Source organism: Pongo abelii, chromosome 5, assembly GCF_028885655.2.
Source record: "Pongo abelii isolate AG06213 chromosome 5, NHGRI_mPonAbe1-v2.0_pri, whole genome shotgun sequence".
Lineage (NCBI taxonomy): Eukaryota > Metazoa > Chordata > Mammalia > Primates > Hominidae > Pongo > Pongo abelii.
Genome location: NC_071990.2, coordinates 80,168,541 through 80,312,719, shown reverse-complemented (window position 1 = coordinate 80,312,719; position 144,179 = coordinate 80,168,541). Strand labels below are relative to the sequence as shown.

Here is a 144,179-nt window from a genome sequence, read left to right as displayed (position 1 = left end):
TCACTACCCCATGGCAGGGCCTCTGGGACTGGGGCCGGAAACTCAGGTCAAAGCTGCCCCTGATGCACACCACTTAATGCCCCAAACTCACCTTCCTTCAGGGAAAATACGGAATGTCTTTAAAAGAATCAGGTCAAAAAATGTTGCTTTTCAGGCTAGGCATGGTGGCTCACGCCTGTAATCCCGGCACTTTGGGAGGCCTGGGCAGGCGGATCACCTGAGTTCAAGAGTTCAAGACCAGCCTGGCCAACGTGGTGAAACGCCATCTGTGCTAAAAAATACAAAAATTAGCCAGGCATGGTGGCAGGCACCTGTAATCCCAGCTACTAGGGAGGCTGAGGCAGGGAGAATTGCTTTGACGCAGGAGACGGAGGTTGCAATGAGCCGAATGGCACCACTCCACTCCAGCCTTGGCGACAAAGTGAGACTCTGTCTCAAAAAAAAAAAAAAAAAAGAAAAAAAAGTTCCTTTCCAGGAGTAACTGAAGGCAAATTATCTGACAGGTGGGGTTTCCAAAGTTCACACAAACATTGTTTCTAAAGTTTATACAAAAGCCTTATCTCTGGAGTATGAATACTATCAGGTATTGAGAAAGGGTATAACTCTACTCATTTCCCTAAAAGGTACCCAGAAACTATGGACTATAATATAGTACATACTATAACCTATAATATTCAGAAGTGAGTCTGTTTCACTCAAATAAACGTAGCTCTTTCTTCACTTGGTCATGACTTCCCTATTTCAGACATTTTAGGCATAAAGGCCTGCTTCAGGCACTTGAACAGCTGGATTTTGATGCAGGTTTTGATGCTTGAATAAGAATGAAGAGATGCCCTTCAACACTTCTCTCCTTCTGAGCTGCAGATTCTTTTCATTTCTGATTCTCAAAAGCACAGCCTGGTCAAATCATTTATCAGCTGTGATCTAAACAGAATGTTGCTTGTCTTTGGGTCTAGCCAGCCTGTAGAGATGTCCCTACACCTATCCTCAGGGAATGAAAGTCCCAAGAAGACTGGCATTCCACAGTGGACAACCCAAGGGCCCCTGGGGAAAGCCTCCTTCCACAAGCTGGTGATGGCAGGGTCAGCAGTCGAGTGTCTCTGAGAGCTGCTCCCTGACCTTTATGTGGCCAGGAAGGATACAGATGCATGTGAATGAGATTGGGCAGTGCCTGCTGAATTCATTAAATCAATATTCTGTGCACATCCCACTTAATCAGTAGACATAGTCTGATTCTGTGCATTTTGTGGATAGCTGAAGGATTTTTGTGGCAAATACTAAACATTGAGCAAAGTGGGCTTCTCTGAAACCAAGTAGGTTTTTGAGCGGCCTCTTTCTGCTTTCAGTTGATGTGAGCTCAGGAAATGGGAATTGATTTTATCCTAGGCAGAACTTAATTAGAGAGGAAGATTGTTGCCAAAACACCCCAAGCTTCATTTCAAAGTCAAATCAAAATGATTTTTGTATTATTCACTGGTTCGAATTGCATAGATGCTCCAGGTTTGTATTTTAGCAGTACTGTATCAGAAAGTAGGTAACCTTAATTGTTCTTATCTTTGAAATCTGCTAAAATTTTCTTACCCACTTATTGTCAGATCCATGATAATAATCTGGAAGTTCCCAGATAAAGGTGAGGTAGGGAAAATAAAACCATCATGGGGAATGCTGGCAGAAATCACTGTAGGATATAATTGGGAGAATAGAATTTAATACATTGCACATGTTTGTTCTCTCCCATGGATGGTGAGGTTTTTTGTTTTTTGTTTTTTGTTTTGAGACAGAGTCTCACACTGTCGCCTGGCCTGGAGTGCAGTGGTGATATGTGGGCTCATTGCAACCTCCACCTCCTGGGTTCAAGTGATTCTCTTGCCTCAGCTTCTCAAGTAGCTGGGATTACGGGTCCCCCCCCACCCCCCGCCCCACCACACCCAGCTAATTTTTTGTATTTTTAGTAGAGACAAGGTTTCACCATGTGGGCCAGGCTGGTCTCGAACTCCTGACCTCATGATTATCCAGCCTTGGCCTCTCAAAGTACTGAGATTACAGGTGTGAGCCACTGCGCCTGGCAGTGAAGTTTTAAAAGTCTGGGTCCAGCCTTGTCTAACATCACGGACTTGCCATTATAGCTGGTATTTATCAAGCCATTCCTATACCAGGCTCTTTATATAAAATTAATCCTCATAGAAAACCAGCAAGAGAGGTATAATGTTGCCTGTTTTACAGATAAGAAGACTGAGGTTCTAAGTGGTTAAGTGACCCATCCAAGGTAACGCAGCTAGTAAATGTCTGAGTTGTTACCGGAATCTGGATTTGCCCAACACTGGAGTCTATGACTGAAAATTTTCAAACTAGAGACTTAAGTTATATACTGTAGGGCCAGGCGTGGTGGCTCATGCCTGTAATCCCAGCACTTTGGGAGGCCGAGGTGGGTGGATCACTTGAGGTCAGGAGTGCAAGACCAGCCTGGCCAACATGGCAAAACCCCGCCTCTACTAAAAAACAGAAATTAGCTGGGCATGGTGGCAGACTCCTGTAATCCCAGCTACTCAGGAGGCTGAGGGAGGGAGAATTGCTTGAACCCAGGAGGTGGAGATTGCTGCAGTGAGCTGAGATTGCACCATTGCACTCCAGCCTGGGTGACAGAGTGAGACTCCGTCTCAAAAAAAAAAAAAAAAAGTTATATACTGTAGTTAACTTAAGACCAATTGATTTAACCTTCATTAGCTAAAATTGTAGAGGAAAACCTGTCATTAATAGTGAAAATAGCAACAACTATCATTTTTTGGGTGCCTTCTTTGTGTCAGGAATATTGCTAGGCACCTACATTCTTATTTCATTGAAGCCACAAAACAGCCCTATATATTGTTGTACATCTTTGTAAATGATGACAACAAAACTCAGAGAGTTTCACTTTTATGGAGCAGTTCAGAGTATACTGGGTCCCACACAGGAAGATTAGACTATGGATCCAAGTTTAGGGTAAAGCTGATATATAAAAATAATAAAATCATAGAATTTTAGAGCCAAAGGGATAGTCAAAATGACAAAGTCTAACTTTCTTACTTTTACATGTGGGAAAACTTAGGTTTAGACCCTTGTCTCCCCAAAACCACACACCAAATCCAAGATTAGAAGACAGACTCAATTCAATGAATCAATTTTGTCTTGAGTTCCTACTATGTGCCATATATGGCCAGGTCTCTATCTCCCAAACCCAGGGCTTTTATCTATCAGATGATATGCAACAGGAAGGACAAGGATGGGGACTGTGCAGCCAGGACGTTCAATGTAAGTTATGGGACTGACCACAGCTACTAAGAAAAATGTTCAGCCTGCCCTGAGGCAAGAGGGGAGGAGCCAGATCAGGAGCATCAGGTATAACTTGATCCTAAACGTGAATATTGAAACTACCGTTCTGAATTACTTTTGGAGTGACCTGTCTTCCATGAAGTGAAGTCGAAGCCTTTTGATTTGATCCTCACTGAACCCTAGGGTGATTTATTTTAGTGCAGCTAATAAGAATAATGAGAAACATCTGTTTCTATAACAAAGGGCCATATTCATCATGTTAGTGACTTATGAATTGCTGTGAGCATTTATGAAGATAAGAGCAGGCCCTGTTGTGCGTAAGGCAGACACAGGTGCAGCTTCTTTTTGGCTTCAAAGGTATGAGACCTCTCTCTCTTTCCAAGCCGAAAGCATGAACTCCTGAAGCAATTTATTTATGAGACTCTTTTGACTCTAAACAATGGCGCATAATTCCAAAAATTATGTTGAATGAAAAGAAAAGTATGACTGAGAAAAGTGAGCTCAATGAGTTCAGAGACTATGCAAGGTTATATGACTAATTAGTGGCAACCACGGACTTGAGGCCTGCATCTAATTTCTATTTCATTCTCCCAGTTTGCCTTTTTGGAATCTTTCACCACTATCAAATAGGATAGTAATAGTATGCCTTCCTTTTCTCCAGATAAGAATGTCAGCAAAATGTCTTGCAATATTTGAAGAAGCAAATGTAAAGTCAGTGTGTGGAAAAGCAGGCGTTATCTCAAGCAGCATATCTCTAAAACTATAACAGGTTGAAGAATGATATTTCTAAAATGTTTTAATTTGACATTAGAAATATGCCTTCCATATGCAAAAATGCCATAATAAATCTATTTGTTAGGATACATGAAAAAGGAGATTTGAATGGCCTGCCTTCTTTGGTCAGTTAAATGCAATGGCTGTTAGCCAGCCTCATCTAACTCTGTGTTCACAAGCCTATTTCCTGCATTAGTTAAAAATATGACTGTCTTTATAGTAAAGGTGACCAGGCTGAGACAGGACTGATTTGGTGTTTTGGAATCCTGACAGCTAATGGTAATATAGCTATGTATTGTTTGGATCAGTATGGCTATTGTATCTACTGTGTATGAATGAATAATAATTGCCACTGGAAAAGAACTATGGCAGTAGTTCTTTTGAACTCAGAACTGTCTGAGCTCAACAGAACTCGGACAGTTCTGTTGACTTACCCATGCTGTAGGGCTGGGGATGGGTGAGGCCAGACAGACACATGAGGAGCTGAGGAATGAAAGAAAGACACTTCTCTAATTGAGAGAGTCCCCTGTCAGCAGGGGAGAGGGCAGGGCTGGTGCAGGTCAGGACCCTGAGTCTGGAAAGATAGGATACATTCTTGGATCAAAGCCAGCATCAGACATGACCTTTCCTCCTTTTCCAGTCAAGCTCATCTGGATGTTTGCCTAATAGATAGGCAAACATAGATCTTTCAAATAATACATTCTTACTTCTCTTTACATACATTTTCCTCTTAAGAAAATTTCATTTTGCAGCCAATGATACCTAATTACTTTGACTATCAGCATGCCAGCCTCAAATACATACCTCAGTGTCCAATGTCATGCATGTAAAAGGAGCTTATCACACAAGGGAAAATTCTGTTGCTTACCAATGAGGAGGCACCTCCAACACCAACAGTCGTTGTATGTTTAGTGTAAATGATCAACTTGAATCTCTACCCTGCCTGGTTCCAGTTCTGCTGGGAGGCAATGTGTTAAGACCGTGGAGTGCTACACCCATAGCCTCCCCAGCAATTTTGCAGGGTGTGGAAGGATTAGTTTTGCCACATTGTTAGTATAGGGCTCTGCATTTCAGCATTCTGTGGGGGCAGTGTACCCAGTGTACTCTTGCTTGGCATGAGACAATCACTTGGGCAACTTAATTGCCTAGTTTCCAACTGTGTCCTATATCTAATGAATCAAAATCGGTGGTAAGGGGAATGAAGCAGGTGGGTCATGTGTAGTTTCAAAAAACATTCCAGGGGATTCGCATCTATAGGCAGGGTGAGAAGCCAGCTTCCTGGGTTGAAGTCTGAAAAACATGCAACAAAGATTTTATATGTCACTTTTGCCTCTGAATAATAACTGCTGAGGCATTCTAGGAATCTTTATAAAACTATAATGCCCCGTGTTACTGCCCTCAGTTGAATTGTAATCTTTTTGGAGGAAGTTCTGCATTCTATTAAGTCAGAACTTCTTGAAACAGTTACCATGTGCCAAGCCCTTTGTACCACACAGTGGGTTAAAAACGTTTCTTGTCTACAGAAAGCTAATGCTGAATCTACACTGTGGAAAATAACACTTTAATATATGAACAATTAGATAGGAATCTAGATTAAAGGAGCAAGTTGTACTGAAGGGATGATCCTGGTACATCTTGGTCCAGGTGCTGCTGGGGACTGTCCCTCTAGGAAGCCAGGGAGGCCCCTCCTGCTACTTCTCTTCCTCCCAATTGAAGAAACACTGAAGGGTGCTGATATGGTTTGGCTCTGTGTCCCCACGCAAGTCTCATGTTAAATTGTAATCCTCAATGTTAGAGGAGGTGATTGGATCATGGGGGCTGACTACCCCCTTGCTGTTTTCATGATACTGAGTGAGTTCTCACGAGACCTGGTTATTTAAAAGTGTAGCACTTTCCCCTTAGCTCTCTTCCTCCTGTTCCTGCCATGTAAGACGTGCCTGCTTCCCCTTCACCTTCCTCCATGATTGTGAGTTTCCTGAGGCCTCACCAGCCATGCTTCCTGTACAGCCTGAGGAACCGTGAGCTGATTAAACCTCTTTTCTTTTTCTTTTTCTTTTTCTTTTTTTTGAGATGGAGTCTCACTCTGTCATCCAGGCTGGAGTGCAATGGCACAATCTCGGCTCACTGCAACCTCTGTTTCCTGGGGTTCAAGCAATTCTCCTGCCTCAGCCTCTGGAGTAGCTGGGATTACAGATGCCCACCACCACACCCGATTAATTTTTGTATTTTTAATAGAGGCGGGGTTTCACCATGTTGGCCAGGCTGATCTTTAACTCCTGACCTCAGGTGACCCACCCGCCTAAGCCTCCCAAAATTCTGGGATTACAGGCGTGAGCCACCATGCCTGGCCTCTTTTCTTTATAAATTACCCAGTCTCAAGTAGTTATAGCAACACGAGAACAGACTAATACAGGTGCAGTGCATCTGCAGTGGGTACAGCTGTCCCCATAGGATTAGGATGGGGCAGTACGGAAGGGAAGAATTGAAGAAAGGCTGGAACATCTAACAGTGCCATAGATCTATGGGGTAAGTACACAATAGGACTGTAGGTTAAAAGAAGGGAGGGAGATGGTGATAATGAAAATAGAAGAAAAGGAAGCAATAAGAGCCCAGAATTCTGCCTTCTGCCTGGTACATTGGGAGCTCAGCATGTGTGGTTTCCCCAGCTGTGTGTTTTGAGTGTAATAGTCCAGGGCTCTGCTTTCCATCCCTGGATCTGGCCACTAGACTCCTAGTTTTCTTATTTGTTCATTCTCTATTGCAAGGCTGTGGTTTTAAAGCTACAGGGAATCAGTGGGAGATAGGAAGCTTTAAACTGCAGAAAATCGTAGGACCAGCTGAACCAAACTACAACCACTGAAATCACAATGACCTCAGAAGCAAACAAGGCTTATGTGAGAAATGGTATATTGTGAAACAGGTTATTTATATTCTCACAAAACTATTGCTGGGGGAAAAGGCAAATGGGGTTCTGGTAGTAAAGTCAGCAGCAACATCCCTTTAAAGGTCTGAAGGATTCTAAAAATGTACTGGGAGGAGTGTTTCTATTCTAATAAAGAAGCAAAGTATGTTTTCCTTTTAAACAACCAAGGGAAAAATATTTATGTCTATCTCAAAACTGGAGCCCAAAGTTTAATTTTGAAAATAATGAATGTCTAAAGCTGAAATTGTTTTCTAAAAAAGAAAGAAAGAAAGAAAGAAAGAAAGAAAGAAAGAAAGAAAGAAAGAAAGAATGCACTGGTAGGTAATAGCATTACTCATACAATGTATATTATTAGCAGGACTTTCCATCCAAATCTTAATGTATAAATAAGTCACAAAAGTTGTTAATTTACATAAACTCATCTGAAAAAGGAAATTATCCTGAGTTTACATGACAAAAAATACTGTATCAAGTAGGAATGTGGGTTTTTGATTTCTAAAACACCAAAGATCAAATTTCCTTGACACAGTAACCTGTGATATTTTAACCAAAAAGCACGTGGCTTCTAAAGGGTGTGCCAGCCAGGCACCAAGGGCCCAACAATTTTTCTGTGAGGTACCTGTGTTAGTCCCAGTTGTAACTACCCAGCAGTGTTCACCATAGTATGAGAAATTTAATGTAAGCATAGTTGAAGAATCTAAATTCTTCCAGGAAGGGTATCTAACTCTCAAAATGGAGAAAATACATTTTTCAGAGACATAAGAATACAAAAGAAGGTAGCTATAGGTGTGTTTATGACTAAGAAGAGTTAGTCATGCATGTCCCACCACCCCAAACCTAAAAATCTCATGTAAATATTGCCCTAAGACTTCAGGCATTCACAGAGGCTAAGCAGGGCCAACTAGTCCTTTCCTGCTGGATGCCTTGCAATTCCCACCAGAGATCAACAGGGTGCCAGGTGGCTTGGGAGTGCTTCCTTAGTCAGCCACTCCATCTGGCCATGTCCCACCTCTGGAAAAAGCCTTTTTGCCCCTAAGTGTCAGTTTCCCAACTTGCAGAGCCAGGTTTAGATGACCAATCTACTAGTACTATAAAATTTCATTATATTATTTTTTTAAATTAGAAACCTCTGAATTATTTTCATTGGAAATTAAAATATAATTAAGTTGACAATTGAATGCTCAGAAAGAAATGAGCAAAGTAAAAATTTCTACCAAAATTGTTATATTTCCAGACAAAATTTGCTTCCTGGTAACTAACCCTGCCATAATGCCTTCAGTCGCTTGTGTTTGTTTCCTGATACACTCAGCAAGGATAATTTCTCTTTTGAGTGTGTTTAATCAAACTGACTAGAGCAACAGCACATGTTCAAAGTTTTCTTTGCAAAACTCACATTTTGACTTTCATGTGTTGAATACTGCACTAGCAGTCAATTGATAATAAAAATGTTTGTCCCACTTCTTGAATTCCCATGCTACAGATTTCATATTGGCACTTAAAATTTGAAATTAGGCATTCATTGAATTCATTCTCCACATTTAAAAATGTACTGTAAAGACTACAGATTTACCACAACTTTAAAAATTCAAGGTGGTTTTGGATAATACTCTGTGAAGAAAGTTATGATCTTCTTAATCTTTGTCTAAATAGTTCCTGAAGCAACTTCAAGGACAGGGAGTGGGAAACTAAACTGTAATAAAACCGGATTGTGAAGGTATTCATTTACATGATTAATAGTTCAAGAATTTTTTTTTCCTCACAATTGTGTGGGTTGCCTGGGTGGTTCTTCTGTGATCTTGTCTGACATCATTCATGTGGCTACACCCCTAGAGCAGATGGGCTGCAGGCCGGGCTCACCCGGAGCTGTCAACCACAGCACATTGATCTTATAGCATGTGGCTACTCTGCATAGCCAGCTTGGGCTTTCTTACAGTATGGTAGTCTCAAGGCAGAATTCTTGGAGCATTTCAAGAGCATGAAAACAGAACTTTAAAACCTTTAAGCAGAAGCCATAAGACCTGCCATATTTTATTGGTCAAAGCAAGTAACAAAGCCAGCCCAAATTCTAGGGGAGAGGAATTAGACTCCACCTTTTAAGCAGAGAAGTGACAAAATCACCTTGCAAAGAGTTGTGGGATGGGAGATACCAATGCAGCCATTTTTGGAAACCATCTAGTACACTCCACCTCCTACCTAAAATAATTTGCATTCCTCTCACATGTAAACTGCACTAATCATCACCTGCCTCCACGGGCACATCCTATTATGGCATCTGCTCAAAGTCCAGGGTCTAGTCATCTCAGTCAGCTGCTAGTGTAGTGGGATGCGGTTCCCCATGTTTCTGTGTGTGCTCAGATGTGCCTTCTCTCCATCTGGAAACCAGTGAACTAAAAAGACAAGTTATCTATCCCCAACACACTCAACACACAATGATGAGGCAAAGACAGGGATTTGCCTCATCATTCTGCAGACAAATGATTATATACTGTGCACCACTGGGGCCCTGAAGAGAGAAGAGAATAACCATGCGGAAAAAATGGGGAGGTACTGCCCCCAGGAAGATGGATTAGGAGTCCGTACAGTCTTCTGGCAAGGGATCATCATGAAACCACCGCTGTTTCCTGAGCGTTTGCTCCTGTCAAGGCACTGTTTGGAACATTCTCCACATGCTTTCTCATTTGACCTTCACCACAAATTTAAGAAAGGTACCTACCTGATAACTGAGAAAAAAACAAGCTAAATCGAGACAACTCACACAAACTACATGGCTAAAGTGTTTGGAGGTGAGAAAGTGGAAGGTGGCTTTGAACTTCCTAGCTTGGATTTTAACTGGAATAGGGAAAGCAGAACATATAATAGGATGTGGGAAAGTTGAATTAATCTTTGTCCATGTGGATTTTGAGGTGCCTGCAGGATATTTACAGAGAAGAACTGAGTGAAGGCTGGAAATACAGACTTAGATTGGCATTCAGGGGACCCTAACAGTATTTCTCCACAGACATTGAAAAGTAGTCAGGCCAGGCGTGGTGGCTCACGCCTGTAATCCCAGCACTTTGGGAGGCTGAGGCAGGTAGAACACCTGAGGTCAGGAGTTCAAGACCAGACTGGCCAACATGGCGATAACTCATCTCTACTAAAAATACAAAAATTGGCCAGGTGTGGTGACACACACCTGTAATCCTGGCTGCTTGGGAGGGTGAGGCAGGAGAATGGCTTGAACCCAGGAGGTGGAGGTTGCAGTGAGCCGAGATTGCACCACTACACTCCAGCCTGGGTAACAGAGCAAGACTCTGTCTCAAAACAAAAAAGAAAAAAGAAAAGTGGCCTGGGGATGAAATGCTGGCAAAACCCAGCAGCTGCCTAATTCTTGCTTGTTGTAGTTGAAAGTTGCTTATCTATGACCTGGCATTTCTAATATATCATTGTGGGCCACAATTGTGGGCTGATTCAGGGCTGATTTTCCTGCCAGTTATGATACCACAATTCTTATCCCAGATCTTGGAATGTTGCACAAGAAAGCTCTACTTCTAGTGAGTGATATGAGTTTAGAATATTCTCACCTCTGTGCAAGGGAGACTGCAAAGGACCATTCTTTGCCTGCTCCTACATTTGAGAAAAATTAGATTTATTTTTGGTAAGTGAAAAGTCTTCATGGAGGACAGACCTTGTGTTTTAGTCTACCTTTGGTTTAATTGTAAATCAATTGCAATTGAAAGCAAATATCAACTGCTGTGACACTGCCTCGTTATAAATTAAATAAAAACAATAGCCTCTCGAGGATTAAAAATCAGGACAATTGCAGTACTTCAGATATTTCTTGATGCCCTCAAGGGAAATTGTTCTTGCATCCTAGAAAGCTTCTCCTGGAGGTAGACAGAAAGAACAGTTGTGCAGTGTTTTATTTTTACTTAGAGTCACCCTTTTAAAAAATAATAAAAATAACTGGTTTCACGGTAAGGTCCATTTTAATTTTTAGCTGGTTACTAGGTTATATAACCCTTTGGTGTAGGGTAGCAAGAACACAGATGGTACAATGTTTCCATAGCAACAGCACTTAGGCTTGTTTTCTGCCTGTCAGTTTTTTTCAACATCATATTCCTTTTAAGCAGAGGCTCTCACCCTCTCACCCTTCTCCCTCTCCCATTTTTCCTCCTTTTCTGCCTCTTCTCTTGCAATCTCCTCTTCTAACCACTCTGTCTCAGAAGACTAGAAAAAAATAAAGACATTTCAGATAACTTTCTTCTGGGCTTTCAGTCTTTAAATTATTCAAACTTTAAATATGACTCTGAATAAACTATGTTTCCATCATAAAACTGCATTACTTACATGTCTGTCTTTTACTTAAATAGGAGTATGAGGCAATTATAAGGCTGAAAGTTACCCAAATTAGACCATTTTTCTTAACCTTTGAGTTGAGACAAGGTCACATAAGCCCAAATAGGTAGGCATGTATCCTTAAGGACTCCTGGAACAGATTCTGCTACCTCTTTAGGTAAAACTAACTTATAGCCACTCTCACATTAAGTGCCTTCCTTGACTCTATCTCAGTGGGCTCTTACTTAAGCATATTAATTACAAATCTGGAGCCTACATTCCAATTTGCCCCTCTGTAACATTCCTAAGCAGATTACCTGACAAGCACACTTTGGGTTTCTGCACTTGAAAATCAGATCTTTCCTAGGAATACTTCCAGGCCCTGTTCTCCCTGAATCTTATCTATGAGCAGAAACTACATTTTATCTCTTGTTTTTAGAATGTCACCCCCTCAGGAGGTCTTCCTGGACTCTGGTTATTCTCTTAGTTCCCTGTACACTACTATAATTGTAATTTATATATTTTTTATTTGATGACTTGTTTATCCTCTGTCTCATCCAGTAGACTCTAAGGTCTATGAGGGCACAGACCATTTTTGAAATGTTTAACATTGTATTCCTAGTATTTTATACACAATTTGGCTCATTGTAAGCATTTTAAAAAGTGATTTTCAAATGAATGAATGTTTCCTTTTTGATAAACTCATTTTAGAATTTTGTTGCAAAATAAAACCAAATCTATTTTTTAAATTCGAAGTGTTGGTATGGTTTCTGTTTCCCTTTTTACTTTGGTGGCTAGGAAGCTCAGAGCTAAAGCTGTTGCTCAATGTAGCTACTAAGCTGGCATATTTGTTTCCTGGGTTTTTTTGGGGGGGGGTGGGGAGCTTGATTTTTTTCTTTACTATTGTAGTTGCATATTTTTTAAAGCCATCTAAACTACTTCTTAAAAGCAAGCAATGCATAATAAATAAAATAAATGCAATAACCTTCATAGTAAAAATGAATTTTCAGGGATTCCCCCAGAGAGAATGATGTATATTATGAGAGGTTAACTCTATTAAATACGGACATGAATGGTGACCAAACAAACTTTAAGTGGTAGAAAATTAAAAGGCTTTTTTACTCTTCAGCTGAACCGAGGACTGTATCAAGTGTGAATAAGTATGTATTATACGTAAAACTGATCACGTTTATCAACAAAATGTTTAACTTTGTTTTAAAGGGTGAAATCCACTTGAATTGCTGAAGCATTACTTTACTAAATTAAAAATATATATTTCTGCAGACACACTTAAAACTCTTTCTCACCAGGCAAGGTTGCTCACGCCTGTAATCCCAGCACTTTGGGAGGCCAAGGCAGGTGGATCACTTGAGCCCAGGAGTGGGAGACCAGCCAGGGCAACATGGTGAAACTCTGTCTCTACAAAAACATTTTTTTAAAAAAATTAGCTGGGTGTGGTGCTGCATGCCTATAGTCGCAGCTACTTGGGAGGCTGAGGCCGGAGGATCACCTGAGCATGGGGATGTCAAGGCTGCAGTGAGCCATGATTGTGCCACTGCACTCCAGCCTGGGCCACAGAATAAGACTCAGTTTCGAAAAACAAAAAAACTCCTTCCGTCTGTGGTCTGTAGCGTTGCCTCCTGCCTTTTTACTAGGAAGAAAAACTTGTATAAACATCATGATTCATGGGTTTGATCACTTTAGGTAAACAGTGCTGCCAGATGATCCTGGTTTGCAGATTCAGGACATGAAATCCTTCAACTGACACTGAGATTTGTTTAGAGTTGATGGTGGGAGAAGAGAGAGAGCTTGAGGGAGGACTCCTGAGATGATTTTAAGTATCATGGCTAGAAAAGGAAGCTGTAGTGAGGGAGCAAATCAATGACATCAGTGTCACCTGGGAAGATGGTGAGACAGTGAGGATTTATTAATAGAAAGGGCAACTGGGTAAATGTCACACTTAAAAAATAAATGATTTAGTGGCAAAAGAAGCTGGGAACCCACTTCAGATGAAAGAAAGAAGTGCTTTTCTCAGCATTAAGGAAGATAGACAGTGTCTATATTCTGTGCCTAAAGGGACAGGAATGAAAATGAGAAGAATCAGTTTGGTTTTCTCCCAGCTCCCGGGTGAGCTGGTGGGGGCCTGGTTAATGTGGATAATGCAAGTTCTGAACCAGATTGAGAATGGAGGGTCCACTGGCTTCCTCTGTCCCTATGCCTGGTTCTGTGGGGCAGGAGACTGTAGTGAGGGACAAATGGAGACTGATCTGCCTTCTGCCTACTGTGACTTTTCCTCTCTGCAGAGCAAGGGGCAGAGTGTCCCTCACCACACAGAGTCCCATGCTGTACCCTGGAAGACACTCAACTGCCAAGCCCCCATTTTGCTTTACCTTCACTTTCTTTCTATGAATCTGGGCTGGCTCACGGCTAAGCTAATAATAGGGTGCATTGCTTTTCAGGAGTTAAAGGGAGTTAAATGTTGCGGGTGAATGGCAATTATCTGGGCCAGTGGCATGGGAGTAAAACAATTTTAAAGACAGTTGTAGGTAAAGAAAGGCAGATTCACTAGAGAAAGTAAGAAAATATGTTGCAAGGTTGCAATGGGCAGAATTAGCACAAGGGGAGCTGACTGCAAAGAAACAAAGGCTTGCTAGGGATTTTATAGAATAATGCTTGTGCTGAGGAGAGCTTTGCGCAGTACTGATAGTGCCAAGGTTGCAGTGAGCTAACTTGGAGGTGTCTGGTGATAATAATATCGTGCAGAACGATAGTGAGTTATTTGCTCAGGAGGGCCATGTGTCCTGGGCCGTGAAGAAAGTCCGACATAACTTATCTGCTTTCTTGTTTTGCTTTCTCCTCAGTCCCACCAGCCTAACTCGTTTTCGCTAATTAGGACTCCACACTAAGTAATCATACGCATATTGCCTCTGGATTCTGAACTAATTGAATGAAAACAAACAAAAGCTGATGTGTAGAGGGTATTAGTCTTGTTGTGGTGGTGTTTCTTTCTAGCCATTTCCCTGCTCGAATAGCACTCAATTTCTATTTGCAGAATGTCCTCTCCCCTGTTGTGTGCAGTTTTGATGGAACAATTAATAAGATGTCTGCCCTGTCCTAGCCAATTGAATCCGTTCCACAGCTGACAGACGTTTGGGTTGTACTCAGTGTTTTGCTGTAATTAAAAGAGCTGGTATAGGGTGGATCACCTGAGGCCAGGAGTTCGAGACCAGCCTGGCCAACATGGTGAAACCACATCTCTACTAAAAATACAAAAATTAGCCGGGCATGGCAGCAGGCACCTGTAATCCCAGCTACTGGGGAGGCTGAGGCAGTAGAATCTCTTGACCCAGGAGGCGGAAGTTGCAGTGAGCTGATATTGCACCATTGCACTCCAGCCTGGGTGACAAGAGTGAGATTCCATCTCAAAAAAAAAAAAAAAAAAAGATCTGTTATAAATATTATTATGTGTCTCTTCGTGTTTAGTGCAAGAGAGGGTATTTCCTGGGTCATAGAGTATACAAGTTGTTGCTAAAGTATTTTCCATAGTGGCGATCCAAATTTGCACTTCCCTAAGAAGTGGATGAGAGTTCTCAGTGTTCTGTGGTCATGCTAACACTTAGTATTTTCCAAAATTTTAATTGTCCCCACCTGCCTACAGTAAAATACTATATCATTGTTTTTAATTTGCATCCATCTGGTATTGAATGAGGTTGAGCACTTTTTTTTTTTTTTTTGAGACAGAGTTTTGCTCTTGTTGCCCAGGCTGGAGTGCAATGGTGCAATCTTGGCTCACCACAACCTCCGCCTCCCAGGTTCAAGCGATTCTCCTGCCTCAGCCTCCCTAGTAGCCTGGATTACAGGCATGTGCCACCACGCCCAGCTAATTTTGTATTTTTAGCCAAGACGGGGTTTCTCCATGTTGGTCAGGCTGGTCTTGAACTCCCGACCTCAGGTGATCCGCCTGCCTCGGCCTCCCAAAGTGCTGGGATTACAGGCCCGAGCCACCGTGCCCAGCTGAGGTTGAGCAGTTTTTATTTTTTATTTTTTATAACTTCATTAAGATATAATTCATCTACCTTACAATTCACTCATTTAAAGTATACAGTTCAATGGCTTTTAGTTTATGCAGAGCTATGCAACCATCACAAACAATTTTAGAATATTTTCATCACCCCCAAGAGCAACCCTGTACCCATTAGCAGTTATTTCTCAGTCCCCCTCAAGTTCCTCTGCCCTGATGACTTTATGTCTCTATAGATTACTTACTGTGGACATTTCCTATAGCTGGAATCATACAATATGTGGTTGTTTGTAACTGGCTCCTTCAACTTACCATAAAGTTCTTAAGATTTATTCATGTTTTAGTGCATACCAGTACTTCCTTCTTCTTTACTGCTGAATAATCTTCCATCGTACGGATATGCCTCATTTTATTTATCCATTCGTCATTTGAATGTTGTAAAGAAATACAACACATAGATTGTTTCTACTTTTAGCTATAATGAATAATGTTGCCATGAACGTTCAGGTACATATTTTTGTGTGGATATATATTTTTATTCCTTCTGGCTATATACTTAGGAGTGGAATTGCTGAGTCATGTCGTGACTCTATGTTTAACCTTTTGAGGAACTGCTAGACTATTTCCCAAAGCTGCTGCACCATTTCATATACCCACCAGTGTTGTATGAGGGCTTCAGTTTCTCCATATCTTCACCAATTTATCTGTCTTTTGATTATAGTAATTCCATGTGAAGTGATAGCTCAGTATGGTTTTGATTTACATTTCCCTTGTGGCTAGTGATGTTGAGTATCCTTTCATGTGATTATGGGCCATTTGTACATCTTCTTTGGAAATATGCCTGTTCAGATCCTTTGCCCATTTTTAAATTGGGTTGTCTCTTTATTGTCAAATAGTAAGAGTTTGTAATATGTCTTACATACATGCCTCATCAGATATAGAATTCGCAAACATTTTCTGCCATTTGGTGGGTTGTCTTCTTACTTTCTTGATGGTATTCTTTGAAAGACGAAAGTTTTAAATTTCGAGGATGTCCAATTTATCTCTTCTCTTCTGGTGCTTGTCCTTTTGGTGTCATATCTAAGAAATCATTGCCACATTCAAAGTCATGAAGATTTTTGCTTATGTTTTCTTTCTAGAATTTTATAATTTCAGCTCTCAGGTTAGATTTATTTTGACTTAAATTTTGTATATAGTGTTAGGTATGAGTCCAACTACATTCTTCTGCATGTGGATCTCCAGTTGTCCCAGCACCATTTCTTGAAAAGACAATTTTTTTCTCGTTGAATTATCTTAGCACACTTGATTGACCCTAAATGTGAGGACTTATTTCTGGACTCTCAATTCTATCCCACCGATCTATATGTCTTTCTTTTCCTTCCTTCCTTCATTCCTCCTTCCTTCTTTTCCCTTCCCTTCCTCTCTTCCTTCCTTCCTCTTTTCTTTTCCTTCCTTCCTTCCTTCCTTTCTTTCTTTCTTTCCTCTTCCTCTTCCTCTTCTTCTTCTTCTTCCTTCTTTTTTTGTTGACAGAGCCTTGCTCTGTACCCAGGCTGGATTGCAGTGGTGCGATCTTGGCTCACTGCAACCTCCACCTACCTGGTTCAAGCGATTCTTGTGCCTCAGCTTTCCCAGAGGCTGGGATTACTGGCACCCGCCACCACGCCTGGCTAATTTTTGTATTTTTAGTAAAGATGGGGTTTTGCCATGTTAGCCAGGCTGGTCTCGAATTCCTGACCTCATTGGATCCACTTGCCTCGGCCTCCCAAAGTCCTGGGATTACAGACAGGAGGCATTGCGCCTGGCCTGTATGTTTTTTTTTATGCCAGTACCAAATGGTTTTGACTACTGCAGCATTGTAGTAAGTTTTGTAATTGGGAGGTATGAATTTTCCAGATTTCCATTTTCATCCGGAATCTTCTTTTACAAGATTGTTTTGACTATCCAAGGTCCTTTGAATTTCCATATGAATTTCAGGTTCACCTTGTCAATTTCTGTAAAGAAACCAGCTGGAATTTTGATAAGGATTGCATTGAATCTGTAAATCAATTTGGGGAATACAATCTGCCACCTTTACAATATTAAGTCTTCCATTCTGTGAACACAGAATGTCTTTTCATTTATTTAGGTATTCTTTAATGTTTTTCAATAAGGTTTTGTGGCACACTGCAATGGTCCATGCCTGTAAACCCAGCTCTTTGGGAGGCCAAGGTGGGAGGATTGCTTGAGCCCAGGAGTTCAAGACCAGCCTGGGCAATATAGTGAGAACCTATCTCTACAAAAAAATGTTTAACAAATCAGCATAGTGGCACATGCCTGTAGTCCCAGCTACTTGGAGGTGCTGAGGTGGGAGGATCGTTTGAGCCCAGCAAGTTGAGGCTGCAGTAATCCATGATCACACCACTGCACTCTAGCCTGGGTAACAGAGCAAGATCTTGGCCACCTTTCCACCAAAAAACCCAGAAGGTTTTGTAATATCTGAGTATAAATTTTGTACTTCTATTAATGTACAAGTATTTTAATCTTAAATATTTTGTTCTTCTGATGCTATTTTAAATGGAATGTTTACTTAATTTTATTTTGTTTATTGTTACTATCTGTAAATACAATTGATTTTTGTTTGCTGATCTGTGTCCTGAAACCTAGCTGAACTCACTTGTTATTAGTTCTAATAATTTTTTAGTGGAATCTGTAGGATTTTCTAAATACAAGATTATGTCATCTTCAAATAGAGGTAGTTTTACTTCTTCCTTTTCCAACTGGATGCCTTTTATTTTATTTTCTTGCCTAATTGATCTGGCTAGAACATGCAGTACAAAGTTAAATAGAAGTAGCAAAAACAGACATTCTTTTCTTGTTCCTGATGTTAAGGGGAATGCAACCAATCTTTTACCATTAAGTATGACAAAAGCTGTGCTTCATAGATGCCCTTAATCAGATTGAGGAATTTCCCTTCTACTTCTAGTTGATTGAGAGTTTTTATCATAAAGGGTGTTGAATTTTGTCAAATGCATTTTCTGTGTCTATTGAAATGATCATATGGTTTTTGTTTTTTGGTGTATTATATTAATTGATTTCAGATATTGTTTGATCATTTTAAAATACATTCACAGGCCATTTGTTTTCTTCTCTGAAATACTATGAATATCATTTGCCCATTTTCTACTGGATTATTTGTCTTTTACTGACTGACTTGTAAAAACTTTTAATATAGCCGAATATCTTTATCAGTTACATGTGTAGCCAATATTTCCCTCAAATTTGTAGTTTGTTCTTTCTCTCTTTTAATGACATCTCCCGATGAACAGCAGATTCCTTTTTTTTTTTAAGACAAAGTTTCTGTCTTGTTGCCCAGGCTGGAGTGCAATGGCGTGATCTTGGCTCACTGCAACCTCCACCTCCCTGGTTCAAGCCATTCTCCTGCCTCACTCAGCCTCCCGAGTAGCTGGGATTACAGGCATGGGACACTATGCCCAGCTAATTTTTGTTCTTTTAGTAGAGATGGGGTTTTTCCCTGTTCGTCAGGCTGGTCTCAAACTCCTGACCTCAGGTGATCTGTCTGCTTCAGCCTCCCAAAGTGCTGGAATTACAGGCGTGAGCCACCATGCCTGGCCTGAACAGTAAATTCTTAACCTCAGTGTTATAAAATTTTGAAATCTTTGCTCTGTGGTTTGTATCTTGGAGATCTGTTTACGAAATCCTTCACTTCCCAAGATAAGCACATAATCCTAAATTGTCTTGTAAAGTTTTGCCATTCATGGCTAGACCTCTACTTAATCTGGACTTCATTTTTTTATTTTAAGATGTGAGGTAGGATCAGATGTCCTGTTTTCCCATGTGAATATCCAGTTATTTTGGACACGATTAATGTAGTTCCTCAGATTTGCTAAGACTCCTCCAGGGTCCTCAGCTGGTGGCTCTTGGGGAGCTCCTGATAACTCCATGGCTACCGAAGCTGCTGCCTGATCTACCAGCACTGCCAGGTGTCTTGACCTTTCCCATAGAGAGTACCAGCTCCTGCATAGCCCCCATCTAGCCATTGCTGTGGGAGCACCAGTGGATCTGACACCCACGCCCAAGCGAAAGGAACACATAGTGTCTCTGGCTCCCCATGCCACTGCCCACTGTAGGGGAGGCAGAAATTTACTTGTACCTATCCTTAGTGCTTAGTTGGGACAGATCCTCATGGTAAAAGACAGATTCACAAGAGAATTAATTATAATTATTATTAATACGTGCAGTGTATATCGTACAGGAGAAGCCTCAACAAAGAATAACTCAAAGCAGTGGCTTAAAACTCCTGCTCATATAGCATCTTCAACCAAGAACAATAACTTTTAGAGAAATGACAGGACAAAGGAAAGCAGTTCTAAATAATATCTTCAAATTTGTCTTCTAATTCAACAATGTAGTTTTCAGCTTTACTAAATTCTATATTTTATTGCAAAATGAAAACATTTTAAATTATAATATTTATTATTTCTGTTAATATAGTCAAGCTTCTCTATTCTTCAAATACATTAAACATTATTTTATCATCTGCATTTGATAATTCCAGTGTCTGAAGTTTTTGGGTTTTTTTTTTTTTTTTTTTTTTGAGACAGAGTCTGGCTCTTGTCATCCAGGCTGAAGTGCAGTGGCACTATCTCAGCTCACTGCAACCTCTGTCTCCTGGGTTAAGGCTATTCTCCTGCCTCAGCCTCCTGATGAAGTTTTAAGGCCTAATTCTGCCATCTCTTGTCACTGTTTGCTGTCATGTCTTAATTTCATTTGCATTTGAGATGGTTGATTGTAAATGGCTTTGTCTATATTGATTATTTTGAGATTTTTGGTGAAGGATTTGTGTTTATATCTGCCAGTTACCTTGGGCGATATAAATTGGCACTACTTTAAATTTTCCTCTTGAGGTTTTTCAGAACACACAGCTTCCATGAAAAATGACTACAAACCTCCATGAAGACTGAATTGTATTTTCTAATATGCAATGTATTCTTTTCCTCCCCACACCAGGATGGAAACTGACTGGCTTCCTCATGGTCTCCTGCTGATCTTACTGCTTACTCACCCATTCACTGAAGGGTCCTTAGAGGTCCCATGTTTATGCAGGTGTCTCTTTTCAGACTCTTCACCCAGATAGACTAGGCTTTGACTTCTGTTTCTTCAACACTGCCTGTGTAGCTGTCAAGGTAGAATTTCAAAATATCTAGGACTGGGCAGAATCCTATAAAGAAAAGCTGGCCCATGTTACCTTGTCCCTCACCCCTGACTCCACTAGGTAGGGTTCTGCTTTAATTTCATTTTTGGCCTCTATGAGTTTCTGCTTCTTGTATAAACACACAGTGTACCGTAAAAGATAGTTCTTATATATCTCTAGCATTTTCACTATTTTAATTGTAAAAGTCATGTATTGTCTGTAGTCCGCCACACTGCCTTCTATGAAGGTATACAGTTGTTTAAAAATTGTCATTAGTTAACAACATTTTAAACTAAGATTTCCATGATAATACAGATTTACCAGCTTCTCTTGAAAAATTATAATGTCTTGGCAACAATGGGCTCTCATTTGCCCAAAGAGCTAGAATAAGGTAGTATACCATCAAGAGGGTTTAAATTCACCTATTTGTAAACATCTCAATCACTGTTTATTGTTCTACACCCAGCAGAAGGCATTTGAGTTTGTGATCCATGCAATTGAGAGAGTGGTCTAGACCTAGACATCCTGAATTTTATTCTGTGCTCTGCTACTTACTGGCTACATAAGCTCAGAAAATTCACATAACTCTTGGAATCTCAGAGTCCTCATATCTAAAATGGAAATAATAATAGTACCTACCTCATACATGTGTGGTAAGTATTAAAGGACGTTAGGCATGTCTTTCAAGTCTAAGTTTGAAATTTTTAAGTTGGCTTATATGGTGTCCCCACAATTTGATCCTGCCAACTTCTCCAGCCTCATTTCTACCCTCTCCCTTTTATTCTATGCTCAAGCAAATGAGAAATATTTTCATTTTTATCTTGATTTTTTGTATTTATATATGCTGTCATCTCTGCCTAGAATACTGCCTCCTCCCACACCCCAGGCTAATATCCATTCATACTTCAAGATTCCATTTAACTTTGATTCCTTATGGGTACCTCCTCATAGTCTTAAGACTAGGCTAAATCCCCTATATATAAGCTCCTACTTTCGCTTTGTAATATATATCGCACTCACAGTTTCTTGTTGTATATCTATTTCTCCCGTTGAAATGTGAGCTTTTTAAATACAGGATCCTTATTTGTCTTGTTCATCCTTATATTACTGAGGCCTAGTCAAGGACTGGAACAAAGAAGGTCCTCAATAAAGGTTTATGGGATTGAATCAGATAAATGGAGCTGGTATTATCACACTGCCTTGTCAACGCTCCTCTTCAAGTGCAACATCAAAATAAAATACAATAATCCAGATATGCCTTCATATAATATGGCCTCTTAACGTGTTCATATTAATGGATATATGTACACCAAGATTGTGCTAACATTTTTGTTTTCATATCTTTTATCATCTCTATTAGAGAAGTAACTGAAGGAATAAAGTAGAATCAGTTTTGTTATCTTTATCTCTGAAAGGCAGCACTTTCTCGGGCTGTGCATAAAAAAATACTTAGAGACATGAAAGACCTGTGAGGTCATGAGTTTCTCTTCTTAAATGTATATTTTTAAATCTTTCAATGTCATCATTACATAATAATACCAGTGTGAGGATTAGACAGGTATCAGCAGGGCATTTAGTTGTGTTGTTACTTTGGTTGTTCATGAATCTGAGCTAGAATTCTGAGCAGCAGCTCTTGGCTAAAGTGAAGTATACATACATCTGCTCAAATAGATTAAATCTCCAATTTCAATCAACTCCTTTGGTGTGAAAAAATTCAGACGATAGGGCCGGGTGCAGTGGCTCACGCTTGTTAATCCCAGCACTTTGGGAAGTTGAGGCGGGCAGATCACCATGTCAGGACATCGAGACCATCCTGACCAACATAGTGAAACCCCATCTCTACGAAAATACAAAAAATTAGCCAGTGTAGTGGCACACACCTGCAGTCCCAGCTACTAGGAAGGCTGAGGTAGGGGAATCGCTTGAACCCGGGAGGCGGAGGTTGCAGTGAGCTGGATTGCACCACTGCACTCCAGCCTGGCACAGAGCAAGACTCCGTCTAAAAAAAACAAAACAAAACAAAAATTCAGAAGATAATTTGAATAAAAAGAAGAGAAGGTAGTAGATTAGGAAAGTATAGAAAGTGTGTTTTTCCATATAAAAAGATTAGAGCAATAGCCCCACATTTAAAAAAAAAAAAAAGATTCTTGATAATTACTGATACACTGACTGATAAAAGATACTTGACTGTTATAAAATACTCCTCTATATACTTGTCTTCTTACAAGGTAGTTTAGTTGTTCAGAATACAGATGAGAAACTGAAGCTGTTGTGGGAATCATCCTCACATCTGAGACTAAAAACGTAAAACTATCTTTATAATTTGATATACACAACACCAGGGCCTAATTCTGGTTTTAATATTGGCTCACTTAATATTCATACAAATTAATCTATAAGTAGAGTATAAAGCAAAACTGGTATTCAAATGTTATTATTAGGAAATAGCTAATACTTCGAAATGTTTTAGGGATGTAGATACAAAAATTTAACAAAATATACTTAACACTATTTGCAGTAGATATCTCTGCATTGGATTAAAAATGTTTGTGTCAAAATATTCCACAGTGAACAAATACTACTTTAATTAATTTATTTATTTATTTTGGATTCAGGAAGTACATGTGCAGGTTTGTTACATGGGTATACTGCATGATGCTCAGGTTTGGGTTGTGGATGATCCCATTACCCAGGTATTGAGCATAGTACCCAATAGGTAGTTTTTCCCTCCACATCCCACATCCCCCTCCCTCCCTCCTGCCTCTAGTAGTCCCCAGTGTCTATTGTTCCCTTCTTTATAGCCGTATATACTCAGTGTTTAGCTCCCACTTGTAAATGAGAACATGCAGTATTTGGTTTTCTGTTCCTGCATTGTTTACTTAGGATAATGGCCTCCAACTGCATCCACATTGCTGCAAAGGACATGATTCTGTTCTTTTTTATGGCTGTGCAGTATTCCATGGCACATATATGTATATATATACCACATTTTCTTTATCCAGTCCACCATTGATGGGCACCTAGGTTGATTCCATGGCTTTGCTATTGTGAATAGTGCTGCAATGAACATGTAAGTGCGTATGTCTTTTTGGTAGAACAGTTTATTTTCTTTTGGGTATATACCTAGTAATGGGATTGCTGAGTTGAATGGTAGTTCTGTTTTAAGTTCTTTGAAAAATCTCCAAACTACTTTCCACAGTGCATTCCCACCATTGGTGTATAAACATCCCTTTTCTCCACAGCCTTGCTAGCATCTGTTATTTTTTTTGACTTTTTAATAATCGCCGTTCTGACTGGTTTTGCAGATGCTACTTTTATACTATAAAAAATACTATTCAGCCTGACACGGTGGCTCACGCCTATAATCCCAGAACTTTGGGAAGCCGGGGCAGGCAGATCCCTTCAGCCCAGAAGCTCAAGATCAGCCTGGGCAACATGGCCAAACCACGTCTCTACAAAAAAATACAGAAATTAGTGGGGCGTGGTGGTACACGCCTGTAGTCACAGCCACTTGGAAGGCTGAGGTGGGAGGATCACTTGAGCCCAGGAGGTTGAGGCTGCAGCGAGCTGAGATTGCCACTGCACTCCAGCCTGGCAACAGAGCAAGACCCTGTCCCAAAAACAAACAAACAAAAAATGAAACAAAAGAAATATGTATTTTTCCAATGTTGTAGTTTTTTTTATTCCACTCTTTTGTACTATAATTATGCTTTCCATAATTATGGAAGCACTAAACAATATTGAACCTAGCATGGCCATTTTAAGTTCTCTGGGGACCCAGGCACTCTTTCTCTGAAGATCCAATCTCTTCAACTTAGCAAATATATTTAAATGAACCTATTGTATCCATAAACCATAATAAACAAGTTTTTCTTTAAATTTTGGAACATTAATAAGTTTTGCTCTTCAATGATTTGATTATGATTGGTACTATAGAATGATTGACTGATTTATTACACATCATCAAACATACTTGGGAATTCTTGCCAAGTAACTAAATCTAAGTTACAAATGGAATGAAATTTTATTAATAGTAAATTAATAAAATCAGTGTAATTTTATATTTTGTAACCATTAAATAATCATTCATTAGTTTATTTTTTATAGTTTCTCTTTCTGTTTTGGAATAAATTATAGTTGGCCTCTCATAATCATAGGTTTCACATCCACAGATTCAACCAACCATGAATCAAAAAAATATATATATATATAAAGGATAATTTCACCTGTACTGAACATGTACAGACCTTTTTTCTTGTCATTATTCCCTAAACAATAGAGTAAAACAACAATCTACATAGCATTTACAGTGTATTATATATTTTAAGTAATCTAGAGATGATTTGAAGTATAGGTTATATGAAAATGCTACATCATTTTATATAAGGAACTTGAATATCCTTGGATGTTGGTATCTGCAGGGGATCTTGGAACCAAGCCCCTAGAGATACTGAGAGATAACTATAATTCTTTTTAAATTCTCAAACATTTCTGAATCCTGTGAGCAGCTAATCAGCCCTGGGCACAATGGCTATATGACTTTGGACATAAGAATTAATACCCAATTGCTTCAGCTGCCAAATTCTGATCCTGGTTCCATCCCAGATATACTCCTGGGAAGTGCTCAGGTTCAATGTCATAATCTTTTCTTTATTTATGATACAGTCACTTTATTAATTGTTGTTAATAATACCTATGTGGAAGCAAAGCATTTGTTCTTTTCTTCATTAAATAATGACATATGATTGATAATTTTATACACTTTAAATATTAATAAATGGTTAAGGGGATCAGAACATGCCCTTTTCTGTGGAGGTGTCCAATTATGCCACTTTGGTATATTAGTTATTTTGAGCTGAAGGCAATCGAGAAGCAGCAGATGCAGGAAGGGCTGTCTGACCTTCCCGCTTCTACTTAAAAGCAGGGCATACATTTCCCAGAATAAAAGTGCCTTTCCTGTCCCAGGAAGAGCAGAACATTTTTATCACCTGAGATGGGGAGTTAACAGCAAGATGAATCTGTACCAACTTACTAAAATAACCCTTCTCTTCCATTAGTTTCCCCCTATATTTCCTAGTTGCTTTCCCATGATTTACTGCTCTAGCCCAATTTTTTTTTTTTTTTTTTAGACAGAGTCTTGGTCTGTCACCCAGGCTAGAGTGCAGTGGCACAATCTCGGCTCACTGCAACCTCTGCCTCCCGGGTTGAAGCGATTCTCCTGCCTCAGCCTCCTGAGTAGCTGGTACTACAGACACGTGCCACCATGCCCAGCTAATTTTTTGTATTTTTAGTAGAGATGGGGTTTCACCATGTTAGCCAGATGGTCTCGATCTCCTGACCTCGTGATCCACCTGTCTCAGCCTCCCAAAGTGCTGCGATTACAGGCATGAGCCACTGCACCCGGCCAGTAGATGAGGTTTTGCCATGTTGGCCAGGCTGGTCTCAAACTTGTGACCTCAGATGATCCACCCGCCTCAGCCTCCCAAAGTGCTGGGATTACAGGCATAAGCCACCACACCCAGCCCAAACTTCTTTTTTCTTTGTCTTATTGCAACTCAAAAATTTATCATTCTTTGTTAAAATTGCATATCGGCTCTTAGACCTATCTGCTTCTTTAGGTCTTCATTTCTGATATACGAAGGCCTCTATATATACATAAAAATATTGACATCAAGTAAAATGTGTATGCTTTTCTCCTGTTAATTTATCTTTTGTCAGTTTAATTATCAGACCAGCCATAGAACTTAAGAGGGTAGAAGAAAGTCTTTCCTGCCCTACAATGGTAATATATAATACAACGAATACCCTTTTATTAACACATATTTATCAGCAAATTCTAGAATTTCCTTCCTCCAAAATTTGGCAGGGTAAATTGTTCTACTTTGTTGAAATTAACATATGCATTAAAAATGTATCATTTTTCCTTGTCCCATGCTCATTTTGTACTTTTTGTCTTCACTGACCCTTGCAGCCTCATGATTAGGCTTTTTGGACTCCGGACGTAGGTTCTTGGGGATACCAGAACTCAGTGTCCACTGGAGTAACAGCTTCAGGACTGTCATTCTAAGGTCCACAGTTACTTCACATCCTTAGGTTCTCTGTGGTGGCTAGACACCCCTACTTCCTATTTCTGCATTATCTTTTTGCTAAATATTCTCAAATGAATAACTCCTTTTGTACTAAAAATTCTCCAAGTTTTGGAAAAATATAGAGGAAAAAAGTTCTGATTTTATAATTTTCTGCCAGATAAACTCAAAGTTGGGAAGAGATTACTTTAATCATAATACAGTTGAATATGTAGGAAAATGTTAAAGACAGGTAGAAAGTACAATGACAACACATTGGGGGGAGTTCATTCAGCCACCTATGTCGGGACCACCTGGGGGTCTAGATAAAAACGTGTTTTTTGGATTACCCCCCAGAACTGAGTCAGATTAAAGTTACATTTTTAATCCGCTCCCTGGCATTTCTGAAACATTCTATAGTTTGATAACTGGTAGAACTTGCAGTTATAGACACCATTGGCCCACACAACACCTTTTTTGTCCTGCACCCTTTCAGAAGCATAAAACTATTTTTGCATGAACTCTATTCCCAGTCGTGGAATAGAGGTCCGTGGAACATCATTCCAAGAAGGGTGATGGAAGACAGCAGTTCCTCCCTCTGACCACAAAGGAGAATTTCCTTTTGAGGCTTCCAGGCCACCCTATGATTCCAGAGGATGGGCCTTAGTACAGAAGGGCAGAGAATAGCCAGGCTGTTCATGTGGAAAGAGAAGTGTAATAATTCCATATGGTTTCCTCTTCTCATGACATTACTTCATTTTCAGAGTCGCTGGAGATGTAGAAATCATTACAAATTTATATTGCCTTAAATGTTAATCTGTTTTACAATCTCAGCCATTTTATTTATTTTAATGCAAAAAGATATTAATACATGCTAGAACTTGTTAAAAGTATAAATGATTTATGAATTATATGTTTTATTTAGTAAGCATATTCATATGTAAAAGGTAAAGATAATAATTTTCAAAATAAATGGTGATTCTGATACTAATGTCTTTAGAGCAGAGGTGTTTCTGCTTTTGGTTTCCCTGGGCCGTATTGGAAGAAGAATTGTCTTGGGCCACATGCAAAATACACTAACATTAACAATAGCTAATGAGCAAAAAAAAAAAAAAAAAAAAAAGAAGTCCATACATGTATCTTATAACTTTTTTTTTTTTTGAGACAGAGTTTTGCACTTGTTGCCCAGGCTGGAGTACAATGGCACAATCTTGGCTAACTGCAACCTCCTCCTCCCGGGTTCAAGCAACTCTCCTGCCTCAGCCTCCCGAGTAGCTGGGATTACAGGCATGCGCCACCAAGCCTGGCTAATTTTGTATTTTTTAGTAGAGACAGGGTTTCTCCATGTTGGTCAGGCTGATCTCGAACTCCTGACCTCAGGTGATCCGCCTGCCTCGGCCTCCCAAAGTGCTGGGATTACAGGTGTGAGCCACTGCACCTGGCCAAATCTTATAACATTTTAAGAAAATTTATGAATTTGTGTTGGGCTGCATTCAGAGCTGTCCTGGGCCACATATGGCTCGTGGGCCACAGGTTGGACAAGCTTGCTTTACAGCTATATCTTGATTAAAAGAAAAAGGAAAAAAAAAAAGCAAAAAAGTAAATTACATCTTTCCCAATGACACAAGGTAGGAAGAAATGAATGTGAAGTATAACACTTAAGAAATACTTCTTAGGGACTTAGCCTAGACCTTATAGAGTGAGCAATATTTGAATTCATGGAAAAGATGGGGAACAGATCACCGACATAGAAACACAGATCTGGCGCACTAGAGAGTCATCAGGAAACTGAACTGCAAGGGTAAGTGTGAGTGTGATTGTATTGGGAAATAAAGATCAGAATTAAGAAAAAAAATACTTCAGGAAAACAACACATCAGCAACTTTATCTCCAATTTTAATCTCAATGCCTCTTATTTTATTTACAAATAATTTTCATAAATGTTAGAGATACAAAGTAAATGAAGAAGACTATTTAGACAAATTTTTTCTGACTTTCTAAGAGTTTGCCATTTATCTTGAAAGACATAAAGATTTTTTTAAATTTAAAAATTAGTTCACCATTTAAAACAATGAACAATCTAGTGGTATACAAAATGGAAGGAGAAGAAAGAAGGCTATAGGCTTGAAAAATCATCTGCTGTGCAAATTTTCAGACTAAATTGATAGAAAAATTATCCAAGTTTGAAGAATCTATTCATTGTGGCCCCTCTGACTGTCAAACATGTTCCTTGGATAATAAATCATATGATGACCCTTTATATAATGTGTTTTTATTTAAACTTATCCTTTGTTTAGATTTTTTTTAAAAAAAAAAACGGTGGGTTTTGTTTTCTTAATGGTACATAAAATAAGAGCACATTTTGTTTTCTTAATGGTACATAAAATAATAGCACACTTTACAATTTAGGGTGTTTTAGATTTGACGAAATATGGTATATTTGTTCACAAGTATGGGTATATCTGTAAGAGAGAATCCTATAGAAACTGCTGGGTCAAAAGATACATGCATTTAAAACATTGACAGATTCTGCTAAACTATTTTAAAAACAAAACCAACTAAAGAGTATCCATTTCCCCACACTCTCATCAACACTGGACATTACCAGTTCTTAACATTTTTCTTATCTGACAGGCTCTCACCACTTCTTCATTTCGGTGTCAATCTGGATAATTTGATGTGATCCCTCAAATTGTCATATGTTCCACTCTATGTGTAATTGGTTCAAATCTGCATCACACTTCCCTAGAACATGGGCCTCAGAACCTACACATCTTTCTCCTCCTAAAGGAAAATAAGGGGTCATTTTCCCAGGGGGTGCTGGTGAGCATCATGGACTATCAGGACAGGAGGGGAGCTCAGACACTGCCAAATGGAGGGGGTTCTGAAAGGCATTCAGGAAGATCTACAGAGTTGCATTCACGTGGCAGTGGAGTCTTTTACATTTCCATTTGGAAAAATAACAATTAAAATAATCCTTTAGTATCCCCCACTACCCATTAAAATGGAAACACTTTGGAAGCCTCTGAATGCATGCTCACCGGTGCATGAAGCATAGATTCCTTGAACACCAGATATGTATTCATATGACAGCTGCTTGGGTGGCTTCTTATGGGAGCTTTGACTACTGTACAGCAATATTTTAAAAAGTCATATGGTGCTTAATATATACCCGTAATGAAATGCTGGCAAAAAGTAGAAAATATAAAACGTTTGCTGGAATAAAGTAAAAATAAAATAAAGTAAATGAGGACCATAAAACGATAATTCTACAATTTTGAACCAAGACTATTTTCATTCACTAGACCTACAAATTGCATTCAGCCCATCAGACTGTTTATATGGCTCATCATGATGTCTCTTGTATCTCTGACACCAAAGTCATAAAGAGAAAATAGTGACAATTAGATCTGATTTGGCCTCTTGTTATTAGAAATGAAGACCAGCAATACCCACATCATGATATTTGCAGAATGTCACTTGCATACAGCAGTCTGAACCCTTCTGTTTTATCTCATCATTTAGACATAAAAAATGAAAGTAATAAAAATAAACCACTTTTTTTAAAAAAATGCAAAATGCATAAATTCCAAACATTCTAGGGTTCATGTGCACAACATGCAGGTTTCATATATAGGTAGACATGTGCCATTGGTTTGCTGTACCCATCAGCTCATCATTTATATTAGGTATATCTCCTAATGCTATCCCTCCCCCAGCCCCCACCCCCCGACAGGCCCTGGTGTGTGAAGTTCCCCGCCCTGTGTCCAAGTGATCTCATTGTTCAATTCTCACCTATGAGTGAGAACATGCAGTGTTTAGTTTTCTGTCCTTGTGATTGTTTGCTGAGAATGATGGTTTCCAGCTTAATCCATGTCCCAGCAAAGGACATGAACTCATCTTTTTTATGGCTGCATAGTATTCCATGGTGTATATGTGCCACATTTTCTTTATCCAGTCTATCATCGATGGGCATTTGCGTTGGTTCCAAGTCTTTGCTATTGTGAATAGTGCCGCAATAAACATACTTGTGCATGTGTCTTTAGAGTAGCATGATTTATAATCCTTTGGGTATATACCCAGTAATGGGATTGCTGGGTCAAATGGTAATTCTAGTTCTAGATCCTTGAGGAATCACCACACTGTGTTCCACAATGGTTGAACTAATTTACACTCCCACCAACAGTGTAAAAGCATTCCTATTTCTCCACTTCCTCTCCAGCATCTGTTGTTTCCTGACTATTTAATGATTGCCATTCTAACTGGCATGAGATGGTGTCTCATTGTGGTTTTAATTTGCATTTCTCTGATGACCAGTGATGATGAGCATTTTTTCTGTGTCGGCTGCATAGATGTCTTCTTTTGAGAAGTGTCTATTCATATCTTTGCCCACTTTTTGATGGGATTGTTTTTTTTCTTGTAAATTTGTTTGAGTTCTTTGTAGATTCTGGATATTAGCCCTTTGTCAGATGGGTAGATTGCAAAAATTTTCTCCCATTCTGTAGGTTGCCTGTTCACTCTGATGGTAGTTTCTTTTGCTGTGCAGAAGCTCCTTAGTTTAATTAGATCCCATTTGTCTATTTTGGCTTTTGTTGCCATTGCTTTTGGTGTTTTAGTCATGAAGTCCTTGCCCATGCCTATGTCCTGAATGGTATTGCCTAGGTTTTCTTCTAGGGTTTTTATGGTGTTAGGTCTAACATTTAAATCTTTAATCCATCTTGAATTAATTTTTGTATAAGGTGTAAGGAAGTGATCCAGTTTCAGCTTTCTACATATGGCTAGTCAGTTTTTCCAGCACCATTTATTAAATAGGGAAACCTTTCCCCATTGCTTGTGTTTGTCAGGTTTGTCAAAGATCAGATGGTTGTAGATGTGTGGTGTTATTTCTGAGGCCTCTGTTCTGTTCCATTGTTCTATATATCTATTTTGGTACCAGTACCATGCTGTTTTGGTTACTGTGGCCTTGTAGTATAGTTTGAAGTCAGGTAGCGTGATGCCTCCAGTTTTGTTCTTTTTGCTTAGGATTGTCTTGGCTATGCGGGCTCTTTTTTGGTTCCATATGAACTTTAAAATAGTTTTTTCCAATTCTGTGAAGAAAGTCATTGGTAGCTTGATGGGGATGGCATCGAATCTATAAATTACTTTGGGCGGTATGGCCATTTTCACGATATAGATTCTTCCTATCCATGAGCATGGAATATCCTTCCATTTGTTTGTGTCCTCTTTTATTTCATGGAGCAGAGGTTTGTAATTCTCCTTGAAGAGGTCCTTCACATCCCTTGTAAGTTGGATTCCTAGGTATTTTATTCTCTTAGTGGCAATTGTGAATGGGAGTTCACCTATGATTTGGCTCTCTGTTTGTCTGTTAATGGTGTATAGGATTGCTTGTGATTTTTGCACATTGATTTTGTATCCTGAGACTTGGCTGAAGTTGCTTATCAGCTTAAGGAGATTTTGGACTGAGACGATGGGGTTTCCGAAATATACAATCATGTCATCTGCAAACAGGGACAATTTGACTTCCTGTTTTCCTAATTGAATACCCTTTATTTCTTTCTCCTGCCTGATTGCCCTGGCCAGAACTTCCAACACTGTGTTGAAGTGGTGAGAGAGGGCATCCTTGTTTTGTGCCGGTTTTCACAGGGAATGCTTCTAGTTTTTGCCCATTCAGTATGATATTGGCTGTGTGTTTGTTATAAATAGCTCTTATTATTTTGAGATATGTTCCATCAATACCTAGTTTATTGAGAGTTTTTAGCATGAAGGGCTGTTGAATTTTGTCAAAGGCCTTTTCTGCCTCTATTGAGATAATCATGTGATTTCTGTCATTGGTTCTGTTTATGTGATGGATTACATTTATTGATTTGCATATGTTGAACCAGCCTTGCATCCCAGGGATGAAGCCAACCTGATCGTGGTGAATAGCTTTTTGAAGTGCTGCTGGATTTCGTTTGCCGGTATTTTATTGAGGATTTTTGCATTAATGTTCATCAGGGATATTGGTCTAAAATTCTCTTTTTTTGCTGTGTCTCTGCCAGGCTTTGGTATCAGGATAACGCTGGCCTCATAAAATGAGTTAGGGAGGGTTCCCTCTTTTTCTGTTGATTGGAATAGTTTCAGAAGGAATGGTACCAGCTCCTCTTTGTACCTCTGGTAGAATTTGGCTGTGAATCCGTCTGGTCCTGGACTTTTTTTGGTTGGTAGGCTACTAATTATTGCCTCAATTTCAGAGCCTGTTATTGGTCTATTCAGAGATTCAACTTCTTCCTGGTTTAGTCTTGGGAGGGTGTATGTGTCAAGGAATTTATCCATTTCTTGTAGATTTTCTAGTTTATTAGCGTAGAGGTGTTTATAGTATTCTCTGATGGTAGTTTGTATTTCTGTGGGATCGGTGATGATATCCCCTTTATCATTTTTTACTGCATTTATTTGATTCTTCTCTCTTTTCTTGTTTATTAGTCTTGCTAGCGGTCTATCAATTTTGTTGATCTTTTCAAGAAACCAGCTCCTGGCTTCATTGAATTTTGAAGGTTTTTTTGTGTCTCTGTCTCTTTCAGTTCTGCTCTGATCTTAATTTCTTGCCTTCTACTAGCTTTTGAATCTGTTTGCTCTTGCTTCTTTAGTTCTTTTAATTGTGATGTTAGTGTGGCGATTTTAGATCTTTTCTGCTTTCTCCTGTGGGCATTTAGTGCTATAAATTTCCCTCTACACACTGCTTTAAATGTGTGCCAGAGATTCTGGTGTGTTGTGTCTTTGTTCTCTTTGGTTTCAAAGAACATCTTTATTTCTGCCTTCATTTCCTTATTTACCCAGTAGTCATTCAGGAGCAAGTTGTTCAGATTCCATGTAGTTGCGTGGTTTTGAGTGAGTTTCTTAATCCTGAGTTCTACTTTGATTGCGCTGTGGTCTGAGAGACAGTTTGTTGTGATTTCTGTTCTTTTACATTTGCTGAGGAGTGCTTTACTTCCAATTATGTGGTCAATTTTAGAATAAGTGCGATGTGGTGCTGAGAAGAATGTATATTCTGTTGAGTTGGGGTGGAAAGTTTTGTAGATGTCTATTAGGTCCACTTGGTGCAGAGTGGAGTTCAAGTCCTGGATATCCATGTTAACCTTCTGTCTTGTTGATCTGTCTAATATTTACAGTGGGGAATTAAAGTCTCCCATTGTTATTGTGTGGGAGTCTAAGTCTCTTTGTAGGTCTCTAAGGACTTGCTTTATGAATCTGGGTGCTCCTATATTGGCTGCATATATATTTAGGATAGTTAGCTCTTCTTGCGGAATTGATCCCTTTACCATTATGTAATGGCCTTCTTTGTCTCTTTTGATCTTTGTTGGTTTAAAGTCTGTTTTATCAGAGACTAGGATTGCAACCCTTGCCTTTTTTTGCTTTCCATTTGCTTGATAGATCTTCCTCCATCCCTTTATTTTGAGCCTATGTGTGTCTCTGCAAGTGAGATGGGTCTCCTGAATACAGCACACTGATGGGTCTTGACTCTATCCAATTTGTCAGTCTGTGTCTTTTAATTGGGGCATTTAGCCCATTTACATTTAAGGTTAATATTGTTATGTGTGAATTTGATCCTGTCATTATGATGTTTGCTGGTTATTTTGCCCGTTAATTATTGCAGTTTCTTCATAGCATCGATGGTCTTTATAATTTGGCATGTTTTTTGCAGTGGCTGGTACCGGTTGTTCCTTTCCATGTTTAGTGCTTCCTTCAGGAGCTCTTGTAAGGCAGGCCTGGTGGTGACAAAATCTCTCAGCATTTGCTTGTCTGTAAAGGATTTTATTTCTCCTTCACTTATGAAGCTTAGTTTGGCTGGATATGAAATTCTGGGTTGAAAATTCTTTTCTTTAAGAATATTGAATATTGGCCCCCAATATCTTCTGGCTTTTGGGGTTTCTGCTGAGAAATCCACTGTTAGTCTGATGGGCTTCCCTTTGTGGGTAACTCAACCTTTGTCTCTGGGTGCCCTTAACATTTTTTTCCTTCATTTTAACCTTGGTGAATCTGACAATTATGTGTCTTGGAGTTGCTCTTCTCAAGGAGTATCTTTGTGGTGTTCTCTGTATTTCCTGAATTTGAATGTTGGCATGCTTTGCCAGGTTGGGGAAGTTCTCCTGGATAATATCCGACAGTGTGTTTTCCAACTTGGTTCCATTCTCCCCGTCACTTTCAGGTACACCAATCAAATATAGATTTGGTCTTTTCACATAGTCCCATATTTCTTGGAGGCTTTGTTTGTTTCTTTTTACTCTTTTTTCTCTAACCTTGTCTTCTCACTTTATTTCATTAATTTGATCTTCCATCACTGATAGCCTTTCTTCCACTTGATCGAATCAGCTATTGAAGCTTGTGCATGCGTCCTTGTTCTTGTGCCATGGTTTTCAGCTCCGTCAGGTCATTTAAGGTCTTCTCTACACTGTTTATTCTAGTTAGCTATTCGTCTCATCTTTTTTCAAGGTTTTTATCTTCCTTTCAATGGGTTTGAACATCCTCCTTTAGCTCAGAGAAGTTTGTTATTACTGAATTTCTGAAGCCTACTTCTGTCTACTCGTAAAAGTCAATCTCTGTCCAGCTTTGTTCTGTTGCTGGCGAGGAGCTGCAATCCTTTGTGGGAGAAGAGGCACTCTGAGTTTTAGAATTTTCAGCTTTTCTGCTGTGGCTTCTCCCCATCTCTGTGGTTTTATCAATCTTTGGTATTTGATGTCGGTGACCTACAGATGGGGTGTTGGTGTAGGTGGCCTTTTCGTTGATGTTGATGCTATTCTTTTTTGTTTGTTAGTTTTCCATCTAACAGTCAGGTCCCTCAGCTGCAGATCTGTTGGGGTTTGCTGGAGGTCCACTCCAGATGCTGTTTTCCTGGGTATCACCAGCGAAGCCTGCAGAACAGCAAATTTTGCAGTACAGCAAATATTGCTGCCTGATCCTTCCTCTGGAAGCTTTGTCCCAGAGGGGCATCCACCCATATGAGGTGTCTGTTGGCCCCTACTGGGAGGTGTCTCCCAGTTAGGCTACACGGTGGTCAGGGACCCACTTCAGGAGGCAGTCTGTCCGTTCTCAGAGCTCAAACATCATGCTGAGAGAACATGCTGACTGCTCTCTTCAGAGCTGTCAGACAGGGACATTTAAGTCTGCAGAAGTTGTCTGCCGTCTTTTGTTCAGCTATGCCCTGCCCACAGAGGTGGAGTCTAGAGGCAGCGGGCCTTGTTGAGCTGGGGTGGGCTCCGCCCAGTTTGAGCTTCCTGGCTGCTTTGTTTACCTACTCAAGCCTCAGCAATAGCAGATGCCCCTCTCCCAGCCAGGCTGCCACCTTGCAGATTGATCTCAGACTGCTGTGCTAGCAGTGTGCAAGGCTCCATGGGCCTGGGACCCACCGGTCCAGGCACAGGAGAGAATCACCTTGTCTGCCGGTTGCTAAGACCTTGGGAAAAGTATTGCATTTGGGTGGGAGTGCCCCATTTTCCTAGGTAGTCTGTCACAGCTTCCCTTGGCTAGGAAAGGGAAATCCCCCAACCCCTTGTGTTTCCTCAGTGAGGCGATGCCCCGCCCTGCTTCGGCTCACCCTCTGTGGGCTACACCCACTGTCCAACCAGTCCCAGTGAGATGAACCAGGTACCTCAGTTGGAAATGCAGAAATCACCGGTCTTCTGCTTTGATCACACTGGGAGCTGCAGACTGGAACTCTTCCTATTCAGCCATCTTCCCCTTACATCCTTTGTTTAGATTTTAATGTAGATATAGCAGCTTTACTTTTTTTGTCTTTATTCATTTTTAATTTTTAATGTCACTTTACCTTTCTAGTATGTTAAACTAGATCAGTGGAGGAAATGCTAACAATACTTTGATTTCCTTGGAAATTTTATTGATTAGTCTAAGGATAAATATCTAGAAAATTTACCTGAGCACAGTAAAGGGTTTAGTATATATGACTATATATCTTAATATACATTTGCCAAGAGTTTAATACTAAGGTTTTAACCCTTTATACTTTAAATAGCTCATTGTGCCAAGAAAGGGAATTGGAGGAAGAGGAGAAAAAAGAAGAAGAAGAACTTACACTACCTGATTTCAAGACTTACTATAAGGCTGCAGTAAACAACGCAGTGTGATATTGGCATAAAGCTAAACATATAGATCACTGAAACAAAATAGAAAGTTCAGAAACATACATACACATATATGGTCAATTAATTCCAGGGCAATTCAATGGGACAAGATAGTTTTGTTTTGTTTTGTTTTGTTTTTTCAACAAATGATGCCCGACAACTGACAAGTTATTTTTTAAAAAAGAGAGACAGAGAGAGGGAAGAGAACCTCCACTTTTACCTTGTACTATGCACAAAAAGTAACTCTAAAATGGATACTAAATTTATAAATGTAAAAGCTAAAGCTACAAATCTTGTGAGAAAATGTACACTGAGACATGCAACACATGGATGATTCGCAAAAACGTTATGCTGAGCAAAATAAGCCAGATACCAGAGGGTACGTAAGGTTCATTTATAGGAAATTCTAGGAAAAACAATTCTGATCTATAGCGATGGAAAGGAGGAGCCAGGTTTGGGGTGGGGAATGCCTTAGAAGGGGCATCAAAGAAACATTTGGGGTTATAAAAATGTTATCGAGCTTAATTGTGGTGGTGGTTTCATGGGTTTATAAATTTTTTAAAACTTATCAATGTGTGCATTTTAAATGAATACATTTTACTGTAGTAAATTATACCCCAATAATGTTGATTTAACAACACTATAGAAAACCAGATTTAGAGTATAAGTGCAATACACAGATAAATATAAGATCTTAAAAACAGTCAAGAAAAAATAAACTATTGATTAGACCCAAAGCTGACTTTTCAACAGCAACAAAAAAGGAGGACAACAAATTATCTTTCAAATGCTACGAGGAAATGACTTCTAACCAATGCTTGTATGGCTGACTTAAGATTAACATACAAGAATAATGATGAAATGTAGACATTTTCAAATGAACAAAATCTAAGAGCCTTTACCACTAACAAATGATTACTGAAGCACTTCTGAAGAAGGAAACTACAGGAAGAAGGAAAGTGAACACAGAGAAACACAGTGAGATTCAAGAAGTATTTGTGTTCAAATATAGTCTTAAAATGTGCTTATGCCTAAACAAAGAGATTTCATAAAATGATATTATTTATAATATTGAATTTGGGAAGTTTTAATAAAAATATGTAATCACAAGGCAGGACAAAAATAACTTGTATGATAGGGTTTGGAATTAAGATATTTTAAGGTCCTTGCATTGTTTAGGGAATAGGCTATCATAGTGATTAACTTTGGCTTTGTTAGTTACATAGCAATGTTTTAAAACAATAAAGGGTAATTACTAAAAGGGCAAAAATAGAATTTCTAACTTCCTTTGGAAAAAAAACTTACAAACATTTAATATATCCCAAAGAAAATTAAAAATAAACAGAGCAAATGCAAGACAGGGAGCAAAAAGGAAGATGCTAAAAACACAACCAAATATCAGTAATCACAACCAATGAAAATAGACTGAACTCACCAGTTAAAGACTCAATTTGAGAACAGATAAAATAAAATATTTAAAAAAATTTAGCTATATGGGAATTTTCTGAAACAAAGGGTTAAGTAACATGAAAGTTTAAAATGGAAAAGGATACAACAAAGTGCAGCTGCTATATCTACATTAATATCTGAAAGAAATAACTTTAAGTAAAAAAAAAATTATTTGAAGGGTTACTTGATCTATTATCCAAAGGATATGTTTGAGGGTGACAAAGGCCACTCAATAATTTCTCAGGGGCACAAGCATAAACCAGGGCTGTCCTTGGAAAATAATTATTATTGGGAATAAATAGCGTCATTATATGACATGAGAAAGTACAATTCACAGGAAAATTTAAAAATTTTTAAATGAATATAAACCTATCTTCTTAGCTTAAAAATTGACAAAATTACAGAAGATATTAATAAACCCACCAATATAGTATGGGAAATTTTAACTCAGCTCTCGTATAAACTGATAAATCAGTCAGACAAACATTAGTAAGACTATCCAAGATTTTAACAAACAAGAGATACCGGTCAAAGGACACAAAATTTCAGTTAGGTGAGAGGAATAAGTTCAAAAGTTCTACTATACAGCATGGTGACTATAGTTTTTTTAAAAAAGAATTGAAAAAGCTTCATCTAAATGGACATTGTGGTTGATGAGAGATGGCTGTAGTTCTTTGATATTCTTCCCATTGAGAGGTGGGTCTTCTTCCTTCCCCTTGACTGCTTAGATCAATAAAGTACAGTGGAATTGACATCATACTCCTTCAGGGACAAATCTGTAATGACTGTCAGCTTTCATTTTGATTTTTGGTTGACCTGAGATGCCATGTAGGAAGTCCAACTACCCTGCGACCCCTATGCTATGAAAAAATCCAAGTTAACCACCTAGAGGGGCTGTGTGGAGAGAAGACACAGATGTCCAGCCAGCCCTTAGCTGTTCCAGCCAGCTCTTAGCTATTCCAACCCCCAACATCTGAGTCATCCCAGCTGGGCCCCAGACATCAAAGACCTGTATTCGCTGTGCTTTGAATAAATTCCTAATGCCAGAGTCATAAGATATACTACTAACAAATTGTTGTTACATCACTAAGTGATTTGTTATTGTAGTAAAATGTACATAACATTAAATTTACCAGTTTAGCCATTTTTAAGTGTACATTTCAGTGGCATTAAGTAAACTCACATTGTTTTATAACAATCACCACCATCTACCTCCAGAACTTTTTCTTCTCCCCAAACTGAAGGACCACTAGATTTTAGAATAGTTTGTTACACAGAGAAGAAAACCAGAATATCTTACCCCAGAAATGTTTCCTTGACATAAAAATTATTTTTGAGCTGAAGGCAATTAAATAGCAACAAAGAGAGAAAAATCTCTCTCTATCCCCTGCTGTTCTGCCCAAAGACAGGATGTAAATTCTCCTTTACTGGAGATAACTTAGCAACTTGTTGATGAATTGATTTTCTAGAGAGAGGGTACCAGAGAATCTGCAAACAAACCTCATTGCATTAGTTTCTCCCCATATATTCCCTTCCCACAGTTTCCCACCTGTGGATGGCTAAAACCACTTTCCTTTGTCCTGTCATTTCTCCACAAATTTATTGTTCTTTGTTGAAGATGCTGTTAATAATTTAAGTCAGAGTTCTAAATAACTGCTTTGAATTACTTTTCAGGCAGGTTTCTCCCACATGATGTGCTCTGCAAGCATGAATAAACTTGTTTTTCTCCTCTTAATCTGCTTTTTGTTAGAGGTGTTCTAGCTAAGAACTATAAGGGGTTCAGGAGAAAAATTATTTTTCCTATTCAACAACAGCAATAGCTGACCCAAACAGACACACATAGAATCTTGTACCTAGCAATTAGAGAATTCAAGAGGAAATACACAAATAAAACATACAAAGGGTGCAAATGAAGAACTGAAACTGTGTTATTTGCAAATAATTAATTTCCACAGAGAAAACCCAAAAGAAACTAATGACAAATTGTTAAACATAATAATACATTCAGCAAGTTTCAATGTATGAAAATCAATTGCATTCCTCTACATCAACAATAGTTATACAATATAATTTTTAAAGTAACATTTAAAAACAAAAATAAGGTATCAAAAAATTTATCCATAGTTGTGCAGACTTTAAGAGAAATTTATAAGCCTTTATTGATACTTTAAAAGAGACCTACTAATATATCATGTATGTGGATACAAATACTCAGAACATAAAGATATCAATTTTCCTTCAAATTCATTACAATTCCAGATTCCACCAAGTTTTTGTTTTGTTGTGTGGACTTTAACAAAGAAGGAGTCATTAGAATCCTCCCAAAGAAATGAGAGAACAGGGCAAAAATAACCAGGTCACTCTTGAAGAAAAACTACAAAGTGGGACCTCATCCTGATATGAAGACTTAATAATAAAAATATGATAATTACAATAGTGTGGTATTAGCAAAAGAGTAGGGAAAAAGAGAACAGTGGAAGGAACAAAGAATCCAGAAACAGATCCAGGCCCATATGGAAACTTGAGATTTAACATCAGTGGCATTGCAGATCAGTAGGGAAAGATAAACTATTTAATAAATACTGCTGAGATGATGGGTATCTATACAGAGGGAAAAATAAAATTGGATTTCTACCTCACATGATGTACAAAAACTGCCTCAAGTAAAGACCAACATATCCAAAGTAAAATCTTCAAACTTTTGGAATAAAGTATAGAAGGATATTTTTGTGCTTTCAGAGTTGGGAAAGATTTTGATATCAATAAATAGAAAATGAAACCTTTAAGGAAAAGATTATGAATCAATTAGACCACATTAACATTTAAAATGTCTGTGCATCTAAAGACACTGTTTTAAAAAGTGAGAGAAGACAAACCACTAACTAGAGAAGACATTTGCAATGCATATTGGCAACAAATATTTAGCATAGAGTATGTGTACATATATATAAAATGTCTACAAATCCCTACCAAAAAATCAAATAGCAATTAACATGAACACACATGAAAATGCTCAATCTCACTAGTAATAGAATAATTGTGAATAAAAATAGGCTGGGCGCAGTGGCTCACGCCTGTAATCCCAGCACTTTTGGAGGCCAAGGCGGGCAGATCACGAGGTCAGGAGATCGAGACCATCCTGGCTAACATGGTGAAACCCCGTCTCTACTGAAAATACAAAAAATTAGCTGGGCGTGGTGGCGGGCGCCTGTACTCCCAGCTACTCGGGAGGCTGAGGCAGGAGAATGGCATGAACCTGGGAAGCAGAGCTTGCAGTGAGCCGAGATCACGCCACTGCACTCCAGCCTGGGCGACAGAGCGAGACTCCGTCTCAAAATAAATAAATAAATAAATAAAATAAAATAAAATAAAAATAGATGCCATTTTATACCTATAAAATTGGTAGAAATGTAACCTCATGATACCAAGAGTTGGAAAGAATTTGGAGCAGTGGGAAATTTAATATATTTGTGAGAGTGTAGATAAATTGATATTACCACTTTGAAGAGCATGCATTACATATTATGTGCACAAAGATATCATATGTGTATACAACGATATCATCAGGTGCATTAATGAAACCTAAACATCTATCAACGTAATGAAGAAATAAATTATAGTGTAATCATACAGCAGAAAAAATGAGTTAATACTAAATGCAATGTGGTATTCCGGATTGAACTCTGGAACAGAAAAAGGACACTAGTGGAAAAACTGGTGATATCCAAATAAAGTTTGTGGTTTAGGTAATTACAACATACCAATGTGAATTTCTTAGTATGGACAAATGTACCATTGTTGTGTAGGATGTTAACATTAGAAGAAGTTGGGGGAATGGTGTATGGAAGTTCTCTGTATTCTGCAACTTTTCTGAAAGTCTAAAATTATTCCAAAAAAAGAGCTTATTTTTTAAAAATGAATAGAGCTTCTTAGATCATTACGGGTAAACCTCACAAACATAATGCTGAGAAAATAAGAAATTGCAGAACACACATATAGTATGTAATCAACTATATAAATTTAGAAGTATTGATACATTATGTTTTATTTAATGATATATATGTATATATAGTACAATTTTATACATATACTTAAATCATGAACACCAAATTAACTATGCCACGAAGGTAAAGGGACTTGGCCGTGATCAAAGGGTGTTACCAATAGATTTTAAGTTTTTGCAATGTTTAATTTCTTAGGTTGGGTGATGGATGTGTTAATTAATTTGACTGTGGTAATCATTTTACAGTGTGCATGTATATCCAATCATCATGTTGTACACCTTGAATATATACAATTTCTATTTGCCAATTATACCTCAATAAAGCTGGGAAAAAAACCCAGTAAGTCTGTCTAGGTTATTTGTCAGTGGTGACAAACAAAGCAAAGCAGAACAAAACAAAACCAGAAAACAGTAATTTTGACTTCTTACAGGTTCTGTGTTTATAATCTAATAAAAGCAAGTCATCTTAAAAATAATCCTGATTATTTCTTTTACAATGTAAGATGGTTTTACTATATGTAAATAGATAAACAGGTGGCAATGTCCTTATAAGGAGAAAGGAGAGACGTTCATTCAGGAGAATGTGCTAAGGTTAGGGACAGTTCTCTACCATACACACTGCCTTGTAGAAACTCCATCAGAGACAGAATACCAGCATTAATGTGCTTTCATTCTTGATTACAGAACAAAGCTCTTTTAAGGTTTATTCTTAACTAACAAAGCATATATTTTTATATCCAGCTGTTTCCTATGCTGGAGAAACAACAATAACAATAAACAGGTTAGTTCTATAAAATGCAATTATTCCTTATGTAATTTTTGGAGGGCTTCGATGTATTTTCAATTTGTTCTTCCATTTGTTGCCACCAGTACTGAGGCTCCACCTAGGGCCCTTTTCTATAATTACATTCATATTCGTTAAAGCTAATCTCCTTTATGATAGCAATATGTAAAGCAGTTATGCAAATAAAACAGAGTGCTTGAGTCTTTGTTTTTTTCCCTGAATCTAATATATAAAAATTAAGATTTGCTCACTCCCAGGAACTGACCCACTGCTAAGGCAGTGAACCACCATGGGTTCTTGCCAGGCAAGGAGGTGGTTAACATCTTATCTCTAGCCTTGGAACACTGCCTTCAGGAATGCAGCCAGGTTACTTTTGAAACAGGTGGTCCCAGCTCTGGCAGGGGTGGTAAAGTGGAGAAACAATTACTTTCTTGTGAATCACAAGGAACTGCCAGCTAGGACAGATAGCGGAGGCTTCAATCGGAGGCAGAGAAAGATCACAGGGCAGACCTAAAGAATTTGCTTTAGAAGTTACAACATGACATTTACAATTGTGGTTGTCTTCTTTACCTTTATATTTCTGTGAGTTGAGTTTTCAGTATTTTACTCCTAGTCCAATGTGCAATTTGTCTTTTGATTCCCTATCTTTCCAGCAGTGAGTAATGCAAAATGATTTGAGCTAGCACTCCAGAGTGTTTTGACTCACACCTGCCATCTGCCTGCTTAGTCACCATGCAACCATCCTTGCCCTAGATGATGATTTTTATTTGACATAAGAATTGGCAGGCAACAGTTGTTGTGTTAGGAGATTTCTGGATTCCCAGTTTTCTTTATTCTTGTAATGACAGCAGCATGGCACATTAATGTTTCAGATATTCACTTGGCTTTTCCTTGTAACTACCATATGTTCTTAAAGATATTTAGTGTGGGGAGAGTTGTGAAAAAGGAAGGGGAAATGGATTATTTTTAATGTTATTTAAAAATTGTAGACATGAAAACCATTGCTACTCAGGACAAAGCAAAGTAGAAATCTCTCAATTTATCCATAATCTCAGCCCTCAATTTCAGCAAAACTATCCTGACTTTCTGTGTGTTCCCATTGACAGTCTTACTCTGTACAGTTTGGGTGTAAATTCTCTACAAAGGAAGATACAGGTATAAAGACGGAATTCCCTTTACAGACAGTAATTGGAACCAGGCAGACACGGTGATTAAAGAGACTACTGTAGGTATGCATTCGGACAAGTTAGGCAAAGAAACCCACTTTAGAATTAGGATACAAACCAGAAGCAAGGCTATTTAGCTTAACACATATGTAAACCAAAAATAAAATTCTAAGCGCCCCCAGACCCAAGGGCATTCCAAAGTTAACCTGAAAAAGTTGTTGGCCTGAAAAAGTTCAGGCCAAGACAGGATGGGAACGTCGGACATGCCTCATTTTACCCTTCCCCCTTTAGAATTCAGGCACAACTGACCAGCATTAACATTAACACAGAGACCTTAAGACTAACAAAACAGACTCTTCAACATAACTGATAGCAGGCCCTGAAAGAAATCGAAGTATTTTACCCCAAAATATATTTCTTTGAAATGCCCTTGTAAAGCTGTCTCTTGGGAGAATCTCCTTCCCTTACCAGGTCTTTTTCCTGACCCAAGAGAGAATTAACTAAGAGTCTGGCACCTTTTTAAGTCTGATAAGAAACATTTACAATCTATTCTCTCTGAAGCCTGCTACCTGGATAAGAATAAGAACCTCATTCTCCACAACCGCATATCTTTTTTTTTTTTTCTTTTATTATTATTATTATTATTATTATTATTATTATACTTTAGGTTTTATGGTACATGTGCGCAATGTGCAGGTAAGTTACATATGTATACATGTGCCATGCTAGTGCGCTGCACCCACCAACTCGTCATCTAGCATTAGGTATATCTCCCAATGCTATCCCTCCCCCCTCCCCCCACCCCACAACAGTCCCCAGAGTGTGATGTTCCCCTTCCTGTGTCCATGTGTTCTCATTGTTCAATTCCCACCTATGAGTGAGAATATGCGGTGTTTGGTTTTTTGTTCTTGCGATAGTTTACTGAGAATGATGATTTCCAATTTCATCCATGTCCCTACAAAGGACGTGAACTCATCATTTTTTATGGCTGCATAGTATTCCATGGTGTATATGTGCCACATTTTCTTAATCCAGTCTATCATTGTTGGACATTTGGGTTGGTTCCAAGTCTTTGCTATTGTGAATAATGCCGCAATAAACATACGTGTGCATGTGTCTTTATAGCAGCATGATTTATAGTCCTTTGGGTATATACCCAGTAATGGGATGGCTGGGTCAACCGCATATCTTAACCCAGACACTCCTTTCTGTTCATTCCAGGTCTTTAGGTAATAACTCTTTCAACCAATTGCCAATCAGAAATTCTTTGAATTGACTTATGACCTTGAACTATCCACCCCAAGCTTCAATTTGTCCCACCTTTCTGGACAGAACCAATGTACACTGTACATCTTACATGTATTGATTGATGTCTTAAGTCTCCCTAAAATGCATAAAACCAAGCTGTAGCTGGACCACCTTGGGCACATGTTCTCAGAATCTCTTGGGCTGTGTCACAGGCCATGCTTACTCATATTTGGCTTAGAATAAATCTCTTCCAGTATTCCACAGTTTGACTCTTTCCATTGACACATATTATACATAGTAACAAAAAAATTCATTTTTAATTATTTCATACATACTAAGAATATAAAATAAGTATGTACAATATAGATAAGAAAAATAAAATAAGCCTGCTTCTACCTACCACTGAGCTTAAGAATGAAAACTCTTACCACAATAAAATTCTTACTACAAAAAATTAAAAAGTTAATTTAAAAAGAGTAAGAAACAAGAAAAGAATGAAGACTCTAACATATTTTTGAAGTCTCCTGTGTACCCACCTAGCATCACCACTCCTCTCAACTTACTCCCCTCCTTGCTTCCTAGGTAGTCATTATCTTGAGCTATGGGTTATCATTCCTCCAATTTTTTTTGTTGTAATTATAAAAATGTATGTATTCCTGAATAATATGTTTGTTGGGTTTTGCATGTTTTTGAATTTCATATACATGAAACTGCAAACTATATATTCTGTCACTTTCATTTTCATCAGCATTATGTCTGAGAGAGTCATTCACGTGGACACATGAAGCTATAGTCTATTCATTTTCACTGCTATATTTTAAATATTTCATTGTATAAATATACCACAGTTTATTTCTCCAGTCTCCTGTCAATGGTCCTTTGTGTTGGTTCCAATTTTTTACTGTTAAAAACAGTGCTGCAATAAATATTTTAGTACCTGTGTCCTTTTGCACATATGTGAGAGTTTCTATAGTCTGGGGTGTGTACCTACATGTGAAATTGCTGGGTGTTAGGTGTGTGCATCTTCAGGTTTACTAAATACAATCAAATTATTCTCAAAGGGGGTTGGACCATTTAACCCCTCATTAGCAGTGTTAGCAGTTCCTGTTGTCCCTAACCTTCACAAGCAAGCTGATTTGTCAGCTTTAAAATTTTTGCCAATGTTTTGGGTACAAAATGATATTTCAGCTTTTTTCTGAGTATGAATGAGGTTGGACATCTTTTTATGTTACTAGTCATTGGTTTTTCCTCTTCTGTGAAATGGATATCCATAGTCGCTGCCCATTTCCTATTGGTTTCTGTGTCTTTACTGGAGTTATAAAAGTATACAGAATACTAATATTTTATTCTAATTAACATGTGTTAGAAATGTGTTCTCCTAGTCTATGGCTTGTCTTTTGTCTTTTCACGTTTTTATGGTGTCTTTCAATAAACAGAAGTTTTAATTTTGATAGTTGTATTTATCTCTTTTACTTTGCAGATTCTGCCTCTTTTTTGTCTTAAATCTTTTTGTAACATACAGTTGCAAAAATAATCTATTTTCTTCAGGAAGTTTTAAAAAGTATAAATAAATTCCTGTCAGAAATTTATTTTTTGGTTATGACGTGGGTCCTTGTGGAAAATGAATTTTCCAGGCATTGTTTATTAAATTGTCCGTTTCTTCTACACCTCTCTAAAATTGCAGCCCAGTCTTCTTTCACATATGTAAAGGCCTGTCTCTGAGGTTCCTGCTTTTGTTTCATTGGTATATTTACCTATCCTGTACCAGTAACACACTAGTGAAACTGTAAATAATACTGGAAATATTACTGGCAAATTCTCTCTACTTCTATATGTATATTTCTTCTTCAATAGTGTATTGGCTTTTTTCTCCCTAGATATTCTTGACCTTTTGCTTTTTTGAATAAATTTTAGAATTAGTTTATCAGATTCCACAAAAATGATTTAATAAACTTTTTCTGAAGACTTAGTTTCATTCATTATAATTTTTCTATAACATAGACTGAATCTACACAAGTAAGGGGTAAGTAATTTTAAAGGAGTGTGGAGAGATTAAGGAATGAGTTAACTCGGCGACATAAATCCTAAAAAATTTAATTAGTGAGATTTCATTTTGCTTAAAAAACATGAAACATCACAGCCTATAGGAAACCAGCTAAAATCAATGAATCTTAAATATTTTATCCCAGCTTCCCAGCTAGCTCATTTAAAAATCATGCCTATCTTGGGAGAATTTAAGTTTCTAATAAAACTAGTGAACAAGTATTTATTCATAAGCAATTTGTTTCTTTCTTTCTTTCTTTTTTTTTTAGAGACGGAGTCTTGCTACAGTGCAAGAGTGTAGCTACAGTGTACAGGCTACAGTGCAGTGGCACAATCATAGCTCACTGCAGCCTTGAACTCCTGGGTTCAAGCGATCCTTCCACTTCAGTGTTTTGAGTAGCCACCATGCCTAGCTAGTTTTTAAATTTTTTGTAGAGATGGGGTCTCACTGTGTTGATCAGGCGTACCCAAAGTGCCTCCCAAAGTGCCACCACTGGTCCCATAAGTGATTTTTATGTACCCAGCCCTGTTCTAGATATTACAGAAAATATATAAATGGAGTAAAATATAATTTTGGTTTTCCAAAGATTTTATAATTTATCATGGAAAAAATTGACAAATGATAAAATTCCAAACTTTGTAGTTCTGATTATGAGCTATTGTGGAGTAAGATATTATAATATTTTTGTTCTGGACCTATTAAGTTTGGGACAATAGAATAATACATATAACTGGAAGCATGAAGTGAGAACATACTTGAGATGTCAACTAAGTTTTTAAAAGCTAAAATCACAGTGGGGTCTCAGCCTGAGAACTTGAAGGCGGCCCTGTTTGAATGGGGCATGTTTGAGTATAACTCGAGGTCCAGTAGGGACTGCTGCTCAATTAAGGAGGTTTAGTGTATGAATTTAAGTACCAATAATAAGCCAGGTATCATTCTTGAGAAGTCCATGCTCTCCTAGAATTCAGAATCTGGTAGGTACTGAGATACTTTTGGGAAATAACTATTCTAAGGGAGAAGAATGTTGAACACAGGTTCTGGGCTGAAAGAAACAAGCTCTCAGCTTCATTCCTCCTCTACTTTCCACCCTCCTCTACCCTCCATCCTCCTCACCCAAGACTAACCTTGGCATACCACTCATCTCAGTTAATACTAGAACTGTAGGAATGTGAAGGGAATAGGTAAGTTCTGTGAAGTAAGTTGCACCAGTCTGCATCTGGAAAGAAATGTAGCAGGAAAAAGCACCAGTAATAATCAGCTGGATAGAAGGAAATTAGTGGCTGCCTTGTGGCAGTTGAGAGGATTATTTCATGAGCACGAGTGAGATGCCCCATACAGACTCTCATTATTTGTTGGGGGAAGTTTAGAGAGGAGAAGTAGAGAATTTTGGATTTCTCAAATATGAACTGTACCAGTGAATCTCCCTCAATTGGTGACAATACCATATCCCCAAAGGGTGTTCGTAAATGTGTGTAGGCATTATTGTTTGCCACAATGATTGTGGGGTTATATAGGCATTCAATGTGTTGGGACTGGGATAATAAGCTAATGCAATGCTCAGAACAATCCCACACAAGGAATTACCTTTCTGCCTAAAATGATAATAAATAGCGTCTCTATTGAGAAAGTGTGCATTGTAAGGATACCAAATAACAGGATAAACTATAAAGTTGTGTTCCAATTCTCTCTTTGTAATATTCAGATATTTGATAAATCACAAAACATCAACTCCATTTATTATTAATTTTTAAATAAAATATGGCAGTAAATAATAGTAAAAAAAAACAGAATTTGCAAACTCAAGAAAGCACAAACTAGTATTAAATTTAAAATTTAAAAATTAAATAAAATGCAGTACCATTTTATATCCTTAAAATTTCTCCTGCCAGGAATAAAGGTCATTGAGGGAGCCTAGTTGTTATTGAATTCATGTTCTGAAAAGAAGGGAATTTTCTCTTTTCCAAATCCCAAGAGAATGGAGATTAATACTGAAATTCAGAGAATAAAGTATTTAAATTTATGTGATCTATGTTCTCTAATTCCAGAGAAAATAATCTTTAAATCACTCCAAGAGGAGTATTCTCTTTCTCTTGCGGAGGGGAAAAAAAAAGAGCAATTATCTTAACCTGAATGTATTCCTTCCTTCCTAAGTAGGTTTGATATTACAGCCTCCTGTTGTTGAAAATCCATTTCTTCCGTGTTCTTCTGCCAGGGGAGATTCCATTTCATTAATCTAAATGGGAATTTTCAGAATAAAAATAGAGAAAAAAGCTTATCCAGAAAAAGGGGAAGATACTGAGCCAGAAGCAGCAGGAGATGTACCAGGAGAACATTATGGGTCAGTTATCAAAGAGAAAGTTCACCTTTAACAGCACAAACCATAATTTCCACCCTAGTTTAATTGCAAAAATGGAATGCATATTCTAGCCCTTCATACATAATGTATCATTTTATCAACCATCTTGAATGTTAAAAAGATTCAGACCTGTAAAACTCTTGTGTATTTTTTGAGAAGTTTTTAAAATGAAAATATAGTATGTATTTTAAGTTAAATAACTTATAAATTGGAAGCCTCTCCTTGCTGAAATAATTTGGAAAAAAGGGAAGAGGGAAAGGTATTTTGGAAAGCATACTAAACTTGGAAGCCAGATAGCTCAGGATCAAATCCTGGCTTTAGCACTTGCTGTGTAACTGGGCAAATTTCTTAGCATTAATTTTCTAATGAAACATCACAGTAGTAGTAAAAGACACAGAATTTGCAAACCCAAGGAAGAAACACAAACTGCTATTGAATTTTTAAAAATCTAAAAATAGAATAAAATACAGTGCAGTTTTACATTCTTAAGATTTCTTCTGCCAGGCATAAAGTCATTGTCTTTTAAATTCTATTTACAAATGTAATCGTTCATTTTTCAGCTCATTTATTTTATTACGCTACTTTCTGATGTTCAGCTAGCAGAAAAGCTGGTACTGCCCAGAAGTTTTGTCTTTTTTTTTCAGATACACAAGTCATTAGATATATTTTTTTGTTTTCCAAGGTACCACAGGTGAGAGTTTTATTGTTTCATTACTATTCAGTATGAGTTACCAGTTTTCCAGCCTGCCATAGCAATCTACTTACTTCTGTTCCAGCCTCCACTAATCGTTTGCTCAACATTTTTCCAGTCTTTGCTAACAGTTTTTTTTATAATTATTCCAGTCTTTGCTGATAGCCTTATTGCACAGCTTTTCCAGCTTCAGCATCAGCTGCCTAGTCCTAAAGCCACTGTCATACATTTTAGATATTTGTCATGGCAAAAACCGATTTACAGACACAAATTTTTTTATTAGTTAATTTTTGCTTGTATCACTCCAATATATAGTCCCTTAAAAGCATATTCATTGATCAGCTCACAATTCTGTAGACTGGCAATTTTGGTTGAACATGTGGATATTCTTTTTTTGGTCTCACCTAGACTCACTCATGCAGCTGCATTTTGCTGTCATCTGGGGTCTGATTTTTTATGAATGGCCTCACTCACATATTTGGTGGGTGGCTGAAGCTACAGGGGCAATTGGGCTGCATGTCTCCAACCTGTGGCAGACTAGCCTGGGCTACTTTACAGTTCCAAAACCAGCAAGAGAAAAGTTTCTATGTGTAATCACTTTTCTAGTCTCTGCTTGTGTCACATTTCCTATTTTTTCATTGGTCAAACAAGTCACTTTACTAAGCCGAGTCAGTGAGGGAGGTGGCTGAGGGATGGATGGTAGGGACTTAATATAGACCAAGCTAGGTGGGGCGCCGTGGCTCACTCATGTAATCCCAGCACTTCAGGAGGCCGAGGCGGGGGGGTTAACGAGGTCAGGAGTTCCAGACCATCCTGACCAACATGGCGAAACCCCGTTTCTATTAAAAATACAAAAATGAGGCCGGGCACGGTGGCCCACTCCTGTAATCCCAGCACTTTGGGAGGCCGAGGCGGGTGGATCACGAGGTCAGGAGATCAAGACCATCTGGCTAACACTGTGAAACCCCGTCTCTACTAAAAAAAAAACAAAAAAACAAACAAACAGAAAAAAAAAAACAAAAAATTAGCTGGGCGTGGTGGCGGGTGCCTGTAGTCCCAGCTCCTCGAGAGGCTGAGGCAGCAGAATGGCGTGAACCCGGGAGGCGGAGCTTGCAGTGAGCCCAGATGGTGCTACTGCACTCCAGCCTGGGCAACAGAGCGAGACTCTGTCTCAAAAAACAAACAAACAAAAAATATAGACCAAGCTTGTCCAACCCACAGCCAGTAGGCTGCATGCAGCCCAGGATGGCTTTGAATGCAGCCCAGCACAAATTTGTAAACTTTCTTAAAACATTATGAGTTTTTTTTGCTAGTTTTGTTTTGTTTTGATTTTTGGTTTTTTAAAAAAGTTATCAGCTATTGTTAGTGTTAGTGTATTTTATGTATGGTCCAAGACAATCTTCTTCCAATGTGGCCCAGGGAAGCCAAAAGATCAGGCATCCCAGTACAGACAGTATGAAAAGGCCTTCTGCTATTATTTCTTCCTGAATTCCTGTGCTTGAAAGTGTAAGTGAATGAGTAGGTATGTGGTCAGTGTGTGTGTTTCTATTGGAAAAGGAGGATGAAGCATAATAAAGATTATCTTTTAAGGAATAGTGGGAAGCCAACATTGATCTGGTTACTTACTCTCATCTCTATGCCCCTAAACACTGAGATTTTTAAGTCTGAGAAGCTAAAGCAATACATTTCCACTATGTCATTTCCAAATGACCTAGGAGTTAGTTAGGGACCAATTTGTTTAATAGTTACTAAACTATTTAAGTGGATCTAAAGAGCACTCTTACATACTAATATTTTTAAACTGATGCTTTATAATACTCATAACTATCTTGTAATACAGGAAGTATCATCTCCATTTCACAAATAAGGAAACTAAAATTATATATGTGTACACATATGTGTGTATGTGTGGTGTGTGTCTGTAATGGCTTCACCTTGCTTTTGAGAGTATTTCTACAGAACTACACAACTGTCTTACTCTGAGTTTGTGAGAAGGTACAGAAACTCTAGTAAACTTACTCTACTAGTTCTAATAAAAAAAATAGATTGTTGTAGAGATAGGAAATAATACTACAGAAAGCAGCTGCGGGAAGTAATCAGGCCTTGTAGACACTAGAGAGCTGTGGGCTAGCTTCTCCTTACTCTTGATCCTTTTCTGCAAGCCTCTTAGTTTCTCCTTCCCCATACCTTCTACTTCTACTTGTGGCTATGACTTGTCATAAAACTGGCTCTGGCCTCTACTCAAAGTTCAGTACCCCAATTTAAGCCATCTGTGTCTTTTAGTTTACATTGTCTAGACAGACAGAACATGATTGGCTCAGCTTGAGTGAAGTTTCCATAGGTGATCCACTCAGATTAATGGAAGGGCAGGGTCACCAAAGCACAAACATGACTGCCCAGTTCTATCCTGTCAGCAGAAGTGGGCAAAGGGCAATTTCATGGCAGGGTATGTGAGTGGAGAGGCAGTGGCAGTCATCTCAAATGCAACCATGAAACAGCTCTGGGAAGATATCTTGCTCGATCCAAGTCCAGTGTAGTAAAATCTTTATTTTAGTTTATTTAGATGCATGTTTGCTTTCAAGAGTACAGGGTGAATTTTAACAGGTAGCCCCAAGATGTTTGGAATTTTATACTTAGTAGTACTACTTTTTATTTGTATGGCATGTTCACAAACTATTTTGTAATTGAAAGAATTGTGATAGTCAATTGATGATTACAACCACATTTTCAACCATATTTACAATATATTGTAACCATACATTGTTCTCTATTTTCCCAACTCTAACACGTACGCAAAAGAAATACACCTTCTCCAACCAAATGCTAGGCTATATACATATTGACATGTTGAAAATATTTGAGATATTATTAAAATATTAAAATTATTATTTAAATTAATTTTAGTATTATTAAAAGTATTAAATGTATTTAAAAATGTTTATTACTTATTATTAAAGAATGTATTGTTGGCCGGGAGTGGGGGCTCATGCCTGTAATCCCAGCACTTTGGGAGGCCGAGGCGGGCGGATCACCTGAGGTCGGGAGTTCGAGACCAGCCTGGCCAACATGGAGAAACCCCGTCTCTACTAAAAATACAAAATTAGCAGGGTGTGGTGGTGCATGCCTGTAATCCCAGCTACTTGGGAGGCTGAGGCAGGAGAATCCCTTGAATTCGGAGGGCGGAGGTTGTGGTGAGCTGAGATCACGCCATTGTACTCCAGCCTGGGCAACAAGAGCAAAACTCTGTCTCAAAAAAAAAAAAAGAATGTATTGTTAACATTAATTTTATTTCTTCCACTCTTCTTTTTAAACATGGCTACTAGAAAATGTTAAAGATATATGTGGCCTGCATTCAATTTCTATTGGACAGTGCTAGTTTAAGCCATTTTGAGTTGTACTTTCTACTCCTCGCAATGAAAAAACAATACTAACACATATGCCATGTAAACTGAAATATTTTAAACATTTACTTCATCCAAAATTCCCATAAACTCAATAAATTAAATTTTTATGTCTGTTTTTTTTCCCATTTTACAAATATTGATGCCATAATCTTATAGGTCCTTCTAGTTGTTGTCTTTCTGGACAAGGTCTTGCTATATTGCCCAGTCTGTAGTGCAGTGGCTATTCACAGGCATGCTCATAGTACATTACAGCCTCCAACTCCTGGGCTCAAGGGATACTCCTGTTTCAGCTTCCTAGTACCTGGAACTACAGGCACACACCACCACAGCTGACTCCTGTTAGTTATCTTTATTCAGTCTGATGCTACTATATGTTCAATAACTCTACTGTTACTAGGTTACTAATCCTTCTACTGTTAGTAGGTTAATAATCCTTCTAGCCTCATTTCAGTTATGCTTACCTTTATTTTTCCTTTTGATTTGTATTTGTCCCCTTTCACTAATCACAATGTCTAAACTGCTTCCCTTACTGAATTTACATTTTGTTTAGGTCATATTCGAAGATTACTTCTCATTATTAGGTTTTGGTCCCCTCAGTTTCCCAGAATGGTGTATGCTCCCCCCACCCCACATTGATTCCCTTCCTGAACCACAGGCAAAACTGTTTCCTCTGAAGTTCCTTCTTCTTCTTCTCTTCCTCTTCTCCTCCTGCTCCTCCTTCTCCTCCTCCTTCTTCTCCTTCTCCTCCTCCTTCGTCTTCTTCTCTTGCACATTCTCTCTTTCTCCTATTCTTACCTTTTATTTAGAAACAATTTCAAATCCAAAAAATTTACAAGAATAAGAAGAGTACAAATAACACAATATACCCATTACTCAGATTCACCTATTGTTTACATTTTACTCCATTTGCTTTACATTTGTATAGTATATATCTATTATATATAAATCTTTTTTCTGAACCATCTGAGAGGAAGTTGCATACATAATGTTCTTTTACCCCTAAATATCTCCATGTGTATTCTCTAAGAATAAGGGTGTTCTCTTACATAACTAGAGCATGATTATAAACATCAGTACATTTGTCATTGATGTAACACCTTTACTTTTTCTTCTAATTTTGTCAGTCTACTCAATCATGTCCTTTATAGCATTTTTATTTCCTCCAGTAAAGGATCTCGTCTAATATGAAGTATTGTATTTAATTGTCATGTCTCTTTAGTCTCTATTCTTGGAGGAACATTTTCATAGTCTTTCTTTGTCTTTTATAATGTTGACACCTTTAATAGACCATTTCTCATTTGGGGTCTGTCTAATGTTTACTCATTATCAGATTTGGGTTATCCATGCCCGGCTGGAATGTTGCATGAGTGGTGTTGAGTCTTTTTCCAGGCACCATGTCACATTGTGAGACACACAATATCCACCTGTCTCACCAACCACCGTGCCCAGCTAATTAAAAAAAAAATTTGCAGAGATGGATGGGGTCTCACCATGTTGCCTAGGCTGGTCTTGTACTCTTGAGTTTAAGCAATACATCCACCTCATCCTCCCAAAGTGTTGGGATTACAGGTGTGAGACATTGTACCTGGTCTATCTGCAGGTCTTAAAGCATATTCTCACAGATTCCTTCATAGTTGTTAATGGAAAAAGTGGTAACTATACAGCAGAAAAATCAGAGAACACCTGGAATGGATGAGCCACTGCGCCCGGCCTTTTCAATAATTTATATACATTACTATACTTATTTCAGTGCTCAAATTTTCCCAGATTTGACCAGTGGGAGTTCCCCTCAGCCTGGCTTCTGTGTCCTTGTGACATGTCCTCTTCTCTATCTCCATCACCTCCTTCTTCTCCTCCTCCTGCTTCCTTTTAGTGCTGCTTACTTTCTGGCATATTCAAATGTTTCAGGTTCATTTTGTGCCCACTCTGCCCTAGCCCTAGAACCAGCCATTCTTCCTAGAAGCCCTGATTCCTTCTGTGGGGAATGGCATCACAGACCAACATCTGAGCAACAGGTATGCTTGATGTTACTGGAATGTCTTCGCCCAGCTATTTTTTGTATTTTTTTTTTTTATAGAGATGGGGTTTCGCCATGTTGCCCAGGCTTGTCTCCAACTCCTGGGCTGAAGCAATCTGCCCTCCTCGGCCTCCCAAACTGCTAGGATTACAGGCATGAGCCACCGCGCTGGGCCAATCTTTATTTCACAGAGAACTTATGTAGAGTTTTTATTTGTTCTAAGTAAAATATATGACTATATATAGTTAGTGTATTCTGTTGTTTAAATGTCTTCAGATACATTGCCTCCTTTCAAAGCAGGATTTTAAAACCCTTTCTAAAAGGATGTTAAAAATTATATTTATATGATATATTTATATAACCATAGAAAACTGGGCTTGATGCCAGGATCTAGTGCTATCCAATGTATACAACATCCTAAGCAATCACCTATTTATTTTACAGTGTTGCTGGCCCTTCTGTGTATATATGACCTGTTCCCTAACTGTGCTGTCTCCAACAGTCCATCCATCTCTGGAGCCAAGCTGTCTATAGGAGTTTCAGCAGCAGGCTCTGCACACATCCTCTTAATCTGTTATTCATTCTCCACGGTTGTATCTTCTCCTTCCTTACATATATCACTTATTCAAGTGAAACTCATTTGACTGTCACAGCAAAACAATGTGCTAACGTATTTAAATTAGTTTTCTCTTTTAGGAGATTCTATTTATGATATTAATTTGTATGGTGAACATTTCTTCCTTGATAGTTCCAAGAAAAACAACAGCCCAGTTAGATTTGAATGATCATAAGTCCTTGAATCAGTGAGGTTCAAAATAATAAACTGTAAAATACCTCACAGTCTGTCCATTCCAGACTGATTAGTTCCAAACTCCCTGCAATCAAGGAAACTTCTCCTGGGAGCATCTGGAAAAAGTTTTGCCTTCCAAGTGAGACATAAAAACGAATAGCTATCCCATAAAATATTAAAATTTACTTAGAAAAAAGTCATTCTCTGGACATCTAATATTTGCTAGGTGAGGCAAGGTTATATCCTAACAAGCGTATTCACTACTAATTATAATGCACTTTCTTGTACTGCTCATTTAATCCAAATGTAAATATTCCAAACATAATTACCTTTGGAAGACTATTGCATGATATTGGGATGGGAACATTCCTAGTGGAATAGCTCCAGTTTTTTCAGTTCTCTATTAATAGTTCCCCACATTTTTTCCCCACATTGCTGATGTTTTTTAAAAACCTATACTGGATGCTTTTTGTGCTCAATTAGTTTAAATTTTTTGTATTTTAATAATAATTTGAAAAATTCAACATCTTCTTCATAGTCACAAATTAATTTTTCTTGTAATGAGCTACTCAAATTATCATGAATTAGGCAAAGCAATTACAGATAGGTATTAATTTTAATAAAAATTAAAATGTGACTGACAATTATAATTCTGTATTTCCTTTTTCCAATAATCTTATTTATGATCTATAAAAATTATAAAAATGTAAATTGCAGGAACTCTTTAAATTTTCTGTTTAAAAGTAAAAAATTTTTATTTTTTAAAATCAATTTGTTGAAATCTATATAATACCATTCTACTTGGTCACCTTGTAGTCTACAATTGTGCATATGGTCAGGGAAGAAATATAAACTGACGTTTTATCTTACATGTTTTTTCATGTAGGCAGAAAAGCATGAATGGTTATAAAAGTGTATATATATATTTTGGATTTCCAGAAGTACTTTATTTTTTCTGAAATCACATGTTTGACTTTTTAAAAGTCAAATATGTTCAGAATAGACAAATCAGAACATATATTTTAAGAAGTTTTAAAATTCCCATATTCCATTATCCAAAGACAGTTAATGTTTTTGCATATTTATTATACTTTAATATATGTTTCTTTTTAAAAGATGTTATAATATACTTATTTTCCCTCATTATTATAAATTTTACAAACATTCTTAATATTTTCCAAAATTAAACCACATGCCATAGCATATTTAACCACATTACTACTCAGGATATCTTCACTTTTATAAATAATTCTGTGAGAATTGTGTGCTTGTATATTACAGGTTTTGTTTTTAGGAAGATCCTTAAGAAGGAAAATTCTAAAAGTGGAACTACTGGGTTAAGGGATACAGTGATTTTAAGACTTTTTGATGTATTAATAACAAAAAGCTTAAACCAATTTATACTCCCAAAGAGTATAAGAATACCTGTTTTATTGCACAATTATCAGTATTCAGTATTTTTCTTCTTGAAATATGAAACAATTGGAGAAATAAAAGAGGGATCTGCTTTGATGTTGATAATTTTTTAAAGTTTTCTAATGATGTTAGACTTTCCTACTTTTGCTAACATAGTAAATTCTCTTTGGGTAATTGTTCATAACTTTTGTTAATGTGTTTAGTGGAGACTTTGTATTTTTAATAATCAATTTATGTTATCTTTTTAGACTAATATTTTGTCACATGTAGTGTATCTGTTTTCCTCAGTTTCTTGTCTTTTAGATGTGTTTATATTTTTGTCATAGCAGAAATTGTAATTTTTAAGATTAAATTTGTCAGCCTTTTTTGAGTGTAACATCTTTCACTAGTTTAATTTTAGAATGTTTCCTTCTTGCAGAAATTTGATAAATATTTGCTTTTATTTTATCTTCCTTTTTATATTTTGAATTTTTATACTTCTTAAATTCACTTGCTATGTGTTTGATGAAATAGTATGAGGTACAGATTATAAACAAAGTTACCTAAGCCCACGACATGTCCCAGAATCATTTAGTGAATAATTCTTTCTGTTTTCTTTGATTTGGGAAGTTTGCTTTATCATATATTTTTATTTTTATGTTGTACTATTTAAAAAGATTTCATAGCACTATAATATTTTAATATTTGGATATGGTACATCTTTCTTCATAATTATTAATTTTCATTTTAAAAACATAGTTTGGGCCAGGCGCGGTGGCTCACCCCTGTAATCCCAGCACTTTGGGACGCCAAGGCGGGCAGATCATGAGGTCAGGAGATCGAGACCATCCTGGCCAACATGGTGAAACCCCATCTCTACTAAAAATACAAAAGTTAGCTGGGCATGGTGGTGCACGCCTGTAATCCCAGCTACTCGGAAGGTAAGGCAGGAGAATCGCTTGAACCCAGGAGACGGAGGTTTCAGTGAGCCAAGATCACGCTACTACACTCCAGCCTGGGGACAGAGCGAGACTCCGGCTCAAATCAAAACAAACATAGTTTGTCAGTTTATGCGTCCAAATTTATGCATCCAAGTACAGTTTAAGATTTTTTTTTTCTTTTGTGAGATGGAGTCTTGTTCTGTCACTTAGGCTGGAGTGCAGTACAACCATCTTGGCTTGCTGCAACCTCTACTTCCCGGGTTTAAGCAATTTTCCTGCCTCAGCCTCCTGAGTAGCTGGAATTACAGGTGCCCAACACCACACCCAGCTAATTTTTGAATTTTTAGTAGAGATGGGGTTGTGCTATGTTGGCTAGGCTGGTCTTGAACTTGTGACCTCAGGTGATCCGCCTGCCTCAGCCTCCCAAAGTTCTGGGACTACAGGCGTGAACCATTGCGTGTGGCCTTAAGATCATTTTTAAAAGTTTTAAAAAATGGTTTTTAAAATGCCAATAAGCCTATAAATCAGTTTGGGATGACTTAGCACCTTTAAATTATTCCGTTTTCCTTTCTAGGGATATTGTATAATTTTAGATTTTTTTCTTTATGTAGGTCACAAAATATGACTATTGTGAAGAAAGTATCTTTTATTTTACATTATCTAGCTAGATATTGCCAGATATAAATAAGAATATCTGTAACAACAATATCTGTGCATATAATAATGTTGCCAAGTATATAATGATAATATAATAATATCCACATTCATTGGCCATGGGATTTATTAAGAAATTATCTAGTTTAATTTTCAAAACAAACTGAGGAAGTAATCATTATATTTTCCATTTTACAAACAGGGGAACTAAAACCTAGGGACTTTAAGTAACTCGTACCAATTTTCAACTTCTAAGTGACAGACCCAGGTCTCCGACCCCTGACTTCAAAGTCTGTGCTCTTAAAGTCTGATCAAAAATGCAGTTTGGTATTGTACTCTTAACAATACCAAACTGTAATATGAAAGCTATTGAATTTTATATTTTTACTTATATTCCAATTGACTGGATTTTAGGATTTAGAGGAAAGTACATTTGAATTACAAATTTCAAATCAGCATTCTTTACTGCCTATTGCAGACTCCTCAATAAATCCTCTATTGAATTTCAAAGAATACTCCAGCAACAAGAACCCTCAAATGACTGTTAGTAGATTTGTCAAGAGAAGCTTAGAAAGGCTTATTAATATTTTTTCATACATTATGTCCCTTAGCAAAAACTTTGTGATTTGGAAATTATATCACCCCTACCCCCTGGAATTTCTTATATAAAAATAACTTCTAGAAATTCCTACTTAATTTTTTAAATGCATTAGATAACCATCATAATGATATGGTATGAATACACCTGCTGTGGTCACAACAGGAAAAATAAGAGGGAAAGACAAGCCACTGCTCTTCAAAGGCCACTGAGAATTATACTTTGAGCTGAAATTTCTCAACAACATGGCTTGACCGACTACATAATTTTGAAAAGTGATCATTAAGAAATAGATGGTGACATATATGATAGCTTATGAATAATACTACAGTATTTCTTCAGGATGAAGAGTCCTTAAAAAATGGGGTCAGACCATATAATTTTCTCTTTTTTTTTTTTTTGAGACAGAGTCTCGCTCTGTCACCCAGGCTGGAGTGCAGTGGCACAATCTCGGCTCACTGCAACCTCTGCCTCCCAGGTTCAAGCGATTCTCCTGCCTCAGTCTCCAGAGTAGCTGGGTTTACAGGCACGTGCCACCACGCTAATTTTTTGTATTTTTTGTAGAGACGGGGTTTCACCATGTTGGCTAGGCTGGTTTTGAACTCCTGACCTCAAGTGATCCACCTGCCTTAGCCTCCCCAAGTGCTAGGATTACAGGCATGAGCCACCACACCCGGCCCAGGCCATATAATTTTCTCATAAAACTGTACTTCATAGAAAGGAGGAGAATGGCTCTGTCTCACAAAATTAAGTTGCCTCTCTTTGGTGTTCTGATGGTGTCTGTTCATTGGGGCTGCAAGAATCACCCTTCTTGTTTTTCTGCATCATTTACTTGTTCATGTAAGTGGTAAAAAACAAAGAAACAAACTGAAACCAAAACGTACACTAAAGTTTTGTGTTTCTTCACCGGAGCCACAAGTAGGGATTATTTTTATTGAGATGATGAACTCTTTCTTCTACACCCAGTTATCTGGACATGTGTGTATCTTGCCTAAAGCTGAGCTTTTGTGATTTTGAAGAGGTTCATTGGAATCCAGTGTTTCCAAATTATTTCCATATTAATTCTTACTTCTTTTTGTTTTAATCTCTGTGGTGGTCAGATTTTTATCTGGTTGTGATAAATAAGAGAGGAAAAAAGGATCTGAAGCTCTCATTATACAGATATATCTACTTAAGCAGAGGACTACATTAGGGAAAAATCCAGGAGTGGCTTAGTAAACTCCATGGCTGGTTAAACTTCCCATTCCAGCAGACAGTCAGAATTTATTCCTTTCTGATATGGGTTCCAGTTTCCTTCCTTCAGTTCCAGCTTCTACCTTTTCCTGTTACCAGTAGCTGCAAAAGTCCAGCCTTTCCTCTTGGCTTCTTTAATTCTCCTCCTTTCATCTAAATATTGCTTCAAATTATTTATTTATATTTATGAAACTTAACAGCAAACCCACGGTCATGACATTTTGTTAACAACTATTTTTTTCTTACTATGGAAGTAATTGAGATAGAGAACTTGGAAAATGCAGAACTGTAGAAAAACAAGAAACATTTTTTTGGTCCATAATTCTTAGTAATCAAAAAAATCACTATTAAGATTTTAGCGTATTTCCTCATGTTCTTCTCTTACTAGGCATTTAAAAATTTGTTTTCAATCAAAGAAATATTAAAACAAAAAATTGAAATGACACAAATGTGTCTGTGTAAAACTCTCCTTACCCCCACAGATAATCATTTTTGTCAGTAGCCCACTGAATGTTTTTAAAGAGTTCTGATTTGTTTGTTTGTGGTGGTTACTCTTTAATATATTTCAATTTTATTTTTTAACTTACTAATTTTAGACAGTATCTATTAACTCACTGTTATAAAAGATGAGGAGATTAGGATACTTATAGGTATTCCCCAGCTTCCTCCTCCCTGATTTTTGTTATTTTAAAAAGAGTTGTTAGGCTTGCTTGGAGCATCTGTTTAACTCTACTACACACCTCGGCTATATGGTATAGCCTATTGCTCCTAGGCTACCAACTTGTACAGCATGTTACTATACTGACTACTGTAGGCAATTGTAACACAGTGGTAAGCATTTGTGTATCTAAACATATCTAAACATAGAACATATAGAGTAAAAATATGGTATAAAAGATAAAAAATGGTACACCTCCATTATAATCTTATGGGACCACTGGTGAGTATGTGGTCCACTGACCAAAACATCATTATATGTTTACATTGATGATAGCCTCATCTTGAACTGGCCTTTGCAAATGTTGCCTCTGAACTTGGAATTTCTCTGGGCCTCTTTTGAAAAAGATTCCTCTTACCTATGAAATTTTGGGCTGTAGTTTTTATTTCTTGGTTTGCTCCCTTAGTCTGATTTTATTTAGTTTGTATTTTCCAGAATTTCCTTGAACTTTTGGTGAACTGCTGTCTTCATTCCAAGCCCCTCATCCTTAATGTGTGTTTTTAATCTTTACAAATGCTTTTTATTTCATGGCATTTCTGTTATTTCACGGAGACTTTGGGAAACAGAAGATTAGAAACTGTTCAGTTTACCATTGGTGACACTACGAATAATTTCCTCTATATGGCCATTGCTTGGTTTCAGCCATTTTGTTATGAGCTTGATATCTTATTCATTGGATTAATTAATTTATATCTTAAGAACAAAGTCATAGGATCATATTGATATTGGCTCTGATGCCAGGGACCTGAAACCCCCTCATCCCCTTCATCTCTGTCTTCTATAGGCCCTGCCTTTTGTCACTGTTCCTCCTATTAGATCCAGACTTGCTCTAACCATCTACTTATGTGGTTTCCATAAACTACTGTGCAAAAGCTGATGATGAGGAGTAATTATGTCCCACTCCTAGTTTATACTACCTTCACTGATTTATATTTAAAAGGTATTTATTTAGTGCCTATCCAGCGTTGGGCCCTGTTCTAGGTGCTAGACATATGGTAGAGAATGAAAAAGAAAAGAATTCCCGTCCTTGTGGTACCTACATTCTAGAAGGCAAGGACATGTTATTTCCTGTAGTACTACAGCCCTCAGCTCTGAACAAACTGGCAAACACTAGAAGGATAAAACAGGTAGTGCTGCCAGCATAGTAAACACACATAATCAAAACTCCTGCTGGCTGAACAATACCTCAAACTGTTTTCTACTGAAAAACAAAGTAGTCAGAATTTCTTTGTTCAAAGATCAGTCAATGTTTAATAATGAAAATAATAATCACATTTAAGGGAACAAATACTTTAAATCTTAAAATTTAAAAATAACACCAGTGTGCTACAATATAATAAAGATTAAAAAATTTGGCATATATATATAATGGAAATATAAACCTACTATAAATAATACTTACGAAGTTTTTTTTAAGATGATAAAATTGTTGTGTAATTAGTAAGTGAAAACTCATGACACAAAATTACGTATGGCTGGGAGTGGTGGCTCAGGCCTATAATCCCAGCACTTTGGGAGGCTAAGGCAGGAGGATAGCTTGAGCTCAAGAGTTTGAGGCCAGCCTAGGCAACATAGTGAGACCTCATCTCTACAAAAAATTAAAACAAAAAATTAGCCAGGTGTGGTGGTGCACACCTGGTCCCAGCTACTTGAGACACTGGGGTGGGAGGACTGCTTGAGCCTAGGAAGTTAAGACTGCAGTGAGCTGTGATTGTGCCCCTGCACTCCAGCCTGGGCAACAGGGTGAGACTCTGTCTCAAAAAATAATCATTATGTATATAGTTGGACTCTATATGTTAATCGAGTAGTCTCAGCTTAGTAGGGTATTAACAAAAATTACATTTTTTTTTTTCTAATCACTGCTTTCAACTATGCATAGGGGAACTCCAGTGTCTCATCATTGAAACATTTTGGACACATTCTATAATATTCTGATTACTTTCAGTTTTTGAAGTATAGTCCAGTTTAAAACTTCAATCTCATTTCTGAATTGTAGAAGCCAGAACGGACTGATGTTGGGGAGCAGTCTCTGGCGGAGGGAGAGGGAATGGATCCAGCTTCTTACGCGAATGGCCCTTGGGTCAGATGTAGGGAGGCAACAACGGGCCTCACTCCGGTTCAGCATGTTCAGGTCAGATGCCAGCGCATCGAGGCTTGAGGTGGTCTCCAGACAGGTCAAGTGTGGTGGGTGCCCTTGGGCAATGCTCAGCTTTACCCAGCACCCCGCTGTCACTGTGAGAAAAGAAAGCCTTCCCTCAGGTCTACCAGTAGTGTACCTCCCAGCTTCATCTCTGGGTTGTGCTCTTTACTACCCAGCAGCTTCCTGGGGTGGATCATGCTCTTCTGCTTCTCCTCTAACTCATGGAACCACAAAACCTCAGTGGTCCTTTCCATGTCCTTTAAGGTCATAGAGAACCAGACTGTGGGCAGTCTGGTTCTTATCCTCTTCTCAGGCATACTATGTCTTTAATCCTTAGTGAGAGTGGTTTTCCTACTCCCATCTTCAGAAATTTCTAGACTAGAAACAGAGAATAGTCTCTATGGATGCCTCATGAACAATGGGAAACTCTCCCAACAACTGTCTCAAATGCTTTTTTCCAATGGCAACACAAAGTTACAAGTTTCAACTTAGGCCGGGCCCAGTGGCTCATGCCTGTGGTCCCAGCACTTTGGGAGGCTGAGGCAGGCAGATCATAAGGTCAGGAGTTCGAGACCAGCCTGGCCAACATGGTGAAACCCCATCTCTACTAAAAATACAAAAAATTAGCCGGGCATGGTGGCATGCATCTGTAATCCCAGCTACTTGGGAGGCTGAGGCAGTGAACCCAGGTGGAGGTTGCAGTCAGCTGAGATCATTGCACTCCAGCCTGGCGACAGAGCAAGACTTCATCTCGAGAAAAAAAAAAAAGAGTTGCTACTTAGCAGGCCTCAGGAAGGGAGATGCCAATCTCCTCTTCTTCAAAGCACCCTATGAATTTCTATGAATTATTTTCTTGGACTTCCTACTCTCAGCCCCATCCACTCTCTCCTTGGGAGAACAAAAACCCTCTCCAAGAAGCCAAAAATGGTTTCTTCCCTTCTTTCCATATACAGACCTCTCTTATGGTGAAGTAAAAGTGAAGAGAGGAGTTTCCTAGGGTGATGATTGCTGGCAGTAAGGTTGGTTATGCACTTTTTAATAAGCCCTGGTGGGAGGTTTTGACTCCTAATTATTTATGGTTCTTTAAGAATGTTCTCAGCTTTGGGCAGTAGCCACAATTCTGAGGCAGCAGGAAAAACCCCACTAAGCAGGAAGTGGGAGAAACAAGACTGAAGACACTTTCAAGCTTAATCATTTTTACCCCCATATTTGTATTATCTGGAAAAAAAAGTTTTTAATTCATCCAAATATTATGATTTTCCTAAATATCTTGGGTAACATCATAGTGTCATAATGTTAGGGTCTACCTGGCTTCTAGTCCCAATAATTAATTTTGGTGTTAGGGATTAGAGCAAGGCATGTGAAATTGCTACCCTGTTCTTCCTTCTCTGTTGCCTGATCCAGATACCATGATTTCAACTCCACTTGTTTCACTTGTACTATTGATTACGCATTTTTTTTTTTAATGAAAGGAAATTTTACATCCCTGGAAAGTCAGTGTTATTTATAAATAGAAGTTTATATGAAAATTGAGAAAATTGAAACATTTTAACTAGAAGCTATTGCTTACCAAGGTTGTACGCAAAAAGTCTGCCCTTTGTTGTTGTTGTTGTTTAAAAAAAACAATGACAGCACATTAGCATGGTGCTAAGACTACCATCAGGCTTAGGTTTTCTCTTTCCTGAATGCAGAAAGATTTGAAGTCAATGTTATTTAATAATTTCAAGTACCACTAGTATTAAGTGGCCAGCGTTTTGGATGACACAACTTTGTCAGTGTTTTACAGTTTTCATTGTTTTCCCTAGTATTATGCAGGTCTTCCATGCTTTACTTAGCCTAACAGTTACTTATGGACATGTAGTGAGAGGGAACTGTAAACGACATCTTTTAGTTTCTTTTCTGTTGGAATCTTATTTCTGAAATGATTTTCCTATAATTATGAAGACAATATTTTCAGGTGCTAAGATCAAAGATTATTTGAATTTACCAAGGCATAATAATGGTTAAAGAAAAAGAAAAGAAAGGGTAAAAACATAAATATGTTAATTCCTCTTTAATAATTCAAGATTTCAGTGATCTGAAAGTATTGGGAAAAGTCACCTGAGTAATAAAGCATGCATCATTTGACTGGATTAAAGTTCAAATCACTGAAAAGCAGCTTATTTTTCATCCGTCACCATGGATACAAAAGGACAGTTGAAGTATGGGCATCTGACATCACAAGCATGCCCAAACAGGCCTGCAGGGGAGCTGCACCAGCGCCACAAAGGACGAAAAGAAAAGCGGCCAGAGAAGGGGAGGAACTCGCAAAGGGAAACAGGTCATTGTTAAGATGATGAGTCAGAAGTTCAGTTGGGAAGATTAAGTACAGGGAGACATGAGGCCAGCTGAGAAGCTTGACGACTTCAGCATTTGTTTACATTGACCTTTCAATACCCTTCCTAGCCAGAAATAGAACTAGAGGGAGACCAAGACACTGCATCGGATCAGTTGCTACTCAAGCAGTAGTTTCTGTAGCTTCTTCTATTTTCTCCTTATTTTATGCTTGGGCCTTAATTTTAAATAATTAAAAACATTTAAAAGTTCAAACATTTAAAAATAATATTTTAGACATTTACTTGCCTGGCTCATCTAATGTTAAAAATCATCCCTAAAGTAGCTGAATACTCCAAATAACAGCTTAAAGAATCAAAGGAACCAGTATCTGCTGCACAACAGGAAATGGTAAATATTGAGAAAAATTGCTATTTTAGGTGTTGTTACTCATGAAGAGACACAATTTCTATTTTGGTTTATTTTTGATTTTTACTAACTGAAATTTTTGTTTCTTATCAAAATGCAGCACATCTATTCTCAGGTTGCTAGGTAGTACATAAAGATCCAGACAGGAAGGCTGGATTTGGAGGTGTGCTGGTAAAGGTTTAACCAGTGGCTCTGGGGAAGCTATGATTTGTAGCATTTGCTGGTTTCTGTGGTGTAAATATTTTCACCATGGTTGATTTTGAGCTACTAGGGTGACATCAATTGGCTTGCAAAATTTCTGAAAATGTAACAATTGGCTTTTGCAAGCTGGTACCAGCTGGCTCCAGCACAGCAGTGATTAGGCTCTATTCCAGCTCTGACACCAGCTTGGGGTGGGATTTTTTAAGCACCTCACTGGGACTCAGTTTCCTTATCTGATGAAGGGTTGGAGCTGAGCTTACCTTTGGTTGTTAAAACTCCATTGGCTTGCTCTAGATGTAAGCCTGTCCAACCTGCTTGATTTTATCGTTGTTGTTGTTCTGTTTTGTTTTAGGCTTTTAGCAGCCTGAAAAGCCATGGTTTTTAGTTTCTGTCTCTAGTGTTAGACAGAAAAGAGGGATGAGGAAGGGGCTTTATTGGCCCAACCAGAAACAGGAACTGAGAACCCATGACTGTATTCTATCCCTTGGACACCCTTGCAGGGTGGTTTGAAAGAGGATTCTTGGGGGCCACTTATGGAAGAGGGTATTTGAGAGATGCTGAGTTGTTAGGGTTCTAATTCCTCATAACCACTTCAACTTTGCAGGGGAATTCTGATTTTAGCTAGCATATCTTGTTTTATATTTCTTTAAAAGGTACTGTTTGAAAAGAAGAGTGTCTTAGTAAGGAAAAAATAACATCAGAAGACAACTTGAATAATTGATCTTAAAGGCCCTCTTATATTTATAAATAACTGATGATTCTATGAAACTAAAAATGTGAACCAAACACCAATACACTCATGTCTGTAGAGTACTCAAAGTGTTTGTTGGAGGCTCCTCTCCTTCAACAGAGAGACAGTTCCTACGTTTTAAATATGCTTCTGTTTTTAATATGGGGTTTCCATATAAGATTTTACTTGAGAAAGGGTTCTGCTGCACGAAGTGGGTGGGGGATTAAAGACAACTGATTGATGCCATTTAACAAATCCAGAAACCAAGCTTTAAAAAAGAATGCCTTATCCTGTATTTCACAACTAGTAAGAGGCAGAGCCATGTATGGAATTAAGGTCTCTGGGTTTCCAGACCAGCAATATTTTCCTTTTTGGAAGCTGGCTACCTGGGACCATTACTTTCTGTTATATACCTCTGGGTAAATAATCTAATCCTGTGTTGTCCAATAGGTTGGCTACAACCTGCATGTGACGACTGAGTACCTGAAATGTAGCTGGCCTGAAATGAAATGTGTTGTAACTGCAAAATATATACTAGGTGTCAAAATCTTAGTACAAAAAAAGGTGAAATATCTCATCGATAACTTTAAAATATTGATTGCAAGTTGAAATAATTTGGATATTAAATATTAAATAAAACTAATTTTACTTTTTAAAAACTTATTTTAATGTGACTACTAGAAAATCTAAAATTAAGTGGGTGGTTCACATTCTATTTCTATTAGACAAATCTGATTTATCCTCAGGGTCAGTTTCCTCATCTATATTTCTATTTCTCAGGGTTGTTTAAGATCATGAGGTCATCTTCATGAAAGTACTCTGTAGAGTGCCAGGCAAATATAAGACCATACTTCAACACATTTTAATTCTTGTGTGGTCACCAACTGTTAGTTGTTCTCTGTAAGATGGTAAAAGTTTTGTGGAAGATTTTTTTCTTTTGCTGTTGTTTATGTGGGTTTTTTGGGGGTGGGAGAGGGAGGAGCTAAAGTAATAGTGTAGGTTGCAAACAAAATAACAAGCACATTCATTCAGTCTCCTGATTTATATTCAGTGAGGAAAAGACACATTAGACTAGAGCCAATTGTTGCCTCACAGGAACAGAGACATTGAGAAGGAACTTCTCCCTAACTCCCACCTTCCAACCTCTCCCTAAGTGCCCCATTTTGGCAGAACCTACCGATAAGCCAACTAGCAAGGGTGTCTGGGAAATGCAGTTTGTTGAGTCCTAGCTCCTGAACCTTAAAGTAGAATATAGAGGCCAGGTGTGGTGGCTCACGCCTGTAATCCCAGCACTTTGGGAGGCCAAGGCGGGTGGATCACCTGAGGTCAAGAGTTTGAGACCAGCCTGATCAACATGGTGAAACCCTGTCTCTACTAATAATACAAAATTAGCTGGGTGTGGTGGTGCATGCCTGTAATCCCAGCTGTCTAGGAGGCTGAGGCAGAATTGGTTGAACCCAGGAGGCAGAGGTTGCATTGCAGTGAGCTGAGATCATGCCATTGCACTCCAGCCTGGGCAACAAGAGCGAAACCCTGTCTCAAAAAAATAAAAATAAAAATTAAAAATTAAAAAAGTAGGATATAGAAAAGGCAGGCTAGGATCTGAGAAACAAAACGCATATAACTGGCACAATTCCAGTTCAACTTTGGCACTGGTGTAAGTGGTGGTACTCAGTGACTCCACGATGGCCACCAGCAGGTTGCTGGGTCCTGGAGAGAAGAGGGATAGACTGTTGCCTGGCAGAGCAGTGGTCCTGGTATCTTGCCTACTGGGATGGCCAGTAGAGGTAGGTATGTTTGGAAGTATGAGACACTCTCTAGGAAGTCCCAGAAATTATTGGTGGGGAAGTCTTTGAAGGGGAGGGGTACTATACAGCAGAGGCAGTCAAAAAGTAACAAAATTTGGTTATCTCATCTGTATTTACAGACTGGGGAACTTGTAATTACAAGAGTTTTTCTTAAATAAAATGTGAAAACAAGCCCACCAGACTGATCTATGAACCTATTTGAATAAAATTATTATCATCACTTTTGGGGACATCTATTAGCTTTGTCCAGTATTTCTTCTTCTAGTAACAGCATTCCAGTTTTCCTTTGGAGAATCACCTCACTATTCTGAGCGAACATGAAAGATAAGGTGACTTTATCATATTCTTTCCCAAAGCAAACACTTGGCCACAGTACTTACTAATAGTTCATATTCAAGTGTGGGCAGTCAGAGTTAATACCAAGATTTCTGCTGGACCAATCAGGAAAGAGACAGTCTTTTTCCACTGGGGTTGCGAGGTAAATAGAATGTAAATCTGGAGCATTGGTGGCCATACCTGGAAGGGAAAGCCTGCCTTAAATAAGACCAACACGTAGAAAAGTACATCCAAGAGACAAACAGAAGAAAAAATTTTAATGACACTGAGCACTTGGATCCAACCATATGTGGAGCTAGGTCTACTAGATTTTTCTGTTATACAAGCCAATGCATTCTTTTTTTTTAAGCCATTAAGAAATTGAGGTAAAATTTACATACAGTGAAAAACACATATATTTTATATATTTTAATGAATTTTGATAAATGAAACTTCTTTTTTTTGAGACTGAGTCTCACTCTGCCGCCCAGGCTGCAGTGCAGTGGTGTGATCTCAGCTCACTGCAACCTTTGCCTCTCAGGTTCAAGCGATTCTCCTGCCTCAGCCTCACGTGTAGCTGGGACTGCAGGCACACACCACCAGGTCTGGCTAATTTTGTATTTTTAGTAGAGATGGGGGTCTCACCATGTTGGCCAGACTGGTCTCAAAACTCCTCACCTCAAGTGATCTGTCCGCTTCGGCCTACCAAAGTGCTGGGATTACAAGCGTGAGCCACCATTCCCGGCCGGAAACTCTCTTTAACTACCACGTCAGTCAAAACAGCATATTCACATCACTCCAAAAATAACTTTCAGTCCCTTCCACTTGATCCTACCTCCATCTCCACAGTCAACAACTGTTCTAATTTTTTCCAGTTTAGATGAATTTTGCCTGTTTTTGAATCACTTGTTAATGGAAGTATACAGAATATATTCTTTTGTGTCTGACTTCTTTTGCTCAATATTGTCTTTAAAATTCATCCGTGTTAATCAGTAGTTCATTCTATTGATGACCAGCATTACGTTGTAAGTATATACACATTTTTACAAACATCTCGACAGTTTTCTTTCTCCATTAACAAAAAAAAAAACTCATACATTTCATCAAGTGATCAGAAACTTTATCCTTTAAACAGAGCAATAATCAAAGGCTACTAGCTTTTTGTACTGCAAAAGCAAGTATTAATAACAATCAGATTAGACTACATTTGTTTTCATCAGAGCAGCCCACTTTCTAGGTCTGAAATTATACTGTTTATTTGTTATTTATTTTTATTGAGACGGAATCTTGCTTGTTGCCCAGGCTGGAGTGCAGTGGCATGATCTCGGCTCACTGCAACCTCCGCCTCCCGGGTTCACGCCATTCTCCTGCCTCAGCCTCCCGAGTAGCTGGGACTACAGGCGCCCGCCACCACGCCCAGCTAATTGTTTTGTATTTTTAGTAGAGACGGGGTTTTACCGTGTTAGCCAGGATGGTCTTGATCTCCTGACCTCGTGATCCGCCCGCCTCAGCCTCCCAAAGTGCTGGGATTACAGGCATGAGCCACAGCACCTAGCCAATTATACTGTTGTTTACACCCAACTCAACCAATCCATTCGATTTCTCTTAAACATGCAGCATATTAGATACTGTTTCAAATTTAGTGTTATATGCTAAAACCAACTATTTACCTAGAATCTATTAATAAATTTAAAATTTCCAAGCAACATGAGATCAAGAAGTTAGATTAAAAATTTTTGAATTTTTGTTACGTATCACATTTCTGTAAATTATATAAAATTATGACACTGCTTTTCTTTTTTTGTAGAATGGTATGAAACAGACGACTGAACTTTAGCTAAGGATAATTATACTTACGTGCTTTCCAAGACACTATACATAGTATGTCCCCCTTTACAAATTACGGTCATTGTAATTTCTCTGTCTACAGTTACAGAGTCTATTTATCTACCTATTACTTTTTTGAAACTTCTAACAAACCATTCAAACTCGACACTAGTTTCCCCAAAGGAAAATGAGAATAATCCTACTAGTAAGCATTTATAGGAATATTTTAATTACATTATATCATCTATATCATTGCCATACAGCAATAAAGAAGCCAATCAAAGTCCTACAGAAAATGAACACTCAGTTAGCAATGTAGCAAATCTGGAGATATTGCAGTATCAATGGAAGAAGCCCAGGATATTAAAAATAAAACTCCAAAGTGCTTAATGACCATTGCAGAATTTGTTTCATAAATAAAATCTTTAAAAACAAGAAAAGAGTCTGATTTCTGTTAACTATAATTTCAAGTGGCAGAAATATAAATGTGGTTTTGTTAACTTTGTTTCCTTTATTTCTGAAAAGCAGAATCCTGTGTGGTACTGAACTAAAATGTCAAACGGTATCTTAGAAAATTCTAGCCCTATCAAAAATAATATATAAAACCATGTAATGTCATAAAACTTTTAAAATTGTTTTCTCATATTTTGGGGTAACCTTTTAAAATGGTAATTCAATAAACTAGTTTTTACTTCTGTAAATTTATACATTTTTTGGTCTTTTTTCAAGGTCAAACTGATACTGTTATTTTGAATATGAGGGGGTGTATAAAATTGCACATTGTAAGAATCCTGAGACTATGTTACACACAACTAGACAATTTTTTGGATTCTCCCAGCGTTTTAAATATTTTCTTGCTTACCAACAACTTCTTAACGTGTAGGTGAAACACAATGAAGGCACTAAATCCGAAACCACGAAATTTGGAAGCAGACCTAGGCTTGTACTCTGGCATTACTACTTACTACTTTCGTATCTTGTGGTAGATACTTTAACTTCTCTGAATCTGCTTTCTCAAGTATCAACAATGAATAACAATACCTGTTTGCAGTCATGAATGAAGATGGAATGAGATTACACTGCCTGGAGCATTCTGAGTGCTGAATAAATGGTGGTTTCATTCTCAGCTGTCCTTCAGCAATCCTGATTTGACGCTCCCGTGACAGACATTTGTCCACGTAAATACGGCATGTTTTCTGATTCTTCCTAGAAACTTCCTTTATAAGTAATCCACCCATACATTTACATGTTAATTCTAACAGAGTCCATAATAACCAGTGAGCTATTTTAACAATGTCAGCAGAGATAGATTAAAGAATTGATGAAAAGTAATTCCGTGCAATTTAGGGATTACTCATCTTATTTTCACTAACAGATGACTGCCATCTTGTACAGATACATTTCGCATACAGAAAATTACATTTAATCACAATATTGTTTGGGTAGGTTAGTCTGTAACTTTAAGTAAAATGTATTGACAGGATAAAATGAAAGCTTTGAAACAGTGCAAAGGTGGAAAAACGAGGTTAAGCGAGAAGTAGGAATTACCAATCTTCATGGTTAGAAGATTCATTAGACGCATTTGCCTTCAAATATTAGATTCTCTACAGAATGGTGGTAAAGGCCAGTGAGAAATTAACAATAGTGAGAACACTAGAGTAGTGTTAAACCACCTTGATAATCAGATGGCTCGGAGCAGTTTAAAGCCCTCACAAAAGAGGATTTTTTTTTACCTTCCCTGTCTCCCGCAATTAATGCCATTTCTAAGAGAAAATATGTCACACATCAGCTCTCAATAGGCTGACATGCTCCTCAAAACGTTCCTTAAAAAACAAAAACAACAACAACAAAAAACTTGTGTGCAAATACTTCAGATGCCATTCCACCCCAAACCCGTTCCAAAACCTAAAAATCACTTTCAAGCCAAAGTCACGGCTCGTTGGTGATTCACGGCCAGGATCTCGAGGCAGGAAAAATAGTGCACTCACCCCGTATCCTCCTGAATCAGCCATTTCGGTAAGAAGACCCAGAAGCACTAGCAGTTTGTTTGTAATTTGTTTAAAATTTAAAAGCAAGTTATTTCCCAAAAGAAATCTAAGCAATTGTTAAGTGTTTTACATTAAGCAGTCGCCAATTTTACAATTCATATCATGAACCCACTTTGCCCTCCGCCTGCGTCCCTCTCGGAGCCCACGACGCTCAGAAATCGAGCCTTCGCACCGCACAGCCCATAGGAGCCTGGAGCGCTCCGCGTTTTGCCCCAATTTCCCTACTTGGGGTCTCCGCTACAGCTAGAGCGGTCGGCCAATGGAGGCCTTCTCCCGCACTCGCCGTCCCGCCTTCCAGTTCCACTGAAGCCAATAAAAAGGGCCGTCTGGAGACAGAAGCCAATGGGAGCTCGGGTAGAGTCATCATGATTGGCTGCGGTCTCTTCGTAGTGCAGTCTAGGCCTCCGCCTCCGTTACCCTGGAGCCCAGGTTACCGCCGCTGCCACCCAGGAGCCGTGGTCCTCGCCTCTGTCCCATCCCTGTGTTCAAACCTCCCGCATCTCGGCAACCTCGGCACCCGCCCGGCAGCCTCCGCAGGAGCAGGCACCCGCTCTTTGGCGGCCAGACGCCGAGGCCCCAGCTGGGAGTTCGGTCCTAAGAGGGAAGGCAAGGAGGCGGGACGCCGCATTGGCTCTGCGGAAGAGTCGGCGGGTTGGAGGTGGGCTTTGAAGTGGGCGTGGAGACGGCGGGGGAGGTGGAGGTGCGAGGTGAGGCTGGGTTGAAGCGTCGGGGAGCTAGCGAAGGGGCGTTCGTGGATGGGGGCCTGCGGGTGGTTCTTAAAGCAGGGAAGATGAAGGGATTAGGGATGGGGGAGGATTTAGGGACCGCGAGGAGAAGGAAGACCTAGGAAAATGAGTAAAGAGCTCGGCTCCTGAGAGGGTCCCGAGGAAGGGAGGTTGACCGGCACTGGGGGGACTGGGAAGTTAGGAGGAGAGGAGCTGGGAAAGGGTATTTACTTCCTGGGACCGAGAAGAGAAGGAAGGGAGCAGGCGGATCTAGAGAAGTGGTTGTTATTAAAACAAACAAAACAAAAACCCTGTAGGCCCGTGGATACTCAAGACTAGAGAGGAGGGGCAGGGCCAAGGGCCAAGACGGAAAAGGAGGCTTTGGTAGCTCGGATAGTAATAGATGTGTTATCATTAAAACTGTGATTAGAGTGGAAAGCCTTATTTGTCCAGGCTGTGATATTTCTATACATCCTTCAGGGATGGGATGAGAGGAGTAAAGATGGTTACAAATAAAAGAAAAAAGAAAGTGCCTTTTTGGCATACTCGAGTTAGAGTCGGTACTCAGATACGTGATGTTTACGTTAGATAGACCGTGGGATAGTGTTTAACAGTGAAGAGCCCTGGTCCAGTTCATCTGATATAAACCCCTTTTTTGTTCACTTTGTTCTTTGGAAAGTATACTTGGGCACATACATATTTATTCCCCTCCTTTATCTTCACGTTAAGAACTTGTGTTAGAGATGTCTTTGGAATCAGAAGTCATCATTTAAATTAGTTTTTGGCAGAGGGAGTGGCTATATGTTTTTTAGAATGGTAAAACCGATGTTTGCAGTTCTTTACTCATTCCCTCTTTCTTTTGCATGGTTATTTTAATCTACGTTTTTTCCAGTTGTTCCACATTTAAATTCTATATTACCATTTTAAATATTTCACTTTGTGATTTCCCATGTTAGCTAGTATGTTTATCCAAATACGTTATAGGAAATAATAGTTTGTTTTGATTCTCTAAGTTGACAAAGTATCATTTTAAATATCAAAAAGTAGTTTGTGACTTTGGAAAAGAGATTTTTCTTATTTTGTCAGTCACATCTCTTCCGTTAAACATATTGTGGAACTGTAATTCTGTAGGACACAAATGGAAGCCCATTAAAATAAAGATGCTACCCTTCTCTTGGGTTCTTCTTCTGCCTGTCATCAGCTCCTTTGTGAGATCTTCTTCCTCGGCCCACCATATTTCATTATTGTTTTTCCCAATAATCCAGTCTTCAGTCTTCGTCTTCTGTTTTTTACTCTGTGTTCTTGGCTGTGTTCTTCCTCTCCTTTGGCTTACACTATTTGTGTTTTATTAACACTCTCCCAATTTTTTATTTCTGATCTGGAACTTTTGAGTTACTGTCAAACTTTTGTAGCTAATTTTTGGTATTTCCACAGAAATTTCCCATCCATAGGCATCTCAAACTCAGTATGTCCAATATTGAACCCATCACCTTTCCCTGCCAAAGCTGTCCTGCTTGAATACCACATTCTCCTAATTTTGCAAGCCCAAAACTTTGGAATTTACTCAAGTTCTTCTCTGTTCTCAGACTTCATATTTAATCTGTCACCAAGTGTAGTTTATCTTACTTGAAAAACATGTCTGGAATCAATTCTGTACTCTGTATCTCTAGTTATACTACCTTCAAAACACTGTCAGTGATTATCCAGACCAATTGATATTCTTCCTCCAGCTTTCCTGCCCTCCAGTTCTTAGATTGGAGATGGATCCTTGCAAATGTCAGATCTGATAATATTAACCCTACTGAAGAGCCTTGGTTTCCAACCAACTTATTAATGACATAGAGATTCTTCTTGTGATATTATCTTCCACCCGATCCAGTCCCACTTATTATTACTTTAGCACTACTCCCCAGCCAGTGCCATTCTTTTAAGCTAGCATTGTCCATTTGAAATAGAATGTGAGCTATATCCATTTTTTCAGTAGACACACAATAAAATACAGGTGAAATTTTAATATATTTTTAAGTCACATATATCCAGAATATTATTTTAGCATATGTCAATATAAGAAAGATTATAGAAGAGCTATTTTGTGGTCTGTTTTATGTACTAAGTTTTCAAAATTCCACATGTATTTTACACTTGCCGCATATGCCAATTCTGAATAGCTACATTTGAGGTGCTCAGGAGCCACTGTATTGGACAGCACAGTTGTAAAGTATTTGCAGTTTGGTGATATGCCATGCTTATCTAATGCCTTTTACTTTTGCAAATGCTGCATCGTCTTATTGAAACAGGGTCGTACTTCACTGTCTTCTTTTTCTAACCTCATTTACCACCCCACTTTTCAAACACACACATGCATGAAATTATGATTGTGCTTAACCTCTGCTAATACCATAAGACTCAATTTAGGCATTATCTCCTCTAGAAACCTTCTCAAACTCCCTCTGTCCTCTAATCTTAGTTCTGAGTTTACTAAGCTTTCTCTGCTTCCTTTTATCATTAGTACTTATAGACTGTCGCATTATTTTTTTTTCCCTCTTGGTTGGGAATTACTTAACGGTAAGGGATCAGTTGTATTTTACTCATTTTTGTATCTTCAGCTCCGTCTATAATCTAGCGCCTGACACTTCGTACGTGTTCAGTACATGTCTTATAAATAAATGAATGAATGAATGAACATGTTATGATGTTTTCATTTGACTGACTAAACTTTGGGAATATGTACTGTACTTAAGATGCTTTAATTTGATCCATTGTTTAAAATAAGCTAATTATGTCTTACATTTCAAATGTAGCATTTACTGTGATCTGATTGATTATATTTGATCATACTTTAAATCCAAACTTTATTTTTTGTTTTATTTTTAAATAAAAATAGTTTGGTTTTTAAGCAAGATTATGCAGATAAGTGGTAGAATAAGGAAAATGCTTATAAATACATGGGGACATGTATTAGAAGAGTGGAGAAACTTTACTTCATTTCTCCTTTGTGGAAGAGCAGCAGTTACACTGTAACTGCTGCTCTTCCACAAAGGAGAAAAACCAAATGTAGCAATATGGTTTTTACTTTTATCTCATCTTTTTTGTGGGGAAGAGAAATGTCCTTATTTATATCTTTCTCACTGAAGTTTATTTCCATTTTATTTGCCTAGTTGTCTGTTGTGTGAACTCTTTTGCTGGTAGCAAAGGTAGCCAGTCAGCAATGTTTTATCCAAAGAAGCTGAGCACAGGGATATGTCAGGAAATTAACGGTTTGTTGATTTTACAGTTTTTTTTCTTAAAACTAAGATGGTTTCTTAGAGTCAGACGAATTAGATATCATTATGATATTTATATACAATGGACTCTACAGGTTAGATTTGTTTTCTGATTCATTTGTAATCAGAGATAAAAGAAACTTCTGGCACTCGAGGATCTTTAGGTTATCTTCTTTTTTTTTGACCTGTTATGTGTAATCTATACTGTTTGGGACTTTTTGCTTTTTTTTTTTTTTTAAAGGAGAGTTTACTTTTGGATGAACAATGTCAAGTATTAGATTTGGTAGCTTTCTATTAATTGCTATAGTAGCATGTTTAGCCAGCTTTAGGAAATAAACAGTTCTTAGGAATTGAAATTGGGCACAAGGCTTATAATTTTCCTTTTTTGCTTTTATCTAGTTAATTCTTTGATTATCATTGAGAGGAAACTAATGGGATACATACAAGTACCCCTCACTCCCCCGCTCCCCCCTCCTCCCGCAACAAACAACTGTTAACTGATTCATTCTTGGTTTAAATTAGTTGCAGAACTACACATGGACTATAAATCTTCAGTGTTCTGTTAATCTAAGATCACTTTTTTCCTTTTAAGAAAAACAATAATTATATTCATTCAATAGTATTATGACTACATTACATTAGTCAGAAATTACTGTTGTAACTGCAGGTGAAATTCATTTTGTTTGAAGCCTTATTAGGTTCTCAGTTATTTAAAATTAACCTAGAAAAAAATATTTCAGCTTTACAATGGCAGTGACTCTGAGGAAAACTTTTTGATTTGCTAACTTTTCTGTCTCAGGAATTTTAGAAATTTAAGTAATTCTTATGCAATTATTTTAAAAGAGGGAAGATTTAATATTTTCTTTAAAACAAAAAGGAAAATTTTATAAAATGGAACTTAATATTCCATTTGAAATAACATTATAATCATTCATTTCACAGATAATGGTGGGTGGTGTGTTTACTACGGTGAACTAAACAGACAAGAGTTCTGTCTCACGGGTCTTATATTTACTAGGAGAAGTCAGACAATAAATGTAAGATTATTTCCAGTAGTAACAAGGTCTGGGAAGAAAATAAAGCAGAGTAATAGGATAGAGTGACTGGGCTCACTTTAATAGAAAATTGTCAGGGAGCCATTTTTGAGAAGGTGACATTTGTGCTGAGAACAGGAAGAAGAGAAGGAACCACTTTTGTGAAGTTCTAGTTAGTGCAGCAACTACTAAGGCTGTTGGCAAAAATCTTATATGTTGAAGGCACAGAAGAAGGCTAGTTTGCCTGAAAAAGGAGATTTTGAGAGGAAGAGTGATGTAAGGATAGAGAAGTAGACAGAAGGGCTAGACCTTGTATAAGTTTGCGGGCCTGGTTAAGGACTCTGATGGCCATAGGAGACCATTGAAGTATATTAAGCAGGAGAGCAGTGCTGGTCTGATTTCTGTTTTAAGTTGCTTTTTCTCACTGTCATGTGAAAAACTGACGTGAAGCAAGGATGAAAGTGGAATATCAGTTAAGAGGTTATTGCAGAAGTCCTACAGAGGAAACATGGATGTGGACTAGACTCACATGACTTAGACTAGACCAGTAGCACTGTGGATGGTAAGAAATGGTCAGATCTGGAATATAGTATGGAGATTAAAGTGTCTTGTTTTACAGATGGTTTGGATGAGAGATGTAGGAAGAAGGAATCCAGGACGATCTTTAGATTTGTGTCATGAGTAATTTAATGGATGGATTTACCATTTAATGAGATCAGAAACATAGGAAAGAGTTGAGGTGGAAAAGGGACGGTAATGATTTCAGTTTTGGACATGTAAATTTGAAATGATTTTTAGATATCCAAATAGAATTGTCAAGTAGGAAGGTGAATATATGAATGTGGAAGCCAGGGTAAATGAAGTCTAGATGAGATCACCTAAGGAGAGAGTGTAGATAACATGTGCTGCCGTGTGTATTCCAACATTTAGAGATCAGGAAGAGGAAGCAGATTATTCAACAAAGGAGACTGACAGGAGACAGCCAGTGAGGTAGTAAGCAAACCAGGAAAATAGATCACTATGGAAAAGCAAGTAAGAAAAGAAAGTTTTTAGGAGGGAAGGAATGGTTGGTTATGTCAAACACTACTGTGAGGTTAAGGAACAGTAGGACAGAAAATTGGCTGATGGTGGGAGGAGATGCGCAAAAGAAGAAATAAGAAACTTGGCTGATGGATTTGGGAAGGTGAATGTCATTGTTGAGCTTGACAAAAGCTGTTTCAGTGGAGTGGTGGGGATGAAAACCTAACTAGTGTGGGTTCAAAAGGAAATGGTTGGAAAGAAGTGGTGATAGCATTCTAGGTTAAAGATTACTCTTCAAAAAATTATTGGAAAATTGGAGAGGAGAAATTGGGTTGTAGATGCAACAGAACAGGGAATCAAGCATCAGCTTCATTAGCACCTCTTCATTGATAGGAATGATCCTGTAGAGAGGGCACAACTGCAGAAGCACAATCCTTGACATTGAGAGGTAGTATGGGAAAGAAGATGAGTAAAAGGTTTAGCTTTAAAAAGGAGCAGAAATGCTTCTTCAGTTTTAGCAGAGTTGAGAGGGCAAAGAGGATGGGATAGATATAGGTGGAGGTGGCTTCAAAGATGAGGTGGTTATCACCAGATTGTTATTGAAATATTGAGTAGGTCACTCAATGAAGCATCAGAAAACTTACAGTCTGTTTCAAGTTTTACTAACTGAGCTTTCTGATCTTAGACCAGTTGTGAACTTGGGTAAGTTTGGGCCTCAGTTTTCTGAATCTTTGCAAAGGAAAGACTTGATTTACTAGGATCCTGTCCAGTGATAAATTGTTATGTAATCTTGTTAAGCTATAGTAGTTTTTATTGCTTTATACTTCACAAGAAAACTTAATAATTACTTCCTTTACCTCATCTTTATCTGTTTCTTTTTTTTGGTCTAATTTTTTATGTCTTTTCTTTTTTATTTAGCTTATATTGTATTTGCCTGTTTGCTTATTTGGCTATTTTCCTGAAGCGCTATTAGCCAGGCAGCTACAAGTTTCTACAAGGACTAAGGACTAATTTTTTACACGTGAATTTTCACAAGTGTCTAAGTTCCCATTCTCTAGGAAAGTTAAGTTATTTGGGTTGTTATATTTCCTAAGGATGTACTTGCTTATTAAATGCAATGATGAATTGTGAGATGATATAAGTATTGAGCATAGGTTAGAAAAACCCACCTTATTTCAAAATAGAACCTAAGTAATCAGAAGTTTAGCAAAGAAAAGAATATATTCTTTTGTTTTGTTTTGTTTTCTTTCTTAAACTTAAGTTCAGGGGTACATGTGCAGATTTGTTACATAGGTAATCTTGTGTCATGGGGGTTTGTTGTACGGATTATTTCATCACCCAGGTATTAAGCCCAGTACCTATTTGTTATTTTTCCTGACCTCCTCCCTCCTCCCACCCTTCACCCTTTAATAGTCCCTAGTGTGTGTCATTCCCCTCTATATGTCCATGTGTTCTCATAATTTAGCTCCCACTTATAATGGCATAATGGCATTTGGTTTTCTGTTGCTTTGTTAGTTTGCTAAGGATAATCTTTCTTAAACATGAGTTAGCACAAACCATTTCAAATATTCTTCACAGATTTAGAGACATCCCTCAAAACCTGGGTTAGAAATAGATGAATTAACCAATTTTTTTTTATATATATATTTTTATTATACTTCAAGTTCTAGGGTACACGTGCATAATGTGCAGGTTTGTTACATATGTATACATGTGCCATGTTGGTGTGCTGCACCCATTAACTCGTCATTTACATTAGATATATCTCCTAATGCTATCCCTCCCCCCACCCCACAACAGGCCCTGGTGTGTGATGTTCCCCTTCCTGTGTCCAAGTGTTCTCCTTGTTCAGTTCCCACCTGTGAGTGAGAACATGCGGTGTTTGGTTTTTTTGTCCTTGCAATAGTTTGCTGAGAATGATGGTTTCCAGCTTCATCCATGTCCCTACAAAGGACATGAACTCATCCTTTTTTATGGCAGCATAGTACTCCATGGTGTATATGTGCCATATTTTCTTAATCCAGTCTATCATTGTTAGACATTTGGGTTGGTTCCAAGTCTTTGCTATTGTGAGTAGTGCCGCAATAAACATACAAGTGCATGTGTCTTTATAGTAGCATGATTTATATTCTATGGGGTTACCATCTTCCTGGATGTTGCCTAAGTTTTATACTCCTTACAAGGTTACCCTTATAAGGATACCTTATAAGGCTGATGGATTACCCCATCCCCTTCCTCTCTTAAATTTCGATTTCCCAATAACTGAACTTTCTTCCCTTTTATTGGCTGACCCCTCCTCTACATTCTGTTCACTTATTGTGACCCTCTAGGTGCATGAGCCCTGTGGTTTGTTACATTTGCAGGCTGGCTGCCAGTGCTTAGATTTATCATGCCTTGAAAGTGGACCATTTAAAATGTTTTCTCACTAATTCTCTCCTCTTTTCTATTTACTTTCTTTGGTTGCATTTTTATTTAAACCTTTCTGGTCCTTGAATTGCTTTAGAAGTTGTTAACTTTTTTGTTTCTAGGAGAGTGAGTTTAATTTGGTTTCTAATAGTAGCAGGTTATTTTGCTGGTAAGTTATGGGCATTTGCTTATTAATAGCCGTTTTAATTAATCTCTGTGCTAGTCCCCTCACTCAAGGGATAATACAACATCCCACTGCTGTTAAGACTCCTGCCACAATTACGAGAGATGTAAGGATTGAAGCTACCATGCCTTTCCATTTTTTAAACCAACCTTCTGGCCAACCCCTAAATGGGTTATTAATTCCAGCATTTTCTGCCAGTTTGTTGCCTAGAGTTGTTAGTCCTTGTAAAGTTTTCGTGATGGTTACATTTGGGGCAGTATTGTTAGGAATGAAAGTACAACATTTCCCACCCAGCATAACACATATGCCCCCCTTTTTTGCTAGTATTATGTCTAGTGCAAGCCTGTTTTCCCAGGCCATTTGGCTGATGGCATTTAACTGGCTAGCTACCCCCTTTGAGGGCGTCTGAGTATAATTGGTGAATCTTTGTTGATTATAATAGATGTAGTTAATCTAATCTTATTAATAGTTGACCACTAGAAGAGTGCTGACTTAAACCTAGCAGGTATTTGGTTTCGGGCCTTAAGTTCATTAGGCATCTCCCTAGGGACTCTTATTGAGTTAACATGTATATTGGGATTAAAAGAATTTGTTACATCTTTTCAGTTTTGGTGGCCATGTGTATTTTTGGGTATCTTATGGAATGCCAGGGAGAGGGGAATGGCCAATTGGACTAAAGCACAAGTCCGGGTCCAATCAGATGGTAACAGGTTACAGAGGTTCCTTTTCCCACAATACCACATGACGTTAGCACTGGGTATGTAGAGAGCTGAGTGATTGCCATTGCCTTACCACTGATGTTTAGGATGTGGGTACAAGTTGAAAATTCTCCCGTGGGCTTATTGAACTCTGCCCCCTGCCTAGAGAGACAAGAGGAGTGGTTTATATTCCCTATAGAGAATGAGGGAATTGCTCTGGGATTTGACCTCCGCAATGCAGGAAAGAGCAATGACAGACTTTTATAAGTTTCATTTTCCTATGCATCCTTGTTCTGGTATAGAGCCAACATGCAATGCATTCCTTCAGGATTGATATTTTATCCTAGAGGAAATGGAACCACCTTTGCCTGAGGTTGTTTCGCAGCACACTCGTAGCAGTTACTCTTGTTGAGGGCTTGTACTGAAAAATTTGACCCATTCGACCCATGCATTCACATCCCTGTACCCTGTCTCAATTTCTAAGGTTTGCCTTAAATTCTTTACCTCAATTATGTTTACCCTTTTAGGGTTCTTATTTGGTGGACTAAAGTGTTTATTAGGGTTTGGAGTTGGAGTAGTCCCAGGCAAATGGGAGGTTGAGTTTTTGATTTTTGAGAGCGAATTGCCCAGGGGTTCTTTCCCTGTGATGTCTGCTCTTAACCCATATACCCAAGAAGCTTCCTTTTGTTCTTGGTTTAGAATGGCTGGATTGTTAATGGTGATGAATATAGGATTGCATTTTAAATTCTGGCAGTTATTTGGCGGGGAGCCCTTGGACAGATGTAGTGTATTCTTTAAGGGTCTCTAGCTTGGAGTTACCCACCCCGTGTTTACTGTCCAACCCTGAAATTGGGTAGTTTACCATACTCATCCCAGCTGGGGCAGAGTCATGCGCTGCTGTAACCTGTATCTGGTTCAGGGCAAAGATATTTATTTGCCTATGAGAGCTGTCTCTGATTTTTCAAATTCCCACAAGGTAAGACCGGGCAGGTATTAAATCTTATAGTTTGTGGTGCTACCATCTTGGTTACATTGATTACCAACTTGATTGGGTATGGAGGAGTTCCCTGCCAGTTTCCATTTTGACGTTCTGCTTTTTGTATAGTAGTCCATTTTAGGCATATTAACTTCCAGAAATGGGGCCAGCCTATGTTTTCTTGTTAGATTTTTTTTTAGAGTTAACTTTAAGGGTTCCTTAGGTGACCCATGCACTTTTTACTGTTGTTTTCCCCTCCCTTCTGGGGTCTGTTTTACCAGTCCCTTGATTGGAGTACAGTGAATCTGCTGCTGTTCAGCTGTTCGCATGGCTGTTTCAGTGGTTAGGAGCACTTGAGGGTCCTTCCCAGCTTGGGTGGAGCTTGTCTTCTTTCAAGTTTTAATCAGCATCAAATCACCAGGCTAGAAGTGGAAATCATGAGGCTCGAAGTGGTGAACAGCAAACTTAAGAGGCAGAGTTTGAGTTAGAAGTCCTTTTAACCTAAGGGATGACAGGGTGGAGAATATGGCCAGTTTATAATTTCTTAAGAATTGATCCTTTGTTTCCATAGTAGAGAGATTTGTAGCTCTGCCAAAATATAGGAGCCCATATAATAACTTGTAGGGGGATGATCCCAAGTTTTTTCCTGGGGCTGTTCTAATCCTAAGGAGTGCTATTGGGAGACATTTGGTTCCGGGCATTTTAGTTTTTAAGATTAGTTTGGTGATAGCTTTTTGAGAGTTTGATTTATTCTTTTTATCTTTCCAGAGGAAGGGGGATTCCAAGGGGTGTGATAATTCCATTTAGTTTGTAAACTTTCCGTAATTCCCTTTAACACCCTTGAGGTAAAGTGGCTCCCATTGTCTGAATTAATATTTTTCACCAGGCCAAATCTAGGTAAAATTTGTTTTTTTGTTTTGTTTTGTTTTTTGAGATGGAGTCTCACTCTGTCGCCCAGGCTGGAGTGCAGTGGCGCGATCTCGGCTCACCGCAACCTCTGCCTCCTGGGTTCACGCCATTCTCCTGCCTCAGCCTCCCAAGTAGCTGGGACTACAGGCGCCCGCCACCTTGTCCGTTTAATTTTTTGTATTTTTAGTAGAGACGGGGTTTCACTGTGTTAGCCAGGATGGTCTCCATCTCCTGACCTTGTGATCCACCCGCGTCAGCCTCCCAAAATGCTGGGATTACCGGCATGAGCCACCGCGCCCAGCTGTAAAATTTGTTTTAATATTATTTTGACCACATTCCTGGCAGTGGCTATTGGGAAGGGGAGAGGCTTCCACCTCTCCGGAAAGGTGATTTATGATTACCAGTAAATACTTTAGTTTTCCTGCTTTGGGCATTTCTGTGAAATTTACTTGAATGCTTTGAAATGGTCTTAGTTCGGGAGGCCTTCCTCCTGTGGCCTGTTTTCTAATCACCTTTTTGTTTACCCTTTGACAAGTTACACAACTTCCACATGCTTGTTTAGTGAGGGTATAAATCCCTATACACACATAATTCCTAAGTATTGCATCACACAGAGCCTAAGGTCCCCAGTGACTCCCTTTGTGTAATACAGACATTAGTTCTTTTATTAGAGGTTTACTCACACTAGCTTTCCTACACTGTCCACTGTTATCTTGGCTGTCTGCTCCGGCTTGTGGCTCCTGCCGCCCCCACACCTGCAGCTGCACTCCCTGGCCTGCAAGGTCAGTTCTTAGTTACAAAGTTAACTTTCACGAGGCCTTGCCCTACTGGGTCCTCTGGATCTAATCTGGACTATTTTTTCATTTGATATCTGCACCTCTGCAGGAATGCAGAGGGAATTTCCTCTTTTTCTTGTTGAATTTCAAATGCCTTTGAGACATTTTGTGTCCTAGGAGTGGACTCTTTGATTCCTTTAATTATTAGTTTCCTGAGGTCCTGCATTTGGGCCCAGTCCCTGGGATTGTGATTATTCCAGTTGGGATTGACATTTGGAAATTTTTGTTTGGCTTACAAGACTTTTTGCCTGGGAGGGTGTTGCCTCTCCCAGATGGCTATGACCACTTTCCTAATTATTCCCTTTTCTTCTCCTGTGAACAGGATATTTATGATAGACATTGTTTTAGCCCAGGTGTAAAAGATGGGTCCTAGGAATTGGTCCAGCTGGTCTGCTAAAACGAGGGGATTTCCTAGGAGTGGTTTCATTTCCTTCTTTTTTCTCTTTTTTTTAAGTATAAATGATCAACCAGAAATTATCTTCAAATAAATAAAACCAGAAGTATATAAATAAAAAGCCCAAGATAAAGAAACAGAAAAGCTGACACTATATGAAGCAGAGGTAATTCTTGGATCAGAAGAGGCTTTAAACAGAAAATGTTTATATAGTATTCTCAGAGAAAAAAATATATTACCTCAGTAATGCGAGAACAGAATAATTATTTTAAAAATCGGAACAAGAAAGAGTTCTTGGAAATGAAGATAATTGGCATAATTTTTTAAATGATGGTTTAGAAGATAAATTGAAAAAAACTCTTTGAAAATAGAAGAAAAAAGTAGGCTATTATTTAACTAGGAGAAATTTCAAAAAGAAAATGAAAAAAAGGCTAATTATCTGAAGAATAATATAAGAAAACCTCTGGTGCTTAAAGATACAGATTTCCAGATTGAAAGGAAGTGGGGGAGAAAAGGTCCCAACACAACGAAAAAGGCTGACTGGTATTCATGTTCTTGTGAAATTTCAGTATAACAAGGGGGAAAGCCCTAAAAGCACCTAGGGAGCGAAAAAAGGAAAAAGATAACCTATGAAGGAATGAGAATCTGTTTTAGTATAACTAGAGTGTAGTTATACTAAGGGCAGGGACTTTCTGTTCATTACTGCTACATAGAGCTCAAGAAATATATTTTGAATAAAAGAGTGACTGTAACGTATGTGTCACAAACAATGCTGTTATATTTTGAATAAAAATGATTATAACATGTCTCACAAACAATGCTGAGGGTTTAAGACAGTGAAACAGTGTCTTCAAAATTCTGAGAGAAAACCTAGAATTTGGAATGTATGAAAAGTAACAAGTGTGAGGTAAGATAACGACATTCTCAGGCATGCAAGGACTTAGAACATTTACTTCCTAAACCGTAAACGCTTTCTGAAGAAGTTATTTAAGGATGTGGACCAGTAACATGATGATGGAAACTAATAAAGATGACATGGTCTAAATGAAATAGTGCACTAACTCAGGAATTCAATGAAAGTAATTCCAGAATGACAGCAGTACAATAGGTCTAGAAAGTAGTTGGTTTAAATTAGAATAGGAAATTCAAGGAAAATGTCTTTAGGAGGAAGAATGGAATGGACTTCAGGCTATTGGTAGATTAAGAAGCTGATAGATATTAGTGATATAAGAAACGTTTTTTCCACTTAATAGGAAAAAAAGACAATTAGGAATTCTAAGAGAGAAACCATGCATAACCAACATGTAGTTGCATGTTGCAACCATATAAAATGAAGGGTGAGTTAAATACTCATGTTTCATAGTCTAAAATTGCTAACTTAAGATACAGCGTACACATAAAGGTATAAGCCATTAAAATGGTTGTTTCAGGGAGCAGGACTTGGATAATGGGGTATTGGATATTTCCTTTATTTATTTATTTTTATGGAACTATGTGGATATATTTGAAGGGGGGGCAGGGAGAGAACACTGTTTGTGTATTCTTCCCCTTTGCCATAGAAAGTTGGTGGGCCCCTCGGATTTAGATAGGATAGGGAGGTCATAGGAAGCTACTTCTGCTATGCAAGTATAAACAGAAATAATTTTCATCTTTACCATATAACCAACTTTTAATTATATTATTGGAATTTAAACTGAAAGTTGTTGACAAAGAACATCAGTTATAATTTACTGAGCATCTCATACGTGTTTGAATTGCTAATGTAATTGTTGATATTTACCAAGTTCTTACTGTGTAATAGTTATTGAATTATCCCATTTAATCCTCACAAGAATTCTCTAAAGTAGTTACTAGTAATATTACCATTTTACATTTTAAAAAATTAAACTTACATTGAGAGGTAAACTCTCCAGATTTACATAGCTAATGAGTGCTAGAGCCACTTACTTGCTGTTATCATTATCCTTTTTTTCTAGACAATGTTTTTCATGTGTAAATATTTTTTCACATGATTGCAGAGTGAAAGATTCAGGCTGATTTATGTATATTTTTAATATTAGTACTTGTCATAGGAATTGTTGATTTTAGATGCAGTTGCTAATTTTGATAGAGACTGTGATTGCTAGACACATCAGAAGTAAAATCAAAGTTAAGTGTTTTTTTTTGCTTTTTAAAATATTTCTTCTAAAGAAAATATCAGACAAATACAGAATCGGAAATATTAGAATAATGAATTCAAAAGTCTTCTGTCAGTTTACATAATCATCAACTCACAGTCAATTTTGTATAATCTCTACCCTTACCCATTTTCCTTTGGGTTATTTTGAAGCGAACCCCAGACAATTTTATTTATAAATATTTGAACATATATCTCTAAAAGATAAAGATTCTTTAAAAAAAAAATGACAGTATCAACATCTCACCTAAAACAATATAATTCCTTAATATTAAATATGTGGTCAGGGCTGGGTGTGGTGGCGCATGCCTGTAGTTCTGGCTACTCAGGAGGTGGGAGGATTGCCTGAGCCCAGGAGTTCAAGGTTGCAGTAAGCCATGATCATGCCACTGCACTCCAGTCTAGGCAACAGAGCAAAACCCTGTCTCTAATAACAATAAATAGTGTTTAAATTTTCTTGATTATAATTTTTTAATACAATTTATTGTAATCAGAAGTGAAATACTGTCCATGGATTGCACTTGGTGGTGGTTTCTTAAGACTTTCTTATTATATAAATGCCCTCTTTTCTCCTCTCTCTCGTTCTGCTTGCAATTTGTTCATTAAAGAATCTAGTTTTTCCTGTAGAGTTTGCTACAGTCTGGATTTTTTCTGATTGCTTCTTTGTACCTCGATCTCTGTCATACTTTCAGTGTCATTTACATTTAGAGGCTTCAGTAGATTCAGATTTAATTTTTGTGGGGAGGAGGGGAGATTACTTCAGAGGTATTATTGTGTCCTATCAGAGACATGGTGTCTGGTTGTTACTTTTCTGTAGCAATACAGCCGTTTATGATCATTATATAGCTTCATTATTTCATTAGGAGTTGTGAAATGTCACTCGTCTAATTCTGTCGTTTTAATATTTTATTTTTTATTTGTTAACTAGAATAATTCCATAAAGAAATACTTCCCCCTCATCTAATATTTTGTTATTTTCAGATAATAGCTTTTTAAGAGTATAGGCAAGATGCATGTGTGATTTTTTTATATATATAAATTTTTTAATTAAATGAGATGGTTTCCTAGAATCTTCTAAAGGTGAATAATTAGGTTTTTGTAAAATATATGAACTCAAGGATTTAAACACTTTTGATATGTTTAAATTGTTTGCTGATATAATTCGTATTGATGACAAATTTGCCTTGTCTTTGGCAAGTAGTTCCTTGAAGTTGGCTCCGAGTCCATTTGACTGACACTCCATCAGTAGTGTCTGATAGCGTCCTTGCTTTCTAGGATGACCAGATTGCTATATTCTTAGATTTATTTTGTGTGTTTCCTCCCTCAGAAATGGAGTCAGGCATTTCACAAGGAACTTTAGGTTCTTTCAATGGGAAATGGCATATAGACACTATATCTGGGTTCTAGGAATGTTCCTAGTTTTTTCCTTGTTTCTGGGATTTTTCAGTGGACAAAGTGAAGAAGTTTTTTTTTAAATAAATAAAAGCCATCATAAATTCATACTGACACTCATAATTCAAATTTTGAATGTCAAAGTTTTAAAACTCACATTAGTTTATATTTACTTCTTCCATGTTGAAAATTCTAGTGCCCAGCTGCACCAATAATAATTACTCATTTGTTTTATTTCACAGTACATGTGTATAAGTCTAAGAATAAAATATCTGAGTAGCAAAATATGATTATTGGAATGGCTTTAAAAATTTTTTTTGGTCATTATGTCTCACTAGGAATATAAAGTCAAGTTATTGTGTTTTAAAGTCATTCGAACTAGTTAATTTGTGTGGTTTTACCACCAACCATGTATGTAGATTGATTTATCTAATTTTATTTTGATTTATGGGAATTGCTTTTCAAAATTCTCATTTCTAAAAATCATAATTTCCAATGTTAAATCTACAAAAATTATATACAAAGAAGCCCAGCTTCTATCCCTTTCCCTAAACTTTGCTTCCTTCCTTCCCCTGTAGCAGTGTTGTTTAGTAAGCTAACTACCAGCACATGTGGCTTCTTAAATTAAAATTAATTAAAATTAAATAAAATTAAAAATTAGTTCTTCAGTTACACCAGCAACATCTCAAGTGCTTGATAGCCACATGTGGCCAGCCACCATCTTGAACAGCACAGATTGTAGAACATTTCCATCCTGGCTGAAAGTTCTGTTGGACACCCCTACCCTAGCGAACCCATTTTATTTTTCTTAATTATTTGATTTCTCCTTCTACTTAAATATATAAAAATTATGTATGTTACCCTTCTTCCTTGATAAATGGTAGCATACTACATGCTTTTTTCCATCTTTCTTTTCTCTGTATATCCTAGAGATTATGCCAGACTATGAGCAATACACAGAGATAGTCTTCATTCCTTTAGTAGCTTCATAGTATTACATATACTTCATTGTGTGGAAGTTTATAGTTTGTAAGACCAGTTCTTACTGGTCATTTTATTGTTTTAGTTTTCTACTTATAATAGTGCTGCAATAAGTAGTGCTGCCTTGTGCATGTCCTTTCATATGTTATTACTAGAAGAACGATACTTTTAATACTAATTTCATCAATGAGATGTTTGTTTCTTCTAAATTGGATTATAAAAGTAATCCAATTTTGTTGTTAGAAAACCAGAATATGTTAATGGAGAGATAAAATTATCTAAAATCCATGTTGTCAGGCAGGCACTATTTTGGTGTTCTTGTATTCCTTGCTTGGAAAATGTTTTCAGTTTCTGAATTCAGATAGGAATAATAGTATTTTCAGTATTTTTTTAATGAGTATGTGTAGTTGAGATCATACTGTATGCACTAATTTGAATTTTTTCTTTACGATAATAGTATAAGCATTTTCCTTAAATACAAACTTTTTGTAAACATTTTCAGTAGCTTCATGATATTATGCTGTATGGATTTATAAAATAATTATTCCTCAATGATTAGGCATTTAATTTGCTTCCATTAAAAAAAATGTACTACATTAAATATTTGCACATAACTTTTCTCCTAATTTTAGCATTATTTTATTGGAATCCAGAAATTATTGTATCAAAGGTTAAAGCATAATTAAAGTGACAATACATTTTGCCAGTGTTTTTCCAAAAAAACTCTAGGGATCTTTTTCTGATAGCAACTCTGACAGCATTGAGTGTTATTATTTTGAAAAATCTTTAATAATTTATGTTGCCTTTTTGGAGTCTTATATATTTTGCCCATTTAATTTTTTACCTCATATTTTTCTCAAAGGATGATATTTTTATGTGTTGAAGATGATAACAATTTTTTGTCATGTTTGCAAATGTTTCTCATCAAATATTTTTTCTTTTAGTTTTTAAAAAATATGCTTTAGTTTTACATTTTTTGTGTGGTCAATCTTGAATATTTTTATTTTTTCTTTATTCTTTCTTTTTTTTTTTTTTGAAATGGAGTCTCATTCTGTCACCAGGCTGGAGTGCAGTGGCACCATCTTGGCTCACTGCAACCTCCGCCTCCTGGGTTCAAGCAGTTCTCCTGCCTCAGCCTCCCGAGTAGCTGGGACTACAGGCATGTGCCACCACGCCCAGCTAATTTTTGTATTTTTAGTAGAGACGGGGTTTCACCTTGTTGGTCTCTTGACCTCATAATCTGCCCACCTCGGCCTCCCAAAGTGTATTTATTCTTATTAGCAGGTTTGTTGTTTACTATCACCACTACCTCCACTCCCACTGCCTCCCTGCCTAAAAAAGAAAAAACTGGTGATTTGATCATTATTGTCCGTTAAAATTCAGCATTTGCCTCTAGTATAACTCTTAAAATTAAACAGTCAACTTCAGTTAACATTTATTCAGAAGTAGTTGTATGTCAGTTACTTATTATCTATCTAGGCTATGACAGTCTGTATTTTCTCCAAATACTGTAAGTAACTTATCTGTGAAAATATAGATAGATTGTAGCCTCTTTTAAAAATTGTAAGCTATATACTATTTTGCTTTTAGTGTCTTTCATTGTAATTAACTGTAGAAACTGTAGAGACTGTATGATAAATCTCCTTTCCCATTCCTTAATTTCAGGGCAAAAAAGTTTATCTTCTGGATGCTAATGTGAATTGTGATCTACAAATACATTGTGGAGAGAATAGATTGCACAGAAATGAATATTATCAGGATCTGAAGACTGTGAAAATGTTTTTCAGTATTGTCATAGTCTCCTCTGGAGAAAATAGTCTGTGAAATTATGTGAATAGAGACCATTTTTCAAAACAATGGGGGAAAGAGCAGTAAGTCCAGGTACTGATCAAGAAAGAAAGGCAGGCAAACACCATTATTCTTATTCATCTGATTTTGAAACGCCACAGTCTTCTGGCCGATCATCGCTGGTCAGTTCTTCACCTGCAAGTGTTAGGAGAAAAAATCCTAAAAGACAAACTTCAGATGGCCAAGTACATCACCAAGGTAAGCATTCTTCAAAAGAGTCTGGTGGACCTAGAAGACTCATTTTGAGTGCCTAAGGAAAATGTGTATGCATGAAACTCTTTTATTAGTATATATGTTGTTGTATACATGGAAGTAGGCTGATTTACATTTTATAGGTTATATACTTATAAGTATATATAAATGTTGCTTGATGGTACTATTAAATTTGTTATATTCAAAGTCATACAATATACAGAAGGAAACATAGCCTTCTCAGTTTGTTTTTTCTTTTTCCTAAATAAATGCTTGTCTTGGGGTTTCTGAGGTACTGTAAAGGCAAAAAAGTTTGTAAATCATATGTACCTTTTTGTATCTTCATTTTTTGAAAGTAGAAAAAGCATTGACATAAAGTGGTTAAGGGACTTTTTAATAGATTGAGTAAAATTACTTACTGTAGGTAATACAGTATTTGCTGTAAAAATTCAAATTAAACCTAGGAATGGAATTGGGGCCTTTGGTCTAATTTGCTTTCTTTTGAAGTGTGTTATAATGGAAACTGGATTAATCATTAGAAGTCATTTTTATTATTAAAATGTTACTAGAATGGAAATAGGCCTTCATACATATTTGACTATGTAATATTCTACAAATATCTTCATCTCAATAAATCTCTGGTCAAGAAAACCCCATTGTAGTTAGTAACAAAATATGTAAGGTTTACAAGTACAGCATAGAAAAATAAGGCAAATGAGATAATTACAGTACCCATTAATAAAAGTAGCACAGCAGTAGCTTAAAATGGTGAGAGTTTAGATTGCAAGGCCGGGAGTGGTAAAATTGTGGGTGGAAAAGGGAAACAAGGGACCACATTATGAAACGCCTTGCATCCTGTGCTAATGTATTGACTCTGTTTTTGTGGCAAATAGCCATTGAAAGGATTTAAGCAAGGACATAATTAAGTTTGCCTTTATAAATTTTTACTTCAAAAAATAATATTTGCTCATTAAAAACTACAAAGAATATGTATTCCTTTTGAAAGAAACCCTTTCATGGATCCCCAGTCTAGCTCCTCAGGGATTTCCATACTTCTAACCATTTATAACAGTTGGGAACCTTTTTCTTTTCCTTTTTTTGTAAGTACAATGCTTTGTTATTGTTCTTATTTTGGTCTCTTTCTCCAGATCTGTCTCAGTGAGGAGCTTGTTATGATTTTGTAGTTGAGAGCATGATCTCTTATTAAACTTTTGCTGTATAATTAAGAACTAACAAAACAGATCTTAGGGTTGAACCTTAGAAAATGCCTGTTAGTCTCAAGAAATACCTAGGGTAGTATTGGTAAGGAATACTTTAATTTTTTTCTTCATTCCCCAGAAACAACTTAGGAGGCCACCCAATTAAGGAGTCAGAACTTTGTAAGCCTTACCTTATTTGAGAAGATAATTGAGAAAAGCTGTGAAAAACAGTTCCAGCATCAGCCAGAAAATTTCAATTATTGTCTTCAATTTGACTTGTACTGTTTTCTGTTTTACACTGTCCTTTGAATTAAAATCTGTGGTAATTAGTCTGCCTTAGACCAAGTAACAAGACCAAACCGATACGTTTCTGTAAACACTAAATTGCAATCAGTATAGACTAACCTAAGGACAAAACAAATGTGATTCAAACAGCATTTTAAACGAATTTTCGGGTTTGCATGTTTGATAGCATATTCTTCCTTCCCCTTCCTTAATTTTCAGCATACTTTACTTTTTTTTGCATAAAATTCATGCAGTGTCAAAATTTTTCATGGTAAAATTTAATAAGTTTTGGTTATACACGTTCATTTATTATATATTATTCCATTATTTGTTTTTTCAATAATATAAACATATCTTGATTTTTTTGGTGGATGCATAATTTATTTTTACTACATTAAAAAAATGAGTCATATTATTTTTAACATCTGAAGGAAGAAAAAGCAATTTTCCACCTACTTTTTGGGAGTGACTTAACAAGGAGAGATGAAGAATGATATATACAACAATCATCTTTCTTCTTACTCTTATTAGCACTTGATAGTTTAAAATATTTTGTCTTATAGTTTTAAAAATGAAAATAAAAAGGTAGATGAAAGCTGGAAATATTTGTAAGTTCAGGTTAATGATCAGTTTGTAGTTATAGAATATGCTAAAAAATTTATACTCAGAGTTCTAGGATGTCAGAAAGTTGGTTATGGAAACCCTTTTTTATCTGACTAAAAATTTTTATCCTGATTCTTATATTATTAGGCTTTAACTTTTCATATAAAACAAGTTGCTCTTTCTATGAAGTTTTATGAGCGGTGTAATTTTGTACATAAAAACCATATTTGGAACAATTGACATTCATCTTTATATATAATTATTTTTATGTATTAAGTTTCTGTCATTCCAAGAGCTGAGTACATATCCCATAATAGCGTATATATACCAAAATTCCATTAACTACATATATTGGGAAAGAAAACTGAAATGATGGACATTTCAACTTTAAAATTATATTCTAAAGTAATGCTGCCCATTGGAAATATAATGCAGGTCAAAAATGAAGCCACAAATGTAATTTTATATGTTCTAGTAACCAGGTTAAAAAAAAACAAATAAATTAATTTTAATAATATGTGAGTATTATTTCTACAGATAGTAAATATAAAACATTATGAAATATTTTGCATTATTTTTATTTTTGAATCAAGTGTTCAAAATCCATTGTGTGTTTCACAGTTATAGCATATCCCAATTTGGGCTACCCACTTGTCAAGCTTCTCAATAGCTGTATGTGGCAGTGGCTACCATAATGGATAGCATAGTTTCAAAGTTGCAATAATTAAGCACTCCCTCATTTCTTTTTATTACTGCTTCCTTTCATGTATTCAATCATTTACAGAGCTGGAATCCCAAATCGGTACACATTCAAACAGCTTTTATAAAATCTTTTATCTTTTTAATGAAACTTTATAATGTTAAATTGTAAAAATTACTTGTTATTCTTTACTTGTTTACATAATGGAATCAAGTATCCATGGCTGATGAAATGGGGAAGGAAAGGTTGGATCTTCTAGTGTTTCTTCATTTTTTTACTCTGGAATGCATTTTCTCCTTGGAAAAAAAATGCAGTTACCATGGTAGATTAAAGATCATTATTCTTAGCAGACTTTCAAATGCCTCTTTTAAAGGGCCAGTGCTCTGAATATTGAGGCATAAGTCTAATGAACTTTTAGTAAAAATAAAAACATTATTTCAAATTTTTGAGAAATGTTGTGATTTAAAATGTATTCTTTAAATATTTCATATACTTATATTTTTTAGGATGTGATTTTTGTTTTCATCTTCTCACATTAGGTGTTTTTGATTTGAACATCACAGAAAAGAAATCCTCTGTGGAAGCATTTAGAAACACACCTGTACTTCTGTTTTCTGTTTTCCATCACCGATAAGTGGAATGTTCTTATTACCAACAGAGAATATGCAGAACATTTAACTCTCCCAACAACCTAGTTGTATAGATAACATTGTCTTCTTTCTATGGGCTGGGTAAATAGACTTGGAAAGGTTTGATTGAATTGTCCAGAGAGTTAACTGATAAATTTGAGCCACAAATCTCGGTGTATAATATGCTGTCATCCTGTCCCCAGATAGAGAAAGTTGTAATTAATGTAGAGAAAACATACATTTTCTTTTTTCTTTTTTTTTTTTTAGTTTTAATTTCAAGGACACATGTGCAGGATGTGCAGGTTTATAACATGGGTAAACGTGTGTTATGGGGGTTTGTTGTACAAATTATTTCATCACCCAGGCATTAAGCCTAGTATCCATTAGGTATTTTTCCTGATCTGCTCTCTCCTCTTGCCCTGCACCCTCCAATAGGCCCCAGTGTGTTTTGTTCCCCTCTATATGTCTATGTGTTCTCATCATTTAGCTTCCACTTACAAGTGAAATCATGTGTTACTGGTTTTCTGTTCCTGCGTTAGTTTGCTAAGGATAATGGCCTCCGGCTCCATTCATGAACCTGCAAAGAACATGATCTCATTCTTTCTTATGGCTGTATAGTATTCCATGGTGTATATGTACCACATTTTCTTTATCCATTCTATCATTGGTGAGCATTTTGGTTGATTCCATGTCTTTGCTATTGTGAGTAGTGCTGCAGTGAACATACATGTGCATGTGTCTTTAAAATAGAATGATTTCTTTTCCTTTGGGTATATACCCAGTAATGGAATTGCTGGGTCAAATGGTATTTCTGACTTTAGGTCTTAGGAATTGCCACACTGTCTTTCACAGTGGTTGAACTAATTTACACTCCCACCAACAGTGTATACACGATCCTTTTTCTCCACAGCCTTGCCAGTATCTGTTATTCTTTTTACTTTTTGATAATAGTCATTCTGACTGATGTGGGACGGTATCTCATTGTACCCCATTAAAAAGTGAGGAAAGGACATGAACAGACACTTTTCAAAAGAAGACATACATATGGCCAACAAGCATATGAAAAAAGCTCAACATCACTGATCATTAGAGAAATGCAAATTGAAAGCATACATTTTCACATTTGAAATAATGATCCCAAATAGCTTGGCATGAATGACTTGAATATCACAATGTTTTGTCCAGTGTTTGTTATGCACCATGCTAATGCTGATGATGCTGATTATGCTCATGTTTGAATTCTGACTTGCCATCTTATCTAAAAAGTTAAAAATGGTTAAAGCCTGACACTGCTGTCTTTTAAAGCTATGTAGAATAATTCCATATAAACTATTGGGATATGATTTTTCTTAAAATATTGCACACCTTTCTTAATAGAAACCTATTTAGAGCTCTAAATAAAACTTGATATTTTACTAAATATTGTAAAATCCTTTCTTAATGACAAAAATAACTAAAGAATGTTACGGACCCACTTGTGTTACGATGAATAAATAACACTGTTTGGTACAGCTTTCACTTTACATTATTCCTGTTTCTTTTTTAGCCCCTCGGAAACCAAGCCCTAAGGGTCTACCAAACAGAAAGGGAGTCCGAGCGGGATTTCGCTCCCAGAGCCTCAATAGAGAGCCACTTCGGAAAGATACAGATCTTGTTACAAAACGGATTCTGTCTGCAAGACTGCTAAAAATCAATGAGTTGCAGAATGAAGTATCTGAACTCCAGGTCAAGTTAGCTGAGCTGCTAAAAGAAAATAAATCTTTGAAAAGGCTTCAGTACAGACAGGAGAAAGCCCTGAATAAGTTTGAAGATGCCGAAAATGAAATCTCACAGCTCATATTTCGTCATAACAATGAGATTACAGCACTCAAAGAACGCTTAAGAAAATCTCAAGAGAAAGAACGGGCAACTGAGAAAAGGGTAAAAGATACAGAAAGTGAACTATTTAGGACAAAATTTTCCTTACAGAAACTGAAAGAGATCTCTGAAGCTAGACACCTACCTGAACGAGATGATTTGGCAAAGAAACTAGTTTCAGCAGAGTTAAAGTTAGATGACACCGAGAGAAGAATTAAGGTACAATTTCTACAGCTTCTAATTGTACTTTCTTGGGATGTTTCTCATTGGGCATTTAATATGCTCTCTTAAAATTGCTTATTGCAGTTTGGTCTTTGCTTGGAAATGAAAACTATTTTTAGTACTGTTTTGGGAAAATTTGGATTTTATATTTAAAAGATTTGGGAAAATTTAGGATTTTATATTTAAGAGGAAGATGCAAAAGATTGTGTACATTAATGAGCTACATGTTGGTTGACGGATCATAGTCATTCTGGGAAAATACTATATTTGGTTATCTGATTGTTTCTCTAAAATTGGAAATGACACTAATAGCCATAGTATATAAAACTGACCTTTTGGGGCCACTATGTAAGAAATGCCACATGAACAATGCCTTCTGTTTTTATATTTATGCACATTATTTATTAAAGATTAATTATAGTACATCTTTTTGGACATGGTATGCACCTACTCCCCAGAATGAAAAATCTGTTAAAGGGTGGGTGGGAGACCGTTGACTGACTAGTCTGAGAATACAGCAGCTCTTTTAAAAGTATTTCTTTCCTGAATGGAGAGAGGAAAAGAGTCCTATCCCATGACTTTTACACAGGGCACTCAGTTGCCACCTTCTATATATATATGTATCAAACAGAAGCCCTGAGTCAGGTTCTGTTGCTTAAAATTGACAAGCAGTTTGGAAAGCAAAGGTACGAAAAAGTACGGCAATAATGCTTGCTGTGAGCGTGAGCAAAGGAAGCTCAGAACTACAAATAAATTAGGTTTCTGCAGTATATTAATCAGATGTTTTTAATACATGGCATATTGTGGTACTTAGTCTATATAATATACCATGCCCATTATACCAGTGCCATGCCCAGGGACAGGGACTTATTAAATACGCACTGTACATCAGTGGCCAGAAAAAGCGGCTATTTTTTTCCTCCAAAATTTGCAATTATTGTCTTCTGTTTCAGTGCACAGAAGATATCCTATTATGTAGGTTCCAATAATGATCAGCTCATAGTGCAAAGCAAACAGAAACTATTTTTAAGAGCCACTTACCCATGGAGTAGGGTAGGAGTGGGGACTGAGAACAGTTACCATAAACAACAAATAACTGACATTTTAATTATTTTTAAAGGGAAGCATAAAATGTGCCACATAATGGATTTTAAAATTACGAAGAGCACAGAATGCTAATTAATAAATATGATAAATAGCTGAGTGTGTATATAAAACTACATATAGAGAGAGAACATGAAATTGCAGTGCATACACACACATATACAACTATATACTGCAGTTTTCTCTTATGTGAAGGGGATTGACAGGTGGTGGAGAGGGAGAAGAAAGAGAGAAGGAATAAGAAGTGGGACTAAGCCTGTGGTTTCTGAGTTATACGTGGAGGTAAATTATATAACTGCTCACTTGGGAGCATGAAAATCAGTCACCTATAATGTTAAGTCTTTTTAGTAGTTAACCATATAGTATCCTCATTTTTTTCATATTGGAAGTTTTTAAATTTTTATTTTGAGTTCATTGTAAATTGACATGCAGTTGTAAAAAAATATGTAGAATAACTATAATATTACAACCAGGAAATTGGTCGTGATACATAGAATTCATCAACTGCACTCAGCTTTCACTAGTTTTACATGTGTGTGTATTTAGTTCTGTGCAGTTTCATCACGTGTATAGATTCGTGTGACTACCAACGTAATCAAGATATAGACCAATTCCATCACAAGAATTCCTTGTATTTTACCATTTTACAACCACAGCTACCTCTTGCCTTCCCCTCACTAACCTATGACATCAGCGAATTTGCTCATTATTTCTCTAATTGTGTCATTTCAAGAATGTTATATAAATGGAATCACACAGTATCTAACCTTTTGACATTAGCAGATTCTGCTTATACATTCACTCAAATGGTTGCATGTATCAATAGTTCCTTTTTCCCTGAGTATTCCATGGTATGGATGTACTATGGAGTATTATGGTACATCTGTTGAAGGATATTTGGTTTGTTTCCAGTTTTGGGCTCTTGACTAATAAAACTGCTGTGACCACTTATGTGTATATTTTTGTTTGAATATACATTTTAATTTCTCTGGGATATATGCCTGAAAGTGCACTTGCTGGTTTTATGATAAATGTATGTTTGATGTTGTAAGAAACTGCCATTCCATTCTCTTTTTTTTTTTTGTATTTTTTTCTTTGTTGTTGTTTTTTCCATTCGTAACAATCATCAGAACATTCTCTTTTCTAAAGTGGTATCATTTTTTATTGCCCCGCCAGTAGTGTGTAAGTGGTCCAGTTTCTCAGCATCCTTGCCAGCATTTGGTGTTAACACTTTTTAAAGTTTTAGCCATCTTGATAGGTATGTAGCATCATCTCATTGTGGTTTTAATTTGCGTTTCCCTAATGGCTAATGATGTTGAACATCTTTTCATGTGCTTATGTGCCATCTGTAGATCTGTGCATTTCATTCATGTTTTCTGCCCATTTCCTAATTGGATTGTTTGCTTTATCTATTTTTGGAGAATTCTTTATTATAATCCAGATACAAGGTTTTTGTCAGATATGTGGTTTACAAAAGTTTTCTCCCATTCTGTAGCTTGTCATCCTTTTCACAGTGTCTTTCAGAGGAGAAATTTTTAATTTTGCTGTGGTTCAGTTTAGCAGATATATCTCTTATGGATTGTGCTTTGGTGTCCAGTCTAACACATCACCTATCCCTATTGTCTTTGCCTGTTTGTCCCAAAGATTTTCTTCTATTTTTTCATCTCCCAGCTTTATCGAGGTATAATTGACAAATAAAAATTGATTATTTTTAAGGTATACCACTTAGTGTTTTATAAAATAGTTATGATTTTATGTTTTACACTTAAGTCCATGATTCATTTTGAGTTAATTTTTATATAGAATGTGAGGTTTAGGTTGAGGTTCTTTATTGTTTCTTTGGCCTATGGATGTGTAGTTACTCCAGCACCATTTGTTAAAAAGATGTCCCTCCTTCACTGAATTGCTTTGGCACTTTTGTCAGTTGGGCATATTTTTATGGGTTTATTTCTGTAGTCTCTATTCTATTCTATTGATCTGTGTGTCTATTCCTTTGTTGTTACTATACATTCTTGATTACCTGCAGCATCCATAATAAACCTTAACATTGGAGAGACTGATTCCTCTCATGTTATACCTCATTTTAAACATTTTAACTATTTTAGCTACTCTTGATCCTCTGTCTTTCCACATAAATTTTAGAATAAGCTTGTCTACATCTACAAACATCTTCCTGGAATTTTTGTAGGAATTGCATTAAACATAGATTAGTTTGTGGAGAATTGACATCTTTACTGTGCTGAATCTTCCAATCTTGCACATAGTATGTGTCTCCATTTATTTAGGGAATCCAATTTTTTTCCTCATTATTTTGTAATTTTCAGGATACAAATCTGTATATGTTTTAGATTTATACCTCAATATTTTATTTCCTTTGGAGCAATTTTAAATGGTCTCAATTCTTACTGAATTAGAAAATTACTTTTGAACTTTTATTTTTGAATGTCAAAGCTTATTTTTGTTGTAAAAGTTATTTTCACAAGGAGTTAAGAATGTTTTATGCAAACCAAGGTATGACTTGGTTTTATAAATTTACTCCCAAGTTTTAGAAATACTGGATTTATCAGCTCTATACCTCAAAGTTGGGTTGGTACATCTAAATTGCTTCATTTTTGCTATAATTGACATTATATTGGAATCAATATTTAATATGTTATTATGAACCTACTTTTTTTTTTTTTTTTTTTTTTTGAGACAGAGTCTCACTCTGTCGTCCAGGCTGGAGTGCAGTAACATGATCTCGGCTCACTGCAACCTCCACCTCCTGGGTTCAAGCGATTCTCCTGCCTCAGCCTCCTGAGTAGCTGGGATTACAGGCACATACCACCATGCCCGGCTAATTTTTGTATTTTCAGTGGAGACGGGATTCGCTATGTTGGTCAGGCTGGCCTCGAACTCCTAATCTCAGGTGATCCACCCACCTCGGCCTCCCAAAGTACTGGGATTACAGGCGTGAGCCACCACGCCCAGCCATGAACCTACTTCTCTTAACCCAATAACCTCACATTAGCTGTTGTACTATAGTAGCTCTCTTGTTATTTGAGGGGATGGGGGGAGTGTAGCCAGCACAGCCCACCTGAGGGTAATTGTTCTCTACTTTTTAACCTACTTTTTCATACTTCCTAAATGCAGCCTCTGGTTTTTAACCCATTATGTACATCTTTCATGATCTCAGCAGTCAATCCAGAATTTGAAATATTTACTATTGAGTTTCTTACTTTACTGTAAAATTTAGCATTTGTTTTTGTGCCTCATTTTATTTTTCAAATTTTACTTCAGCCAACACTGTTGATCCTTTCTCTTCTAACTCTGGTATAGTTAAACCACTAACTGATTAAGGGAAAAAAGCAGAAGCTTGATTGTGATGTTTCATTTTGCAAATTAACTAAAACCTAAGAAAATCCTGGGTATCCCTTGAAATTACAGTAAAATCTTAGTAAAGATCTCTGTTATCGTTAAGTTCTGTGATGTTCTTTAGTAAGGATACTTGTCTATGTGGTGGTGTTTTTTTTTTCTTTTGCTGTAATTTTTTGTTTTATTTTAAGATAAAGCTAGAAATTGTGGCAAGCAGCTTTGTTTATTTGTTTATAGCTTGTCCCATTCCAGGATTTCAGGCCACAACTCATTCTTCTTGCTAGTTGCAATTCCTTCTTAAGTGGGGGTGCTGGGGGTGGGGTGAAGTGTCTTCAGGGTTATCTGTAACTAGCTGAGCTGTGACAAACTTTTCCCCAGGACATCAACCTGTAAGTTGGGTACAGGCTTATTTTGTTTGTTGATGGAAGTGACAGAATGCACAGAATCTTAGTAATTTACAAACGGAGTAGTTTAGAAATGGATAACTGGTTAGGGAGGCGAACAGCCAAAGGTATCTATGGGAACAACCACCATGGCAGTTGTCTGTCCTCCTTCAGAAATTACAGCCTATCTTGTAAGATGTGGTTTGCTCTAGTTCCAGGCCATAGACCAGGGATGGAGAAGAACTTGATGGGATTAAACTTCCTGAGCTCTGTAAAAAGGGCAGACAGTTACCTCAGTGTGTATACTTACTTACTTAGAGTTGACTTTATATCTTTATTTTGGCTTTTATATCAATAAATTTATTGAATAAAGTCCTGTCAATGTATCACCCTCAATTTAATATTTTGTCACGTGGGATACCTATTAACTTCCACAAGAATGGCACCAGGTTCAAAAGTCTGAAAAAGAGATCCAGAGCCAGCAAATGAGACATAAGATTTACTGAGGGTAATTTGCATACAGGGTAGTCCAGTGGTGGTGGGCTGGACAGTAGAACTGCTACCTCTTGCAGAAAGCATGCAGTTTATATAGCAGTTTCACTTAACCTCCACCCCCTAACAACCTCCACCTGGCAACTTCTTTTAATCCAAAACAAAGAGTCTGGATTCCCTGTATGGCCAGCATTCCACGGGACAGGCCAGGGACTCAGATGTTCCTCACAGGTAAGGAATGAATCTCTTGGGTTGGCCACTGCTTGGAACTCTGAACACACATTCAGATGTGTCTGCCATACAGGATCATTCTCAAGGTGTGCTTAAGTTTAGTTATTGCTGTCAGGTGCATCTACCATACATATACATATGCCATACAATATTTAAATAAAACCGTAACACATGTACAGCCTAACTTTTATGGAAGAAAAACATTTTTTAGTTATATAAAGTAGTGATTTTCAAACCTTTGCTCTCAAGACCGCTTTATACTCTTAAAAATTATTGACACCTTCCCCCAGCTTTTGTTTATGTATATTTAGCACATTTGAAATAAAAATTGAGAACATTAAAAAATTTATCTTAATTCACTTAGTAACAAGCAGCTCATTATGTGTTATAAGATCTTTTAACAAAAAATCTGTATTTCTCAAACCAAAAATAAATTAGGACAAGAGTGCATAATTTTATATTTTTTAATTTTTTTAATGCCTGGCTTAATAGGGGACAGCTGGGTCCTCATATCTGCTTCTGCTTCAATCTGTTGCATTATGTCGTGATTGATAAGTATGAAGAAAATTGAGCCTCACACAGATGTCTAAAGTAGTTAGAAAATGGAGGAGTATTTTGGTAGCCTTTTCAGGTAACTGGATATTCTTTTTTGGTATTATGCTAAAGCTTAACAAGTGATTTCTTAATGGTTAGTTGCAATGGAGGAATATGAAACCATATTAATGAGCTTTTTGTATCTGGATACACTGATATTCATTGGTCGCCTTTCAATGGATGTTTTACATCACACATTGGTCATTTGGAAAATACTGGTTCATTGAGTTATACAGACTTTCCAAACATGTAAATGTTTCAGTGGAGCCTTTGGGAAACCCCATTGTATACTCATGACACAATATGAGTGAAAATAGCAAATATAATCTTAGTATTATAAAATAGTTTTGACTTTGAAGACCCTCCAAAGTGTCTCAGGGACCTTTAAGGGTTTTCACATCATTCTTTATGAATCACTGACTTAACATAGGCAGTTCTTTGTTAGAAACTTCATTAGTAATTCCGCTAATATGCAGTTTCTTTTAGTGACTGCAAGACTGCACCATTTCTTAGTGGTCTAGAGACTGGCTTTAAATAGGGGGTGAAAGTAAAGGCATCAATTCCGTCCTAACTCCTTATAAGAAAGACTTACTGTTGGGGTTGTATTCCTGACCAGGGATGCAATAGCAGATCAATCATAGCTATGACCAACAGTGTGTCATAAAGCAAATATCATGAAAGGCAACTATCATAAGAAACCATAATCATGAAATGGGAAACTATCTTCCAAGCATTATGAAAAGATCAGGAATGTAATATTATGTACATAATTATTAAAAGGACTCTAGTAGTAGGGTACACATTTAGTACATATAAAAATTCAACTCTTTAAGTTGGCACAGAGTGAATTACTTTGTTAAAAAAACAAAAAGAAATAAAGACTTTCCTTTTTAAAATTTCTAAAGATTTTGGGGAATGCTTGAGTATCATCATACAGCTCAGTATCAATGGAGCTATTAAAGGAAGTTTGAATAAACTTCTTTTTCTTTTAGTAGATTTTACTATAAGAGATTGGTATTCAAATTCTCTTGACCCTACAGCTGCCCTCAAGTAGGTGTATTATAAGTGTTGCTTGTTGATTGCTTCCATGTAAACCACTTTCAAAAGTAAGAATTGAAATTCTTCCCTTTACTTATATTGTCTTCCCTTTACTCTTCCTAGTTTGTCTTCCTAGATAACAGCATCATCTTCTCTTTACTCTTCTTAGTTTATTCAGAACTGGAAGTGAACTGTCTAGTATTGGGCCAGGTAGGATCACTTTCCTTTATCTTTCCCTGCTATATTTTGCTCTAGTGGCTTGGAAGCTGCTGTGAAAGTTTTTCTGCCCTTTCACCCTTCAGAAACCCAAATCCAGAAGCCTGCCTTTGCCTCTCCTACCTGTTCTGCATTTATCTAACAAATGAAGCTAATTAGGACAGAATAATGGTCAAACCAGGTTAGCCCTGTTCTTGTCTAATTCTGAGTTTGTACAGTTCTCCTAACCTCCAGGTTGCAGTCATTTCATCTGAGAAATTAAACGGAATGATTTCTGAGGTGACATTCGGTTCTGACATCTGATGAGTCTAAATTCATACTTTCAAACCTTTCATATGCAAAAAGTGTTTTTAACATGGTAAATTATATTTATGCCCCCCAATTAAGTCCTTATTATACCTATTATTTAATGTTGGAGAAATGAAAAATTCCTATTGTTGAAAAGAATAATTGCTTAGAAGATAAAATATTCATTGAGATTCTACTAATTTTTATTGTATAATCAAAGAACTGCCTAGATTTTATTATTTATGTATATTTTTACCTTTTCTGGAGGGAGAAGATTTATGATGAAATTATGAGATTTTTGATTGAAGGGCAAAGCTTAAAACAGTTTCAGAAAATAAGCTTTGCAGTGTCCTTAGAAACTACCCATTTAGGTAGAACAACTGTTAAGGCAATTTTGTGTTAATATCTAAGATAACCTTCCCATTGAAAAAGTAATACAAGCACTAAAACAGGGCTTAAAATTCAAATAATACAAAAGGATAGACAATGAAACATCAGTTTCCCTTCTATGCTATGCTTTGCAAGCCCCTTCCAAAGAAACAGTCACTGTTAAGAAATTGTTGCTATGTGTGCAATCTCATCTATATATTAATGTCCATTTTTCATTCTCTTACCACAGATGAGAGTGTACCATACACATTGTTCAATACATTTTTTTTTCACTGAAAAGTATATTTTGGCACTTTTTACATATTATCATGTTATATACATATATTAGATATGTGTGTGTATTTTTGCACACGCACGAAAAAATCAGTCTCATGCTTTTTAAAGGCTGCATATTATTCCATTGTGTAGATATATCATAATATGATGAACCCTTTCCTTATTAATGTTAAATTTAAGTTTAGCCTAAAGCTGTCTTCTTTCATATTTTAAGTTTGGCCTAAAAGTTTCTCCATACATAGCGACCTATAATCTAACTGGATATGTAAACAGACTGTTAGATACTCTTGTACCAGTCACAGAGTTCAGCCAATCACCAGTGGCCAACTATTCAAACTATGTTCAAGTAGTGCAGACACCAAGCTGTAACCAGCCCACCTGTTTCTTTACCTCACTTCTGTTTTCTGTATGTCACTTCCCTTTTTCTGTCCATAAGTGTTACCTGACCATCTGGCAGCCTTGGAGTCACTCTGAACTTATTCTGGTTCTAGTTGCTGCCCAGTTTGTGAATTGGCTCAAATAAACTCTGCTAATGTGTCTAAAGTTATTCTTTTAACATTAATATATATGTTGGCTTTTGTTTTGAGGTAGTATAAAAGATGCAAAACATTAAACATAAGTTTTTATATGTGTATGTTAGCATACTAATGGAAAAAGCCTGGAAGAGGAAGTCCCGGGGTCAGTAGAGCATTATAAAATCATTTTTGGCTATTTGTTAATATCAGGACTCTAAAGAGTGGTACTGGATAATAGTTGTTCTTGAATCAAAGTTAAATTCTTCATTTTGGGAGGATTAAATTGGCCTTTCTTGTGGTTATTATCATTCCAGGAAATTCTAGAGCATTTACATTTTTTGTTTCTCATCCCCTAGGCATTTACATTTTTATGAAAGCATCTTTAATATGGAAACATTGATGGACTTTGCTTAGTTGAGTTACAAGTTATTGGCTTAGAATTCAAGGTCAAATTTTAAAAATTTTAGCTTATATTTTAATTAGACTATTAATTAGACTGTTAATACCTACCCTTTAACCTATTAGGTTCCAAGTGGAACTTTATACACACACACACACACACACACACACACACACACAAGTTTCAAATTCTGGTTATACACCATTCCAGCTTTATGATGTGTGATACACCACTTAAATTATTTGAACCTTAGTTTCCAGTCTGTAAAAGTTTGCGGGTGATCATAAACAGGGTTAGGGGTAAAGTTCATAATGAGTCTGGCTCAGTGCTTGGTACTTACTGGACACGTAATGTATGAGTGGAAAAAGAGAAATATACTAAAAGTACATTAATTAAAGGTAAATACATTAAAGCATGGTAGCATTCTTGAGTTTGAAAGGCCCGTGGAAATAATTTAGTGCAGTGGTTTTCAATTTGAGCTCAGTGGACTTCAAGAGTTCTACTGTTTTTTTTTAAAAAGGTTTGAAACTACTGATTTGGTCTATTGGTTTTTCAAATTTTGGCAGTTCTTTTTTTTTACTTTTTTTATTTTTATTTATTTTTTTTTTGATTTATTTATTTATTATTATTATTATTATACTTTAGGTTTTATGGTACATGTGCGCAATGTGCAGGTAAGTTACATATGTATACCTGTGCCATGCTGGTGCGCTGCACCCACTAACTCGTCATCTAGCATTAGGTATATCTCCCAATGCTATCCCTCCCCCCTCCCCCCACCCCACAACAGTCCCCGAAGTGTGATGTTCCCCTTCCTGTGTCCATGTTTTCTCATTGTTCAATTCCCACCTATGAGTGAGAATATGCGATGTTTGGTTTTTTGTTCTTGCGATAGTTTACTGAGAATGATGATTTCCAATTTCATCCATGTCCCTACAAAGGACATGAACTCATCATTTTTGATGGCTGCATAGTATTCCATGGTGTATATGTGCCACATTTTCTTAATCCAGTCTATCATTGTTGGACATTTGGGTTGGTTCCAAGTCTTTGCTATTGTGAATAATGCCGCAATAAACATACGTGTGCATGTGTCTTTATAGCAGCATGATTTATGGTCCTTTGGATATATACCCAGTAATGGGATGGCTGGGTCAAATGGAATTTCTAGTTCTAGATCCCTGAGGAATCGCCACACTGACTTCCACAAGGGTTGAACTAGTTTACAGTCCCACCAACAGTCTAAAAGTGTTCCTATTTCTCCACATCCTCTCCAGCACCTGTTGTTTCCTGACTTTTTAATGATTGCCATTCTAACTGGTGTGAGATGGTATCTCATTGTGGTTTTGATTTGCATTTCTCTGATGGCCAGTGATGGTGAGCATTTTTTCATGTGTTTTTTGGCTGCATAAATGTCTTCTTTTGAGAAGTGTCTGTTCATGTTCTTCGCCCACTTTTTGATGGGGCTGTTTGTTTTTTTTCTTGTAAATTTGTTGGAGTTCATTGTAGAGTCTGGATATTAGCCCTTTGTCAGATGAGTAGGTTGTGAAAATTTTCTCCCATTCTGTAGGTTGCCTGTTCACTCTGATGGTAGTTTCTTTTGCTGTGCAGAAGCTCTTTAGTTTAATTAGATCCCATTTGTCAATTTTGGCTTTTGTGGCCATTGCTTTTGGTGTTTTAGACATGAAGTCCTTGCCCGTGCCTATGTCCTGAATGGTGATGCCTAGGTTTTCTTCTAGGGTTTTTATGGTTTTAGGTCTAACATTTAAGTCTTTAATCCATCTTGAATTGATTTTTGTATAAGGTGTAAGGAAGGGATCCAGTTTCAGCTTTCTACATATGGCTAGCCAGTTTTCCCAGCACCATTTATTAAATAGGGAATCCTTTCCCCATTGCTTGTTTTTCTCAGGTTTGTCAAAGATCAGATAGTTGTAGATATGTGGCATTATTTCTGAGGGCTCTGTTCTGTTCCATTGATCTATATCTCTGTTTTGGTACCAGTACCATGCTGTTTTGGTTACTGTAGCCTTGTAGTATAGTTTGAAGTCAGGAAGTGTGATGCCTCCAGCTTTGTTCTTTTGGCTTAGGATTGACTTGGTGATGCGGGCTCTGTTTTGGTTCCATATGAACTTTAAAGTAGTTTTTTCCAATTCTGTGAAGAAAGTCATTGGTAGCTTGATGGGGATGGCATTGAATCTAAATTACCTTGGGAAGGATGGCCATTTTCACGATATTGATTCTTCCTACCCATGAGCATGGAATGTTCTTCCATTTGTTTGTATCCTCTTTTATTTCCTTGAGCAGTGGTTTGTAGTTCTCCTTGAAGAGGTCCTTCACATCCCTTATAAGTTGGATTCCTAGGTATTTTATTCTCTTTGAAGCAATTGTGAATGGGAGTTCACTCATGATTTGGCTCTCTGTTTGTCTGTTATTGATGTATAAGAATGCTTGTGATTTTTGTACATTGATTTTGTATCCTGAGACTTTGCTGAAGTTGCTTATCAGCTTAAGGAGATTTTGGGCTGAGACAATGGGGTTTTCTAGATATACAATCATGTCATCTGCAAACAGGGACAATTTGACTTCCTCTTTTCCTAATTGAATACCCTTTATTTCCTTCTCCTGCCTAATTGCCCTGGCCAGAACTTCCAACACTATGTTGAATAGAAGTGGTGAGAGAGGGCATCCCTGTCTTGTGCCAGTTTTCAAAGGGAATGCTTCCAGTTTTTCCCATTCAGTATGATATTGGCTGTGGGTTTGTCATAGATAGCTCTTACTATTTTGAGATACGTCCCATCAATGCCTAATTTATTGAGAGTTTTTAGCATGAAGGGTTGTTGACTTTTGTCAAAGGCCTTTTCTGCATCTATTGAGATAATCATGTGGTTTTTGTCTTTCGTTCTGTTTATATGCTGGATTACATTTATTGATTTGTGTATATTGAACCAGCCTTGCATCCCAGGGATGAAGCCCACTTGATCATGGTGGATAAGTTTTTTGATGTGCTGCTGGATTCTATTTGCCAGTATTTTATTGAGGATTTTTGCATCAATGTTCATCAAGGATATTGGTCTAAAATTCTCTTTTTTTGTTGTGTCTCTGTCAGGCTTTGGTATCAGGATGATGCTGGGCCTCATAAAATGAGTTAGGGAGGATTCCCTCTTTTTCTATTGATTGGAATAGTTTCAGAAGGAATGGTACCAGTTCCTCCTTGTACCTCTGGTAGAATTCGGCTGTGAACCCATCTGGTCCTGGACTTTTTTTGGTTGGTAAGCTATTGATTATTGCCACAATTTCAGCTCCTGTTATTGGTCTATTCAGAGATTCAACTTCTTCCTGGTTTAGTCTTGGGAGGGTGTATGTGTTGAGGAATTTATCCATTTCTTCTAGATTTTCTAGTTTATTTGCGTAGAGGTGTTTGTTGTTTGTAGTATTCTCTGATGGTAGTTTGTATTTCTGTGGGATCGGTGGTGATATCCCCTTTATCATTTTTTATTGCATCTATTTGATTCTTCTCTCTTTTTTTCTTTATTAATCTTGCTAGCAGTCTATCAATTTTGTTGATCCTTTCAAAAAACCAGCTCCTGGATTCATTAATTTTTTGAAGGGTTTTTTGTGTCTCTATTTCCTTCAGTTCTGCTCTGATTTTAGTTATTTCTTGCCTTCTGCTAGCTTTTGAATGTGTTTGCTCTTGCTTTTCTAGTTCTTTTAATTGTGATGTTAAGGTGTCAATTTTGGATCTTTCCTGCTTTCTCTTGTGGGCATTTAGTGCTATAAATTTCCCTCTACACACTGCTTTGAATGCATCCCAGAGATTCTGGTATGTTGTGTCTTGGTTCTCGTTGGTTTCAAAGAACATCTTTATTTCTGCCTTCATTTCGTTATGTACCCAGTAGTCATTCAGGAGCAGGTTGTTCAGTTTCCATGTAGTTGAGCGGTTTTGAGTGAGATTCTTAATCCTGAGTTCTAGCTTGATTGCACTGTGATCTGAGAGATAGTTTGTTATAATTTCTGTTCTTTTACATTTATTGAGGAGAGCTTTACTTCCAAGTATGTGGTCAGTTTTGGAATAGGTGTGGTGTGGTGCTGAAAAAAATGTATATTCTGTTGATTTGGGGTGGAGAGTTCTGTAGATGTCTATTAGGTCCGGTTGGTGCAGAGCTGAGTTCAATTCCTGGGTATCCTTGTTGACTTTCTGTCTCGTTGATCTGTCTAATGTTGACAGTGGGGTGTTAAAGTCTCCCATTATTAATGTGTGGGAGTCTAAGTCTCTTTGTAGGTCACTCAGGACTTGCTTTATGAATCTGGGTGCTCCTGTATTGGGTGCATATATATTTAGGATAGTTAGCTCTTCTTGTTGAATTAATCCCTTTACCATTATGTAATGGCCTTCTTTGTCTCTTTTGATCTTTGTTGGTTTAAAGTCTGTTTTATCAGAGACTAGGATTGCAACCCCTGCCTTTTTTTGTTTTCCATTTGCTTGGTAGATCTTCCCCCATCCTTTTATTTTGAGCCTATGTGTGTCTCTGCACGTGAGATGGGTTTCCTGAATACAGCACACTGATGGGTCTTGAGTCTTTATCCAATTTGCCAGTCTGTGTCTTTTAATTGGAGCATTTAGTCCATTTACATTTAAAGTTAATATTGTTATGTGTGAATTTGATCCTGTCATTATGATGTTAGCTGGTTAATTTGCTCGTTAGTTGATGCAGTCTCTTCCTAGTCTCGATGGTCTTTACATTTTGGCATGATTTTGCAGCGGCTGGTACCGGTTGTGCCTTTCCATGTTTAGCGCTTCCTTCAGGAGCTCTTTTAGGGCAGGCCTGGTGGTGACAAAATCTCTCAGCATTTGCTTGTCTGTAAAGTATTTTATTTCTCCTTCACTTATGAAGCTTAGTTTGGCTGGATATGAAATTCTGGGTTGAAAATTCTTTTCTTTAAGAATGTTGAATATTGGCCCCCACTCTCTTCTGGCTTGTAGGGTTTCTGCCGAGAGATCCGCTGTTAGTCTGATGGGCTTCCCTTTGATGGTAACCTGACCTTTCTCTCTGTCTGCCCTTAACATTTTTTTCTTCATTTCAACTTTGGTGAATCTGACAATTATGTGTCTTGGAGTTGCTCTTCTCAAGGAGTATCTTTGTGGCGTTCTCTGTATTTCCTGAATCTGAATGTTGGCCTGCCTTGCTAGATTGGGGAAGTTCTCCTGGATAATATCCTGCAGAGTGTTTTCCAACTTGGTTCCATTCTCCCCGTCACTTTCAGGTACACCAATCAGACGTAGATTTGGTCCTTTCACATAGTCCCACATTTCTTGGAGGCTTTGCTCGTTTCTTTTTATTCTTTTTTCTCTAAACTTCCCTTCTCGCTTCATTTCATTCATTTCATCTTCCAGGGCTGATACCCTTTCTTCCATTTGATCGCATCGGCTCCTGAGGCTTCTGCATTCTTCACGTAGTTCTCGAGCCTTGGTTTTCAGCTCCATCAGCTCCTTTAAGCACTTCTCTGTATTGGTTATTCTAGTTATACATTCTTCTAAATTTTTTTCAAAGTTTTCAACTTCTTTGCCTTTGGTTTGAATATCCTCCCGTAGCTCGGAGGAATTTGATCGTCTGAAGCCGCCTTCTCTCAGCTCGTCAAAGTCATTCTCTGTCCAGCTTTGTTCCGTTGCTGGTGAGGAACTGCATTCCTTTGGAGGAGGAGAGGTACTCTGGTTTTTAGAGTTTCCAGTTTTTCTGCTCTGTTTTTTCCCCATCTTTGTGGTTTTATCTACTTTTGGTCTTTGATGATGGTGATGTATAGATGGGTTTTTGGTGTGGATGTCCTTTCTGTTAGTTTTCCTTCTAACAGACAGGACCTTCAGCTGCAGGTCTGTTGGAGTACCTGGCCGGCCGTGTGAGGTGTCAGTCTGCCCCTCCTGGGGGGTGCCTCCCAGTTAGGCTGCTTGGGGGTCAGGGGTCAGGGACCCACTTGAGGAGGCAGTCTGCCCGTTCTTAGATCTCCAGCTGCGTGCTGGGAGAACCACTGCTCTCCTCAAAGCTGTCAGACAGGGACATTTAAGTCTGCAGAGGTTACTGCTGTCTTTTTGTTTGCCTGTGCCCTGCCCCCAGAGGTGGAGCCTACAGAGGCAGGCAGGCCTCCTTGGGCTGTGGTGGGCTCCACCCAGTTCAAGTTTCCCGGCTGCTTTCTTTACCTAAGCGAGCCTGGGCAATGGCGGGCGCCCTTCCCCCAGCCTCGCTGCCGCCTTGCTGTTTGATCTCAGACTGCTGTGCTAGCAATCAGCGAGACTCCGTGGGCATAGGATCCTCTGAGCCAGGTGCGGGCTATAATCTCTTGGGTCACCGTTTCCTAAGCCCGTCGGAAAAGCACAGTATTCGGGTGGGAGTGGCCCGATTTTCCAGGTGCCGTCTGTCACCCCTGGAAAGGGAACTCCCTGACCCCTTGCGCTTCCCGAGTGAGGCAATGCCTTGCCCCTGCTTCGGCTGGTGCACGGTGCACTCACCCACTGGCCTGCGCCCACTGTCTGGCACTCCCTAGTGAGATGAACACGGTACCTCAGATGGAAATGCAGAAATCACCCGTCTTCTGCGTCGTTCACACTGGGAGCTGTAGACCGGAGCTGTTCCTATTCGGCCATCTTGGCTCCTCCCCCAATTTTGGCATTTCTTCACAGGCAACCAGATAAAACTGAATTGTTCTGTGGTAGTGATTGAAGAGTTATGTTACAAAGGGGACTTCAGAAACTCACATGCCTAACAACTTGAAGCAACCTCTGAAACACCTCCATGGGGAACTCTGTAGTCCAACTCAAACATTGAACTGTTTAGGAAACTGAGAGATGTTATTTGCCTTCTTCTTGGTCACATAGAATCAGATAGGTCATGGCTGGGTGCAGTGGCTCATGCCTATAATTTCAGAACTTTGGTAGGCCAAGGCAGACGGATCAGTTGAGCTCAGGAGTTCAAGACCAGCCTAGCCAACATGTTGAAGCCCTGTCTCTACCAAAAATACAGAAATTAGTCATGTGTGGTGGTACACACCTTGTAATCCCAGTTGCTCGGGAGGCCGAGGCAGGAGTATCACTTGAACCTGGGAAGTGGAGGTTGCAATGAGCCAAGATCATGCCACTGCACTCCAGCCTACGTGACAGAGTGAGACTGTCTCAAGAAACAAAACAAAAAAGAATCATATAGGTCACTAGAAGCTCATGTGTGGGAGTAGAATTGCAGTAATCTGTCTTCTGTTGCTCTATTATTTTGTTACCATTTTAGTAAAATCCTTGGAATTTTATCACATGTAAATGCTGAGTGATAGGTTCCTCTTATAATAGTATATTTTGTGTTTTTTCATAGTTTTAAATGACAGCAGGAATTAAAATATTATAATTTTGGTTATTTTATCAGCATCTTCTGATAAAATGATCTAAAAACTGTAAAAGATACTAATTGTTTTTTCAAAGTCTGTCATCATGCTAATTCTCTATATGTCATTTGCTGAGCAGAAATCACTTCTAAAATCTGTTTTATTTTTGTTGCTAACTAGTAAATACTGTGGAGTAAAATCTATGTTGGAAGACAAAAGCTCAGGGTAAGGAAAGGCTTAAGATTTTTAAAGAAAACAGATTTCTTTAAAGAAAACAGGTTTCATTAGAACAAGAACAAGGTCCATTACTTAGGGCAGACTTGTAATGCACAGAGGAAGCATAACTATTGGATTATGAGTTTGCCTCTATCTTGTCCTGCTCAAAGCAGATGAAGAAATAGTAAGACATAGATAGCTCATTTAAATGAGCTCAGTCTCCAGATTCAGATGAATTATCCTCCAGAGGACTGAAGAACCTTGCAAATGTGATTCCAGAGCCTTTGTCATTGTACTTTGGAGAGTCAGGAAGACTAGGAGAAGTGAGAAAGTGAAAAAAGGCAAATACCATTGTTTTCCGAGGTAAACAGAGGTAGGTGTTAGAAATTATCAATCAGTGAGCTTGATGAAAATCTCTACCAGATTTTTAAATATTTTGGAAAATATTGCTTACTTAGAACTATTCTTACTTTCTTCCCCCCCACCCCCCTGCTTAGGATTGCTAGAATGGTGCATGAAAATATGCTATATCTACTATATTCTCCTATGTGTATACACTATATATTATACATCTGTATTCTGTACTACATACTATACTGTTATACTATACAGTTATAGAACTCTATATATTATACATAGAGAACTATATAGAACTCTATATATTATATAGAGAGAACTATATAGAAAGTATAGTATATACAGTTATAGAATTCTATACAGTTATAATATAGATGTATATAGTATATGCAATATATTAGTATATAGAATATGCAATATACTATATACAATATATTATATAACTATATTGTATCTATTAGCATATAGTGGATATAATATGGATACTATATAGTAAATTCAGTAAGCCTTTAATGTTTGTATTTTAATGGAGAAGTATGGACTGGTTGAAAATAGTGTTAGAAAGCTTTACAATTGGATCAGTAATTGTACCCAAAGGGTGCAGGTAAATAAATAGCTGTCAATTTGGAGAGAAGGTTTCTAGGTGGGTTCTCTCGAGTGCTATCTTAGTAGGCTCTGTTCCTTTCAGCATATTTATCAGTGAATTTGACCAGGCTCCTTAACAGCAAGAACAAGTCTTATTTAATTTTTTATTTGCAACGTTGGGCACTCTCTGGCATAAAATTAGTGTTTCTTAAAAGAATGAATGGATAGATATGTTCTGGACAGGTTCAAAAATAGGAGGCCCAACGAATTTGATGGACGACAAGATCAACATCGATCCCCCTAGGCTCAAAATCTGGCCTAAAATAAGCAAGATAAAATTTAGTCAGGTTAACTGTTTCACTTCAGTGTTTTTCCATCTATTTTATGTGTACACTATGGGGAGCCCTGGGTTAAAAGTAATTGAAGTTAAAGCATAATTTTTTAAGTATATGAACCTATAATTGTATGGCCACTTAAAAAATTAGAAGGGAAGAAGTTAACCCACTATGGTGGTACCTTTGTCCTAAGAGGTAATAATAACTCTAATTGTATTGGGCAGATCACATCTAATAACAAGTACGAGATTTTAGGTAACAAACTGATATATGGAGGCAAACAGGATAACCAGGGGGTCAAAAAGCTGACATAAAAGAAACAGTGGAAGAAACACAGAATCATAGAAAAGATAAGGAAAAATGTAACTTACTTCATTGTTTAAAGGGCTGTCACATGGAGCAGGAGAAATAGATTTATTTCCTGAGGGCAATACAAACCTAATGGATATTACTAGAAAACTGGTTTCCACTCATTCAAAAGAGCTTCCTAATAATTGGAATCGTCCAATAATGAAACCAGTATTCTTTGCATTATCAAGCTTTCTGCTACCAGAAGTATTTGTGCAGAGATTCAAGGTCTACCTTCTAGGAATACTGTAAAAAAGTATTACTATAAGGTGGACTCGTGACCTGCAGGGTCCTTGCTTACACAAGGATCTGAATCTTTAGAATTGAGCTATAACAACACTGAACAGATATTAAAACAGCTGACATTGATAGACTTATTTTAACAAATGCAATATTGTTATTTAAATCTATAATCCTTTACTAATAAAAAATACATGAAGGTAAAATAACTTATCCTTTGTGTTTGCTTGCAAAAATTTTAAATTATGTTAATCCTTTATTTCTTTCCATTAACAAGACAGAATTCTGTGATATGTCCTTTGGAAAAAATGTTAAGTATTTTAAATTTCATTGTATTATTAACATGTTTGTTTAAAGATGTTTTGAAATTTACAGTAAAAGTGGGGAAAAAATATCCATAGTCTTGCCAGCCGAAGATAACTACTATTTGCATTTTCTTCTTTATTGATTTAGTTTCTTTAATTTCTTAAAGTACTTCTAATATTTTTATGAAATATTTTGATATACAAAAAAAGAGAATATTTAAAACATTCATGTACCTACTTGATATTTTGCTATTTTTGCTTTAGATCTTATTTTAGCAAAATAAGATCTTACATTGAAGTTTCCCTGTATCTTTTCTCCAAACATCCTTTTTCTACTGTCTTTGCTCAGAAGTAACTACTCTTTTGAAGTTGTAGGATATATTTTTTCTAAGCATTTTAATTTTTTTTTTTTCTTTTTTCTTTTATTATTATTATTATTATCATTATTATACTTTAGGTTTTATGGTACATGTGTGCAATGTGCAGGTAAGTTACATATGTATACATGTGCCATGCTGGTGCGCTGCACTCATTAACTCGTCATTTAGCATTAGGTATATCTCCCAATGCTATCCCTCCCCCCTCCCCCCACCCCACAACAGTCCCCGAAGTGTGATGTTCCCCTTCCTGTGTCCATGTGTTCTCATTGTTCAATTCCCACCTATGAGTGAGAATATGTGGTGTTTGGTTTTTTGTTCTTGCGATAGTTTACTGAGAAGCATTTTAATTTTTACTTAAACATATTTTTAGAAGCTTTTTTTTAATAAGCAGTACATGTATATATATTTTTAATTAGAGAAAAATTAAAAGATAAAATGAAAACATTCTCATTCTTACCACTCAGATGTCACCACTTTTAGTGTTTTAGTGTGTATCCTTCTGGATCTTTTTCTGTGAAATTGTGTGTGTATTTATGTGTAAGGAAATTTTCTTCTACTACTGGCTTACTAGGGTTTTTGTTTTAAATCATGGATTGTTTTGAATGTGAAACTACTCTCGTTCTTTGCTTCTTGGGATAGGTGCTGTTTAGTTGTGATGCAATTTTTACACATTGCTGAATTCGTTTTGCTAATATTTGAGACTTTTGCAACAATATTCATATTTTGGAATGGTGTACGATTTTATTTTTCCACTATTGACATCAAGATTATAAAAAATCTCATCAAAAATGACATAGAGTTTTTCGTTTCTGTTCTTTTTTACAGATAATCTGTTTCTTAAAATTTGTTAGATTTCACCACTGAAAACTGGGTTTAGTCCTCATTTGGGAGTTGTTTTTGCTTTTTTGGTTTTTTTTTTCTACTTAATCTTTTAATTTTTAACAGTATTTTTAATTTTTTAAAAATTTCTTCTTAATATTTTAATAGTATTTTTTAGTTTACCATTATTTCTTGCATGTCACCATTGTTCATTATTGTTCCTTCAGGGTTCACTTCCTTTCTGACTGAAATATATGTTTAAGTGAGGGCTTCTGAGTGGCAACACTTTTTAGTAGTTGTCTGAGTGTATTTTATCTTCACTCTTCAATGATAATTTCACTGGGTCTTGCTGGATTCCAGGTTGACAGTTATTATCATTTGGAACTTGAGTATTTTTTAGCCCTGGTATTTTTTTTAACACGTTCTCTTTGAGTTTAATGGTTTCCTGTTTTGCTCCAAAATATCTAGGGGGGGATAGGATTTTTTAAATTAATATTTTATATGGAAATAATTTCAAGCTTACAGAGAGTTACGAATCTGAAAACAGTACAAAGAACACTCCTATACAGTTTACCCAGATTCATCTGTTGCTAACATTTTATCCCATTTGTCTTATAATATGCATGCATGCTCTCTCATGTGGTCTGTCTGTCATATGCATATATACACATACTTTTTTTTTTTTTTCGCTATTTGAGGGTAACTTGCATACATCATGCCCTTTACCCCTAAATGCATCAATGTGTATTTTTTCAGAATAGGAATTATGCCCGTTATAGAACCATAGTAAAATTATGGTTATACTATGATTTACACTTATGTAATAATTTCCTCTAATCTACTGTCTGTAGTACAGGTTTTTTCAGTTGACTTAATCGTATCTTTTTTTTTTTTTGAGACGGAGTCTCGCTCTGTCGCCCACTCTGGAGTGCAGTGGCGCGATCTTGGCTCACTGCAACCTCCACCTCCCGGGTTCAAGCGATTCTCCTGCCTCAGCCTCCTGAGTAGCTGGAATTACAGGCGCGCACCACCATGCCTGGCTAATTTTTGTATTTTTAGTAGAGATGGGGTTTCACCATGTTGGTCAGGCTGGTCTCAAACTCCTGACCTCATGATCTGCCTGCCTCGGCCTCCCAAAGTGGGATTACAGGCATGAGCCACCGCACCTGGCCATCATCGTATCTTTTATAATACTTTCTGTTCTCCAGTGGGACCCAGTCCAGGGTCAAGTATTATACTGAATTGTCCAGTTTTCTAGCCTCCTTTTATCTGGAACATTTCCACATACTGTTGTTTTATTTATGACATTCACATTTTTTGAAGCATACAGCTCCATACTCCTTTTCATTTAATAGAATATCCTTAACTTCGTATTTCTCTTATGTTTCATTGTGTATAGATGGGGTTTTTGTATTTTTGGTGAGAATACTGAATAGGTGATATTATTTTCCTTCTTAAGGTATCACATCTGGAGCCACATGATGTCTCCTGACCTTCACTAGTAATGTTAATTTTGATCTCCTAGCCAAAGTGTTGCTCAACTTGTCTAACATTTATATATTAACTGTTCTTCCTCTTATAGTGAAATCAATAAGCAGTCTATGTGGAGCTGCCTTACGAATATGTAAATATCTTGTTCCTCATGAAAATTTAGCATCTGTTGATGATTCTTTTCTGATCCAGTATTTACATGATGCTCTTTCCAACTTCATCTCTCATGATATCTTCAATTCTGGAAAATTCTTAACTTTTTTGCTTGTTTTGTTTTTCAGTTTGCTTTTTCCTCATTTTGTCATCTTTTAGATTCTTATTACATTACAAAAACATTTCATGAAGAATATGGATGGGCAATAAACATGACAATTAACTTTAGTAGTAATCAAATAAAAACAAATTAAAATAATTGTATCCTTCTTTAGGCCAATCTGATGGATTAAAGAATTACAGTATCCTGTTATTGTAAGTATCTAGTGAAATAAAGGCTACTAGACTTTCAAAGAGAATGTAAATTGTTACAGCCTTTTCTAAGGGCATTTTAGTAATGTTTTTCAAAACCTTAAAATTGTACTAATGTCTGTCAACCCAGAAGCTTCATTTTTTAAAACTTACACACTTGTTTTTACTGTTTTTTATGATCTATAAAAAGTTTTAATGCCTTTTTGTACTCCCCCCTTTTTATCAATCCCTGCCCACTACTTCTCAGCTAATCTACTGTTTGTCTCTATAAATTACTTTGCATTTTAAGAATTTTATATACGTGGAGTCATATAGTATGTATTATTTTATTCTTGGTTTCTTTAGCAAAACTATTTTGAGTTTCAAACATGTTATTTCAAGTATCAATTGTTCATTCTTTTTTATTGCTAAGTGGTAATTACCCTTATTGTATACATATATATGACATTTTGTTCATCCATTAATCCATCCCATTGATGGACATTTGGATTGTTTCCAGTTTTGGCTATTGCAAATAAAGCTGCTGTGAACATTCATGCAGAAGTCTTTGTATAGACACTGGCTTCTCTTTCTCCTGTGTAAAGACCTAACTGTGGAATGAATGTGTTATATAGTAGATGTATGTTTTACTGCCCAACTGTTTTCCAAAATGGTGGCACCATTATACATCCCCAAAACAAAAGTGTATGAGAGTTCTGGTTGCTACTCATCCTTGCCATTTTGTATGCTCAGTTTTTCCAGTTTTAGACATTCTGATAGATAAATAGCATTGTTTTATTGTGGCTTTAATTTGTGTTTCCTTTATGACTTACGATATTGAAGCATTGTTCTATATGCCCATTTGTCTCTGGATATCTTTTTGGTGAATTATCTGTTTACATATTTCCTCCATTTTTTTGCTGAGCTGTTTGGTTTCATGTTACTGAATTTTGTGGGACAGATACAGATGTTTAGATGTAATATATAGTTGACCACTGAACAACATGGGTTTGAACTGAGTGGGTCTACTTATGCAAAGATTTTTTTTTTTTTCAATAAACACGGTAGGCCCACCATATCCACAGGTTCCACATTCCACAACCAAATGCAGAAATAAAAGTATTTGCAGTGTGTGAAACCTTTGGATGCGGAAGACCGACTTTTTTTTTTTTTTTTTTTTTTTTTTTGAGATGTAGTCTTGCTCTGTCACCCAGGCTGGAGTGCAGTGGCGTGATATTGGTTCACTGCAACTTCTGCCTCCCGGGTTCGAGCGATTCTCCTGCCTCAGTCTCCCGAGTAGCTGGGACTACAGGCACGTGCCACCACACCTGGCTAATTTTTTGTATTTTTAGTAGAGACGGGATTTCACCGTGTTAGCCAGGATAGTCTTAATCTCCTGGCCTTGTGATCCCGCTGCCTCGGCCTCCCAGAGTGCTGGGATTACAGACATGAGCCACCGCGCCTGGCCCGACTTTTTATATACTCAGGTTCCACAGGACTGACTGCAGGACTTGAGTATGCCTGGATTTTGGTATCCACAGGAGTCTTGGAACCAATCCCCTACAGACACAGAGGGATAACGCTATACATTTCTTCATACAAGTCCTTTAGTACAGCGGTCTCCAACCTTTTTGGCACCAGGCACTGATTTCATGGAAGACAATTTTTCCATGGACAGGGTTGAGGGGGATGGTTTCAAGCTGAAACTGTTCTACCTCAGATGATCAGGCATTAGATTCTCATAAGGAGAGCACAACTTAGAACCCTCGCAGGCACAGTTCACAATAGGGTTTGTGCTCCTATGATAATCTAATGCTGTTGCTGATCTGACAGGATGCAGAGCTCAAGTGGTAATGCTCGTGCTTGCTCGCTGCCACTCACCTTCTGCTGTGCAAGTCCGGTTCCTACCAGGTCACAGACCAGTAGCAGTCTGCAGCCCAGGGGTTGGGGACCCCTGCTTTAGCAGATAGGGGATTTGCACATATTTTCCCTAGTCTGTGGCTTATCTTTTCATTTGCTTAATGGGACCTTTCAAAGGTCAGGAGTTCTTGATTTAGATAAAGTCTGAGACACTTTATTTCTTAACATTTACCCTGAGGAAATAATACATGATTAAAGTTATGTGTATTAGGATGTTCACTCTAGGAAAAATTGGAGCACCCTAATAATGAACAGCAGAATTTAGTTAAATTATGATAATCTGTAAAGTACAATACTATCCCATTGAAAAAGATTGTGTTATTACAGTATATTGACTTTTAGGTATTTATGGTTTTATTTACTGAGAAAGATACATCAGAGTCTCAAATTATATACATCAAAATGTCGGCAGTGATTATCACAATGTAATGAGATTGTAACTGCTTTTTATTTTCTATTTTTCTTTGTTGTTTTATTTATACTTATAATAAACATTTATTATATTTGTTATCTATCTGTCTGTCTATCTATCTATCTATCTATCTATCTATCTATCTATCTATAAGATGCTTTAAAAAAAAGCCCGCAAGTTAGAAATGGTGTCTTGACAAGTTATTTTAAAAGAAAATATTTTAACATAAATTATTTTATAAACTTGATGGAACATGTTTGAAGACCATGGATGGAAATGGCTGTTGTTTTTATCTACAGATGTTTTACTCTAGGTACTCTCCGCAGCTTTGGTAGTGCTGTGTAATTTTATCTGTCTTGGTATCTTATTATTTGCCCAAGCAATGTGTGTGTGCTTAAGATTTTTTTTTTTTTTTTTAAGATAGTCTTGTTCTGTCTACCAAGCCTTCATTTCACTGGCGCAGACTTCCAGGCTCTAGTGATCTTCCCGCCTCAGCCTCCTGCATAGCCGGGACTACTCAGGCATGCACCACCATGCCCAGCTAATTTTTAAACTCTTATTTTATAGAGATGGAGTCTTGCTTTGTTGTCTAGGCTGGTCTCAAGTGCTCCTGCTGCCTAGGCCTCTCAAAGCACAGGATTATAGGCATGAGCCACCATCCCAGCCTTAAGAATTTATTTACAAATTACTATGAAAAGCAAAGATAGGAATAATAGGCTTGATACCTTACTAAATTGTTGGTAAATCTGTTTCCCAGCTTATGTACATGAATGCTATGCCCAGTCTGATTTGTAGGTCTTGGACAATACTACTAAAAACATCATTTTGACACTGCCATGTGTTATGTTTTATTGTTGGAATTTTTTTTAAATTACTGCTTTTTATGTATTTATACATATAGGAGCTATCAAAAAACCTTGAACTGAGTACTAACAGTTTCCAACGACAGTTGCTTGCTGAAAGGAAAAGGGCATATGAGGCTCATGATGAAAATAAAGTTCTTCAAAAGGAGGTACAGCGACTATATCACAAATTAAAGGTAAGTATTTTAAATTGCATTATGTTTTCCATAATGTGTACTAGATGAAAATTAAATATTTTAAAACACTAAATGTTACTATTCATATTTGTAAGTTGGTACAATATAATTTACAAAATTCTGATATTATCTTTAGCACCTAGAAAAGGTTTGTTTGTATAATCACTATAACAAAGTGAAATTAAAAACAAAAACAAAAAAGGTGGAACACTGAATAGACCAATAGAAATGATGTAACTGAAGTAAATTGTAAAATCATAGAAGAAAATTATGGGAACTAGAGCTTCACTGTGTTGGATGGTTAAATAATTCAGTGTTTTTCCTCAGATCACCCAATGATTTATTATTTTTGAAGTTGTTTCAAATGATGCCCTTCATTTTCACAGTGTTTAGAGAAAGTATTCAAATTATTTAATTTTGTTAAAACAGGTATTCTTCATTCTACGTAGAAGTCATCAATGAGTTCTAGATAGAATGAAATTTTGCACAAAATTTTGTGTAACATAGTGCAAAATTATATATTATCTTATGTTTTCTTTTTGTTAATCAAATTCTCAGAAAAAGCCACAGCCCCAAAATGGTCAAGTATGCCTTTGTATAAAAGAGTGGTCTAATTTTTAACTCATCAATATTTCAGAACTTACATTTGAGAGATACTAACTAAATTATTTGTCTGTGTGTCTCAGTTAAGACAGTACTACCTATATCAGGTAAGAATGAGTAGAAAATGAAATTTGCCTTAATTTTTTTAATTTCCAGGACATATTAGACTTTTTAGGGAAAATTATTCCTCTATCCTAACCTCAGTATGCTAGAGACATTTCTTTCTATAGTTTGGTAGTTACAAAAGGAAGCTGAACCAGGTATCTTTCAATATAGTAAGAAAATACCAGATGACAAAGTGAGGGGTTTTGTTTTGTTTTAAGCAGAGGCTCTACTTCCGTAATTGTATTCCATTTGTTTTCAGGAAAAGGAGAGAGAACTGGATATAAAAAATATATATTCTAATCGTCTGCCAAAGTCCTCTCCAAATAAAGAGAAAGAACTTGCATTAAGAAAAAATGGTATAGTAAATATGATTGTTCAAAAACTGATATTATTGCTATTATTTAGTGATAGTACAATAATTCTGAAATGGAAGGGAAGGAAAAGAACCTCATTGAAATATATTTAAAATAAATGTATTTGTTGCGATTTAAATTTCCTAATAATTTTCAGAAATCCTTTTCAGTTTTCTCCGTTTTTTCCCCTGAAGTGATGCCGTTAAAATTGTTTTACATAACTTTTTGAAATTTCCTTTTTATAATTTTTTTAATGTTTTTGAAAATATGCAAATATACCCCAAAGTAGAGAGAGTAATATGATGCACTTTCATTTACGTATCATGTAGCTTTAACAGTTATGCTTTTTACCAGTTTTATTTCATCTGTTTTTTTACTTTTCTCTAGAGTATTTTAAAGTAAATCTTAGCTGTCAGTTGATTTCACCTATAAATATTTTGTATTGTTATTTGTAGTTTTACTTTCTTTTTTTAACAAAAGTATAATTTCCCTCTTAAGTGAATTGCAAGATTTTAAAGTATAAATGTTGTGAAATTTAAAGCATTTATAGTCAGAATTCTCCCCAAATCATATAATTGCCAGTAAATCCTAGAAACAAAAATAGTGAGTATTAGCCAAGCTGAGCAAAACATGCATTATATTTATATAGTGAATATATATAGGTGAATATATATATTCACCATTTAAATGAAGTGGTGCATATAAATGTACATGTATATGCCAGCTGAATTCCATATATTTTAGCATTATTCATTGTAATAATTTTTTAAAAATAATTTTCACTGTAGCTGCATGCCAGAGTGATTTTGCAGACCTGTGTACAAAAGGAGTACAAACCATGGAAGACTTCAAGCCAGAAGAATATCCTTTAACACCAGAAACAATTATGTGTTACGAAAACAAATGGGAAGAACCAGGACATCTTACTTTGGTGAGTTTAGCAGTATTGTTATGTACCAAACTCAGTCTGAAGTTATTCCTAAAAACACAATATCAGACATTTTAAAATTTCAGTAATGAAGCTAGTACTATATCTATATGAATATGCAACTAACCTTTTTGAAGGGAAAGAGGTATCGTGTATTTTATAAAATTCCTTTGGCTTTTAGGAGATATACCTAATGCTAAATGATGAGTTAATGGGTGCAGCACACCAATATGGCACATGTATACATATGTAACAAACCTGCACGTTGTGCACATGTACCCTAAAACTTAAAGTATAATAATAATAAAATTAAAAAAAAATTCCTTTGGCTTGACTCTTTTAGTTTACATCACATATTTCAGGTGCTTCAGAATGATGGATTGTGCCTCCTGGGTTGGAGGCAGAAGAGAAGAATTTGGCTTCTAAGTTTCTCTTATGTACCAAGATAGTCTTGGAAAACCCTCAGTACTTTTATGTTTAGTAGCAAGTAATAGTAGTTTTCAAATGATTTGTTAGAATTTGCCTAGGTTTAATTTTTTTTTTTTTGGTCCTCTATATAGGAGAATTTTACATGTTAACTAACTGAATAATGAACAAGGTAATGGCAGTGGAATTGGACCTTATCCTGTTCAAATTAGAGTAGAATTCAAGGGGTCTCTGTTGGACTTTCATTTAAAAGGACCTTCATTCTGAATCACTGGAAAGTCTCTTTCTGTAAGAGAGTTTTATCTTTAGTGTTTACAACTTAAACTCCAAAGAAAACAATGTATCGGCAACCTAGCATACTTCATACAATGGTATATTTTTATACCTTATAAGTTTCCCAATGACCCTGAGGTCTCGTCTTGAGGTATAAAACAGAAAGGATGAACTGATTTGATTTCTGTGTATATTCTAGTTTTTTATTTGTTTATTTTTGTTGATAATTCAAACAAGTTAGTTGTATCCGCTAAGTGTGTTTCTGTATTTGTACTGTCATTGAGACTAGATCATGTTGATTTGTCTTTTTGAAATCACAAAGTGAGGAATAACAAAGTAATTGTTAACTTTAAGAGGACTAAAATATAGGTCTTTTTATAGTATACATTCAACAGAAGGAATAGAAACCTGGTATAGTGAAAAGAGTGTAAGAGTATATAGCCTTGGAGTTAGCTCTCATTTTAGTGAAATTCTAACATTTTAGTTGTGTGACTTCTTGGAGCCTCAGTTTTCTCATGTATAAAATGAGGGTGGATTACTTTTCAGGGTTGTGACAATGAGTAATCATGAAATTGTTTTTTCTTTTTTCTTTCTTTTTTAGTCAGATGAAATTGGAAATAATCATGACGTTTATAAAGCTCTTTAGACTGAGCCTGCCACCGTAAAGGGCCTCACCAAATGGTAGCTTAGTTAGAGTACGAGCTAAGTTGCTATTGGAAAAAGACTTAATAGAGTGGCTCAAGTGAGATAAAAATTTCTCTCTCTTGTAATAGACTGAAGTCAGTTGGTAGTTCACAGTTGGTAGACAGCTTTGTTTCATGGTAGTCATCCCCTGTCTTGTTGATCTTCCATTTTAAAGAGTGTAGCCCTCTTATGTGTGGTTGGAACTGGCTTTCCACCCCTGTGGGAAAGGGCAACAAGGAAATGGAGGGCCAGCAGCATTTGGTTTTATAAATGTGATCTGAAGTTGCACATGTACTTCCACTCACCTTCCATTAGTCCTTTCTAGCTGCAAGGGAGGGTAGCAAATGTAGTCTCCAGCTAAGCAACTCTCTGTCCTGCTAAAACTCACAGGATTCTGTTACTAAAAGGGAGAAGATGAAAATGGATACTAGACAAGTCTTTACTAATAATAGATATTTCACTTTTATTAAGAAAAATCACACACCCATATATTTGAAAGTTACCATAGGAAACAAGGAATTTTAAGTTTGTAACATTTTTATTTGGTTTGAATATTATAAAATATATTAATTGGAGGCTTGGACATAGTATTGTCACTGCTTATGTTATAGTTCAACAACATCTCACTTAATGCACATAGTTGGCAAATAGCCATTTCTGGTTAACTGAATTAATCAGATTTTTGGTGAAAATGCACAAAGCAAGGATACTTCTAAAACTTGTCTCTTCAGAATTTTATGTACCGTTTTGGCTTTACTTCAGTTATACTGGTTCTAATATGTCTTATAAATGCTTCTTTACAATTTTAACGGAAATAATCCTGTGTGGTTTTGAAGAATTTTTCAAGGAGTGATAACTTGTGATTTACTGATTCATTAATTGAAAATTTGCATTAATTTTTAACTTAGTTGGTAATCATGTTTAATGGATAAATCTGTGTTGTTTAGTTCCCCCCCTTTTCTATAATTTGTGAACTTGCATTTTTTTTAACGTATAATAGGATTTGCAATCTCAAAAGCAAGACAGGCATGGAGAAACAGGGATTCTAAACCCAATTATGGAAAGAGAAGAAAAATTTGTTAAAGATGAAGAACTCCATGTCGTAAAACAGGAGGTTGAAAAGCTGGAGGATGGTAAGAAAAAGAGTTTGTTTAAGCATGTGACAAATCAGCCTCCCTTGAGAAAGAGAGAGTGAGCATCTTCTAATATCTTCCAGCTTAACTGTGAATTGGTTAGGTAGAACAAAGAAAGGTGGATACAGTGGTAGGGGATGGCTTATCAGGAGCCATACACATTTGAATAGTGTTATTAAGGAAAGAAAAAAATTGAACACTGTAAGTCATTTGCTATTTAGGGTTAGGGAATAAGGACAAGTTGCATTCAGAAAATTCTGATGAAGTAGAATTCAGATGCCATTTACTAAAGTTACTATACTTGTAGTATTCTTACATATTTTAAAATTTTTAATTTTTTCATTTGGAAGTAGTTTCAAAGTTAAAGTGGCAAGAATAGCTAAAGAACTATTTGTGAGTGAGTTGTGTCATGCCCATACCTTTAAATACTTGTATGTATATTTCCCCAAACTAGGACATTCTCTTAGACTGTATTCTAATGTAGTTTTCAACTTCAGGAAATTTAACTTTGACGCAACACATTTATCTGAACTATCATTCATATCATGATTTTGTCAGTTGATACAATATTGTTCTTGATAGAATTTTCTTCCCTCTGGTACAAGATCATGAATTGCATTTAGTTTTCATATCTCTTCAGTCTTCTTTAATCCAGAGATTTTTGTTACATATATATATAGAGAGAGAGAGGGAAGGAAAAAGAGAATGTGTGTGAGAGATTAACATTTTTGGTGAATATAGACCCATTTTTAAAAATAGAATGTTCTTCATTTTGGGTTTGTCTGAAGTTTTCTCTTAATTAGATTCAAGTTAATGCATCTTCTGTCAGAATACCACATAAGTCTATCTCAGGATATGACATTGAAAGGTTTCATTTATTTTTAAGTGTAAAGTCTTTGCTCCATCTATCCATCCATCCATCCCCACCATATAGCATTATATTAGTTATAAAAAATAGGCAAAGAAACTTTCTTCTCCGTCAGTATCTCAAAGAACAAATTTTTTTATAAATGAGAATCTTAAATACAATACGTATTAAATATATTATTCTCTAATCCCAGAATATCAAGTATAGAAATGAAATTTATGATGTCTTTTCTCACTTGATTTATAATACCCAAATTAAATATGGTTGTTTTATAAAAGTTGATAGTTTTCCTATTAAAAATATTGACTGTTACAAAATCCCATTTAAAAAATTTGATTTCATACAGAATGGGAAAGAGAAGAACTTGATAAAAAGCAAAAAGAAAAGACATCTTTACTGGAAAGAGAAGAAAAGCCAGAGTGGGAAACTGGAAGGTACCAACTAGGAATGTATCCAATTCAGAATATGGATAAATTGCAAGGAGAGGAAGAAGAAAGACTGAAGAGAGAAATGCTACTTGCTAAACTGAATGAAATTGACAGAGAACTCCAAGATTCTCGAAATCTAAAATACCCTGTTTTGCCATTGTTACCTGATTTTGAATCAAAACTACACTCCCCAGAGAGAAGCCCCAAAACATACAGGTTCTCTGAATCCTCAGAGAGATTATTTAATGGGCATCATTTGCAAGACATCAGTTTCTCAACTCCAAAAGGAGAAGGTCAGAATTCAGGAAATGTTAGAAGTCCAGCCTCCCCTAATGAGTTTGCATTTGGTAGCTATGTGCCTTCATTTGCAAAAACATCAGAGAGGTCAAATCCATTTAGTCAAAAAAGTAGTTTTTTGGATTTCCAAAGAAACAGTATGGAAAAACTTAGTAAAGATGGTGTAGATTTAATTACAAGAAAAGAGAAAAAAGCTAATTTGATGGAACAGTTATTTGGTGCCAGTGGTAGCAGCACCATTTCCTCCAAAAGCAGTGACCCAAATTCTGTCGCTTCCGGTAAAGGAGACATTGACCCTCTAAATTTTCTCCCTGGGAATAAAGGCAGCAGAGATCAAGAACATGATGAAGATGAAGACTTTTTCCTCAGTGAAGGAAGAAGTTTTAATCCAAATAGACACCGATTAAAACATGCAGACGATAAACCAGCAGTAAAAGCAGTTGATTCTGTAGAAGATGAAATTGAAGAAGTAGCACTGAGATGACTGACTGGAGTATACATTTTTTCTAATTGTAAATATTGAAATATTTTAATACAGTATTTATTATAAACATTTAGACTTTTTAATGCTAAAATGTCCTTACTAAGGAATGATTTTTAATAGCTAAATACAATGCAGTTAAAAAGAAGTAGATCATACATACACCACATAGTTTGCCAAGAATGAAGGAGGCTTTTTTGAATGAAACCAAAAATAAAAATGTGTCTTGAAAAATGAAATAGATTTTAACTGTTCATCCAGTGCTATGGCAAGTTTAACTGCACTGGAGGTGGTATTCCTTTTCTACTTTTATCCCTATTTATGTATTTATTTTTGATCATATTCTCACTCTGCTAAATACAGTCTTCCCACTAATTGTTGAATGAAAATTAAGGGTGAAAGTCTGTGTTGGGAAGTGTAGCTCCGGGTGGTGGAGAACCAGTGCTTCTTAGGAGCCCTTCCCTTTATGGATAGGGCCAGGGGTCCCTATCTTACATGGCAGTGCTGAGCTACTCTTGAGTGATAGCAGTCAGAACATTGGGATTTCCCATTCCTCTGAAAGTACCCACAGCTAACACTACTCATTTCCCAATTTCAGTATTTACTGAAATCACTTACCTACAATTCTGTTAGAATATTACGTTGAGTTCAGAAGACATTTCTCTGTTTGCAAGGACAGTTAGTTGCTTTCTGTCATAGCCCCCAGAAGCTTGGGTACAGTGTAATTCCTCTCCTTGTTCTCCTACACACTTTGTATCTCAGTGACTGGGTGTAAGATTTCATGCCAAATGCAAGGAATAGTAGAAATACATACCAATTGCAAAGAATAGAAGAAACTTTATCCCAATATATTATAGAAAGATCTTCAGTTCAGTTATGTCCAGAGTAATATAATTTGGCAATGTTAATGCTTTTAAGATTTGAACTTGTCCTCAAACCAAGGAGACAACAATAGTGTAATACTATTGGACTTACAGGATTAGTTTTAAAGCAACTTTGGATAGAAGTGTTTTAGACATAGGACTTCTGCCTTGTTGACTAGAGTGGATAGTTTTCTGTTTAAATGCATTGGTCTTTTAGCTGTTTGTAATTCACGTCAGCTTATAGAGAAGTTGATGACCTTGGATCATGCTGGGTATGATTGGTCTTTAAAAAGCAGTAATATACCACCAACCCAAGGAGAAAACATTATTAAAATGAAGAGTGGCGGAAATAGTGTGTTGGGAAGAATAAAAAATTTAGATTGGCACTTACTCTAAAGTGAGCTGTTTTTTTCAAGAATTTACTAGCATTTGCTCGTAGTATGATTTCTGATGCCAGTCATACATACTGATGAGGGAAGGAGTTACTGTGTTATTCTGAGTTCTTATAAATGCATATTATTGAATTTCATTGCATGACTATTTGTCAAGACTTACCTGGTTAGGTCTCCAATTAAAAGATGTACCACCTATCATCTTCTAAATTGTGTTCCTTTCATTTATTGGGAACAGAATCTCTCAAAAGTGCTAAACTATATTAAAAAGTTTTCTTAATAGATTTGTATGTCTGATATGTATAACCTTTTACTATAATATGTTGCAAATCATTCTAATATATGTAAAACGATATTATTTGTAATGCAGTTATTGGTAAAATATTATGTAATGTTAATTTTGTTCCTAGCTGCTAATTTTTCTGCCAAAAGTATTCTAATTTTTAGGTTGTTTTAAAGGCTTTTAAAACTTTTTAGTTAAGTTTTTTATTCACGTCATTTAAATTAGTTTTTTGCTTTTTTTCTACCTGATGATCTCTTTAACAAGATGCAACAAGACAGAATTATTAAAATTAAACCTAAAGTTAAGTTATAGATTTAAAGGCATTATGATATTAAGCATTAAAATTGGAGATTAAAATGTACAAAACAGGGTTTTACTTATGAACAAACCTTACAGGGTAAATTGTTTTTTTTTTCTAAATGTCATTAAATTTATTTGTACTCAGAACTGTTACTAATAAAAATTAAAAATGCACTATGACTCTTTATTTAAGTGATACCTGAGGTTACTTAGAAAATATGTGGAAACAGGCCCTGCAGGGTTAATTTTTGTTTCATTATACCTTTTTTTATGTTGAGTATTTTTAGTTGAAGTAGATGAATTTGCTCTAAATCAGGTTAGACAGTATGCTAGTCTTATCAGATAATTATAGTTTTAATTAATCCTTTCACCCTTAATGGCTATCGTAATGGCACATATTGCTCATAATTTTTTTTAAAAAAAAGATGAGGGTAAAGAGGATTAAATTGAATTGTGAAATAAACACCAATTTATTCCATGGCTGACTTGCAATTTTTCTGATCATCCTCTTCCACCTCATTTTCTGAGATACTCGGCTTCTGGTATCCCCGACTAGTTGTTAGTTGGATACAGCATGTAAATCTGCCTGATGAAAAGGGGAAGGGAAATTTGTATTGTGGGATAATACAGATTTTTTTAGGATTAAAGAAGTTACCATAAATTGCGACGAATCTGCCTTAAAAAGTTTTTCCCCTTCTACACAAAACTTTCTTATGTTAAAGTCTCCTTTTATATCACTTGAAATTGCTCTCCTTTTATTTAGGAGTTTTTGTTTGTTTGTTTGTTTTTGGGTTTTTTGTTTGTTTGTTTGTTTGTTTTTTTTTTTTGAGAGTCTCACTCTGTCGCCCAGGCTGGATGCAGTGGCGCAATCTTGGCTCACTGCAACCTCTGCCTTCCAGGTTCAAGCGAGTCTATTTAGGAGAATTTAAAAAAATTAACCACTAGTGCTTTCTGGATGCCCTAGACTGTGTTAGATGGCAGGAGAGCGTGGAGAGTAAACCAGACAGGCCCCTGTCTTCACAAGTGGATGAAGAGCACAGTGAGCCAGACTGCACAAGGTTCCATCCCTGCCCTCCCACTGTTCCCTGTGTGTCCCTGGACTACAGCTTGCTCAGCTGTTATTGGTCTTTAATAGTACTTCTTATGGTGGTTATGAGTAAATGAAATACTTAGGTTTATGCTTGGCAGGTGCCTGGCACATTATAAGCACTCAGTAAACATTAGCTGCTATTACCATGGCTAACTATGAGTTTCTTGTAGGGAAAAAAGAATGAACAAATAGAATACAGGTATGAATGTGTAATACATTAATGCTATACTTTGCACAAGACATAAGCAGAAAAAGCTTTTAAACCTCCAAATTATCATAAACCTCTGTACTAAATATGTCTTTTTTATCTGCACTTAGAACTCTCCTTACTTTATTCAGTATTAAATTTGGGAGGGGAACAACACACACTGGGGCCTGTTGAGGGGTCGGGGATGAGGAGAAGGAGCTTAAAGGATAAGTCAGTAGGTGGGTGCAGCAAACCACCATGACACACATATACCTGTGTAACAAACCTGCACATTCTTCACATGTAACCTGGAACTTAAGTAAAAATAATAATAAATAAATTTGCAGTAAGATTGATGAGTTTGTTTCCTAACCCACAGAAGAGTAAAAAAACTAAACTTTGAAAGGATTTTCTAAAGACGGGTTCAGTGACATAAGAAGGAGAGATGAGTTTACAGCTTCACAGCAAAGAGAAAACAAAATCCAGAAACTTTCAAACCCACAGAACTTTTGGGTTGCATAATGTGATAGGTAATTCATACCTCAGCTGTCCCTTAATGTCTGTGTGTATCCTTGGATAAGTGACAAAACCTCTCTGCACCTTTGTTTTCTTCTTTATAAAACAGGGCTAATTAGAGTGCCTACCTCATAGTAATCGCATTAACTTGAAATTAATACAAGAAAAACTGCTTAGAACCAGAAGCACTCAAACGTTAGCTGCTGCTGTTGTTTTGGAAAGACAATAATTGCGGAGAACAATTTTTGCTGAATGCCAGGCATGGCAGTTGGCATTTTTATGTGCTTTATTCCTCACAAAGTTTTTCCAAATAAGTACTATTATTCTCATTTTCAGTTACAACTAATAGATTGTGATATATGTTATAGGTTACCCATGAGATTACACAGGTAGTAGATTACATTCAGTGGCCTCAATATGAGAAATCTAAAGAAATATTTTAGAAAGAGTTTTGTTTTAATACTTTTTTTTTTTTTTTTTTGAGATGAAGTCTCGCTCTTGTCCCCCAGGCTGGCATGTGATGGCGCAGTCTCGGCTCACTGCAACCTCTGCCTCCCGGGTTCAAGCAGTTGTCCTGCCTCAGCCTCCCGAGTAGCTAGGATTACAGGCACCTGCCACCACACCCAGCTAATTTTTTTGTGTGTTTTTAGTAGAGACGGGGTTTCACCATGTTGGCCAGCTGGTCTCCATCTCCTGACCTCAGGTGATCCACCCGCCTCGGCCTCCCAAAGTGCTAGGATTACAGGCATGAGCCACCGTGCCAGGCCTGACTCTTTAAGTGGTAACAGAAACCCAAATCAAACTAGCTTAAGCAAAATAAGGAAATTACTCTTGTCTCAAATCCGGAAAGCTTAATAAAGTGTGGTTGGATCTGGAGGTTCGAATACTAGTACTTACTTTGTCCACTGCTGGGTCTCATTTTCAGAGAAACTTTACATTTGATAATATTGCAGTTGTTACAGTTGGTAGCCTTGAACACACATCATTCCTTCATCTGGCATGCGCCTTCTCCCACCCCCTGCAAAAAGAACGTCTAGTCTGGCAGAAGTCTGACTGGCCCAAGGAATGCTGTGTGCTCAGCATTAAGGTTGGTGGTCTTGTGCAGGGAAAGGATGGATCCCTACTCTTACCCACTTCATGGAATGAACAGGATTTTTGTGGAATGGAGGAGTCATGGTTCCCCTGATGAAGGAATTTTTGACATACAAAAAATATTCTTTTTTTATTAAAAATTTTAATCAAAAAATAATATGGAATAAAAATAAGGAATAAACATTAAAAGTTAGTTACTTGTTCAGCACTCCTTATTCCCAGGAACGAGGCACTTCTCTCATAAGATATGATGGGGTTGCACTGTGAAGTTCACTGATTATTAAGAGGTGAACGATTTATCAGCAGTAGGTAAGATGGATATGACATCTACATTTTAGAATTCATAGAAAAGTCTTAGAGACCCAAATATGTATTTTCCATACTAAATGCTACATTTTTGAAATACATATCCATATATAAGTGATTATATTCTATCTACCTCATCTAAGACAAAATAAAAATTAGAACTCAGCAGCCAGAGTAGAATAGTAAAAACACTGACTTTGGAGTCAGAAGTTAGGTTGGAGTGTTTGCCAATTGCTAATTACAACTTTTGTCAAATAATTAACTTTTCTTAACATCTTCCAGAAGTGTAATAGAGCTGATCCTATCTTACAAGGTTATTGTGAAGATTAAATGACATCGTGTATTTTTGAGAGAAGAGAATAAGTAACATGATGAAGCATGTCATTAGAGGGAGATCATTATCTATTTAGCATTAATTTCTGAATCAACACCCAAAATTTTTTTTTAAAACAACAGAAGCTTGTCAGTATGGAATCTTAAAAACTACACATGTTATCTTACATCATAATCTGCTGTCTTTGATTGAAGTGGGACTCTTCTTTACAGATCCATATGGAGGTATTCCATAGAGATGCTTTGCTGCTTTTGTGGACAAGCAGCCTGTGGCAGATGCAGTTTTACACACATAGTTTTGCTTCACCAGCCATTTCCATGGAGGGTAATAGATACAAATCAGGAGCCCAGACTGTGGTCTGAAGGCAGAGCATTAGAATTCAGGATGGTCTCCCTGCCAGTAGAACTACGGGGATTCCTTAACTACCATGGCCAAAGGTGACTGTCTTTCTTCTCTCTTTAACTGACCTGAATACCAAATTTCAAATTTCTGGTTCCAGTTGATATTGATCCTGGTCATGCATACTTTTTGTGCAGTCTATAACAGGACATTATAGATGTCAGATTTTTTTTTTTACCCTGATACAAAGAACCCAAGAGTTTTTTATATATGCAATCACAGCTACTGAAAACTCAGTACACCTAGAAAAAAAGGTTTATTTAAGGCTTTGTTTTGTTCTTCTATAAGAACTTCCCCCAGAGTCTTAAATTTAGCCTCAATATTTGCTTCTAATCTCTGTGATACCTGTAATATTTACTCTTCTAAGTACTTACAGAGGAGCTCCAAGTAATCAGGACAAACCTTCATACTCTTTATCTAAAATAATTTTCAGTAGAGAAATAGGATCAATACAACCAAAGAACATAGGCCAGGAAAATCTGTTAGTGTTAATGCTTTACACATTATGACCAGGTCTAGAATGTAGAAAAATGGGGCCAATATTTCTGAAGTGTAGTTTTATAATGAATATCATGCACTCTTTCATCCTAGGCAGAAAATTGTGGCATTTCCGCGGACAGTAACTAATGATTTCCTCTTGAAGAACATATTCAGCATCATTTAAATAAATTTACTTTATACGTTAGGCAATAGTTCTCAAAGTATGACCTCCAGAGCTGCAGCAATGCCCTCTGGGAACTTGGTAGAAATGTCAATTCTTGCCAGGCGCGGTGGCTCACGCCTGTAATCCCAGTACTTTGAGAGGCCAAGACAGGTGGATTACCTGAGGTCAGGAGTTAGCAACTAGCCTGGCCAACATGGTGAAACCCCGTCTCTACTAAAAATAGAAAAAATTAGCCGGGATGGTGATGGGCGCCTGTAATCCCAGCTACTCGGGAGGCTGAGGCAGGAGAATTGCTTGAACCCAGGAGGTGGAGGTTGTAATGGCCGAGATCGCTGCCATTGCACTCCAGCCTAGGCAACGAGACCAAAACTCTGTCTCAAAAAAGAAAAAAATAAATAAAATAAATGTCATTTCTCTAGCTGTGTTCCAGACCTTCTATATAAGAAACTCTGTGGGTAGGGACCAGCAATCAGTATTTGAACAAGCCCTCTAGGTGGTCCTGTTGCAGCTCATTTGAGAACCACTATTCTAAAGTACTACTCGTTGGGGTGAGTAGGTGTTCCTTTATGTACAGAAATGGCTACCCTGGAAGGTTTTTCTGTATTTAAATCTAGCACTTAGGTCTTGTGATCACAATGAGCAGGTGCAGTATATGGACTCATCTTTGCCTCCTCACACTGCACACTGTCTGGACTAGAAAGAAGCCACTGTCCTTTTTATTTTGTGACTGAACCAGTTGTGATCTGTAACTGTCGGTTCTGCATGGTTAACATGTCAGAAAATTTGAACTAGTCACGAAAGAGGACTTTCTATTGGAACAATGAACACCAAAAAGATTGGGTAGTTCATATAGCATTCCTCCATTATAACCTATGATTCCCAAACTTTCAGAAAAAGCTTCAAAACATTATTCTTATAGCATTCCCTCAAGAAGAACAAATCAATGTGATTTAAATTTGATATTCTTTGTCAACATTCATTTTTTAATGCAACAAATTTCTTAAATGTTCAGGTTTTTGAAAGTTTGAGAAAAGTATGTGTGAGTGTGTGTGTAATGTACTTCATGGTCCAGTCAAGTAGTTTCTATGCTTGAGCTTTAAAAAAATATTAAAATTAGCCCATCAATGATAGACTGGATTAAGAAAATGTGGCACATATACACCATGGAATACTATGCAGCCATAAAAAAGGCTGAGTTCATGTCCTTTGTAGGGACATGGATGAAGCTGGAAACCGTCATTCTCAGCAAACTATCGCAAGGACAAAAAGCCAAACACCACATGTTCTCACTCATAGGTGGGAATTGAACAATGAGGACACTTGGACACAGGAAGGGGAACATCACACACTGGGGCCTGTTGTGGGGTGGGGGAAGAGGGGAGGGATAGCATTAGGAGATATACCTAATATAAATGACGAGTTAATGGGTACAGCACACCAACATGGCACATGTATACATATGTAACAAACCTGCATGTTGTGCACATGTACCCTAGAACTTAAAGTATAATAAAAAAAGAAAAAAATTAAAATTATCTAAATTAGCCAATATACAGGGAATATTTCAAAAAAAGAAAAATGAGACAGAATTAAGTATTCCCGCTTCTCATGTATCCACTCCTCAGTGTATGTGAAGACAAAGGTATATAAACAAGAATTCCTACATACATCTGGAAGAAGTGTTTATTTACTAACACAGTCGATCACGTTTGAATTTTGTTTGCTATATAAAGTCTTCATATGTCTTTCTTTGGCTTTTAAATTTTTTTTGTCTTACAAAAACAAAACCCACTTCATATAGAACAGACCTGTTTCTGTGTAATCTGTTTATATAGTGCCAAGTATCAGGCCATATAAAATATTAATACTGATGATGGAGTGGGGGAGGGGTAGGGATGAAAATCGGTCTGTTTCCAAATGTAGAAGAGAGAAGCATATTTCTCCAAGGCTCAGGTGCCATAAAATGCATCTCCACTAGAAAATGTACAGTCTGACAGGCCAGTGAAAATGTAGTGGCATTGCAAGTTTTGAATGTATCCGTAAAACTGTGATTATCCCAATGTAATTTTGGCTCTGGGACTAGCAATCTGTTAGAGTAATGAATATATTGGTTTTGACACCCCCACTGGAGTCGTAACTTCATCAATTTCCTTGTTACTCTACAGAGTAAGGAGTTCTCATTTAGTTATGAAATTTTTCTCTTAGTACCCTTCACCATTATTTCTAATTTTCAGCTGTAGCTTAATTTCTGTTTCTGTTTTTAAGTGTCTTTTTGATTAACTGCAAAGTTTGATGGAGTCCAGCAGCATTAATTAAATCAGTGTACACGGTCAGTTGGGTTTTTGTCTTAGCTGCTGAGAGGTTGCCAGGATATTCTCTTAAAGATACAATTCTCTTGATTAACTGCAAAACCCAGATTGCCCAAATAACATTTGTATTAATTCATAAAAATACAGCTGAGGATTGCATTTAAATTTATAGCAAGGTAAGTGCTATATATCTCTGGATGCTTCTAGTATTGCAAAAATGTGTTTAGGTATACTTATAAGGAATATGTTTTGAATAACAATTAGGAGATGGAGAATTAGTCATTTTTATTTTAGGGAGAGTATTTCTTTGCGTTGCTCAATGTATATGAATTTGAAGCTGAAAAAGTTCTGAATTTTATATATCACCATTGGCAAATACATCTCAATTGTATCTATAGCTCTGCAAAAATGCTGTTGTGATTATCATGATTATTATTTATTGGTATAATTGATTTCAAAATCTTATATAAATTGCAACCATTGCCCCTGGTTGATTTAGTAAAATAAAAATCAAGAAGCATATGAAGAAAAAGAGACCTTCACCTATAATAGTTTGATGTGATATGGATAGTAGTTTCAGAGGTTAAGGACTAGCAAATGGCTTTATCTGGGTGACATTTTTTTCTAGCAATTGTTTTATGGCTAATAAGTATGAAAATTACTATGCCCGATTCTACTCCTGCCCGTCTTGCAGTTGTACATTAACTCATTCATTATTAAGCATGTATGGAGCGCCTATTATATAATGCAATTTACTAGAACTAATAAGAGGATTTTTAGATGGCAATATGACATAAGATTTTCATTTTGAAACAGGCACTTCTATACTAACGTAGAAGATGGATTGAACAGTTTAGGAACTGCAGATAAGAAATAATGAAAAAGTCAGTGGGCATATGCTATATAGATGAATGATAGAGTTATTTATGAGAGAGAATTGACACCACTTGGTAATCAGTTGAATGTGGGAGAGAGCAAGAGAGAAGAAGCCCCCAATAACTGAGGAGATGACAGGGACACTGACTGAAATGGAAACTATAAGAAAAACAGATTTAGAAGGTAGGAGTTCATGAGTAGCTCCGTTTTAAACATGTTGAATTTGTTGTGGGATATCTATATGGACATGCCTAGCAAACAAAGATCTACACCAAAGATATTGATCTTTGTCTTAATCATACATATGTGGAATTTGTAGCCGTGTGTGTGCACAAGATTACCCAGTGTGTAAAAAGCATGAATAGAAACAATAATAACAAAGAAATGATCATGTCAAACAGCTTCCACTTTGGAAATGGTTTTCCTAAAGCTGATTTCTCCCTGTTAATTTTGAGTTTCGTAAGTATCTGAATTGTACAATTAATTAAGTTGCTGGCCCTTCATTCTCCTCTCTCTGCAAATCCTTCAAGATAAAAAATGTTTTCTTTAATAGGGGAGGCAATCAGTTTTTAAACATTTTTAGGAAAATGAGAATTTTTTTATTCTATAAAGGCTTTGATCCTTGTTTGCCTCTGCCAAACTTGCCGAGTGGTATTAAAGACATTTTAAATTGTTTTTCTATTCAAGCAAAAGAAACAAGCTGATAGAGGAAATAGACAATACAGATAAGCAAAAGAACATAAAATTAACCTAAAGTTCAACCAGCCCATCCAAAATGCCATTTTTGGTGTGTGTGTGTGTGTGTGTGTGTGTGTGTATGTGTCCATGTATGTATGTGTACACTTCTGGACTTTGTATCTTGTTCTAATGATCCTCCTTTTTCTGTATCAGTACCACATATCTTACTATTTTATGTTTTTTTTAAAAATCAAACATTTTGGCTAGGTAATACACTCCATGATTCAGAAATCAAAAATGATATGAAAAGGTATACAATACATTCTTTTTCCTTTCCCTGTCCTTAATCTAACTAGTTATGAATGTACATAAATATTTTAAAAATATTTTCATTGGTTTCTTGAGAACCAGTGACATTTCCAAAATTTGTGCAAATACAGTATGAATTGTCATTCTTTCCATCTTGTAAATATGGCATATTTTATATACTATTATGTATATTGATTTATTTTTTATTCATTATATTTCTTATTATGATGGTTAGTCTATATGTCAACTTGACTAGCTGTAGTACCCAGTTATTTAATCAAGCCCTAGTGCAGAGGAGAATGCCTTGTGAAAATGGAGGCAGACTGGAATTGCCAGCAACCATGCAAAGCTCAGAGAGAAGCATCTTTCCTAGGGATTTTCAAAGAAATATGACCCTGCCAACACCTTGATTTCAGACTTCTAGTCTCCAGAACTGTAAGAGAATATTCTAATTTCTGTTGTTTTAAAGCTACCCAGTTTGTGGTAATTTGTTACAGCAGCCTTAGGAGAGTAATACCGTGATCCTTTCATATCATTACATAGAAAGCCTCTTCACTTTTAAGAGATAGCTTCATGCTAATCAATTTTTATGGATATACCAGCATTAATTTACCAGTCCTCCTCTGATAGGTATTTGGGTTGCTTCCAGTCTTTGCTATTACAGATATTGCTGCATTAAATGACTTTGTACATTAGTTTTACTTGTGTGTAAGTATAGCTGTAGGAGAAATTTCCAGAAATGGAATTGATGGATCAGAAGGTATATCATTTGTTAGTTTAACAGACACTACAATATTATCCACCATGGTTTTAACCAATTTACACACTCATCAGTGTAAGTGACTGTTATGCCCTTTTGATGGATAGCTCAATATTTATAAGGAAATTTGCATTTCCCTTAATTGGAGATTGCATTTAAGAGCCATACACTTCTGAACTACCTATCATATTCTTTCCCCATTTTACCATTAGATTATTGATCTTTATCTCTAAGATTGAGTTATATATTAGATAGATTAGTCAATTACCTGTGATGTGACTTGAAAACTTTTCTTCAAAGTCATCTCTTATCTTTTGATTTTGCTTATTATATTTTTTCTTTTTACTGTGCTTACTTTTTTATTTTATGTAAAATTTATCAGTCATTTATTTTTAATCATTCTAGGGTTATAAAAGGATTCTCTAATTTTTATCTAACATTCTAAGTTTTATTTTCTATAGAGTTTATACATATATATACTGTGAGATACAGCTTTAACTAATTTTTTCCAAGTGGCAATCCACCTAGCCTGATATCATTTGTTAAAAAGCCTATCTTTGAGTTTGATTAGAAATTACACCTTTATTATATACTAAATTATTTTATGTATTTGGATCTATTTCTGGAATTTTTATTCTGTTCCACTGGTTGCCTGTTTATTCATGTGCCAGTATCACCCTATTTTAATGTTTGAAACTGTAAATTATATTTTAATATTTAGTGACACTAGACTCTCCAACCTGTTACTCATCTCAAGTTTTTCATTCCTTTATGTATACATTTTGCCTATAAACTTTAGTATCATTTTGTTTAGCTTCTTAAAAAAACATTTTGGTGCTTTTATTTAAATATTAAATCAATGCTTTTATAATGTTTGGCCTACCTATCAAAGAATATAGTATATGTTTCCATTTGTTTAATTCTTCTCTATACTTCAGTAATGTTTTAAAGTTTTGTTGTAGTTATTGTTTTTGTGTAGGTCTTACACATTTCTTGTGATTCTATAGATTTTTAATCCTTTGTGTTGCCATTGTTAATGTGGTCTTTCATATCTTATCTCATTAGTATTTGTATATGTAAAAGCTATTTTTTTAGTTTTCCAGGTACATAATAATTTTGATAATGATAGTTTTAAGTCCTCATTTCCATTTTAAAGCTCTCTAATTTCTTTCTCTTGGCTAATTGCATTGGCTTCTTCCTCCAGCACAGTATTGTATAATAATGGTGATAGAGGTCATAATTGTCTCGTACATATTTTTTAGTTGGTTTGCCTTCTCCTCTTTTCCCTTTAAGCATGATGCTGACTTTTGGGCTGAGATAGATTTATTATGTTAGGCAAATATACATCTTTTCCCATTTTATTTGAGTATTTATGATAAAAACTGGCTGTTCGGTTGTTTTTCATATGCTTTTTTGGTGGCCACAGATAGGCTATGATTGTCTCAATGTAATGTGGTGAATTATGTTAGTTGAATGTATTTCTGTTTCTCCTTGTAATTTCTGTAATGGTTGTTTTATTCAATATGCAAGAGTGTTATTTGATGCATAAAAGATTCATAATTATACCCTCACTGTAAATTGTGCCCTTTGGCTTTAAGAAAGTCCTTATTTTTGTAGATTATTGTTTGCTTTTTGGTCTGAATTCTACCTTTTTTGATATGAAGATCTTGATTCTATTTTTATTTTGAGGGGCGCTTGCCTAGTATTTATTTTTAACCTTTCTGGATCGTTTTGTTTTAGTTGTGTATCTTGTATAAAACACAGAGTTGCACGGTTTTGTGATCCAGTCTGAAAATCTTTTTTTCAATGTGTAAGTTAAGTAACTTGACATTTATTGATATTCAGATACATTTGATCTTTATTCCATCATATTATTTTATGTACTCTGCTTTAGCAGCGCTTAAAATATCTTTCACTATATGGTTTATCTTCTTTTGTGTGTGTATTTTTTTCTGATATTAAGAAAAGTCTGTTGGTTTTTTTCTCGTGCCTAATACCCTTGATCTTCTATTACTTTGGGCAGTATCTATAAGTTCCATATTCAGCAGTGTTGAAAATTAGTTTGTTTCTTTTTCATGACTCCTTCTCTTCAACAATAGATTTTAGTTGATAATATAATATTGTCTTTCTTATTCTTTATACTGTTAAATATTTTTATATTTCTACGACTT

The 144,179-nt window shown here is 36.9% G+C and overlaps 1 protein-coding gene and 1 long non-coding RNA gene across 3 annotated transcripts; one reads left to right on the top strand and one right to left on the bottom strand.

Annotated features, from left to right (window-relative positions):
• Positions 1–63,423: 63,423 nt before the first annotated feature.
• LOC112133833 (uncharacterized) lies at positions 63,424–70,407 on the bottom strand. Its single transcript, XR_008526257.2, has 2 exons — positions 70,202–70,407; positions 63,424–64,432 (listed from the first exon to the last, which is right to left on the bottom strand). It is a non-coding gene; the product is annotated as an uncharacterized LOC112133833 (long non-coding RNA).
• A 4,016-nt stretch (positions 70,408–74,423) lies between these two features.
• Positions 74,424–132,662, top strand: LCA5 (lebercilin LCA5). Of its 2 annotated transcripts, none has more exons than XM_024248673.3 (8): positions 74,424–74,669; positions 92,671–93,051; positions 98,008–98,537; positions 123,934–124,071; positions 125,039–125,135; positions 125,921–126,063; positions 128,444–128,576; positions 129,791–132,662. In XM_024248673.3, exons 2-8 carry the CDS (start codon positions 92,862–92,864, stop codon positions 130,651–130,653), a joined length of 2,094 nt encoding a protein of 697 aa, XP_024104441.3. In that variant the 5' UTR covers positions 74,424–74,669; positions 92,671–92,861; the 3' UTR covers positions 130,654–132,662. The 2 variants fall into 2 exon arrangements, with proteins under 2 accessions (XP_024104441.3, XP_024104440.3); XM_024248672.3 differs by having other exon boundaries at positions 74,582–74,718.
• Positions 132,663–144,179: the final 11,517 nt, after the last annotated feature.

Excerpts from the sequence above, each read along its gene's own strand:
- LCA5 (XM_024248673.3), top strand. The coding sequence starts at position 92,862 with ATGGGGGAAAGAGCAGTAAGTCCAGGTACTGATCAAGAAAGAAAGGCA. Across the intron at positions 93,052-98,007 it reads TGGCCAAGTACATCACCAAG|CCCCTCGGAAACCAAGCCCT; the intron begins GTAAGCATTCTT and ends TTTCTTTTTTAG. Across the intron at positions 125,136-125,920 it reads ACTTGCATTAAGAAAAAATG|CTGCATGCCAGAGTGATTTT; the intron begins GTATAGTAAATA and ends TTTTCACTGTAG.